Source organism: Schistocerca cancellata, chromosome 1 (genome assembly GCF_023864275.1).
Source record: "Schistocerca cancellata isolate TAMUIC-IGC-003103 chromosome 1, iqSchCanc2.1, whole genome shotgun sequence".
Classification (NCBI taxonomy): domain Eukaryota; kingdom Metazoa; phylum Arthropoda; class Insecta; order Orthoptera; family Acrididae; genus Schistocerca; species Schistocerca cancellata.
Window position 1 is genome coordinate 492,166,600 of NC_064626.1, and position 139,639 is coordinate 492,306,238.

A 139,639-nucleotide genomic window follows, 5' to 3' on the forward strand; every position below is an offset into this window, starting at 1 on the left:
AGCATCCATGAGTGGCTTGTGATTGGTATAGATCATGGAGGGTCACCCCTCGAGGTCACTATGAAATGTTTAATCACCCTGTATACAGCGAGCAGCTCATGGTTAAATGCCAACCACTTGCACTGGCTCTCAGTCAGTTTCGTGGAAAAGAAGCGGAGGGGCTGAGTGGAGTCAGCGGTATGCTGCTGTAAAATGGCACCCACAGCTGAATCACTGGCATCAGTTGTGATCGAGACATGGGCCTCAGGGTCAGGGTGAGTGAGTGTGATGTCTTTGGCTAGGGCAGTTTTAAAGTTACCAAAAGTGTTGAGCATTGGTTGTGTCCACTCCAACTTTCGTTTTCCAGTGGTGTTCTTGCCAGAGAGAGCATTGGTGAGTGCCATTTGGACAGAGGCAGCTTGAAGAATATTTCGGTGGTAAAAGTCTGCCATACCCAGAAAATGATGGAGCTGAGCATAATCCTCGGGAAGAGGAAGTTTAAGTATGATTTTGACATGATAACTCATCGGCCGGAGGCCGTCAGCAGAGATGGAATGGTAGACGAAGGTAACTGATGTGGAACATAGTTGAGATTTATCATAGTTGATCACCACTCTGTTGGCAGTAAGGGCCAAGTGGACTGAAGCAAGGTGCACTTGATGCTCCTCAGTGGAGGAAGAAAAGATAAGGATATTGTCTAAGTAAGTGTAAGCAAAATGCAGAGGAAACAAAATGGAATCAATGAACTGGTGTCATGTCTGTGCAGCATTTTTCAGTCTGTAAGGCATGTAACAGTATTCAAATAGGCTGAAGGGTGTGATGATTGCCATCTTCAGAATATCTGGCGGATGCGTAGGAATCTGGTGATATGCTCTGGAACATTCTAATACAGAGAAAAAGATAGAACCATGAAGCAACTGTGTGAAATCTTGGATATGTGGTATGGGGTATTTATTGATAATGGTTGTGTGTTAAGGGACCTGTGGTCCCTACACATGCATGATGTGCCATCCCTTTTGGGAACAATGTGAACAGGGGAAAACCAGTTGCTGTTGGAGGGGCGGAGAACGCCCGAAGCCAACAGATCCTGAACGATCTCCTTGGCACGCAAAAGTTTGGAAGCGTTAGGGCACCTGGCCTTATAATGAACAGGTGGGCCATAGATGGCGTAAATCTTATGGCAAGTGCCATTACTGATGGCCAATAGTTGCATAGGGGCGTCAGCATAAGGGGTCAAGAAGGTATCCTCAGGCAATGTTGATTCACTGACATTGATGAACTGGGGTGACGTAGGCGAGGCATCGGCAGTAGTCAGCAATGGAAGGCACGATGCAGGAGTGAAGCTGCTGAAGAATCTGGAGAGGTGCATGCAGGTGCATCTTGGAGGTTCATCTGCATTGATGCGGAAAAAAAACAGCAGGCGGTGGGATGCACGACAGTGGAGCAAGTTGGCAAGAAGACTCTGTAGGGGTGTGTGCTGGGCCGCCTCCTTGTGGGGCTGCAGATAGGCGATGTATGGTACGCTGTGCATGTGACAATTCAGTGGAGGCAGAGGTGTTGTGACCATATAAGTCATCGTTCTGGGTGCAGAGTTCATCGATCTTGGAGAGGACATATGACAGATCAGAGAGCCATGAGGTTATGTGCATGACCAGAGAAGCACACGTGGAAAGTGCAGCCAATGAGGTGGAGAGTGAAGTGGTGCTGAACTCAGGTGTGCACGGAACTGTAGAGCTGGACAATCGGTGGAGTACGGTGGCCTGCAGATCGGGTGAAAGTGCATAATAGTGTAGAAAATCCAACCCGATCAAAGGTTCATCCATGTCAGCAGCATGGAAGGTCCAAGGGAAGATGTGAACCAGTGACAGGTGAAGTAACATTTTGATGGAGCCATGGACCACAATTGGAGAACAGCTGGAGACAATAAAGGCGAGGGTTGTGGGGGATAGCACTCAACAGCGTGCTTGGCCAGGATGACACTAACATCGGTGCCAGTGTCAATGAGAAAGCGAATGTCGGTCGAGATATCTGTGGCATAGAGGCATTTCGTTGCCAAAGCAGGTGGTGCAGTGTCAGAAGATAGGGCCGAGAAGGTAAGTGGCGGGAAGTGGTGCCTAAACAAGCCTGCCAGTCTCGTTGGGGTAGGCGCAGGCCACATGGCAGTTGCAGGCAGTAAGTAGCATAGAACCAGCACAGTGAGTAGGCCGGATGGTGGGCCGGTGCAGTACAGGCAAGGGTAGTGGCTGACTGTGGCACAGCCGGTAGCTGATCGGGCCACTGCTCGAGTGAGGCTGGTGGCTGTCGGGAGCCCGCTGGCAATACATCATGTAGGCTGCTAGGTGGCAGCTCCTGACAGGCAGCTGAGGTGTTGAGGTGAGTGCACCAGCCTCTCCTGGCTGGGCGCAGAGCCGGAGGTGCAGGTGATGGAGATGTCATTGTGTGTCAGGATGGTGGAGATGTCATTCGTGACGGCTGGTGTCAGTGGCAAATGATGGTGTAAGCCTGATCCACCATACATAATTGAACCTCGAGTGGCTCAGCGACATAAGACAAGAGATGAAGCTACAGTTCCGAAGGCATTTTGACCATCCACAACATCCAAAGAGCAGCATCAGGCAATGCGTGGTCGTCGATTAAAGCACATAGATGCCACCAAAGTTGCAAAGGGGTGCGGTCATCGGGATGTTACTCGTATATAATGTGATGGATAGCCTCCACCAAAAGGCACTCAATGTGCAGTGATTTGGCCATCAAATATTTGTGTGAAGCAGGTGGCGAGAGGAGCAAGCCACTGATGAGGTCTGTATGTGTGTGGAGATGGCTCACCAGGCAGACAAAATGGGCACTGTCATCAGAAACGCCATGGATGTCCAGGAGGTGGTCCACTAAGGTGAGCCAAGTTTTTGGGTTGTCCTTTTGCAATGCAGGCAGCTTAGGGAACCTGCCTAGTAACACATGTTGAGTCTGAACTGGCAGCTGGAGATCAGTGCAGGTGGAGCAGGATGCCTCTGATGCTGAAAATGTGTTAGCGGTGAACGGTGCATTGCCCGAGATCTGGGTGGAGTGGTGGCCACATGCAGCACACAATACAGAGTGGAGGTAGCAGCAGGCATATAAGCCGGCAAGGTGTATCCAGCCAGCAAACCTGACGAAGAACACAGAACAGGTGTAATGGCTGGTCCTGTTGCAACAGTGGGTGGGGAGTGGTTGTGGTGGAGCCATGGGGTGGCAGACCCAGGAACCGGTGTGGATGGAATGGCTGGTGATGTTACGAAAGCAAGTGGAAGGTGGTCATGGTGTAACCACGGTGCAACAGTCACAGAAACTGGCGCAGCCAAGGCGACCGGTGTCGCCAAAACAGCATGAGGGGGTGGGGGTTACTGTGACACTATGTAAATGAGAATGTGCTACCCCATGCATTGTAATGTTTGATTAACAGTCCTGGAAATTTGCTGGCGCACCATGCCATCCTGAAAGTAATGAAGTTCTTGAAGGACTGACCACAATATCTTTAACTGCAACATCCTCCATGTTGTGGTTGGGTATGGGCACTGTCCATATTGTGGGTGTTGTTGTACTGCCACACTGGATGGTGGCCATTTTGAACCTGGTAAGGTTAGGGGCTGCTGGCATGGCCAGGAGTAAAAAACTGTTCACTTTTAACCAAGTTCAAAGGAAGTACACTTGTCCAAGCATGGTCGCAATCAGAAGAGTTAATGGGGCCTGTTACATTTGCACCAAAAGTCTCAGGTAGCTGCATTTTGGCATAAACAATGCAGTCTGGCATGAGATGTTGACAGTGTTGGGGTCACCACTGTGGTTATCACGGGAGATTTTTCGAGATATAACTCACCCTGATATGGAGTATACATTTATTGAACACTTGTACATACAACAATTATAGCTGTTACACATATCATGAGCAGAAAGTTCATGCCAGACTCTCTAATCCAAAGAAGAAGGTTCCCAAAGATAGGGCGCTCTGCACAAGGGACGCCACAAGTCTATTCCTAAACCTGACGTCATGCATGGTGCTCCATGCCAGGATAATGAAAGGTAAGGTTACACATAGTTTTCTGTGTCAAGATATGGTACAATTGAAATATTCTGATTTAAACTGCCTTGCAAACTCATGAGCAGTGCTGCAAGTAATTGTATAAGTAATACAATTTAATACTGACTACCAATATTAACAGCATTTTTGAAGTGCTTCAGCCCGCAAAACAAGAAATAATTAAGGGGGATATGAGCATACAGGAACACCCCACATTGTTGTCAGATTTCTTTTCCCTACCCCCTCCCCATCTCCCATCCCCTCCCATCCAACATGTCTCTAGCCAACTTCCACTGTTGGTGGAATTAGAAACAGGCAATTGTCCTGTTGGCTGGAAATACTGGGGAAAACTGCTTGGCTGTCAGATTTCCCCCTGGAACATATATATTTATTTTTATTTATTTATTTTTTTGTCATCAGTCTACTGACTGGTTTGATGCGGCCCGCCACGAATTCCTTTCCTGTGCTAACCTCTTCATCTCAGAGTAGCACTTGCAACCTACGTCCTCAATTATTTGCTTGACGTATTCCAATATCTGTCTTCCTCTACAGTTTTTGCCCTCTACAGCTCCCTCTAGCACCATGGAAGTCATTCCCTCATGTCTTAGCCGATGTCCTATCATCCTGTCCCTTCTCCTTATCAGTGTTTTCCACATATTCCTTTCCTCTCCGATTCTGCGTAGAACCTCCTCATTCCTTACCTTATCAGTCCACCTAATTTTCAACATTCGTCTATAGCACCACATCTCAAATTCTTCGATTCTCTTCTGTTCCGGTTTTCCCACAGTCCATGTTTCACTACCATACAATGCTATACTCCAGACGTACATCCTCAGAAATTTCTTCCTCAAATTAAGACCGGTATTTGATATTAGTAGACTTCTCTTGGCCAGAAATGCCTTTTTTGCCATAGCGAGTCTGCTTTTGATGTCCTCCTTGCTCCGTCCGTCATTGGTTATTTTACTGCCTAGGTAGCAGAATTCATTAACTTCATTGACTTCATGACCATCAATCCTGATGTTAAGTTTCTCGCTGTTCTCATTTCTACTACTTCTCATTACTTTCTTCTTTCTCTTATTTACTCTCAAACCATACTGTGTACTCATTAGACTGTTCATTACGTTCCACAGATCATTTAATTCTTCTTCACTTTCACTCAGGATAGCAATGTCATCAGCGAATCGTATCATTGATATCCCTTCACCTTGTATTTTAATTCCACTCCTGAACCTTTCTTTTATTTCCATCATTGCTTCCTCGATGTACAGATTGAAGAGTAGGGGCGAAAGGCTACAGCCTTGTCTTACACCCTTCTTAATACGAGCACTTCGTTCTTGATCATCGACTCTTATTATTCCCTCTTGGTTGTTGTACATATTGTATATGACCCGTCTCTCCCTATAGCTTACCCCTACTTTTTTCAGAATCTCGAACCTCTTGCACCATTTTATATTGTCGAACGCTTTTTCCAGGTCGACATGTCCTATGAAAGTGTCTTGATTTTTCTTTAGCCTTGCTTCCATTATTAGCCGTAACGTCAGGATTGCCTCTCTCGTCCCTTTACTTTTCCTAAAGCCAAACTGATTGTCACCTAGCGCATTCTCAATTTTCTTTTCCATTCTTCTGTATATTATTCTTGTAAGCAGCTTTGATGCATGAGCTGTTAAGCTGATTGTGCGATTATTCTCGCACTTGTCAGCTCTTGCCGTCTTCGGAATTGTATGGATGATGCTTTTTCGAAAGTCAGATGGTATATCGCCAGACTCATATATTCTACACACCAACGTGAATAGTCGTTTTGTTGCCACTTTTAGAAATTCTGATGGAATGTTATCTATCCCTTCTGCCTTATTTGACCGTAAGTCCTCCAAAGCTCTTTTAAATACTGGATCCTTTATCTCTTCTAAATCGACTCCTGTTTCTTCTTCTATCACATCAGGCAAATCTTCACCCTCATAGAGGCTTTCAATGTATTCTTTCCACCTATCTGCTCTCTCCTCTGCATTTAACAGTGGAATCCCCGTTGCATTCTTAATGTTACCACCGTTGCTTTTAATGTCACCAAAGGTTGTTTTGACTTTCCTGTATGCTGAGTCTGTCCTTCCGACAATCATATCTTTTTCGATGTCTTCACATTTTTCCTGAAGCCATTTCGTCTTAGCTTCCCTGCACTTCCTATTTATTTCATTCCTCAGCGACTTGTATTTCTGTATTCCTGATTTTCCCAGAACATGTTTGTACTTCCTCCTTTCATCAATCAACTGAAGTATTTCTTCTGTTACCCATGGTTTCTTCGCAGCTACCTTCTTTGTACCTATGTTTTCCTTCCCAACTTCTGTGATGGCCCTTTTTAGAGATGTCCATTCCTCTTCAACTGTACTGCCTACTGCGCTATTCCTTATTGCTGTATCTATAGCGTTAGAGAACTTCAAATGTATCTCGTCATTCCTTAGTACTTCCGTATCCCACTTATAAAGAAAAATAATTGAGCCTTAGGTTATTCATCTAGGGGTGACATCATCTGAACAAAAAAATGATTTATGGCATGATGCGATTACCAGCATCCAATTAAAAATAATTGTGCCCTGGGGTGTGCTACCCTATCCAACAATGCAGCCCAATATGGCTGCCTATATGACATTACACAGTGTCATATAGGTCTGCCCAGCCAAGATGGCACTCTCTATGTTGGCACAATCCAGATGCAAGGAAGAGGTTGTGTGCAAATAAGCCACAGCAAATGGTTCATCTAGCTACACTGCACAACACAATTAAATGGTCCCCTCATAATTGTCTCCCATTGCAACACATAAGTTTGAAATTTGGCTCAAAGGTGCTTACAACCCTCCTCTAAAACTACAGCATTACCTTGGGGTCGACAAAGATTCAGACAGTAAGATGTCGGTACATGCCAACTAAAGGTCAAAGCTCAGAAGTTCATGTGAGGTGTAAGGTAGGTTAATGATACCACAATGCCTAAATATTTCACGAAAATTCTGCCCAGTGCCACCACAGATGTGTCACATGATGGAAAGGTTGTCACACCCTCTCTTACCTTCATTTCGTTGCTTCTCTTGACACATCTGTAGTAGAGGTTAGAACCATGTGGCCCAGCCTTAAAATCACAGTTTTCGTACAGGTGGTGAAGGAAAACTTTTTAGACACACTGCTGCCCAGAAGCGATGTGGAAAGGCCTTAGGAGATGGCATAAAGGGCATTAATGATATCGCTCCTTTCCTTGAGGCACTGATCCCCACACAATTTGGTGTAGAAAACGACAGTTTGCAATATGATGAGCAATGGAATGATGCTCTCAACAACCTTTGACACTGCTGCACCCCCCTCCCCCCCAAGTGATTCAACCCTTCTCTACATACATTGTGGGGCTGTGTCCATTTAACTTTTGCGTGTAATGCAGCTGTACTGGTGGTTTGCTTCTAGCTATTGTACATACTTGATCTAAGTTAATCACTAACAACCTCTTAACCAAACTTACTTCATCAGCACCCAAATTATCCACACTGATGGGAAACAATTTTAAAAAATGTATAACACTTTACTGTCTGTAATAATGTTATTCTTTTTTTAAGGAAACCAGTCCCTCACTGCCTGTATCTTATATGCATAAGATACTTCTACATACAGAACACAGTGGTGAATCCAATACAAATCACAGCTCCAGTGGTTCTTCTACAAACAACACATCAACAGTTAGTTCCATCCCCACACTCACCAAAAGTAATTTCCCAGTGTCTTGCAGCACTTTATCTTGTGAATGAAGCCTTAGTGATATTGCCTGCAGTTTAATTGGTTGATCTTCATGACATACAAAACTTGCAACAGTACGTCTCTGGCGACTGTTTCTACAGCTGGAGCAATGTTCCCCTGAGTTTTACTGTATAGGTCAATTTTAGCTCAATGATTAAACAGAAAATCAAACCTTGTGATTGTGCAGTATCCTTTCACATTCTCCCAGAACCATTCTGCCCAACCTGAAAGCATACAATGCTCCCCTACTCTACATAGTGTGCTACAGGTTCTGGAAATCAGTGAATATTAGAGAATTTCAAAAACATCAGTGAAATCAGGGAAGTATCACAAACATTTGCAAAAACTTTGGAGAAATCTCATTTTTGTCTCAGTAGATAAAATGGTTTGTTTACCGAGGTGTCGTGCATCGTCATTGGCTGGGTGCAGCTGAGTACATGTGCCCTACTTCCTCATTCCTTCTGCTTCTCCCCTTCCTATCACTCCCCTCAGCTTGCAGGCTGTGCTGCCACCACTTCTTGCCACTAGCCTAGCAGCTGCCAGTGAGAGGAAGGGAGGCATGAGGAGTGGTTTGTTTGGACCTGATTCTCAGAGACTGTAGATGCAATTGACCGAGATGGTGGTCATGTGTGTATGAGTTGAGTCTGAGTGATTGTGTGAATGTGTATGTGCTCACACTTTCTGACAAAAGCTATGGCCGAAAATTTAATTGAGAGAGTTGATTGTCTTTTCTATGTACCTGTCTGCAGCTCAGCAATCATCTTTATGATAAGTTGATACCTATCCTCATTATTATTGGTTCTCATGGTATTTGAACAAGTTATCTTCTGTTGCATGGATTGATCACTGTGGTCTCATTTCATCAACATGCTGTCTGTGGCTCATGAATAGCTGGCCACACAAGTGGATTTCCATGATGGGCCAAAGCTGGAGACTATTTCTGTGGGTATCTGTAATGGGTCAGGGCTGCTGATCTCTAGCCATTTGGTTCCCACTAATATGCAGGCCCTGCCCATTGGAACTAGTCTCACCAATCTGCCTGCAGGTCGGGTCTGCTTGTGTGTGGCGTAAGGCAGTAAATTTTCACGGCTTATCCATGGACCCAGGACTGTGTTGCTCCTCACCAGGCCAGAGATGGCGGGTGATGGATTTGAAAAACTGAGACTGTCTCACTGCAATTACGTTGAACGGTGTGGCATTTTATAGACATTTTATTTGTTCTAGTACATTTTGGCACTTCAACAGTAGTTTATATGTTAGAAAGTGTAAATGATGAGAAGATGAACATTGTGTCAATTGGTGGCAGTTTGTACACTATGTACTCATATGTTTCTCAAAAGAAAAATCACACAACACCTATAAAAATAATATGTATAACACAGTGGGTAATAACCGACAACAACAAATATAGCAGAACCAACATTTTATTGGCAGTCACCTACAGCGTTGGTTTACACAATTCTTCCCTGACTTATACATTTCTTTTGAGAGGCCTTCTTTCTTCTGAGGTTATTTCTGAAATTAGTGAAGGTATTTTAAAGCTGTCTTGCGACTCCAAGGAAGTGCAATTTTTGTCACCAAATATGTGTTGTTTAATAGAACTAAAATAACATCAGTGGTCTTAATGAAACACACACACCAATTTACTTACTTTCTCCACCTGAAAAACAATTCATTACAAAAGACGTTGATGTTAGTACTTGAGATTTTTGATCACATTGGGAAACGCCATCTGCTTGTAAGTTTTGTTTTTATATATTACCTTGTTTGCACTATTATTTCTTCCCAGCTTGGTCAGGGATTTTCTCTGCCTCATGATGACTGGGTGTTGTGTGATGTCCTTAGATTAGTTAGGTTTAAGTAGTTCTAAGTTCTAGGGGACTGATGACCATAGATGTTAAGTCCCATAGTGCTCAGAGCCATTTGAACCATTTGAACTATTATTTCTTGTACCAGAGCTGCAAAGACAGATTGACAACTTATGTGTTACTTTACCCTTGAGATCTCAAAATTTGGTGGGGAAAAATGCTAAAACTTGTCTGGAAGTCAGGGAAATAACAGGGAATTTCACTTGGGGACACTTGTGGCAACCCAGACCACATAACCTATCATTTGGAGGGTTGAACTGCATTTTTCCCAAGAGGTCTAGACTAGCCACTTGCACATGTTCCCATATTTCCAACTAAAATATATGCTTCTTACCATTTACAATGTCTACTAAGGAACACTTTGCACCTACATACATTTTCGTAGCATTGAAAGTTACTGAGAGCCGCCATCAGTGGATTTGGAGATACTGTTGGTACTTAACACTTGATTTTTTGGCCTGTGTCCATTTTGTTTTACATTCTTGCAGTCCTGTTGCTGGTGTTCAAGAATTTCACATTGCAGCGGAGTGGGGTAGGTCTGTCATTCTTTCGTCTCCTTACTCTCTCTCTCTCTCTCTCTCTCTCTCTCTCTCTCTCTCTGTCACTTTCAACGAACAGTTCACCTACCTCTATATTTCTTCCTTCTGACGTCACTCTGCAGTAGTAGATACACACTAGGCAGTGTAAAGCAGCTTTGATGAGACCACTACTAATAGGGGAAGATTGGGAACAGTGAGACAGTGGGACATTAGCTTTATCTCTGGAATTTTGATTTCAGTTGTTGGTACCTACTGTGAATATGGTAACCATTATTATTTAGTCTATGGATTTCCATGTTTTGTACTTGACATTCTTGTTGTGATTTTGTTGTTGGTATATTTGTGCTCAAAGGTAAGAAAAGTATCTTTTTACTAAATTTACGTACCTGGTTTCTGAATAGACCATCGGTATTTTCAAATCATTTCATTAGTCACTCAAAACTATGGCTTTTCCAAGACATATAAATCTCCTTCATTGAAATGTTGCTTTAAGCTGAATGTGTTTGGAACCATTTTGAAAAAAGTTTGCAACTGGGAACAGTGAGACATGAATAATGAGGATACAGTGAGACATGTCTCACTCTTCCCAGTGCTTGTTCATAGTGTCTGACAATGCATGCTTGCTGTATAAAACAGTCATTTCTGTAGATTTTGGTGTGCAAACTTTTCTTTTAGGTTATAAAATGCCCAGGAGAAAGAAGACCGATAAGGAAATAAGAAGGTTTTCACAATCTTCAGTGACGGAAGCTGTCATGCTGGTGATCAAAAATAAAATGAGCATCAGGAGTGCATCTAAGTTGAAAGGCTTATCCTTTCGAACAGTTAGTCAATATGTTAAACTGGAACAAGAACAGTGCAGAAGTCACAGATGATATTGGCCTTAAAGGGTATGAAACAAGTTAACAAGTCAATCTGTGCAGAATGTGGAACACTAGTTATGACATGTTGTATTATAAATGCTCTCGGTAACAGCGTACCCCATCATGATACTTCCACGTGTGAATTTTAAAGATCATATGATATTAGGAGCACCTGCTAGCACATTAGGTCTTGCCGTTAAAGGAGGCTGGATGAACTCAGAATGTTTTGTGAAGGTCATCCATCGCTCCATCAAGTTCTCTGACAGCTCAAAAGCAAATCCATCTTTGTTACTGATGGATAATCAGGAGAGCCAACTCTCAATAAAGGCAATGGATCTGTGCAAAGAGAATGGGATAATGATTCTGACAATTCCACCTCATTGCACCAATTAACTGCAGTCTCTTGATGTCAGTGTCATGAAACCTTTCCATACATTTTATGATGCTGCTGTGGATACATGGATAATCTCTCATCCAGGTGAAACATTTTCAATTTATAATGTTGCTCACTGTGTAGGAATAGCATATCCCCGAGAATGACTCCTGTCAATATCATTGCTAGATTTAAGAAGACAGGAATATTTCCTTCAGATCGTCATGTGTTCTATGATGATGACTTTCTTCCATCTTTTGTTACTGACAGACCTCTAAATGAAAACCTGGAAACACACAAATCACCTTAAACCTGAAACTGATGTGGGACACCCATCATATGATGAAAGTGAAGCACAGTCTATAGCATCCAGTTCTTCACAATCACATGGAAAATCTGCATTAATGTCTTATCTCTCTACAGAAGACATACAAAATTTCCCAAAGGCAAAACCAAGAAAAAGTTGCAGTCGTCGATGGCCTAAAGGAAGAACAATGATTTTGACTGACACACTAGAAAGGAATGAACTACAAATGAAAAGGAAACAAAAAGACATTAAGGGACCTAAAGCAAAGTGAGCTTTACTCCTAGTTGATGAAACTGATGCTGATGAAAGTGAGTTAATTTTGCAAGATTCTTCAGATGATGAGACCTTTAATCAGACACAACTGATTCCAGAACTGGAAATGGTTAACTTGGAAAACTTACAGCTCTCACCCAAAGTGGGAGACTTGTTTTTAGTAGCGTTTGAGGCAAAAAAGGAAATATATTATGTAGGAAAAATTCTTTCAATTGTAGGAGAGTCATCCGAATGCGAAGTTACATTTCTTAGGAAAAGTTTGAAACTAGAGAACAAATTTGTGATGAATGTAGTTCCAGATATTTCATTCATTGACACAAAATGCATAAAAATGTTATTGCTTAACCCTACTACAACACATAGCAAGACAACAAGACAACAATCTGCTGTTTCATTTCAGATCAACTTTGCTTCTTATGATGTTCGTTAGAATTTGAGGCACTGTTTCACTATACCCACCATTAAAAATTCATGGGAGAGTGAGACACTTTAATGATTAATTTTCTTAAAAGGAAAGACAATACATTAAAATATTATTGTACAACTTTGAACATACTTAAGCACAGTATATGTGGTTACCACAAGATATTAAACTAATAAAGATTTTTTTTAAAGTGTAATTTGGATTTCAATTTTTGCGTCTCAATGTTCCCGCTCTTCCACTACCTACCACACAGAGACCGCATACCTCAAGTTGCAAATCAGTTCCTGTAAGTTCATTTTCACATATTTCGGGTGGTAAGAGGCTGCAGTTTAATTGCAATAAGCAATTGAAAATTCTATTAACGTCTTTTTTATTCATAAGGAAGCATATGAAATGGCTGTCAAGTCCGTATTTAATAATGCAAATACTCTATCATTCCAAGTTCACTGTTTAACCAACATATTTCACACGTAAAAGTAGCCACAATTCCTGCAAGTCCGACCCAATTAGTTTTACGATCTAACAGTCACTGACCCACCACTATTAGCGAGTTGAACATTTGGTTGATTCAGTGGTCTTCTATGTTAGAAGTGCTCGCCAAAGTATCCCATAAAGAACATGGAATACGCCACGCGGAACTGTCTCTACGACCAAATGATCACACGCCTATAAAATTTCAACTAAATAGTTCCGAAATATCACACTTTCCTCAAAATGTTCATAACTTAAACCGCTTTAGTCATGACACATTCTGTCTGAAATGATCTCACTAGCTCTTCATTTTACATACTATTTTCACGGAGACATCTAGCATGGTGTTACCCCGAAGCAGGTTAGCAAGCGACTCTCTCAATGCTCCTCTCCTCTCTGCCTATCTAACTATATGCACATGGGAACTGCTTAATTCTGATTGGCTATTGATCTGAATGACCAATCAGAATGATCCTTCCAGATCATTCTTGCGGCAAAACTTGCCTTAGCCAACCACTAATCAGATAGTCATTTACATCATTATAATTCCAATTTCTAATATATTGTTTAATAAAATAGAACAAAATGCAAAATATTCTTTAAATTAATATAGAAACTTTTTCCATTTCAGACTTTTATCCTGGCTGCTCTCTTATAAAAGCAAGCACACATTGACATACGTCATCAGCATCATGGTTGCAACACAATTTTCCCACGGTTCAATGTTATAAGGTTTTAAATAAAATGACATTAAGTTTTAACATATGTCCCGCATACACTCTCTCATTCATTCCCATGAATTCACACAAAAAATAATAAGAAAATAATAATTCTGAATGATTTTTATAGTACATAATGAAGAGTAATTAAAGTTTTGAAAAGAAAATTCCAGTTAAGTGATTTTATATACTGTGAGCTTTGTTATGATTTCAGATGATACTTAAAGACATTTGGTTATTGTTCCTAACTGAGTTTTGAAACATAAGTGTCGGCTTTAGGACATTTAAGTAATTTTCTCAATCTCTGTAACTATAATAGATAAAAATCTGACATTTTAACAGAATCTCTTCCTTGATAACAAAAGTTTGCTTACCAAGTTTGAACAAAATCAGATGATAATTACTATAGTTTATTTCGATTCGTAGGGGTTATGAATTTGCATACTGAATGAATGTTACTTTAGACTGTTCTCATGGATGGTAAGCTGCACTTTGAGTTAGAGCGAAGAAAAAACATAGCCATCCTGAAGCCACTGTGCTACATGGCTGCGTGCCATTCTGCATCTTCCCAGGAGAGAGAGAGAGAGAGAGAGAGAGAGAGAGAGAGAGAGAGAACCGAGCTAAATAGGATAAGAACAAGCCACAGAGGATTTACTAACTCCATGTGTAAATGGCACATGGTTCTTATTCTGTTGTGCCAAAAGACAGATTCAACACATTGTTCAAGAATTCCCTATCAGAAAGTACCATGGACAGAATGCTGATTTCCTGAATGCAAACAAAGAGGTCATCATCACTTATATTGATAATCTGGACATATATTTGTATTGTGAATATTATTTGGTTATAAAGACCTTTGTGTCCTGTCTTTATTTATACCTGTGTTTACTTTTTCTTTGCGTATTTGTGATTTGTCCATAACTTTCCTTTGTATTCTTCTTGCACATTTATGAATTTATGTACTTTATTGGTGTCCTTTATAAATTGTGATTTATGTCATATGCAGAATAAATAAAATCTGTACCTACGTATATACTCCCAAGCCACCATATTGTGCATGGTACGGGGTTCCTTGTACCACTTTCCTGTTCTACACACAAATAGAGCAAGGGAAAAACAGTTGCCTATATGCCATTGCATGAACCCTGATTTCTTGTATCTTAACTTTGTGGTATTTAAATGAAATGTATGATGGCAGCAGTAGAATTGTTTTGCTGTCAACTTCAAATGTCAGTTCTAAAAATTTCCTCAGTAGTGCCTCGCAAAAAGAATGTTGTCTTCCCTCACGGCCTCCCATTTGAGTTCAAAAAGTATCTCATAATATTTGCACGCTGATCGAACATACTGATAACAAATCTAGCAGCACCCCTCTAAATTGCTTCGATGTCTTCCTTTAATCTGACCTGGTGAGGATCCCAAACACTCAAGCTGTGCTCAAGAGTGGGTCACACTAGGATTATATATAGTCTCCTTTACAGATCAGCTACACTTTCCCAGAGTTCTCCCAATAAAACCAAGTCAACCATTCGGCTTCACTACTACAACCTGACATGATCTTCCATTTCATATCGCTCTGCAATGTTACTTCTATATATTTAATTACTTCTATATATTTAATCGACATGACTGCGTCCACCAGCATACAGTGAATGCTGTATTCAAATTTCATACGATTGTTATTCCTGTTCATCCAAATTAACTTGCATTTTTCTGCATTTAGAGCAAGCTGCCATTTATCACATAAACCAGAAATTTTGTCCAAGTCATCTTGTATTCTCTTACAGTCACTCAATGACAACACTTTACCATAAACAGCATTGTTATCAGCAAACAGTAGTAAATTTCTGCTCACTCTATCCATTGGATCATTTATGTATACAGAGAATTTATAGATAAAAAGAATAACAGTGGTCCTATCAAACTTCCCTGGAGCACTCCTGGCGATACCCTTACCTCTGCGGAACACTTGCCATCAAAGACAATCATTGTACTGGATTCTATTACTTCAGAAGTCTTTGAGCCACTCACATATCTGGGATAATCCATATGCTCCGACTTTTCTCAACAGTCTGCAGTGGGGCACCAAACACTTTCCGTTAATCTAGGAATATGGAATCTGCCTGTTATCTTACACCTGTGATTTGTAGGATACCATGCGAAAGAAGGGCACGCTGAATTTTGCATGAGCGATACTTTCTATATCCATTCCGATTTATGGAATGAAGCATTTCGGTCTCAAAATACGTTCAAGAATTTGCAGCAAACAGATGTAAGGATGTTGGCCTGTAATTACACAGGTCCATTCTTTTACCCATCTTTTGTATGATGAAATAATCAGGTTATTGCTGTAAAACATATTATGTCAAGAACAGATATTTGGTTATTGTTACTCTCAATATACTCCCTCTTCTCTATCACTACAATGCTCCATGCAAATTTCATGGTTGATGAAAACAGTGCTGGAAGTCTTCCGCTCTGATCTTCTTGAACAACCGTGGCACTTTTTCTTTCACTGCTTCAACAAACTGAAATCTTGTGCCTTTTAATGCAGATCTGATCTTGGGGAACAGATAAAAGTTACATGGCACAAGGTCAGGTGAACAAAGTGGATAGTCTAACAATAGGATGCCATACCTGTTTACAGACAATGTGGTACAAGTTGGTGCATTGTCTTGATGCAGAACTCACAACTTGTTCTTCCACAATTCGAGTCTTTTCTTCTTATTTTCTCACTGGGTTGAGCAAGAACCTCAATGCAGAATGTTGATTAATATTTTGACCTTCAGAAACCTGAAGAAGATACACAATTCTATGAGTAATGGAAGCACAGGGGGTGGGTCGAGGGGTGGAAATTAACCAATCATCATCGCTTTGAATCTCGATTTGCTCATTCAAGCTTGATCCGCTCTCTGAGAAGTTGGGTCCTTCCAATGCATGGATTGGCACTTCGTAATCTGGATCATAAGTGAAAAACCAAGATTTGCCATGCTATCACTCTTTCCTAGATATCAGGATCATTTTTAGTGGTATTCAAAGTGTCAGTACAAAAATTTCCGTGACTTCTTTTTGTTCAATCATGGCTATTTTCGGCATCAGTATCACACACACTTCTCTCATGTAAAATTGGTTGTGTAAAATTTGCCTTAAGCATTCTTTGTCAATTCCTACAGTTTCAGCAATCGATTGAATACTCAACCAATGGTCAGACTGAATCAATTACCCACTTGAATATTTTCATTTATTTTTGATGTCGAAGGGCATCTCTGCCATGAGCCACCTTCAACGTCTTTTCAGCCATCTTATAAACAATTGAAACACTCAAAAACTTGCATACATGATAAACAGTCTTTCCCGAACACTTCTTTTAGTAAAAGATAGGCTTCATTAAAAGTTTTTACAATTTCATGTGAATTTTGACAATTTGTTGCTCTGTTATGACACTTATCATTTTTCTGGCAAAACAAAATAACAGCTCTTAATCAGACGAAGACCATGGCCAAACAGATTTGTCTACAGACACCTTGGCTGAGAAGGCTTCACACTTCACAGCAATTGGTTATTCACCTTTCACACACATGTCCTTACTCTGCATCTGCAACAGCCCCTTTATTTTACAGCCACACGTGTAAGAGTTTCCACAACTTCTTCCGTGTTGCTTGGAATTTTGTGTTGAGCGAGAGATTCACAATAAATGGAAGCTAAGTAAGGTGTCAGTACCACAAAGTTTTCTCTGCAAAACCAAATTGAGATTCCATCTGGACCTAGTGACTTATTAGTTTTCAACTCCTTCAGCTGCATCTCTATGCCAGGGATATCTGTTGCTATTACCTCCGTGCAGGAGTCCATGTGACAGTCTCATAACAGTATTTTTGTATGATCATCCTGTGTGAAAGATTTCTTAAATATGAAATTTAAAAATTCAGCTTTCCTTTTGCCAGTCCAGACTCATCTAAGAGTGACTGAACAGAAGACTTCAATCCGCTTACTGATTTTAAGTATGCCCAGAATTTTCTTACGTTCGGAGCAAGATCTTTACGTAAAGTATCACTGAGGAAGTTGAATGTTTTATGCATCAATTTTCTTATGGGTGCATGAAATTCTATCTAACTCAGCCTGTCAACATTTAAGCACTCTTTTTTTGAAACGAGAGTGTAACAATCGCTGCTTCCTCAGCATTTTCCAAATTTTAATTTTTAAACCATGGAGGGTCTTGTAAATCCTTAACCCACTGACTTTGCACTTAAGTCTTCAGTGCAATTTGTCAGTTTGTCATGTTGGGACTAAATGATGTCCACTCATTAAGTGGGAATCTAACAAATGTTTATCTGCATGACCACCCTCCTAGCCTCCTTGATGGGCTTATTAATTTTAGTGACCATCGTCAATATGATGACATCATGATCACTATCCCTGTCTCTATACTGACAGTCAAAGTCAGACCTGTTGTAATTACAAGGTCAAAGTCATTTCTTCATGTGAAATCTCTGAAGTTTAACTTGAAGCAAAATTTTTTAATCCGGTTACTAAATAATGCTGGTTCACAATATTCACTTCTTATACCTATGTCAAAATCACCAGCGATCGAAGATTTCTTCTACTTCTAAAAAAAAAAAAAAAAAGAGACTCAAGGTGTACACATTTCCAGCACATTACCACTGCAAATGCAGTAACATCATCTGGGCATTACAGCAATTGCTCTACCATGTTGTGTATGAGAGGAGAGTAACTGTTCAAGCCTAGACTCGACCCATCAGTTCATTTGAATCCAATTCTGGTTCCTCTCTGATGAACTTACAATACCATTTTTCTGCGTATTTCTATCCATTTCAGTGAATTCATGACTTATCATTATTTGTAATTGCGACTGCCTGGTACTGTTGATTTATGCCTATTTCTTTACAAGTTATTTCACAACCCATATTTCGGCTGGTACAAGCAATTCCAACTTTTACTTATTTTCATTGTGCCCTATCTTGTAAAATGAATTCTGTCTTTTGATAGTATGATGACATCTGACCAAAGATGACCCCAAGAATCAAATTGAAGCTTTTGAAATTCAGCAAAGTGTTCCTCGAGCAAAGGTCTAGTTGGTTAAAAGCATGAAATGAAAGATTAAAATACATAGGGTGTACAAAGGTTTTTTTTCTTTTAGTGTAGATATTCTAAACCTGTCATATTGTTTCCAACCTCCTAATCTGAAGCTGATGAGCAGTGATAGTGGCACAGGAAGATGAACAGAACACAGAAAAAGCAACCACAAATTGTGGATATGCAGTAAGCTCTTCTTATCTCCAATCAACAGGAAAATGATTTCCTTTAAGAAATTTTCAGCAATTATAGGTCTATGCATACAAAAAACTGTTTATAGCTAGCCTGTAAAAAAGGGTGCAACTCGTACCATTACCTTTAAAAACAATTTACTGATTAGGACTCGGTCAAAGTAAATATGTCACACAGTAACCATCCAGAGAAGGACCACAGCAATATGGGCCTGAGGGGATTGGGGGAAGTGGACACTCATAAAACCTCCATTCATGAAGTTGACATAATGTTAAGTCTCCAGTAAGTTTTGTATTCTTTCACAGATTGCACACAATTCCAATAAAGTGCTGTTTGCATACGAAAAACTCTTGTATCATTCCTAGTTGTCTGTAACTGTTAAATGTGGATTGAGGGTTAAAAAAAAATACTGGCTAAAGGCAGCTAGTTAATTGTTCAGTTCCAGAAGCCCATATTCCAGTTAATCATCCATTCACATCTTTCCTTACATTTAGTGGGAGCAGTACATCTGTAGCTATCTGGAGACAACCAGTCTTTCACTAGTTTTACAAGCAGTATCATAACTGATTTCTGCCACATATCTGGGTAGCAAACTATAGCTGAGATTTTGTTGAAGAGGCACAGGGAGACTTCTTTTGCCTCCACACTTAGTTGCAAAGCTTTACATATGTATGCTAACAGATTAGATTAGTACTTGTTCCATAGATCATGAATACAACACTTCGTAACGATGTGGAACATATCAGGTTAATAAAAGGTGTCTATACAAGACATTACATTACACAAAATATTACATGACACTTAATTTTTTTGTGGGGGGGGGTGGGGAAATTACCCACTTACTATATCCAAAAATTCATCTAATGAGTAGGAGGAGTTGCCATTCAGAAATTCTTTTAATTTTCTTTTAAATGCTATATGGCTATCTGTCAGACTTTTGATGCTATTAGGTAAGTGACCAAGGACTTTTGTGGCAGCATAATTTACCCCCTTCAGAGCCAAAGTTAGATTTAACCTTGAGTAGTGTAGATCATCCTTTCTCCTAGTGTTGTAGCCATGTACACTGCTATTACTTTTGAATTCGTTCGGATTGTTAATAACAAATTTCATAAGTGAATATTTATATTTTGTGAGGCTACAGTGAAGATCCCTAGCTCTTTAAATAAGTGTCTGCAGGATGATCTTGGATTAGCTACAGCAATTATACTGATTAACACGCTTTTGTGCAATGAATACTCTTTTACTCAATGATGAGTTACCCCAGAATATGATGCCATAAGAAAGCAGAGAATGAAAGTAGGTGTGGTAAGCTAATTTACTGAGATGTATATAGCCAAATTTTGAAATGACCCTAATAGCATAAGTAGCTGAACTCAAACATTTCAGCAGAACTTCAGTGTCTTTTTTCCAGTTCAACCCCTCATCAATGCACACATCTAAAAATTTTGAATATTCTACCTTAGCTATCGATTTCTGATCGAAGTCTATATTTATTAATAGCGTCATCTCATTTACTGTGTGGAACTGTTTATACTGTGTTTTGTCAAAGTTTAATGAGAGCCCATTTGCAGAGAACCACTTAATGATTTTCTGAAAAACATCGTTTACAATTTCATCAGTTAATTCTTGTCTGTTGGGTGTGATAGCTATACATGTATCATCGGCAAAAAGTACCAGCTTTGCATCTTCCTGAATATAGAATGGCAAGTCATTAATATATATAGTAAGAACAGCAGAGGACCCAAGACCGAACCTTGTGGCACCCCATTCTTGATTGTTCCCCAGTTTGAGAAATAACCAGTTTTTTTTTTTTTTTGCATATTATGTGAACTGCTTATTTCAACTTTCAGCACTCTTCCAGTTAGGTATGATTTAAACCATTTGAGTGCTGCCCCATTCATACCACAGTACTTGAGCTTATCTAGAAGTATTCCATGATTTACACAGTCAAAAGCCTTTGAGATATCACAAAAAATCCGAATGGGTGACTTCTGGTTACTCAGAGCATTTAATATTTCATTAGTGAAAGTATATATAGCATTTTCTGTTGAAAAACCTTTCTGGAAACCAAACTGACATTTTCTTAAAACTTTATTTTTACAAAGGTGTGAAGCTACTGTACAATACATTGCTTTGTCAAGAATTTTGGATAAGGCAGTCAGAAGAGAGATTGGGCGGTAGTTGTTGACATCAGACGTATCCCCTTTTTTATGCAGTGGTTTAACAATGGCAAACTTCAGTCCATCTGAGAAAATACCCTGCTTCAGATAGCTATTACATACATGGCTAAGAATCCCATTTATCTCTTGGGAACAAGCTTTTATTATTCTGCTGGAAATGCCATCAATTCCTTATGAGCTTTTATTGGCTCTGAGCACTATGGGACTTAACATCTGTGGTCATCAGTCCCCTACAACTTAGAACTACTTAAACCTAACTTACCTAAGGACATCACACACATCCATGCCTGAGGCAGGATTCGAACCTGTGACCGTAGAGGTCACGCGGTTCCAGACTGAAGCGCCTAGAACCGCACGGCCACACCGGCCAGCAAGATTTTATTCTTGAGAGAGTTTATCATCTTCCTAATTTCAGGAGAGGTGGGTGGAAATTCAATGATTATTCAAAATGTTTTCGGCTTCCGGCTTGTTGTTTGTCAAGTTTCCATTCGCTTTGAATTTTTACTTTACTTTTGTGAGAATCTACTTTTGTCTTTAATCCACCAATATTTTGGTTAAATATGGTAACATTATTATTTACTAACTGTTGTGAGAAACTTGTGAGTTTTGGACCTCTTTAGCACCAGCCTGCCTGAACTTCTCATTGGACACTGATATTAGTCTAAAAAAGAAGTACATCCATGAGTACTAGTGTCCCCCCCTATGGATTTCGCTAACAACCCTGCCAGTTTACCTCCCCTTTCCTACTGAGGTGTAGGCCATGCCTTGTGAAATCCCCCCTATCAATAGCCTCGACAGGAACCAATCCAATGTCTGACAGAGTGACCGCCTTACGCAACTGATCTAACTCCATATTTACCCTTCTGACAGAGCGGTTCAACTGGGGCTGATCATGCCGTACAAAAGCAGGCACCAGCCCAACATTGGTATGGGTCGTTGCAGAGGCTATTTTCACCAGGTCACAGACAATACTGTAGCCCTGATCCCTATCAATACTGTTTCCCACTCCACCCACTATCATCACATGATCCTGCTTTGAGAAACCCTTGCACAAGGAACCTACATCCTCTACCACCTGGCTAAGACATACACTTGGCTTGAAAAAGTTTGTGACCTGGTACCTGTCACCTAATTTTTCCTGCAAAATCTGGCCCACACCTCTTCCATGGCTGCTACCTAGCAACAGAACTTTCCTCTTACTTTCTACTTTTTTTGAAACAGATGGTTTCCTAGTGAGATTCTGTTGCATCTTAACTACATCTATTTCTACTGGAGCCTCTTCCTTACTTAACTGTGGTAGCAGGCAAATCTATTGGTTGTGCCAATTGGGAAACTGTAAGACACTGTTCTCTTTCTGTGGCCCCTGTTCCCAGCTACCACTTCCCACCGCTGTTTACCCTCCTCCCCCCTTAACCTCCTCAGTTCTTCCCTCGCTTTGTTCAAATCAGCCTGAAGGGCTCTAATTTTCTCCTCCTGTTCAGCTATAATGCTATCTCTGGAGCAAACCCTACAAAAGAATGGAAGAGTCTCGTTTACTTCCCCAATTCCCATGCCGCTACAATTTCCCCAATGAAACCACCTGTCACAACAGCTGCACAAAACCCCTGAACCAACTTTCCTACTGCAGCTCACGCACTTAGTATCCATGGTAGTTTAGAAATTAGTTAAGACATTTACTAAGTGATAATGATAATATATTAAATACATTTGTAAAAGGACACTAAATATGTTTTGGAAAGTAGTATGTAGGTAAACTATTAGCAAATGCACTTAAATTTGTGGTATAATGCTAAATATGCACGTTCAAAAATTAGGCCTAAACAGCCGAATGTAACCGAAACGAACTTTTTGCGATTACTGGAACAATACGCAAATAAAAGAATAACCTTTAATGGTGATCTTGAAAAGCACCCTAATGAACGTATTTAATCAGTTAAACTATAGCAAATGCACTTACAATTGTGGTATAATGCTAAATATGCACACTCAAAAAAATTAGGCCTAAGCAGCAGTAAGTAAACAAACAAACTTTTCACGATTACTGGAACACTACACGCAAATAAAAGAAAAACTTTTAATGGTGAGCTTGAAGAGTACACTAAAGAATGTATTTACTTAGTTAAAAATGTTCAGCTACAATTAACTACAACCTAAATTACTTATCTTTCATGAGAGCTCTGTCTCCATAGGTGCGGCCTTGAGCTGGGCTACCAACCTCTGGTCATGCCTATGTCTGTTTCACAAGTCAGACAGATGTAAAGGTCTACAGTACCATTCTGACTTGAATGAGAAGTTCAGTACACCCCTCTCCATGTATTCCCAGTGGCACGTTAGGGGACATGTGGGTTCATTGAATGGCACAGACAAAATGAGCATTACCTTTTCATTAGTTTCCAGACACATAGTTTATCCTGATCTGTCAGCATATGACTAATTTAACTTTGACATATTAGAACATGTTTAGAGAAACACCATACGAACAACAAAATATTCCCAGTAGAGAGTCAGCTGTAACTGAAGAGACAATAACAGATGTCAGACTGCTGTCTCCTAAAGTTAACAGTTCAGATTTGATTTTCAGTTTAGCATACAAAAATTTCATATATATTACCACAAAACTTGCCTTGTGGGCAGCATCTCATGGCAGCACAATTAAATTTACACTAAAGATTTCTCTGTAATTCAAATTTTAGGCAGCTTTTAGTATCTAACACTGTGTGTACATGATCATCAGAAAAGAACAAACTTATGCACTTTTCTCTTAATACTTCATGAAGTGACTTTTAATTTTGTTGGTATTTTGTTGCAAACAGTCATTTTCAGGAGTTTAACTGTGGACAAGTTAAATTTGTTGACTCCCCCATTCCTTCCATCAAAACTTCGCATCTTTGTGCACACAACTGTGGAGCCTGTTGAGTATTTTTCACCTTGAATGTAGATACGTTGGAGTGATTTCTTTTAAATGTATTTCTATTTGTATGTCATTTAACAAGTCTAGTGAAAACCAGTTAACACTATACTGCTGTTAGCACCCACTCAGACATTTCCATTAAGTGCCCAATACTTGTGCTAGCAGAATTTTGTTCCCTAAGTTAGTTACCATACTGTTTTTGTCATTTTCATTTATTTATTGATTTGCTCTTTTTCTCAGCAGAAAAATTCACACCTATTATTTTAGATGTTCAGATAAAGGTTTTTAATATTCCACTGCTTCACATGGCAATCAAATCCTATGACTTACAATCAAATATAAAAGAAGCCTTTACTATGTTATGTTACATTCTCATCAATGCTCTCCTCCACACAGTTTTATCATTCAGTTCAATGATATCAATCAGCTCAAAATGTCCATTTTCACGCGATTAAAAGATATTTGCAATAACTAAGCGAAATTAAACAAACAACTAGTTCAGTGAACAAAGTAAGGATATCCTTTGTTACAAAATAAATCAAAACAAATAATGTAATGGGCTGTTCTACCAGGATTTCAAATAGCTACTTCACATATAGCAGAAGATTTTTAATGTGTTATTGCATAGCTACACTTCACACTTCACCTTCTTAACAGTCTACCTTCCAAAATGTACTTCAGACTCAAATTTTAAACCAAAAGATTCTACATTTTTCCTTATTCTTCTTTTAAAGTCAGTAACTGAAAGAACTGAATAGTATGAGGTTAAATTAGTATTCAATGTATGCCAAAACGTCTACAAATCACAGTCCTTGTAAAATGTCGACATTTTAGAAAATGTAATTAGAAATATTCTCAAAATATTTGTGGTGAGTGCTACATGACACGGAAATGCACTACTTATTGATGTAATTTAAATAAAACGAGACATGCAGCACAGCAAGACCACTTTCTAGTACCATTTCTCTAAAGTTACAGGAAACAATAGGCACAACCTAAACCTCACAAAGAGATAAACATTAAATTGTACTTACCAGATGAGCATCAGTCTCAAATTTCATGCACAAATAAAAAGGAAGAAATAAAGTGAATGTATCAGAGGTGGTCTTCATACGCTCAACATACATACTGATATAATGCAAAAAAGGATCCATTTTATGTAACTTTAATAGTGTCACAAAAATACAAAGGAATGTTTGCCTAACAACTTTACACCAGGAAAACACAGGACAATTTTCGTTTTAACAAAGTGAACATTCATTGAAGTTTCTGAAGTTGAACATGAAGTCAGTACACAACATCTGATTTAACAACTGCTGTACTGAATTGAATAATGTTCCCAAACACAAGATAACACTCAAACTATTAACAAAATGCCTGTAGTAGACAAGCTGAACTGAAAACTTAGGCAGAATTTATATAATGATAACTACTCCTATGCTATCTGATAGCAATACAACCAATTTTTATTCACTGAAGCAATGCATCATACTGTGTGATAGTAATTTTTTAGGCAGCTAAACAGTATGAATCTTTTTCATTGCATGTTTTATAAGGTGAAATCATCAAATTATAATCAGCTGCATTTTCTCAAAGTGATTGTGATTGTGATTATTACAAACTGTAAAACTATTTTTGTACTCTTAACAGTGAGATCTCTGGTGGTAGATTACATATAGCCACCCTGAAGAAAAATACATGTAAAACTTCCATGGTCTATAACAATGTAGCACCTAATAGTCAGAACAATCATACTAGTTTAAGTAAATCACCTTACATGATTTGTGGGATGTATTGGAAAAGAAAAGGAAACAATCACAGTGCAGACAGTCAACTTCCTATAAGCCTATTTCCTTTTTCCTACATCCTCATACACAAAAGCACCAGGTAAAAGTAATACAAACTACAATAGTTGTTTAACATAAATAAATCTATTAATACAAATACTGAAAAACAGATACAAAACAAATGTTTATACCCAATTAATTTTATTCATACAACACACACTATCTCACATTACGATACTCTCCTCATTTGTTTGAAGCAGCTACATTCTCAATGGGCGAACTACATCAGCTACATACTCAACTGGTGAACTAGATCATTTGCCAACTGAATATGAGAAACTGCAGATGTGGCATGCACAGTGCTTTGCTCGAAAGAGGTACTAGCTTTGTTTTGACACTGCACTGCTGCTGATGATGATAATGATGGCTTTGCATCATCTTCTCCCTCATTATGCTGCCTGTCTGTAGTTCCCATATTTGATTTTGCTTCACACTGTTTGTGAAATTCATCATTTTCTATGTCATTATTTGACTCCAACTCCTTGTCCCTCTCTTTCTCTGTTTCACCTTCAGAATTCTCACTTTCACTTGCTCGGCGTTCTTGAGCACGTTTTTTATTGCGTATTTTTCGCTGGTTCTTCTTTCGTTGTCCAAGAATACTGGAATTATTCCTGTAATATAAAAATTAACATAGTTATCTTCATTAACCAAACAACAAATGTAAGCCATCCTTGTAGATTATTGGATTTCATGGAGCAGCTTTTAATTACATATATTCTTAATGCAACCCTTAGCAACGTGTGTCAATATGCTCGCCTCCCAATAGTAAGACAAAAACCAAGGAATTGGTTAAAATCAAATGATAACCAGCATAACAGCAATACACAGATATACACAAAGACAAAATTCTACTTCAATTCATTATCATTCAGTGATATTTTTTTTATTTTAGACTCCACTGTTTTTTACTAATAATAGGATAACTTATATGGAATTCTAATTATTACAGCATAAACCTATGTTATCAACAGTAACTGTAATTTTTTATTAATGAACATAAAGGCAATGGCACTTCTCTTATACTTTAAAATGAGATCACAACTGTCGATAATGCAACATGCTACATTTTATACCCTCTCGGCGTTTGTCAATTACTTCTTAGCGTTTATTGACGGTAGTTGTGTGCAGGAAAACATTTATACAATAAGACTGTGAGTAAACATTTTGCCATTATTGGCCTACATTGTTGTTTAGTACATGTAAAGACAAATGATCAAGTTTTAGATCACTGGAAGGAAACGGAATCGTCTGCTGACACAGTTGTAATGAAACCAATTCAATAATAGCATCCAGTAGTGGAGTTTGTGAGTGAATTTATTTACATGTCAAGTTCCAAAGGACCAAACTGAGGAATAAATCTGCAAGGTCATGGAACATGTCATTACATGACATTACAACATAAAAGAAAAAACAGATACAAATAAAATATTTATGAACCCAAAAAAAGTCAAGCCATAAGTTTAAGTAAACACAATCAACAATATAACGTAAGAATCAGCTTAATTTTCCAAAGAACTCCTCAACAGAATAGAAGGAGTGACCCATGAGGAAACTCTTCAGTTTTGATTTGAAAGCACATGGATTACTGCTACAATTTTTGAATTCTTGTAGTAGCTTATTGAAAATGGATGCAGCAGTATACTGCACACCTTTCTGCACAAGAGTTAAGGAAGTCCGATCCAAATGCAGGTTGGATTTCTGCTGAGTATTAACTGAGTGAAAGCTGCTTATTTTTGGGAATAAGCTAATACTATTAACAAGAAATGGTAGTAAAGAATATACAGAGGCCATGTCAAAATACCCAGACTAGTGAACAGGGGTTGATACGAGGTTCGCGAACTTACACCACTTATTGCCCAAACCGCCCGATTCTGAGCCCAAAGTATCCTTTTAGAATGGGAGGAGTTACCCCAAAATACAATACGACATAAGTGAATGAAAATAAGCAAAGTAGACTAATTTTTGTGCTGAACGAGCACTTACTTCAGATACTGTTCCAGTAGTAAAAATGGCTGCATGAAATCTTCGAACAAGATCCTGAACGTGGGTTTTCCATGACAGTTCACTGTCTCCTAGATAGAAATTTGAACTATTCAATTTCAATAATGCCCGTAAAATTAAAACATCGGCTTTTGTTGAATTGTATGTTAGAAACTGTAAAAATGAAGTCTTACTGTGATTTTGTGTTAGTTTATTTTCTACAAGCCATGAACTGCACTATTTGAAACCAAGCCAATGTTGCACACAACATCCTTTACTAGCAAGCTAGTGTCATCAGTAAACAGAAATATTTTTGAGTTACCCATAATACTAGATGGCATATGTTTTATATAAAAAAGCGAGTGGCCACAACACTGATTCGTGGGGCACCCTCCCATTTGACCATACCCCACTCAGACCCCACATCAGAGCCAATCTCAACACTGTGAATAATGACCTTTTGCTGTCTGTTGTTAAAGTAAGAGGTAACCAATTGTGAGCTACTCCCCATATTCCATAATAGTCCAACTTCTGGAGCAATACTTTGTGATCAACACAATCAAATGCCTTAGTTAAATCAAAAAATATGCCTAGCATTTGAAACCTTTTGTTTAACCCAGGGCTTCACAACATACGTGCTCGCGGAGCAAGCTGTGAGCAGAAAGGCGCGAGCACGGAGCAGTGCGAGCACACTACCCCCACTACCAGACCAGAGCTGAGAGTGGGGAGAGTCACGTGGGGCACACAACAGCTGCCGCCAGTTAATGTAAATCCGCAGCCACCTGCAGGGATATCACTCACAAATTATTACTGCGACAATTGAAACAAATAAAGGAGAATGTACACATGCCACATAATTTTATTAGCTTAGTGTATGCCTCTACATTTGTACTAATTTGTGAACTATTACACAATAAAAGGTGTCACTGAAGTGTGAGATTCTTGGTTATCTTGTACTTTTTGCCCTCTACAATTGCGTCTATGTTCGGAGTAATTGTTCTTGAGCATCGTAGGCGCAGCGTGCAGTTTAAATTTTGATCAGACAATGCGTTTCTCAGGCGCGTCTTGTTACATTTCATTGCAAAGAGCAGTTGTTCACAAACTTTCGTGGAACCGAACATTGATATTATTGTAGCCGCCAGTTTGTGCAAACGAGGAAATCTATCCTGAGGAAAGTGTCTGTAGAATTCCAAAATGTTTTTCTTGTTCTAAAATTTGTCTCTGTATGCTCCGTCACACTGCAGGTCAATAACTTCTAGTTGCAGCTCAGGACGAATCTCTTCAATATTCGCTGAATATGGAGAGGAGAACAGATCAAAATCACTGTCTAGTGCTGTCAGATCTTGAAAGCGTTGATCAAATTCTTCCTTAAGGGCAACTAAACTATGGGAATAACGTTCACAGTCTTTGTGAACATCTTGCATGGATGATAATTTAGGAAAATGAGCTAGATTTTCTGTTTCCAGCTGACTCACCCAAAGTGTCAATTTCATTTTAAAAGCTCGTATTCGATCTATGAAATGAGTAATTAGCAGATCTTTAGCTTGCAGTGGAATGTTCAAAGCATTCAGATGGCTAGTTAAATCTGCTAAGAACGCGAGATCACATTTCCATGAAGGCTCTTTCAATTCAGGAACACACATGTTATTTATTTCCATGAACATATTTATCTCATCTAATAGGAAAAAAAATCGATTTAATAATTCGTCACGACTAAGCCAGCGGACCTCGCTGTAATAAGGCAGGCTGCCACACTGGCTTTCTACATCCTCAAGAAAGCTTTTAAATTGCCTGTGTTGTAGCCCATGCTTCCTTATATAATTGGTTGTACGAACAACAACACTCATTACATTTTTTAGAGTGATACTCTTTGCACATAAGTTTTCCTGGTGGATCACACAGTGAACGCCCCATATTTCATTCGGCATGGTCAGTTTTTGCATTTTCTCCTTCAACAGCGCAACGAAACCTGATTATTTCCCTGTCATCGCTGGTGCACCGTCTGTAGACACTGAAACTAAAGAATTCCACGACAATCCTATTTTTTCAACACTTTCTTCAATACTACTTAAAATATCACCTCCGGTTGTAGTGTTTTCACGGCTACTACATCGAGGAGCTCCTCCCTCACCTGAAGATATCTTTTAACACCTCTAATAGATATGGCAAGCTGTGCTGCTCCAGTGATATCAACACTTTCGTCCAGAGCTATAGAATAAGCCATAAAATCTCTACAGATATTTGCAAGCCTGCTCTGGACGTCGTCTGCCATGTTCTGTATGCGACGCATAATGGTCACGTTAGATAATGGCACATTCCGAAACTGTTCAACTTGAAATGGACACAAATGCTCCGCTGCAACTACCAAACATTCTTTTATTAAATCGCCATCAGTGAAGGGGCGCAGGGATTTTGCTAAAAGCAAAGCAATTTTGTAACTCACTCCGAGAGCTGCCTCAGTTTATTTTTCTTCGTCGTCCGGATCTTCTTCGGATAGCTTTCTTTTAAGTTTAATAACTTCCTGTGCATGATCTGGTCCATCACATTTTCCACTTCCATAGTCTTTCGCGTGGTACGACATAATGTCGCTGCAAATTAAATTTCCTAACAGAATTCAGCGTTTTGTGACATACTAAACATTTTGCAACACCATCTTTTTCTGTAAACAGATACAATTCCTCCCAACTGCGAAAGCATGGTTGGGGTTACACAATGGCGACTTGACATGATTCTTAACCAGTGAAGTGACTGTTAGAGCTGATCGTAGTACTTTAAACGTTACACAGTCGTTGCGATTTCAATAGGCAAGCTGCGGCCCTATTCAAACGTGCGCGTGCATTTCCCCTCCCTCCCTACTCCGTGACCTTGCACCTGCTCGCGAGCACATGCCTGAGCAGACGCGAGTACTCGTGCTCAAAACCGGCCGGTTGTTAAGCCCTGGTTTAACCCATCCAGTACCTCACAGAGAAAAGAGAATATAGCATTTTTCAGTTGTTAAACAACTTCTAAAGACAAACTGTATATTTGATATCAAATTATGTGATATAAAATGATCACTTATTCTTACATACACAACCTTTTCAATAACTAAAGCGGCTTTAATCGTTCAAGAAACTGACCATTCCTAAAGGAAAAATTACAAATATGGCTAAGTACAGGGCTAACATGTGCAGCATAGTACTTTAATATTCTGCTAGGCACTCCAACATATCCATGAGAGCCCTTAATGTTCAGTGATTTAATTATTAACTCAATCTCCCCCTTGTCTGTATCACAGAGGAGTATTTCAGACATCAATGAAGGAAAGGCATTTGCCAAGAGAGTTATACGATTCCCTGTAGAAACTGAATTTTTATGTAATTCACCAGCAATCCTCAGAAAATGTTTGTTAAATACTGTACATATATCAGATTTATCAGTAACAGAAATATTTTTACTATGAACTGACCTTATATGGTGACCTTGTGCTGCTGACCAGACACTTCCTCCACAACTGACCATATGGTTTTAATTTTATCCTGTGAATTAGCTATTCTATTTGCGTATCACATACTCTTTGCCTTCCTAATAACATTTTTAAGCACCTTCCAATACTGTTTGTAATGGACTACTGTACCTTGACTGTGACTACTTCTAACATTTTGATGCAATTCCCGCTTTGTTCTACATGACATCCTTATCCCACTAGTCAGCCACCCAAGCTGCCTTTTATTGCTAATACCCCATTTAGAATGTTCTAATGGAAAGCAGCTCTCAAAGAGCATGAGAAATGTGTTAAGGAAAGCATTATATTTATCATCTATGTTATTGGCATTATAAACATCCCGCCACTCTTGTTCCTTGACGAAGCTTAAAAAACTCTTTATTGCCATTGGATTAACTTTCCCACATATTTTGTAATTACTTGCAACATTTGTTTGAGTACAAAAGCCTTTTCATGTTAAAATTTAAGCATCATGGTTTGAAAGGCTATTCACCCTTCTACTAACAGAATGTCCATCTAGTAATGCAGAATGAATAAAAATATTGTCTATAGCTGTGCCACTGCACCCTAGTTGGAAAAAACACAGTCCGCATCAGATCATCTGAATTTAGGAGAGCTACCAACATCCTTTTTCTTGCACAATCATATACAGAATTAATATTGAAGTCATTACACATAACTAATTTGTGGTACTTCCTATAAAGTGAATCAAGAACACACTATAGCTTGAACAGAAATGCTCTGAAGTCAGAGTTAGGGGGCCTTTAATTAACAAAAATTAGAATTTTAGTTTCACTAAATTCAACTGCTCCCACACAACATTCAAATATGTGTTCAGAGCAGTGCCATGATATGTCTATGGGCTCATGTTTTACGTACTTGGCCACTCCTCCACTCTGCAAGGAACTCCTGGAAAAACAGCCAGCTAATTTGAATTCTGGTAAAGGAAGCCTCTGAATTGTCAAATTATATAAGTGGTGCTCCAATATACCAACAATTTCAGAGTCAACATCTATAAGCAGTTCACTAACTTTATCTCTAATATTTTGATGAAATATGCTAATTCCTTCTGTACTTTGAAACATGACGTCCTCTGAAAGTGATTCCTTTGTTAGGGGGACTTCCTTTAAGCAGGTAAACCTATCAGCTGATTTCAGTCTAAAAAAGGTGCAGATCTAACACCAACTACTATGGGAACGTTTCCATGAGTGATCCCACCACGACCCATTACACTGTCACCTATAAGCTCTACCAGCTTCCCCTTCCCATATCTATTGAGGTGCAGGCCACGCCTAGTGAAACCTGATCTACTGATAGACTCAACTGGCTCCACTGGAATGTGACCCATGCCTTCTGCCATCAGTGCCTTCTCCAGCCCCATGTTAATGCATCTAACAGTTGCATTAAGATGAGGCTAATCATGACACTGAAACAGTTGCACAAAATGCACATTAGTGCTACCATTTTGAGTAGCTTTCTTTACCAGGTCACCACTTACACCATATTCCCCGTCCCTATCAAGATTACTCCCTGCTCCTCCCAGTATCATTACCTGATCCTCCTCCGTAATTCGTACATAACTCCCCTATGCTGTCAGTCACCTGAACCAACCCTACACTAGGCGTCACAATGGTGGTAAACATGGTACTCACTCCTCAACACTTCCCGCAACTGCTGGCCCACATCTCTACTGTGTGAACTACCTAGCAGGAGAACCTTCTTCTTTCTGTTAGGCTTTTCAACTGACTTAGGCCTCCTAACTGCTGAGGACTGCTGCATGTTTCCTACACCTACAGCTATAAGAGGCTTCCCTCCACTTAACTCTGACAGTTGATCAAATCTATTGCCTATATGCAAAGTACAACTGTCTGAATTCCTCCTCCTCCTAGCTGCCTTCTTGCCAACTGCCAGTTCCCATTCCCCAGCACCCTTCACCCTCCTCAACGTATCTAGTTCCTCCTTTGTGTATTGTAACTGCACCTGCAGTGCACATATCTTAGGCTCCTGCTCCTCTATCAACTTAGAAACCACAGATTCTGCATTCCCAGGAGATGATCTCACTAGAATGCCCACTGGCTTCCCCAGAGCATCCCCCCCCCCCCCCCCAATGAAAATACTTTGAACAAATACCACACCGAACCCACTGTTCATTCCTATGGGACCAAACTGCTGAGGTCACTGGTCTCTAGACTTACACACTACTTAAACTAACTTACGCTAAAGACGACACACACACCAATGTCTGAGGGAGGACTCGAACCTCCAGCGGGAGTGCCACACTTCTCACTCATGGGAAAATTTTACAGTTACTGAAAATAACTAAACATCTAAGTCACCTGAGTTCAGTTACACCAGTACAACTATTCATAGAACTAACAATAGCGTTCTCAAAATTCTCTCTCTACTAAGAAAACAACAACTTTTATCAATACTACTAAACTACAACTAATACCAATACCCACAAAACTTATTAGCTAAAACCAAAAATTCTAGCAGCCACTGGAACACTCAATGAAGTTAAAAACAGTGAATGAAAATTTTACTGAAATATTTCACTAGAAACAATAAGAAATGTCAGCTGAAAACTAAATCACAAAATTTACTAAACAACTTCAATTCATATAAAACCCTAAAAAACACAGCGAGCAAACGTTTCCAAAAGTTTGTTAAATGGTTATTTCACCACAAACAGCATGAAACACCATTGAAAACTATTAAATTTAATAACTGCACAACAGTGCACAAAAAACTTTGTCAGTACTTAGCTTTATAACCGCGAAATGTAAACACACTGCTGAGGCATGAGACTTGGATGAATGGTGTAAGCACACTCATGAATAACAGACCACTCGAATCAATAACACAGAGAAAAAGACTGAGATTAATGAAAATCCACTAATAAGTTACTTTTAAAGCAAATAGAAGACTTTATTCAGTGTAGCACAATAAAACAGAGAAAATGCAAGTAAACTATGACAGCGTTCAAAGGCACTACAATGGATGAAGTTTTAGACATTATAAATAACGATTATTTTGAAGGACTGATTGGTGAAGACAATGAAAATGTTGATGTGGTTTTTTTCCCTCTGGCTCTGATGTGTTGACAGATGAAGATGAGGCAGATGATGGTGCAACACATACTGCGAATGTTCTGGATGTTCGTGGATCAGTGGAAGTTCATTTTCAAAGTACTATAAATATGTGTTTGGGGACTGCAAATAATGAAGTAATGGGTGTTGAAGATAGAGTACACACAAGAAAATAGGGGAAACCTTGCAGCCAACAGCCGCCTTACAATAAAATTGAGCCAATATGCTGCAACTCCTAAAAATTACATTTCAGTTTATGCAGGTCCAGAAGAAATGCAAAACAAAATAAAGAATCATGCAAATTGTTCTAAAATTGTATATGACTTCTTTTCTGGCAGAAAGAGCAGAGAGCATTCCAACACTTACCATTTTCGCCAGGGTAGCACATACTTCCACCAGAAATGCATTACTGGTCTGAAGACAATGAGTTAGGACTGGAAATAGTCAAGAAAGCTATATTGCAAAACACAAATCAGAAGATAAAATCTCTACTTCACTTCAATGATAATGATCAAGTTCATGACAGCAAACATGATATTGGATTCAAGGTTAGACCGCTAATTACAAAAGATGAATGAGTCCTTCCAGCAGGTTGGTACATTTTCAGAAAATTTGAGTGTCAATGAAAAGATTGTGAGGTATTATGGCCATTATACACCAAAACAGTTCATTCGAAGTAAGCCAATTCGATTTGGATACAAATGATGAGCTCTGTGTGCTTCTAATAGTTACAATTTCAATTTCGATTTATACTGCGAGAAGGAAGTGACAAAAATATTGGCCTTGGTGTTGGATCTAGGGCATGGTAAATACGCTTGAGTGTATTGAAAATCCTCAAGGTCATCTACATCTATTCCACTAGTCAAGATCTCTTGCTGTGTCTGTGAAACATTGGATTTTGGGCAACAGGTGCAGTGTGAGGAAACAGAACTGAAAAGTGTCTTCTTCAAGAAACAAAGCAATTGGAAAAATTGCCTTGTGGCATTTATGACTTTGCCTTTGATACAAGTAGTATAATCCTGCTTGTCAAATGGAATGATGATAAATGTATATGTGGAGACACACACTTCAGAAAGTAGATGGATCATCCCATTTATAAATCAGATGATTCCACTCATCTGAGTACTTTAAAAAAAATAAATCCTTTCTTTACTTATGTTATTTCACATTACTATATCATATAAACACCAAAAAACTTTGTCATTTCAAAAAAATGGGGGGGGGGGGGAGATGATGGGGAGGGAGGGACTGAGAAAGAATGGATTAATCTTCCTACGATTTTCGCTAATGCCAAAGCATTGAATGAGGCAGAAAGTCACACAAAAAATGCTGGTGTTACAAAGTAATAAGGAGCACTAGCAGAAATCTGCCTCAATCTGCCAATGTGAAGACACAGGCAATATACTGTACATCACTCAAAATTCAACAAAATATTTCATATATTACTCCTTCATAAAAACTCTCCTATGGCTTATAATTACAGTTTGACAAAACTTAGCAACAAAAACTGTATAGTGATCACTCCAAAGCCTAAATACAGGTTCCTGCTTGGAACAAACCATTACTGCTATCATGTTCACTCATGATCAAGGATAGAGATATCAAAACATGCTTCATAAATGCCAGGAAGAATATGGTAGTCATAATAGTATGGACACCTAATGTGACAGTTTTACATGGGGGATTTTGTGAACTGTGGTTCCGTAAGATACCAGTATGGGTCCGACCTGTAACATTTCATTTACAACTAGCGAACCTCAACATGCAATTATGTAGTAACCATTACCAAATGCTTTGTGTACTCCACTTTAGATTGTGTTGTATGTGGCTTATTATTTTCTTTTCTTATTCTGAAATGAGCAAAGAGACCATTCCTGGTCCATCATAGCTCTCCCAGTGGCAGTCTAAGTTCTTATTTGTTGACACTTGTGGTCAACTGCCATGTTAAAATGCATTATACGTTGACTGTTTTTGACAGAATGGGTTGGAATGGCTCTCTCTCTACTTTTTTAAAAAGAAAAAAAAAAGAACAGGATAATACAGTGAGGAAGAAATTTTTATTCTTGTTCTTATTCTCTCACCATATCAGCAATGCCCCTCATTCACTAAGTTTCCTTCCACTAATTTGGAGAACACACCAGGTGGTTATAATTAAACTGCAGCTACTCGCAGAGGTCCAGCACGGGCTGTAATCATCATATGGTAGATATTGTAATGCATTAATGCAGAACTGATTTATACTGGAAAAAATATTATCTCCAATTTTGGTCACCAGGTGAAGACCTGACACCGTGAATGCAAGAAATATGTACAGAAATGTTTCCATATGTAATGGATTAGGAATGGGATGTGGGCAGAAAAGGTCAAACAACAGAGAAAGGCATTACGTTGATTTTATTACTAACCACCTCTTACTCAATTTGAGCACTGGAGACATCAATGAGATGCTGCACCCATAAAGCGATGTGATAATCAGTTGCTTGCAGCAGTTCTGGTGGAATCTGAGCAACCCGTTCCTTTGTACTGCCCTCAGATGAGGTAGAGGGGAAATGTGTCCCTGGCAAACACTTTCCTTTCTTTTCTGATGGCCCCACAGCCAAAAGTCACACAGATTCAGATCAGGTGATCTTGCAGGCCACTCATCTGGAAAACCTATGGAGATAAAAAGTTTGTCGAAAGTTGCATTACACAGACCTTTCATTGGGCAAGTGACGTGTGGTGGTCTCCCATCTTGCATGAAAATTGTGGCTTCAACACAACTGGGCTCTTCCAAAGCAGGAATCACCTGCTGTACAAGGCGATGTCAATAACATGTAGACATTACAGTACACCGGATAGGTTCTTGGCTGTATTACCTTCAAAGAAGAACGGACCGAGAATAAAGGTGCTTGTGAATCCACACCACACAGCCACATACGATCAGTCCAATGGCTCTTTGGGCACAATATGTTGTTTAACAGTGCCCCAAATTCAGCAGTTCTGTGTATTCATTGCACTCTGTAGTGTAAAATATGCTTCATCACTCCATAAAATATTGCCTGGCCATGTGTCATCAACTTTGGTCTGTGACAGACACTGAAGAGCAAATTCACAATGTTGCTGGAGATAATGAGATTTCAGCTGCTACACCATCTGGACCTTGTGTAGGTACCAGTGTAAAATAGACTGCAATACTTTCCATACTGTTGACCACAGCATGGACAATTCTCTGACACTACATGAGCATAGCAGTACTAAAGGGGCTGTGCTGCATGGTCAGTTACAGTAATAGCAACCTTGTCAATAACTTCCACTGGGATAGGATGCCTTCCTCTTCCAGGTGTCACTCGAGATCCCCCATGTTTTCAAATTTCATTACAATCTTCCTTAAAGCATTTAATGAAATCGGAGCTCTTCTCAGATCTTTCACTCTGTGGTACTCTTTTAATACAGCACTGTAACGGCTGTCATTACATGAAACAGTTTCACAAATAACATCTCTTCTCCATAGCCACAGTGTTCACTCATGTTATGGCCTGTCAAATGACAGCATGGGTGTCATACTAACAGTGTGCAGCACCAGATTTGCACCTAGAGGCCACAACTGGAAATAATTTGTTTTCCAGCATAAATCAGTTGCACATTAGGATACCTACCAAGTATTGCTGCTGTACAATAATTACATCCCACACTGGACCTCCATAAGTACTGCACTTCCAGACATAGCCACATTGATTGTTAGTGACTTCTATGTATATGCCTACTTATTTCTTGATATGCCAAAACCACATGCTTCAAGGACATACAGTAAAACTGAACACTTACATCACAAATAATACAGATGACATAAAAGTGATACAGAGAAACTTGTTTGTCAAAGACAAGACATTGCATATGCTGAGTATAAACAACTGGCAGACAACCCAATTAAGAGAGATGATTTGACATTTAGACAAGTTTAGTCTGTTACTGCCACTACTGTTTAACTATGTCATCTCTGAAGCAATCATCTTAAACTTCACAGTCAAGGCTGCTCATACAATAATGTGTAGAGGAAAGGGCGGCACCAGACCTATGGACGTGGCATGGAGTTTTTTTAATATTTTGTAAAACAAGTGGTGACTTGTACATAGCCATAAAAAGTTTCAGTTCCAACCCTGCTAAAACCCCGTGTAATATCAACTTTTAAATCACTTTTTGAAAGAAAAATACATTTTTTTCCTTTCCCTGAGAGCTTGATTTCCATAATGAAGCCAAAAGGTCACACTCCAAAAGTAAAAATTTTTTGGGCCTCTATATGGTGCAGGCCACCATAAAGTAACACAATGTTCAGCTGTAAACAGAAATAAGGTATTAAGTACTAATATAAATTACTCATTATTAAACTGTTTTTCGCCATGACATGCACACATGTTCACAAGAATTTAGTTTAAATTAATTCCAGTCATGGAAGCTTGTATTTACAGGAACTGCACTGACTTAATGACAGTGCTAGAGAATTCCCTATGACACAAGTGCCATGTTCATCAGCAGTTTTATTCACAATTTACAGACTGGCTTTGCAGAAATAGTAAGTGTATAGCTATGCCAAAGGTACGAATTCCACCATAAAGAAAAAGCACCAGTTTAAAAAGGCAAGTGAAAAGCAATGAGTACATTAATATCATCAACTCAAGGTGCAAAACCTGCCCAATTCACCCACTCAACACTTCCTATTCCAGTCATGTCACAGGTTTATCCTCTGGGCAGAGGATGACTGCACTTTCTTGGACAACCATAAACATTTCAACAACACAACAATGTTTCTCTGTCGCATTTGACAGAGAAATATAACAATCACAAAGTAAAACAATTAGTTTGATGAGTAGGAAGTACTTCTTGACACAAAGTTGTTTATGAGAGTTATAAGTTGCCAAAAACAACGATCTGAACAGTGACTGAGGAACACCAATGTCTTCTACCACACGGAAGCAAACATGAACATGAGCATACAATTTATTTCAGACTCTATGAAGAGAAAAATCCAGTGCCTCTGTGGGCAAAACTATTATTATATAATATGATTTACTGTCTCAAAAGATGAAAATCGTGCACTCAAGAAAAGCAAATCATGGTGATGATTTTATGGGACTGTAGCAACATTTACTGATGGTCTGTAGCAAAAAAACACTTTACTGAATGCAGAGAATTTCAAAAATTTGATATACAGTAGTACTGAAAATTCTTGAAGGATGTAAATAACTTAGGAGTAAAGGAGGCCACTAACTGAATAGCAGAAGGTCTCAAGTCACTGACATACACATCCATACAAAATTGCTAGCATGCACGCACCCCCCCCCCCCCCCCCCCCACACACACACACACACACACACACACACACACATTATCGGTGGCCTCCTTTATTCCTAAATTACAAATCTATTGTATCACACAAGGTAAACTCATGGTGGGAATATTAACAAAGTAGGAAAAGACAGATTGCTATACACTATAAAAAAGACACGTCAAGTTATGTATAGGCACAATTAAAAGACTCTCACATACAGCTTTCGGCCACAGCCTTCATTAGTTAAACACACACACACGTAAGCACACCTCACGCATGCACAACCACCATCAAAGACACCAACCACTTCCTTCACCAAATCTCCACTGTCCCCATCACTAAGGTATATAAACTAATGTGTAGCACAGCCATGGGCACCTACCTTCCTTGCCTCCCAAAACACCAGACCTGTAGTCTAATGGTTCAAATGGTTCTGAGCACTATGGGACTTAACATCTATGGTCATCAGTCCCCTAGAACTTAGAACTACTTAAACCTAACTAACCTAAGGACATCACACAACACCCAGTCATCACGAGGCAGAGAAAATCCCTGACCCCGCCGGTAATCGAACCCGGGAACCCTGGCGTGGGAAGCAAGAACGCTACCGCATGACCACGAGCTGCGGACCACCTGTAGTCTGGGTCAGGTGCATTGATAATATCTTCATTATCTGGACTGAGGGCTACGACACCTTATCTTCATTCCTTCACAACTACAACACCTCCCCCCAACCAGTTCACGTTGTCCTCCTCAATGCAGATGTTGACCACCTCCTCTCTGATGGCTCCATTTGCACCTCTGTCCAGATTAAGCCCACCAACCACCAACAGTAGCTGCATTTTGACTGCTGTCATCCTTTTCACATCAAAAAATTCCTCCCATATAGCCTGGCTACCCAAGGATGGCATATCTGCAGTTACAAAAACTTCCTTGTTCAATATGCTGAAGGCCTCACCAATACATTTACAGACAGGCACTATCCCCCATACCTAGTCTGCAAACAGACCGCCCCTGTCATTTCCCTTCACACCCGCAATCCTCCCACTACCGCCAAGGACCAGCCACAAAGGAGTATCCCCTTCATCACCCTGTGCCACCCCAGACTGGAACAACTGAACCACATCCTTTACCAGTGCTTGGACTACATGTCATCACACCCTGAAATGAGGTACACCCTACCTTAGTTACCTCCCACTGCCCCTAAAGTGGTGTTCCATAACCCACCCAATTTCCACAATATCCTGGTCCATCCGCATGCCATGCTCAATCCCAACCCCTTGCCACACGGATCACATCCCCGTGGAAGACCCAGGTCCAAAACCTGCCCAATTCACCCACTCAACACTTCCTATTCCAGGCATGTCACAGGTTTATCCTACCCCATCAGGGGCTGGGACACCTGTGAAAGCAGCCATGTCATTTACCAGCAATCACTGCACAGCTGTTTATATTGGTATGACAACCAACCAGCTGCCACCAGGATGAATGGCCACTGCCAAACTGTCGCCAAGAGCAAATAAGGATACCCTGTGGCACAGCATGCAGCTGAACATAACACAATTTATTTCAATGGCTGCTTCACTACCTGAGCCGTCTGGATCCTTCCCTCCACCACCAGCTTTTCTGAACTGCGCAATTGTGAGTTATCCTTACAACACATTCTCCACTCTCATAATTTTCCCAGCCTCAACCTATGGTAACATACTGTCCCCACACAGTCCACCCAACAGTTTCCAACCCTTCTGTCCTATTATCTCCAGTGCATTCTCGTCTCCCACCCTGCTCATTTGCACTCTTCTGCCAAGGCATCTGCCCATCTTAGCCCATTCCTCTCCTTTTTTGCTCCTTTTTCCCCCATCTCCATGCCACATAACCTCCTGTTGCTGCACAAGTTGGCAGTCTAGTGCCTGCCCATTCCACGAGACATTATTCATCTCCCTCCCCACCCATTCACTACTATCCCTTCCCCTTCATCAACTGCTCAAATTGCTGCTTGCATTCCATGTGATTTTGTGTTCCGGCTCAAGATACTGAAGTTTGGCTCTTGTCTGCGCGCGTGAGGTGCACTTGCTTTTGTCTGTGTGTGTGTGTGTGTGTGTGTGTGTGTGTGTGTGTGTGTGTTTTTTACTGACTAAGGCTGTGGTTGAAAGCTATATGCAAGTGTCTTTTAATTGTGCCTGTCTGAAACTGGTGTGTCTTCTTTACAGTGCGTAGCAATCTGTCTTTTCCTATGCTGTTGATATCTGATGATGTAACTATAGGATGTAGAACATGAGAAGTGGTGTGCAATCCTTGCATGATGATTTCCAACCTGTGTTCAGTCCAAATGCTAGTCTTGAATCTTGCAGCTTCACAGAACTCCATCAGTAGTAATGTATACACAAACGTACTCTTTCCCAAATCGAAAACAAATCTTTTATGAACACATACTAAAGCCATTCAAAATTTGTCTTGTGTAGTATCGATACCCTGTTCTTAGTAGAATTGTGCTTGGTGAAGCCTGCACCATGCAGTGGTAATAGCTGAAGTAGGCACGATGATGTCACACCACCAGGGCAAGACCCATGTTGTGAGCAACATAACCAGAGGCTGGGTAACAGCGCAACAAATGTATCTCAGAGTCGTATAAATATGTCTGAATTATAAGGCAGATTTATTCAGAGTCCAGCAGCACCACCACAATACCTGGTCTACATCTACATCACAATTCTGTGACAAAACGCACCGCTCTTCGTTGGATCTTCTCTATCTCCTCTATCAGTCCTACCTGGAAGGGATCCCAGATAGAGGAACAATATTCAAGGATTGGATGAACAAGCGCCTTATAAGCCACTTCTTTCATGGACGAGTTACATTTTCTTAAGATTCTTCTGATGAATGAGAGTCTGGTGTCTGCTTTTCCCACTATCTGTTTTATTTGGTCATTCCATTTAAGGTCACTCTGGATAGTTACGCCTAGATATTTTATGGCAGATGCTGTCTCCAGCTGTTTGTCATCAATAGTGTAGCTGTAAAGCAGTGGATTTCTTTTCCTATGTATGCACAAATGTTACATTATTTATGTTCAGGATCAACTGTCAGAGTATGCACCATTCATCAATTCTCTGCAGGTCATTCTGCAAATTCTTACTATCTTCTGGCATTGCTACTTTGGTATAGACAATTGCATCATATGCGAATAGCCTTAAAGAGCATCCGACACTTTCCACCAGAACATTTATATATATTGTAAACAGCAACGGTCCTATCACACTTCCCTGTGGTACTCCAAATATTACTTTTACACCTGTAAATTTAGTTCCATTAAGAGCAACGTGTTGAATTCTATCTGCAAGAAAGTCTTGAATCTAATCAAGGAACATGGCATCAACCTGACCACCATTGTCCACTGCACTGTGGATCTCATGGAGGAACAGAGCGAGCTGAGTTTCACAGGATCTCTGTTTGCAGAATCCATGTTGATTTTTAGAGAGATGTTCATTTTCCAAGAACATCATAATTCTTAAGCATAAATCACATTCCATAATTCTACAACAGATTTACATCAACAATGTATGTCTATAATTGTGTGGATCTGTCTTATGGCCTTTCTTAAAAACAGGAATGATCTGCACTTTTTTCAAGTCATTAAGTATCTTTCACTGCTCAAGCAATCTACGATAAATTACTACTAGAAGGGCAGCAAGTTCTTTTGCACAATCTTTATAGAATCTTACAGGTATCTAATCTGGTCCTGAAGCCTTTCCACTACTAAGCAACTGTAGCTGATTTTCAATTCTGCGATTGGTTATCTCAATATCTGGCATATTGAAGTTTGTACAACAGTTGAAAGGAGAGACAGTGTTACGATCTTCCATGGTGAACAACTTCAGAAGTCTGAATTCAGTATTTTGGCCATGCTAGACAGCTGGATACCAACAGCTGCAGACAAGGGTTTGAGACTGGGTTGGGCCAGCTGCCTCCTACACTGCATCTGGTTGTGGGGTTTGATGCCTCAGCACCGCTGACCAGCCGTTCACACCTGTTGTCACAAGACTCCTGCCACGGGGCAGCAGCTCATGTACCATGCATGGCACTCTTCACCCGCTTCCGCAATGGACGCAAGCAGGGCTGGAGTTGATAGGTGCGCCTGTTCTGTAGCAGAGCGCTGTCACAGAAAAGTAGGAGAGTGTCTGCGATGTCAATGCTGTGGCCTACTGACAGGCTGCTGACTGTTGCTTGGCATGACATCAACAGTGCGGGGTGCCTATGCTTCCATCTTTCCACCGGGGCTGAAGCCAGCCACCTGTGAGTCACTGTCGACCAGGGCTGCCAGAATGGGGTGGGTCTGTCTCACATTGCTAATGATGTGATGTGTATCAGAAGTTGAATAAAACATTTATTGCAACAACCACTGTTTCACTGGGCCATTGGCCTGTCACTTCACCATTCAGCTTACTTAGTGCCATCTGCACTCAACAGAGTGGTGTCAGCAGGGGATCTTCGAGCCCAATACCAGGCCTTATGGTGACAGCAAACAGTGCCTACAAGTGCCATGTGTGAATGAGAAGATGATGCGACACCTGCAGGAGTGCAGTTTCATTGACATATGGTGGGCCAAGTGTACACTTTTTGTTTTGTTTTTGTTCGACAGCAAGGTCATGGCAGGACAGTGGATTTTTGCAAGTGTTTGAGTTGTGCTTGTAGGTAAATGATATGGGCAATAAGGGTACCAAGAGTAAGAGGTGTGACTCATTACCAAGTAGTGTAAAGCTAGGTTTAATCACTGTTTCAATATATAGCAGTAAATATGAGCAGCCACTCAGGTGACAATAGTTAAGCTACAGTACAATGCAATATGATATGGTTATGTTGAAGTGTTCTAGTAATTTGATTTTGTTTTGTGCAGAGCAAGAAATATAGCTCAGTATTTAAGCAAGTAAGGCAGTGAGAAGGGTTGGGATTGTGGGATGTTTAGGTAATTCTTTTCGCTTATGTTTGTATAATTCATAAGAGGTAAACACGTTGTGGTTAGTATCACAGGGAACAGGGTTTTCAATATCGCAAGGGGCTACCACAGAGGAGGCACTGAGAATTTTAAGAAAACGTACATAAGGTGCAAAGCAGTCTAAAAGATTAGAAGCACTTGATGCTGAGGTGAAGGAAAGAACTAACCACAAAACTCTGGAGTGTAAGGAGAAGTTGCAGAGTGAGCACAAGGATTGGTTGATCAAAAAAGAGACTTGGGATGCAAGGAATATGCTGATTATGTGGAGTATGGAAAAGAAGGAAAGAGATGAAGCAGAAAGAACAGAGAAGGAGGAAGCTGAAAGGGAAAGGAGCAGGTTTGTGGAGAGCTCATGTGTTCCTGCAGGACATCCTTCTACCATTCATGTAGTTGAACCTGTTGGTCTGATGAAGAGTTGGGAAGAACATCACAGAGGGTTGGACAATCTTTTGAATGGGAAGATTGAAGTATTTGTAGAGGCTGTCATAATACAAGTTCCTGAGAATTTATGCAATGCACAGAATGATGTCATTGAAGCTAAGGAACTGTGGAGTTGGAGGTAGCAGGAATGAGTGTGGGCTGTGTCTGAGACATTAAGTGTGGATACAGCAACAAGGGTGATTTAAATGCAGTAGTATCTGCCCCTCTGTGTAACAATGGGTGTTGTCGTGACACCGGAGAGCCTGGGCCAGATGCACAAAGAAGTTGCATATGCTGGTGATTTTTGCATCATGAAGAATGGTACTGCAGACAAAGTTGCTGTTTTAAGTGCTACAGGGAATGTACAAGAAGGTGTAAATTGTTATGTTGCAAATGTTGGGACAGAAACAGTACAGGCACATATATTTCCTCAGAACAGGGTGAACAGAGGCAAAAGAAGAGAAGACAAATTCACAGAGTGGACGATCAATTTGACAGGGCTGAATCTGTTGAGTGTACGCCAGACATTCAGTGTAGTGTTGCTACCCAGTTTTTGGTGGAACTAGTAGGAATTTGTAACTAAGCCACTGTGAAGTGTTTCAATAGCAACTGCGAGCTAGTAATCGCAGTGCGGCGACATGTGGGTCACAATAACACATACGCAGAAGGATGAGACGAGCCAGCCATGCTTAGAAAAACCTGCACCGTGCAGAGGTAAGGATGAAGCAGACATGACAATGACACCACACCAAAGCAAGACACATGCAGCAAGCTATGTAACTGGAGGCTGGGTAATAGTGCAACAAATTTGACTCAGAATCATATAATAGTTGTGAATTTTGAGGCAGATTCATTCAGAGTCCTGGTGCACCACAATGACACCACACCCATGCTAGATGAGCTGACAGGGCACCGCTCCCATGGGTTGGAATCAGGGTTGGGACTGCTGCCTCCTGCACTCAGTATCCTTATGGTAATTGGTGCCACAGTGCCGTTGACCTGCCATACATACCTGCCATCACCAGACTCCTCCCAAAGGACAACGGATTTTGTCCTGTGCATGGCAGTCTTCATTCGCCTCCATTGTGGACACGAGCAGTACCTCAGTTACTGGATGTGGCGATTCTGTAGCTGAATGCCACTGCAGTGGAAGTAGGAAAGCAGCACTGGCATCTCGGCTGTGTCTTACTGTCAAGCCGCTGTCTGTTTGCTGGCCCCATCAATGCAAGATGCCTATGCATGCATCTCTTTGCCAGGGCGGAAGCCAGCCAATAGCTAGCTGTCGCCAGCCAGTGTCACCAGAGTGGCGCATGTCTGTCTCACATGCTAATGATGTTCTGTGTATTTCAAGTTGAATAAAACATTTCTCTCGAGCACCAGCGTGTCACTGGGACCACTGGCCTGCCACTCTGCCACTCACCCTACCAAGCACAAATGGACTCTCACTTGAAAGAAATTTCTTTATTTAATGTTGTGAAAAATGTATTGCCGTAACACGGGGCTACACTGAAAGGTAATGTATTTATTATGTTAATTTTTTTTAATTATTAGTGTACTGATGAAAAGTGATATGTTGAGACTGTGTTGTGAAATGGGACACTAAGCCATATACCAGTCTTTTGTAATCAGTGTTCTCATTAACTGCGCATCTGAGGAATGACAAAGACCTTAAACTTGCCACAGCTCCTCCCATTCATTGGAAATTCTACCAACCAAGACTCTCTCTCAATGCTGTGGAACTTGTGATCATAAGAGTACACTTATGGAAGAGAGAGGTGTAGAAGAGAGAGTGTCTTAACTGCACCCTTTGTATTATTCTTGACTGAGCATACAATTTGCTGCTGGAAACAAGAGGCTGTTAGACTATACACTCCACTATATCAATTCTAGTTGTATGAAATTCAAAACTAACATGTGAAAGTGTGTAAGTTTATATGCCTATGAGCAGCTGACATTTGCGAACTATTAATATAACCTTAAATTTCACTCCAGGATGTGAAAAAATGAAGAAGTAATGTTGTGTATGAGGTCATCCACAAAGCAAGTTCCGTTCCCATTTCTATCCGCGGCAGCTCTACAATCACAGTTCCAAGCATGCATGGCAGTTACTCTGACTCAAGGAGAAGGCATTTACGCCATTTTCAGATCACTGCTGATGATGTGTTTTGTAGTGCTTCTTTATAATGTCAGCCATAATTGAAAATGCCATTGTGTGTGGAATCAGATCTGTGATTCATTTTCTAAATGCAAAGAAAGTTAAACGAAAGGAAATTCATCAGCAAATTTGTGAGATTTATGGACAAAATGCTACAAGTGATTCAATGGTTAGAAGATGGATCAGACTGTTCAATGACGGATGTGATCAAGTGCACGATGAAGAATGAAGTGGACGCCCGTCTGTAGTTACTGATGAACTGGTTCACACAATTGAAGAAAAGATTAAGCACAACCTTAAGTTTACACTTAGTGCCCTTGCTATGGAAGTTTTGGAAATGTCACGATCACTAATTCATGAAACTGATACTGAAAAACTGAAATTTTGAAAACTTTGCTCATGTTGGGTACCCAAAATTCTTACTGAACAACACAAAAAAAACAATAGATGGGCAGTGCACTTCAGTTTTTGACCCACTACAATTAAGAAAGCAATGGTTTTCTTTCTCTGGGTATCGTACGACACCTCTGGAACAAAACAGCAATCAATGGAATGGAGGCACACTTCATCCCCAACGAAGGTCACGCCTAAGCAAATCTTGACACCTCGAAAAGACATGTGCACTGTTTTGCTGATTGATTTCTTAGCATGAGGCCAAACAATCAATGCACATGGTTACTGTGAGACCATTAAGAAATTACGCCACGCAATACAGAAGAAGCGCCTAGGATTACTGTCAAAAGGTGTTTTTTTCCACATTAATGCCCGACCCCACACGCCGAATGTGACCAAACAACTCTTATGGGAATTTCACTGGGACGCGTTTGATTATCCTCTGTACAGCCCGGGCACCTCGCTCCTAGCGATTTTCATCTCTTCTTACACCTAAAATCTGTCCTTGGTGGTCAACACTTCAACGATGGCAACGAGCTGAAAGAATATGTTACCACATGGTTGAATACACAGGTGGCAACCTTCTATGGAGAAGGCATACAAAAACTTGTGCCAAGCTATGACAAGTGCCTACAAAATTTCGGAAGCTATGTAGGAAAGTAGTTTAACAGTTGTAGATTTTTTTTTTCAGTAAATATTTTTTCTGTATCTGTACACGTTTGTTTTATATAACCAAACACAACTTACTTTTTGGACATACCTCGTGTTACTAAATACAGAAAGCTGATGCACTGAACTTAGAAAACATTTCGTGAAAATTAGACTGCTCATTTGAGAATGACATAAAACGCCTAAAATTCCAGTTTTGTGCTGCAACCCTTTTAATAAAAAGGGTCGCAGTAACCATAAGGAAGATTGAAAGAAAATATTTCCTAACATTATGTCAGAAAGTATGTGACAAGTGGCAGAAAAAAATTTCAGAACAGGAAGTTTCTAATATGTCTAGTAAAGAAAACAATAACACTAGTGCAGGGGTGGCCAAGAATTCGAACTGGGGACCATTCCCAGGCTAGAGTGCACTAGCATTCAACCTTGCTGTACATTTCCCCTATCACCATGCCACACTGTCTGTGAGCATGGAGGGGAAGAGGAAGAAACTGCGAACATGCCACACTGAAATGGCAGTGCAGTCACACTGCATTCGACTTGGTTTATATTTCACATTTCTCAACACTACAGATCACAAATTAAACAAATTTTCAGTATCATTTAGTAATTATTGGCATGCTGAAGACATAATATAATATCAAATCCAATACAAACTATGGCACACGGACAGACTTACACATTTTCACAGAGTTTTGGGACTCAAGTTGCCACATAACTATGACTTATTTAATTTCATAACTGAAAAAGGTCTTTCACACATGTTGGTCATAAAATTGTAGTACTTTTGCAACCATGTTACGGAGGCATGGACAAACTACATCAGGGAAACAATGTAGACCTCTGGACAGTTAACATAAAAGCATTTTTCATTAAATGGGAATAACCTTGCAGATCCATCAGTTACATCTGCACATGCACTGGGGCACTTTCAACTGAAACAGCAAAAGGGCTCAAAAACAGATGTGATACTGGCACTCTCCCCAAAAAGTTAGAAAACTATTCATTTCAATCCTTTCAGTGCCACAAGGAATTCTCTAAACCTCGCATTTTCTTTAACGCCAATGAGATTGGGCGACTAGACTGTGTTTGTCTGAATGTGTCCCTTCTACAACGTGATTTTCTTTTTAAATGTATCACCATAAAATCAGAAAGAAGTTGTTTCTCCCCTTGCATTGTCTTACTTAGAACAGTGCACAGTCAAGTCCACTTAAAATTTGAGGTCTGCACTCCATTTCAGGTGTTTTGCTCCTGCATTCCCTTTCCCTTCATAAATTCAACAACAGTGAGTTTTAAATTGAAAAATCATTCCAGGCATGTCCCTTGGCTTAACCAACGAACTTTGCCATAACATACAAAATTTCCATTCTCTTCTCTCAGTTCTATTGGAAACTGTTGTAACTGACAGTGGAGTAATGCGTGTAACTTCAGAAATTATCCCCCCATGGGCTGCATAAGTGAAAATTGTCAACTAAGTCTTTAAATTCTTTCTGCATGGGATTGTACTGTAATTTTACAGCAAATTTGCAGCATCCATTGCTTATGCAACTGCATAACATAAATTGAGGATTCTCATCCCTCTCTTCTGTCATTCCCACTCATTTTTAGAGATTTGTGACAATAGACTGCTAGACTGCATCTTTTTGTGTAAACAGCCATGGACCTGTGAATATCCTGCATACCATGAACAAATAATGAAAGGTAAAAAGCGCTTGCACCACAAATGTGCTGAACTGAAGAAAGTTGTACCGATCAAAAAATGCCACATCATAATACTAAATGAAACGTCACGCTGTAGCGGGTACTTCTGAGAAGGACCAAGCAAAGCCGAAACAGGGCGAGCCTTGGCACGCACATGGCCTGCACACTCAGTGTGCATGAAGTTTGGCATGCTGTGGCAGGCCCTGATCTAGTGTGTTCTGAGGTCAAACAAAAAAGTGAAAAGATTTTAAGTTGTAGTGATGAACAAGATATTGCTGCAAGGGCAGCCCTAGAAACTTTGAATGCTTCTTTGCAGTCTGTTTGTGAGTCATCAGTTAAGTAAAAGTGACTATGTGAGGCAAAGTATCCTTTAAAAAATCTAAAGTGAAGTATTGTTGCTGTCTTCTGATGAAGAAGAGTTAGATGATCATTCAGAATCAGAGATGATAGTTCAGCTGAAAGAGAAATTTTGTTCTTGCACATCTCAAAGAAAACAGATGGAAAATCTCACCATTTTACCTAAGAGATAGACTGTTAAGAAACTGATAACTTCAAAAGGATTTTAACAAAAGCAAAAGATTTTGACAACCAAGGGTATTTCGTCTTTTCCCAGTCAGATGACTGCTGATTTTGTTCTGATGAGATAAGCATGTCAATACCTGGCAAACATAATTTTGTGCTCATAAGAGCTGATGGAGATAAAATTCAAGTGCAAAACAGATTAGTTCTAAGTAATTTGAAAGAAATATACGTACACTTCAAAGACAACTATCCAGAGCTCCTAACTGGGTTTTCAAAAACTGCCGAGCTATGTCCCAAAAATTGTGTTTTAGCTGTAAGTTGTGGTACACATAGTGTTTGTATTAATGTTGACTGGGTGTAACATTTCTCGGCTAGCAATGAATGATGACAGACCAGTAAGAATCTACAAAGATTGCATTGCAAGAGTTTTGTGCAACCAATTATTATCTGCTTACCACTTTAGTGAATGTCAATTCTGTCAAGGACCAGAAACACTTAAAAATTATTTACAATAATTGTTTTGATACTAATGATATTGACCAGGTAACTTACAAACAATGGGTCTCTGTTGATCATACATTTTTAGAAACCATCACAAAATCCTTCGACAACATTACTGATTCTTTTTTTACAAACAGAAACCATTTACACAACAGTCCTTTGTGGCCAGTCAACAATCAGTCTTAAAAAGAAAAAAGATTGAAAATTGGGCTTAAAGAAGGTGAGATCCTGGTGACCTGTGATTTTGCTGAGAATTACACCTTTGTTGTACAGGATGAAGTTCAAGGTTTCCACTGGACCAACACAGAAGAAACAATTCATCCCTTTGTAGCTTATTACAAGTATGGCAGCAAGCTTGAGCACCCAAGTTTTGTCATCATACAAGAATTCCTCTCATATGACATGTTGATCTGCGTCTGTTCAAGTCCTATTTGATAACTTTCTTACCAAAGGTTATAGACACACACACACACACACACACACACACACACAGATATATATATATATATATATATATATATAAAAAGATGATGAGACTTACCAAACAAAAGCGCTGGCAGGTCGATAGACACACAAACAAACACAAACATACACACAAAAATCTAGCTTTCGCAACCAACGGTTGCCTCGTCAGGAAAGAGGGAAGGAGAAGGGAAGACAAAAGGATATGGGTTTTAAGGGAGAGGGTAAGGAGTCATTCCAATCCCGGGAGCGGAAAGACCTACCTTAGGGGGAAAAAAGGACAGGTATACACTCGCACACACACACATATCCATCCGCGTATACACAGACACAAGCAGACATTTGTAAAGGCAAAGAGTTTGGGCAGAGATGTCAGTCGGGACGGAAGTACAGAGGCAAAGATGATGTTGAAAGACAGGTGAGGTATGAGCGGCGGCAGATTGAAATTAGAAATTAGCGGAGATTGAGGCCTGGCGGATAGCGAGAAGAGAGGATATGCTGAAGGGCAAGTTCCCATCTCCGGAGTTCAGACAGGTTGGTGTTAGTGGGAAGTATCCAGATAACCCGGACGGTGTAGCACTGTGCCAAGATGTGCTGGCCGTGCACCAAGGCATGTTTAGCCACAGGGTGATCCTCATTGCCAACAAACACTGTCTGCCTGTGTCCATTCATGCGAATGGACAGTTTGTTGCTGGTCATTCCCACATAGAACGCTTCACAGTGTAGGCAGGTCAGTTGGTAAATCACGTGGGTGCTTTCACACGTGGCTCTGCCTTTGATCGTGTACACCTTCCGGGTTACAGGACTGGAATAGGTGGTGGTGGGAGGGTGCATGGGACAGGTTTTACACCGGGGGGCGGTTACAGGGGTAGGAGCCAGAGGGTAGGGAAGGTGGTTTGGGGATTTCATAGGGATGAACTAAGAGGTTACGAAGGTTAGGTGGACGGCGGAAAGACACTCTTGGTGGAGTGGGGAGGATTTCATGAAGGATGGATCTCATTTCAGGGCAGCATTTGAGGAAGTCGTATCCCTGCTGGAGAGTCACATTCAGAATCTGATCCAGTCCCGGAAAGTATCCTGTCACAAGTGGGGCACTTTTGGGGTTCTTCTGTGGAAGGTTCCGGGTTTGAGGAGATGAGGAAGTGGCTCTGGTTATTTGCTTCTGTACCAGGTCGGGAGGGTAGTTACTGGATGCAAAAGCTGTTTTCAGGTTGTCGGTGTAATGATTCAAGGATTCCGGACTGGAGCAGATTCGTTTGCCACGAAGACCTAGGCTGTAGGGAAGGGACCGTTTGATGTGGAATGGGTGGCAGCTGTCATAATGGAGGTACTGTTGCTTGTTGGTGGGTTTGATGTGGACGGACGTGTGAAGCTGGCCATTGGACAGGTGGAGGTCAACGTCAAGGAAAGTGGCATGGGATTTAGAGTAGGACCAGGTGAATCTGATGGAACCAAAGGAGTTGAGGTTGGAGAGGAAATTCTGGAGTTCTTCTTCACTGTGAGTCCAGATCATGAAAATGTCATCAATAAATCTGTACCAAACTTTGGGTTGACAGGCCTGGGTGACCAAGAAGGCTTCCTCTAAGCGACCCATGAATAGGTTGGCGTACGAGGGGGCCATCCTGGTACCCATGGCTGTTCCCTTTAATTGTTGGTATGTCTGGCCTTCAATTCATTCATGGGTCGCTTAGAGGAAGCCTTCTTGGTTACCCAGGCCTGCCAACCCAAAGTTTGGTACAGATTTATTGATGACATTTTCATGATCTGGACTCACAGTGAAGAAGAACTCCAGAATTTCCTCTCCAACCTCAACTCCTTTGGTTCCATCAGATTCACCTGGTCCTACTCTAAACCCCATGCCACTTTCCTTGACGTTGACCTCCACCTGTCCAATGGCCAGCTTCACACGTCTGTCCACATCAAACCCACCAACAAGCAACAGTACCTCCATTATGACAGCTGCCACCCATTCCACATCAAACGGTCCCTTCCCTACAGCCTAGGTCTTCGTGGCAAACGAATCTGCTCCAGTCCGGAATCCTTGAATCATTACACCAACAACCTTACAACAGCTTTCGCATCCCGCAACTACGCTCCTGACCTGGTACAGAAGCAAATAACCAGAGCCACTTCCTCATCTCCTCAAACCCGGAACCTTCCACAGAAGAACCCCAAAAGTGCCCCACTTGTGACAGGATACTTTCCGGGACTGGATCAGATTCTGAATGTGACTCTCCAGCAGGGATACGACTTCCTCAAATGCTGCCCTGAAATGAGATCCATCCTTCATGAAATCCTCCCCACTCCACCAAGAGTGTCTTTCCGCCGTCCACCTAACCTTCGTAACCTCTTAGTTCATCCCTATGAAATCCCCAAACCACCTTCCCTACCCTCTGGCTCCTACCCCTGTAACCGCCCCCCGGTGTAAAACCTGTCCCATGCACCCTCCCACCACCACCTATTCCAGTCCTGTAACCCGGAAGGTGTACACGATCAAAGGCAGAGCCACGTGTGAAAGCACCCACGTGATTTACCAACTGACCTGCCTACACTGTGAAGCGTTCTATGTGGGAATGACCAGCAACAAACTGTCCATTCGCATGAATGGACACAGGCAGACAGTGTTTGTTGGCAATGAGGATCACCCTGTGGCTAAACATGCCTTGGTGCACGGCCAGCACATCTTGGCACAGTGCTACACCGTCCGGGTTATCTGGATACTTCCCACTAACACCAACCTGTCTGAACTCCGGAGATGGGAACTTGCCCTTCAGCATATCCTCTCTTCTCGCTATCCGCCAGGCCTCAATCTCTGCTAATTTCTAATTTCAATCTGCCGCCGCTCATACCTCACCTGTCTTTCAACATCATCTTTGCCTCTGTACTTCCGTCCCAACTGACATCTCTGCCCAAACTCTTTGCCTTTACAAATGTCTGCTTGTGTCTGTGTATACGCGGATGGATATGTGTGTGTGTGCGAGTGTATACCTGTCCTTTTTTCCCCCTAAGGTAGGTCTTTCCGCTCCCGGGATTGGAATGACTTCTTACCCTCTCCCTTAAAACCCATATCCTTTTGTCTTCCCTTCTCCTTCCCTCTTTCCTGACGAGGCAACCGTTGGTTGCGAAAGCTAGATTTTTGTGTGTATGTTTGTGTTTGTTTGTGTGTCTATCGACCTGCCAGCGCTTTTGTTTGGTAAGTCTCATCATCTTTCTTTTTAAATATATTTTTCCCACGTGGAATGTTTCCCTCTATTATATATATATATATATATATATATATATATTTAAAAAGAAAGATGATGACTCTTACCAAACAAAAGCGCTGGCAGGTCGATAGACACACAAACAAACACAAACATACACACAAAAATCTAGCTTTCGCAACCAACGGTTGCCTCGTCAGGAAAGAGGGAAGGAGAAGGAAAGACAAAAGGATATGGGTTTTAAGGGAGAGGGTAAGGAGTCATTCCAATCCCGGGAGCGGAAAGACTTACCTTAGGGGGAAAAAGGACAGGTATACACTCGCACACACACACATCCATCCGCATATACACAGCTCTTTGCCTTTACAAATGTCTGCTTGTGTCTGTGTATATGCGGATGGATGTGTGTGTGTGTGCGCGAGTGTATACCTGTCCTTTTTCCCCCTAAGGTAAGTCTTCCCGCTCCCGGGATTGGAATGACTCCTTACCCTCTCCCTTAAAACCCATATCCTTTTGTCTTTCCTTCTCCTTCCCTCTTTCCTGACGAGGCAACCGTTGGTTGCGAAAGCTAGATTTTTGTGTGTATGTTTGTGTTTGTTTGTGTGTCTATCGACCTGCCAGCGCTTTTGTTTGGTAAGTCTCATCATCTTTCTTTTTAAATATATTTTTCCCACGTGGAATGTTTCCCTCTATTATATATATATATATATATATATATATATATATATATATATATATATATACACACACACACACACACACTCTAATGGAGAAGCAGCTCAGTATAAAATGAGAAAGAATTTCATCGGCCTGTGGTATTATGTAGGAAATTTCCACATTGAAGACCTGTGACATTTTTCAGCCGCTTTCGTGGTGAAAGAGTCATCCACGGTGTTGGTGGAACATCCAAGCAACTGGCTGCCAGACCAAGTCTGCAACAATTGTACACAGATTAAATCACGACACCCAAACAACTTTATATTTCTGCCACAGATAATGTAGAAGGGATCAGTTTCGAGTACGTTACTATGGAAGATAATGAAAATGATGAATTGAAGCTTACAGATAGATTTCAGAAATGCTGTACAACTGAAGGGACACAAAAACTTCATATCTTTAATCTGCTAAGCAAGAACAAAAGTAGATTAGTTGGACTCTAATGAAAGCGAAATTGAACTGTGGCAGCTGATGACAGTGTTAAGATATCATTTGATGACACCATCAAAGATATATTGCTTGTGAATATAATGGACAATGGTGGTTAGCCTGCATAGTTGGAAAAGAATGAAATCATAGTTAGCTTCTTACATTCACATGGACTGTCTGCATTTTCCACATTCCGTAGGTATCCAGACATTCTTTCCATAAGCAGCAGGGAAGTAAAGGCAATGTTAAACTCTCAAACTACTTCAGGGCAAACATATACATTATCCCATACAGAAATGGTGTGCATAAAAACTGACTGACTAGAGGCATGATGCATTGGGCTGATATGCTGAACCTCAGTAAGTAACAAGAACTAATAACTAACTGATTTTAGGCTTATCTCTGGTATTCAACTGCACTGATTTTTTTACGTGTTTTTAACTTCTTGTCTTTTTTTAATTTCACACTGATAAGGCAAATATTGTATTTTTTGTCCAATTATCTGTTATAAACTTATTTTTGCATCCACATGTAGCCATACAATAATGTATAGCTCATGAGGAAGAGGAACAACATTTAAAATATGAGGGAACATCCAAAGATAATGCCTCCAAATTTCTTCTGTGAAAACTCTTACAGCTTTTTAAATAAAACAAGTGCTATTAACATTCTACATCTTTATTCTTCATGTCTACATATTTGCTAGAGGGTTCCAAATCTTAGTGTGTAACATGGCAGCATGTACCATAACTGTATCAGCACATGAGAAGCAGGGTGCTGTAATTGAGTTTCAAATTTGACTAGTTTGTCCAGACATGGAGCATCCTCTCCTTCAGCATGACAATGCCACACTACACACAAGCTCTACATCTGCAACAATCCGACACCTTGGTTTACTGGCATTAACCATTCTCCATACAGTCCTGACTTGGCCTCATCCACTTTTCACCTTTTCCAAAAACTTTTAACAAACACTTCACTTTGATAGTGATGAAGCAGTTCAAGCAGAGGTGAGGCTGTGGCTCCATTAACGAAGTCAAACATTCAAGAGTAATGCTATCAACAAACTGATATCTCATTAGGATAAATGTGTTCTTCACCAGGATGACTACGGTGAGAAATAAATATGCAGACACGAAGAATAAAAATGTAGAATGTTAATCAAATTTGTTTTATTTAAAAAGCTTTAAGAGTTTACACACAAAAAAAAACAAATTAATTTTTGAAGGTGTTTACAGCACTATCTTAAGCATAAAGAAACTTCTGATAGTGATCCTGTGGTGTGCGTACTGTAAGACCTTCGGTACACACATCAGATTATTTGACTTGTCGCTCTAACGAAGTAGGCGAGTGTCAGCAATATGTCTCGTGGTCTTATCGTGGCGTGATTATCTTCTGCTGTTAGGTCAGATGATAGAAATGCCACTTGCACTCTTAGAGTAGCAGACTGATGGTAACCAACTTTAAACAGAACTTGATTAATTTTCACACACATTTATTAAAATAATAAAAATCATAGATATTATGTAACTTGATTCTGGATGCTGTTTACAATTGACAATCTGAAGTTCCTTTGGTCTTGGTATCTCACATATCTCTGATACCTGACAAAGTGTCTGTACATTTCTCTTCATGGCTATGTACAGGAATATGATAATCTTATTATGCAGAGACTGAAACTTGACTATAGACTAATGCAGACTGACTAATTGGAGGTCTGTACACTCGTTATAATACCTCGCACCTTCAGGTATCACTGCACAAGTGTGATCCGCGAGGAGAAAAGGTTCTACGTTAGCAGCAATCTCATTGGCTGCATTACATATTAATACGCGGATCGGTGGAAGCAGAATTTGGTTCGTCTCTAAGACAGCGCCATCTCGTAGTGCAGAGACGGACGAGCGCTGCACCTGCGCTGTTGTGCTTAGCGGGGCACGCTCTAGTGGGAAAGTTGTGTACACGCTGACTACGCAGAACTATGTACACAACAGATCCCATCCTAAAAGAGCTTTCAAATGAACTCAATTTCATGTTTTTGGCTTATTTTGAACACAAATAGCGTTCTTTCCAATTCGTGTAATATTCTTCAAAGCAATAAGTATCTTGAAATACACACTCTATAATGTAGTCTATGCTCTTCCTCAGGGTTTAAGCTATCTCCATATCTCATTTCATTTAAATTGGTTCAGCAGGTTACTCATGAAAATGTAACAGACACAGTCACTTTCAAATTTATAATATTAGTATGGATAAAACTTTCAATTACAATAGCTTTTTGTGATTCAATTTTGATGAACTAAAGCCTATAAGGTGCCCCTAGCTATTCTCAAGTTACCAGCAAAAAAACCATTAGAATTTGTCTAATAGTTTTGGAGAAGCACTTTCAAACAGACAGATATGACAGTTTGACATATTTATAAATTAGTTCCTGCTTGGGTAACAAACTTATCATATGTTACAGAAGAAGTGTTTCCGTACCTGTTGCTACTGATATATTTATAGTGCCATTTCTTTAAGAGTGCCATTGCAGTATCAAGAACCTGTATTTTTGAAGCTAGTTAATTTCTTTCCATCATGAATTAAGATGATTATCAGCATTTTACAGTTTGCGACTATTTCTGCAAGTACATAATGTATTGTATCTCTAACGAACTATCATTCAAAATGAAATTATAGCTTTATTCCAAGGAGTGATCACATTTTAGTGATTTATGAAAAACTTTCCCCCTTTCCAAACATCTACATAAATATCACACAGTAATTCTTAATGTAATAATAATCTACTTTGATCATCACTGATCTCATTTATGAGCACACATCTGTTCTTAGATTCATGGGGGGGGGAGGAGAGGGGGAGGGGAGGGGGAGGGGAGGGGGAGGGGAGGGGGAGGGGAGGGGGAGGGGAGGGGAGGGGGAGAGGGAGGGAGGGAGACCATAGTGGAATTTCTTAGTATTTGTCAACTAAATTATCTAATCTAAGTTCTGTATTTCATACCTGTAAATTTTTTCTGATACATCATCATTAAAACGAACAGTCTTTTTGTGTTCCGTCCCAGACTCTTCTTCCTCAGGAATGCAAATATCAGACCCAGCAGACTGGCCCACAATGTCTAATGATGATGACCATGAATAGTCATCAACACTGGATTCGGACAAACTGCGAGACACCCGTCCTGGATGTTTAAGGATACCTTTCCTTGGACTCAAGTTCTGTGAATAAAATAAATTAATGTTCTCAGAAAGCTGACAAACTTTGTAAAGGTTTTTAAAAAATTCTTTCAACTGTGTTCCACAGTAATAAGTATTACAGCAACAGAAAGGAAAAATGACTTCACTTAATACCTATAAGAGTACCTGAAGTAACAGTTTTGCCTTCAGTGCTATTTCTCTAGCTTGTTATCTGCAAAGTCGTCATCATTAACTATTTGACATCTATACATAGATATTTTCATCAAACCCTCTTTCATCAATCTTCCATCTGTTTACATTTCAAGCTATATTTCTTTCAATACACAGATATGTATTTGCTGCTGTCTAGCTGCCCCCATCCTTCTGAAACTATGGATGTCCTCCACTGCATGCTCGTGCATAGTACAAACATTGTGTGTGTCTCCCATCAGTGCTCAAGGAAAAAGGATATTCTTCACATCTGATTAGCAGAGCTTTAGCAAGGAGTAAACATGGCCAGTCACAAGACAAAGAGTATGAGAAGCTGTTAACTCCAGGGCATTTCTCATGTACATGGCCAGATTTAATCTAAATTTGGCATAATCCTATGAAAGTAATCATCCAGACACCTACAAAGACATGTGCTCTTCTCAGCTTGGTAAAAGAAGGCCTGTGTTTATGGAAAGATGGGGTATACAGAATACTGTATCAATGACACAAAGCAAACATTGGCCATACAACATGCATAACACACAAAAGGTGTGTGTGGAACGTGATCACCATACTCAACTTTCCCAGCCCAGTAAGTCAGCCATATGTGAGTGTTTCTCCAGAATTATTTCTTGGATTATTCCATCACAAAAATCTTGGACACAACAATTTACTACTGGGATTTAATTATTTAGGTATCTGTTGAGATACATTTGACTGAAGATATTAATTGTGATGGCAGCTTTCAATTGGATAAAGTGTGAGACCGGGCATTTCTTTAATTTCTTGACAAAAACAAAATTTCACACCTATTAAACAATAGTAAATTTTAAATATGCTGGCCCATGATTTGATAGAGGCATGCATCCAATAAAACTGTCATATATACAGCTGTGTGCTTCAGATGGAGCAATATTCAGCAAAAGGCTCTATGTTCAACAGAGGGCATTCATTCATGCAGCTAAGACCTATGCATATGTGCCACTGTTCCAATTTCTGGTGCAAACTTAGCCACAAGCACAAGCACTCTCCAGTGCAAAACTCAAGATGGCTGCCTGCTTGTCAGCTGAAATATTTTTGCAAGAAGTCAACATCACACAGCTGCAATCCTGAAACCTCATAAAACACTATGTAATTGTTTTATTATTTTATTCATGGCTGTATTTTTCAGCAACTGCAGCATATATTTTTCAGAAGAATATACAGTCATCAGTTGCAAATATATATTGTATTACGGTTTACAGGTTTCGACAAATTAATTTGTCATCTCCAGAAGCCTACAAAATTAGAGATATTATAACTCTTTAGATCTTAGCTATGCATTTATACGAAGTATAAGAAATATATTACAGAAACTTACTTGGTATTGTTCTATCGGTTGTCAATGTCTTCTTCATAGAAGCATAATGCTGTGATATGAGCAGAAATGTATGTACTGTACGTGATTATTGTTGATGAGAAAACTGTTGTGGGTACTGCTGAGTTAAACAGATGCCAACAAGCTATGACAGGTTGCAAGGTTAATGAGTTTATCACAAACAGCAGTCATAAAAAGAAAAATAGCTCTCTTTTTGCAGTGTAGTGCATTAATAATAAGCTCAATGAACAAAATGCTGTCATAATAAAGTCAGATAAAGGCAATTCTTCAGTTATCTTGTATTATTGACTATCTAAATAAAACATTAGAATTCTTTTCTGATAACAGAACTGATACCATTAGCAAAGACTCCAGTACTAACTTCACTAAACAGTTTAAAGAGACTTTTGATTCCAGTAACTCCCTCTTCCCTCCCAAAGACCATGCTAGATTACTAAGCATGAATCCTAAGACATCAGCTTTATGTTGCAAATTAAGATTAATAAAAGTAATTGCCCTATTTGTCCAATTGTTAATGGAATTGGTAGTCCTGGATATTTCCTTTCCAGGAACTTACTAGTTCTTCAAGAAATAATAGACATATACAACATCTTTCTCTGTGAAAAATAAAACGGATATGATTAACTCTCTAAAATGTGTCATGTTTTCCCCTGCCCATATACTTGCACCTTTTGATATTATAAATCTCTACACTAACATTCCCACACATAAAACCATCCATATTATTGAAGACAATTTCACTAAATACAAGAAAGTGGATTCAAATGAAAGTAAAGAACCTATAAGAGTTTTGAGAATCATTCTTAAATATAACTACTTCAGTTTCAATGGTCAGCTATATCAAAAAGATGAAGGCTTTGCTATGAGAAACTGCCTTACTGGATTTCCAGATGAAATGTTCATTAATAATTTTGAAATAACTTTTGTAATTCCCACCAATATCATTTCTATCTACAGACAATATGTTGATGATACCATCATTGTATTAAAAGAATATGTGAAGGACATCATATCACTTAGTTAGTCACTGAACTGCTTCCACCCAAAATTTAAATTTATGTATGAAATATGAAATCAGCATAATGAACTGAGTTTTCTGAACCTGAAACTATGTTAAGTGGATGCTGAAATTAGGTAACCCACCACAACAGATAACCTCATTCATGCCTCTTCTTGTCACCCTTTTAAGCACAAATTGGCATTCTTTCATACTATGCTGCATTATCGAGGTGTCCCTAACGCCTTCTGCTATTGCTACAAAATTTAATAAAGTATATAGCGGTCAAAACTGGATATCAATCAAACCTTTTCCAATAATGTTATAGCAATAAAACCAACAAGAAAATAAACTCATCTACACTCAATAGAAGTGGTCTTACTGCTAAGAAATACACTACAATCCCATTTCTAGGTAACAACTCATATCATAGACCTAATTTATTTACAAAATAGGACATTAATGTGTCCTTTACCACCAAAATGCCACCAAGCTGCTGTTTCTACATAATGAGAAACCTCCAACTGTCAAATTTCTCAAATCTGGAGTATATAAAATACAATGTAATATACACACGAGTCTGAACTGAATCACAGACAGGTACAATGAGAGAGAACACCACAAACATTTTCAGCTTTCGAACTAAGTCTTCTTTCAGAAGTAGAAAACACATTCACACAACAATTCACATTCACATGGCCACTGCCTTCTGTGCTAAGGCTTAACTGCAACTGCATCTGGCACAAGCAGCAGTCCAGCTGGGTTGGGTAGTGAAGGTATGAATGAGGTGTGGGGCACGGAAGGGGACGGTTGGCAGGATTGGGGTGGGGAAAGATGGTGGTGCTGCCTGTTGGAGCATGCAGGGATGTGGTGGGGACAGATGCAGCATTGAGAGGCAGTGTAGTGTTTCTTAACAACATAATATTTGTAGTTACACAGTCAAGTACTTTTGATTTCTTTGGTAGATCACGGCTGTTAAGCAGTTTGAAGGTATTTCAATCATCATATCACCAGTAATTAGATAATTACAAACTCTAAACCACAGACCAGTTACAATGTTTACTTCAAAAAAATATTTAAAACCTATTTATACTCAATTCCTTTTTTTAGTTAAAAATACTTGTACATTAGTCAAATGAAGATACCCAGATCATAAGGGCCACTGCACATTATGTAAAAAGTTTTTAAACCACTTACATATCACACACGCATGCATCCCAACTTCACATGGGTAGCACTAAATATCTATGGCCAGATGATTTGTCTAGTGTAGCAGTTATGAATTATACAGAATAACTGAAACCTGGTTTTATTTTAAAAATCTTGCATTCAGTAATAACACTTTTACTGTATTTTTTAAATCTGCATACCTTAATTAGGTTCACAAAGTAATGTCATTGAGATGACGTCCTTCTTACCGGACACAAATCTGGATCCTCTCCTGAAAGTTATGCACAGTTTTGGCTGGCTCTGAGCACTATGGGACTCAACTTCTGAGGTCATTAGTCCCCTAGAACATAGAACTAGTTAAACCTAACTAACCTAAGGACATCACACACATCCATGCCCGAGGCAGGATTCGAACCTGCGACCGTAGCTGTCTTGCGGTTCCAGACTGCATTGCCTAGAACCGCACGGCCACTTTGACCGGCTATGCACAGTTCTCTCCAACATTTCATTCAGCATAGCTTCAGTTTCCTGATGATAGAAATTTTGAGGTAATTAATTGTGCAGAGTTTGTTCATGTACTCTCTTCATTTCAAGTAGGACCACAAAAAGTAGTCACAGATTGATTGATTGCTTGGGTGAGTGTGGGGGAGGGGGGGGGGGGGGCGGGGAGGGACCATGTCGTGAAATGACATGTCCTGGGAATATGTGTCAAACTACTTCCACAGATGCTCTCACTGTCTGATGTGTGGCACCATTCTGTTTGAACCACATTTCTGTCATATTCACTCAACATCTTTCTAGTTCTAGATGATGGAAGTTATTTAACATTTTGCTGGTGTCACAGTAGCTGTGGTTCCTCCTCCTACAAAAAAAAAATAGGGTCCAACATTCCCTGCCTTAAGATATGGCACCACACTGTTACTTTTGAGCTGTGGAGAGGTTTTCGGTGTTCTTCATGGGGCTCTGCAACGTCTAGTAATAACAGTTCTGTACATTAACATACACCCATCCAGATGAAAATAGACTTCATCACTCATGAGCATTGGGACACATGCACCTTCCATAAGAACAGTGTCCATTATGCCACAAACCTATCTGTGTAGCACAAAATCCATTTCACTTAGCTGCTACACGATCATTAATTTGCATAGGTGAAATTTGAGATCATTGCATAAGAAGCGATGAAGCAAATGACGTGACTCATCCAGTGATACAGCCTGTTGCCTATTGGAGCGTTTCAGACTAGCAAGAACTGCCATTCTCACTCTGTCTGTTTTCCAGAGTTAATCCAAACTGAACAGGGAAGACCAGGTGGTTTCTCTTTCACCACAGATCCAGTTGTTCTAAATGTTGCAACCTATCAGAGTATAGTGTTTTAAAATGATAATTAAATCAAGACCCTAAGCTGCCAACAGGCATTGATATACATCAACGGGGACAGTTGAAAATATGTGCCCCGACCGGGACTCGAACCCGGGATCTCCTGCTTACATGGCAGACGCTCTATCCACCTGAGCCACCGATAGCACAGAGGATAGTGCGCCTGCAGGGATTTATCCCTTGCACGCTCCCCGTGAGACCCATATTCCCAACTTAATGTCCACACACTACATCTGTAGTGCCCCTGCCCATTACACTTATTACTCGCGGCAGACAATCTTATGAGTCCCGTAAGAGTTCGGGCAATGCATGTGCATTCGCACAGAAGAAGGAAGTCAATGGCCGGTTAGCCTTAACTATATGAAGATGGTATCTGTTCTTTCAGACATGCTGCGGTGACCATGCATCTCTCTAGAATCAAATGATAATTAAATCAAGACCCTAAGCTGCCGACAGCCGTTGATATACATCCGTCTGAAAGAACAGTCTTCATATAGTGGCCGGCCAAGACTAAGTTTAAGAGATTAAAATGTTTTAAAAATGTGTATGCTGACCAGTGATCAGAAATTCTCTAGGAATTTAATCAAATGAAAAGATATGATGAGCAGATTAGATTTACTACTTATATGGACTAATGTCTATAAACCCAATAAAACAGCATACACCTAGACAAGGTTTGGACCACGCAAGATTCAATTGCAATGCATATTCTTACCAAGTGCATATCTCAGATAGTCAAAAAATGACCGAATCGTGCTGTCTTTCAGATGTAGTGCAATCATTACAGAAGGAGTGTAAGTAAGAAACTATGCCTCCCTGCAAAGTTGAATGTTAGAAAAATGCATCAGACAAAAAAGATTACCTAACATATCTCATCAGTTTAACAGAAATTTATTCAATTCACAGTTCAATACAAAATTTGGTTTTCCTAGATGCGATACCTGCATTTCAAGTAGAAATGCAAGTCATCACCCAGAGATGGAAGAGCACTACAAATGAAGAACCACAATTGAAACTTCAAAGATGACAAATACTGTTGAAGTCAGAAAATGATATACACAAGACCAAAGCAGACACATTCTACAGATGAAAGAAAGCCACAAAAATTAGGAGTATGAAACAGAAAGATCCATGGATTTTCAGAAAATATCAATATGCCAATTATCTCTGTATTCGTTTAACATTCTAGTTCTGTCTAATAGTGACTCTGTTTTGTTATAATGAGACCACTGGAGGGATAGGATATGATAAAGTTGCATTGATGTTGCACCACTTTATATTCACAAAGTTGGCACCAGATATTAAGTGTTGTAGTGCTTCGAGAGTTTCCACGTAAATTCTAGAACCACATGGCCTTCTTCTAGAGTTTCAGTGTATGTGTAGAGAAGAGCCTGTGCTATTCTTTGCTGGTTTAGTGATTGTGATGATTGTTAAGGACAAATGAAGAAATGAGATTAGACTTTTAATGAAGAAATGAGATTAGACTTTTAAGTAAGTCATGCGTTGGACTTGCTAGAAGCAAGACATGTTCATAAATTATGTGGTTGTTAAACCAACGAGTCTAATGCGAGACGAATTGGTTGACTTGCAAATTTTTTAAATATTTATGTGAGAAATGGTGAATTTGTGCTTTGTGGAAGTTGACACATACTAAGAATAAACTAAAGGTATTCTGCGGGTATCCACTTATTTCATGAGGAGAGAGAGAGAGAGAGAGTCTGATAAATTCCGTTATTCTTTGGAGAAGAAGTTTTTGGAAATCGACAGCCATCCAGAGAAGAAGATCGCAGTGCTTACCAAGTAAGTCAACTGAGGTGAGAGAGGTGTGAATTTTGCAATCCAACTTCACATCGATTCTTGTCATCTAAAGCGTTAGAATGTCTGGACACATTCTGTAATGCACGTGGCATGGAGAATAAAAATTATACTATTATAAGAGTCTTACATTATGTTGTAAACAACACAAGAAGATTGAACTCAGTTACAGTAATGTTTCCCCTTAGAGGTCACTCTTATATGGAATGTAACCACAACATGGCCTTCACTAACAATAAGACACCTGCTGAAATTCCTGACCATCGGCTGAGCCATTTTTCTGCAGCTAGAGTGAAACCTTCTTGTTTTGACATTATTGGATTAGATCAAGTGCTTCTCAGATCTTGGGCTCATTTTCTATCACCTCTGTACAAGAAGTGGTGTCCTTTTGCCATTCAACCAGTAAACAAGCTTTTGTTATAATAAGAGATGGGACCTCTTGTTCAATTCCAAAGGTCTTATAATGACAGATTTCACTAACAAAGCAAACTCTGTGGCCCATGTCCCCATGAAGCTGATGGTACAGCCAGTGAGCCAAATTCTGGAGAATTCTGCCTTCCAGATTATTTATACAAAAATGAGATGGTTACTTTAATTTCACACTCTTAAAATAAAAAAAAATATATGGCATCATGGTTTTAATACTAATCTTTCATTACAAAAAATCAGTTTGGGCTGCTATGAAGGAAATAATATCCTTTACACTCTGCTGCAAATCTCACTGCACTCTCACTTGAAAAGTTTAAGGACCTCCAACACTTGATGTAGTTTTGTGGCCCAGCAGTGAGGGATTTCTACATGAAACGGTCATTTTTTGAGACTACAAGTTAGAAAAAAGCAGAGTATTCGGTCCAGGAGTGAGAACTAAAGACATTGCCATAAATGTATTATATCAGTGTAACATGCCTGACATTCATAACTGTTTCCAATAATAGAGTGTACTAACAACTGAAAATTATATATAATGATCATAACTTCAAAATAAAAATTATGAAATGTATTAACTTTTTTTTTTTTTAGTTATCAATAATCATCCGACTAATTTGATGCAGCCCACCACGAATATCTCTCCTGTGCCAACCTCTTCATATCAGTGTAGCACTTGCAACCAATGTCCTCAATTACTTGCTGGATGTATTCCAATCTCTGTCTTCCTCTACAGTTTTTGCCCTCTACAGCTCCTCCTAGTACCATGGAAATTATTTCCTGATGTCTTAACAGGTGTCCTAGCATCCTGTCCCTTCTCCTTGTCACTGTTTTCCACATATTTCTTTCTTCTTCGATTCTGCACAGAACCTCCTCATTCCTTACCTTATCAGTCCACCTAATTTTCAACATTCGTCTGTAGCACCACATCTCAAATGCTTTGATTCTCTTCTGTTCTGGTTTTCCCACAGTCCCTGTTTCACTACCATAAAATGCTGTAGCTCCTAATATACGTTCTCATAAATTTCTTCCTCAAATTAAGGACCATGTTTGACATTAGTAGACTTCTCTTGGACAGGAATGCCCTTTTTGCCAGTACTAGACTGCTTTTGAGGTCCTCAATGCTCCGTCATTGTTATTTTGCTGCCTAGGTGGCAGAATTCCTTAACTTCATCTACTCCCTGTTCTCATTACATTTGTCTTCCTTCTGTTTACCCTCAATATATTGTCACGTAGAACAAGGTGTAATTAGATGAATGACGAACACTAACTTCACTTAACAAAGGTTTATTCAGCAACTGCACATACAAGAGTGTGGAGCAAACTGCCTCCAGCCAGAACACAGTATATATACAGCTACAGAACATTCCAGTACAATGATTCTTGACATTTGTGGATACTTCTATAATGTACTCAAACCAAATATAGAAATTAAAATTGTACAGTACAGGTGAGTCTTGAACTGACGATCCTCCATGTGACAGTTTGGTATCATAACCACTACACCATGTAGCTACTCAGCTTCTTCTGCGACACTGATCCTTCCTTAAGTGAACAGCGTCTTGGTGTTACGTCCTCCTAGTCCGGGAATGAGTCATTATTCCTGCATACTCCGACTCCTGATGACTGATTCTCATCCTGGTGGTGATCTTTTTAGAACTTCTTTTGTCGCTACACTTTTTGTCACCTTTCCGCTTGTTGCCTGTCATTGGAGCTTCGAATTTACCATGGGTTGCAGGATCCTTATAGGGCTTCATTCAAAGGACGTGGACCGTATGTCTGATCTTTCATCGTTTGTGTCAGGGTCGAAATCTTCAACTTCATAAGTAATATCAGACAACTGTCTTACAAACTTATAAGGTCCAAAGTAGTGCCTGAGGAGGTTCTCAGAGAGACCAACCTTCCGAACAGGAGTGAAGATCCAGATGAGGTCACCAGGCTGGTAGACAACAGGGCAGTGGCTCGAGTCATACCTTCAACGATCGTTCTCTTGAGTCTGCAGCGTGCAGATTGAGCTAACTGCCGAGCTTCCTCAGCTCTGGTTAACACTGGCTGATGTTGTTGTCGTCCACATCATCGGGATGTAACGGAAACACAGTGTCCATCGTTGTTGTCGCCTCACGCCCATGCACCAGGAAAAATGGTGTAAATCCTGGGGTGTCTTGTCTGGTGGTGTTGTACGCAAACATCATGAAAGGCAGCACCTCATCCCCGTTGCTCTGCTCAACATTGACGAACAATGATAGCATGTTGGCCAAGATCTTATTAAGGCGTTCAGTAAGCCCGTTAGTTTGCGGATGGTAGGCAGTCGTCATGTGATGAGTAATGTTGCTTCGATGGTTTATCTGTGTCACAAGATTCGATTGAAAAACTTTCCCTTGATACGTAATTAACGACCTGGGGGCAGCGTGTTTTAATACAATGTCTTCCACGATGAATTTGGCTACCTCGGATGCTTCGGCTGTTTTTACGGCTTTTGTAATGGCATAGTGTGTCAGATAATCAGTGCAAACAATAATCTATCTATTGCCACTAGCAGACGTTGGAAATCGCCCAAGGAGGTCAATCCTAACACGCTGGAAAGGCGCTTCAGCTGGTGGAATTGGTATGAGTCGGCCAGGTGGTTTCTGAGAAACTGCCTTTCTCCTCTGGCACTCTCGACAGTGTGACACACAGTGACAGACACTCCTAAATAAACCTGGCCAGAAAAATCTCTTGCAGATTTTATCGTAGGTCTTAATAAATCCTAAATGTCTGGCCTCAGGTGTGTCATGGAATTTCCTAAGCGCATGCATTTAGGAATCACTGGTAGCCATCTCTTTCCAAACGGATCAAAGTTTTTCTTGCAAAGTAATCCATTAACTAACTTAAATTGTCCTTTCACATCCTCTGACCGATTTAAGGCAAGCATAATTTGAGATGTATGGTGTCCTCCCTCTGCTCAGCAGAGACATCCTGGAGCGCAGCGAGACAGTCACTATCTTCATCAAAGTCTTGATGGTCTTGCACAGGGTTTCTTGAATGAAAGTCGGCATCTTTGTGTTTTCTTCCATTTTTGTACAGTATGGTAATGTCATACTCTTGAAGATGTAGTGCCCACCTGGCGAATCATCCTGTTAGATCCTTAAGACCTGTCGACCAACAAAGCGAATGATGGTCTGTAACAACTGTAAATGGCCTTTCATAGAGATACTGTCGAAATCTGCACATGGCCCAGATCACAGCAAGACATTCTCTTTCTGTATCCGAGCAGTTTCCCTCGGCTTTTGTAAGTGTCCTAGAAGCATAGGTTATTTCAAGAACCTACGCCACATTTATCTTATGAAAAGAATATTTAATGAAAATTATTTAGCATGTTTCCAGCTGCTGCGGAGCGAGTAACAGTAATCTCTGACTGTTAACAATTAGCCGCCATTACGCGGTACATTTAAAAATATTTTTCACAGCACAATATCTAATAGCCGGAGGGGAAGAAATTATGTAAAAATATTCACTGAGATTAATTGAAGTAATCCAGTGAAATAATTTTATTAAAGCTTGTCTATTTTCTGTGATAGTAATAATTTCAGAGCTGAGTACTACTACGCTATTGCATTTACAGTAATTTGTAGGGAGCCTGGCACTCGATAAAACCAGATATAATATGTAATTGGCAACCTACGAAATTCATTATTTTGCTTATTATATCTCTTTTGTATTTTCAAACAAATTTACTAGGAGAGTGTTTCCGCTAACTAAATAAACAACATAACATTATTTTTTCTTTTAAGAGATATAATAAATGGCTGCTGCGCCTTCTCTTTTCCATCGGAAATTTGCACCAAAACAGCACTGATCCCATACCCCCTGTCATCTGTATGTAGTTCTGTATGTGCTCTCTCATCATACAGACCAAGTACAGGGTCAGTCGTCAGAGCTTTTTGCAACACATCGAACAAATCTTGTTGAGCACCACCCCAGATAAATTTCGCATCAGCTTTTAACAACTTTCGGAGTGGCCTGGCTTGGATACAAAAGTCTTTGATAAAACGACGGTAATAAGGACATAATCCGAGGATGCTTCTCACATCTCTAATACTTTCAGGAATAGGAAATTCCGTTATAGATCTCACCTTTTCTGGGTCTGGCCTCACACCATCGTCACCCAGGTGTCAAAGTATTTTGATTTCTTTTGCTCCAAAGAGACACTTTCTTGGATTAAGTTTCAGTCTGCCTTGTTGGAGACACTTAAGAACGGCCCTCAGTGTTCTTACATATGTTCATCAAATGTCTTTGAGAACACTATAATGTAATCTAAATAACAAAGACACATTGTCCACTTCAGGTGCCTTAGAAGATTCTCCATCATCTGTTCAAGAGTTGCTGGTGCATTACACAAACCAAACAGCATTACTTTAAACTCGTACATGCCCTCAGGGGTGATGAATACAGTTTTCTCACGAACAGCCTCATCTACTTCGATTTGCCAGTATCTTGAGTACATGTCCAGGGTTGAGAAAAACTTAGCCCCCTTCAGACAATCTAGTGTAGTGTCAATTCGTCAAAGGGGGTAAACGTCCTTTTTAGTTATCTTATTAAGCTTCCTGTAATCAACACAAAAGCACCAACTGCCATCCTTCTTCCTGATGAGGAGCACTGGTGACTAGCATGGGCTCTGCGAAGGCCGAATGATGTCATTCTTCATCATTTTCTCTACCTCATCACGAATTATTCAATGTTCCTTTGCTGACACACGGTATGCTCTCTGGCTTATTGGTTGATGGTCTCCAGTGCTAATCTGGTGCTTCACCATCGATTTGTCTAATTTGCTCTTCACCTGTGGATTCAAGCATTCAGAGAAATCTTGAAGAATGGCAAGTAGCTTCTTCTGTTGTTCCTTAGTGATATCTGATGATAGTCAAGCTAGAAGATCTTGTCTCATAGTGATAGCACTAATTTCACCCACAGACTTGGCACAAGAGGTTTCTATGATGCTCAGCTGTTGTTCAATTAACGGCTCAGCGTTTGCTATGCACATGAATCTTTGAAGGATCTACGGTTCTCAGCAAAAGTTAACTATCCACAATTGACCAAATCTGTTCTTAAACGAGACGGCAGAGGCTGGGATGACAAAGTTATTCTTCAGTGGTATGCTCCTCTTGCATTCCACTACAGGATCCATGGGTTGATGCATGGCATGACACGTGACAGTTACCTTTTTAGTGCCGACTGTAGGAATGATCACTTCATCCAGCATACATAGTCTCCACACACTTGGATGCGCATCTTCCTGTCCACAGTATCTCAACTCGTCTAGCATAATCTTCGAGCGACCACAATCTATAATTGCCTGAGAAGCTTTCAAAAAGTCCCATCCAAGAATGATGTCATGACTACACTCTTGTAAGACAATGAATTCTAAGGGCTGTGTATGGCCACTTATACCCACACGAAGGGTACATCTTCCTGTAGGTTTTACATATTTGCCATCAGCCACCTTCAGCAGAGATGTTTTGCTGTCGACAGATATGGTTTTCTGCAACTGGCGACGGTACTTCTCCGAAATGACAATATGATGCTCCAGAGTCCACAAGAGCTTGGGCTGGTCAGCCATCCATGAGGATATCAACATAGTTTCCTATCATTTTTGTAGTGATCGACGGCCTCACTTCCAAGGAAGGTCGCACCCTTTAGTTTTCCAGGTTGCAACAGCTAGGTGATCGGCTGGAGCTTCTAAACAGTGATGGAGACCTCGACTGGCATGTTGGGCAGCGTCGTCTCCACCGGCTAGCTTGCGGCGATGGTGACCTACATCACCCTTCATCCACATTATCTTGTTCATCTTCACCGTCCCAGAGTTGGCATCAGCTAAGATCGGTCTGCTGTCTTCTGGTGTGGGCATCATAAAATATCTACCACCTTTCTTGACAATAGTGCACCACATGTCCCTGTCGTCCACAGTGGAAACATACTGGTTGGTTATCCTGGGTCCTTCAGACATCAGTCTTCCTTGGTGTCCAAACATGTTCCTCACGTGCCATTGTGGGAATGTAACTTTGCAGGGGTTTCGACTTTTTCACCATTTTAAAGGGAAGTGAAGGACGAGAGATTGGGTTCAATGTCTGTTCCACTTCCTCCCTTATGACCTCTTGAAGCATCTCAGTTTTTTGCTTGCTGTGCAATCCAAGTGCCTCCTGAACTTCCTCTCTCACTATCTGACATAGAACACTTGTGAAATCAGTTGCTTTCTCCATCACAGACATTGACATAACATTTGGAAGCCATTCAAACTTCTTGTGTGTAATTCCTTTTTGATGCATTGTCTCGATATACTGGCACCATTTTATGAAGTCATCTGCTGTCGAAACCTCCTATAGGAGTAGAGCTTGATACATGTCCTCAGCAACACCCTTCATGAGATGTGCAACCGTATCTCCCATCTTCATTCTAGGATCCACTATTTTACACAGTTCCAAGACGTCTTGAATGTAGAATGCTGTAGTCTCTCCTGGACACTGTGTCCTGCACTCTAATTTATCTTCAGCCATGCACATCTGTCTTTGTGTGTCACCGAAATATTTGCGCAGTTCCACCTGGAATACTTCCCAGCTTGTGACCTCCTTCTTGTGGTTCTCATACCATTGCTTGCCAGTGCCCTCCAAGTAGAGAAATACGTTAGCCAAACACATGGTGTCATCCCATTTGTTAAATTTGGCTATACGCTTATATACCTTCAGCCACTTGTTTGGATCTTGGCCATCATCACCAGAGAACCCGGAAGGATGTCTCATGTGGTAGCACAGAGTTGCTGTCATCATAACGTCTTCCTCTTCTTCTGTCTCCGGTAGATTGCAATCTGCTGAATATGGCCCGAACTTGGGTTTCTCGCCACATAAACGGCGGCTCTGTCGTGACCTGATATGAGCCACTGTGTCGTCGATAATGTGCACTGTCACAAGTTCCAATACCCAGCGTCTCCACCAGAATAATGTCACGTAGAAGAAGGTGTAATTAGATGAATGACGAACACTAACTTCACTTAACAAAGATTTATTCAGCACTTGCACATACAAGAGTGCGGAACAAACTGCCTCTGGTCAGAACACAGTATATATACAGCTACAGAACATTCCAGTACAATGACTCTTGACATTTGTGGATACTTCTAGAATGTACTCAAACTGAATATAGAAATTAAAATTGCACAGTCCAGGTGAGTTTTGAACTCACCACACTCCATGCAACAGTTAGTATCATAACCACTACACCAAGGTACTACTCAGCTTCTTCTGTAACAATATATTCTGTACTCATTAGACTGTTCATTCCATCCAGCAGATTGTGTAATTCTTCTTTATTTTCACTCAGGATAGCAAATCCTTTCACCTAGAATTTTACTTCCATTCCTGAACATTTCTTTAATTTCCATCATCGCTTCTTTGATGTACGGACTGAACAGTAGGGGTGAAAGACTACATCACTGTCTTATACCCTTTTTAACCCGAGCATTTGATTCTTTGTCATCCACTCTTATTAGATCCTCTTGGCTCTTGTGCATATTCTATATTATGCATCTCTCCCTACAGCTTACTACTATTTTTCTCAGAATTTCGAGCATCTTGCATTATTTTACATTGTCGAACGCTTTTCCAGGTTCTATTAATCCCTATGAATGTGTCGATTTTTCTTTAGTCTTGCCTCCATTATCAACCACAATCCACTATCCTAAATTTGGAAAATATTTCGAGTAGATTTCCCAACCATGTTATAGTTCTGGATGGAGATTTTAATTTTCCGGATATAGACTGGGAGACTCAAACGTTTATAATGGGTGGCAGGGACAAAGAATCCAGTGAAAGTTTTTTAAGTGCATTATCTGAAAACTACCTTGAGCAGTTAAACAGAGAACCGACTCGTGGCGATAACATATTAGACCTTCTGGTGACAAACAGATTCGAACTATTTGAAACAGTTAATGCAGAACAGGGAATCAGTGATCATAAAGCGGTTACAGCATCGATGATTTCAGCCGTAACTAGAAATATTAAAAAAGGTAGGAAGATTTTTCTGTTTAGCAAAAGTGACTTAAAAGCAGATTTCAGAGTACTTGACGGCTCAACACAAAGGTTTGTCTCAAGTACAGATAGCGTTGAGGATCAGTGGACAAAGTTCAAAACCATCATACAATATGCATTAGATGAGTATGTGCCAAGCAAGATCATGAGAGATGGAAAAGAGCCACCGTGGTACAACAACCGAGTTAGGAAACTGCTGCGGACGCAAAGGGAACTTCAGAGCAAACATAAACATAGCCAAAGCCTTGCAGACAAACAAAAATTACGCGAAGCAAAATGTAGTGTGAGGAGGGCTATGCGAGAGGTATTCGATGAATTCAAAAGTAAAGTTCTATGTACTGACTTGGCAGAAAATCCTAAGAAATTTTGGTCTTATGTCAAAGCGGTAGGTGGATCAAAACAATATGTCCAGACACTCTGTGACCAAAATGGTACTGAAACAGAGGATGACAGAGTAAAGTCCGAAATACTAAATGTCTTTTTCCAAAGCTGTTTCACAGAGGAAGACTGCACTGTAGTTCCTTCTCTAGATTGTCGCACAGATGACAAAATGGTAGATATCAAAATAGATGACAGACGGATAGAAAAACAATTAAAATTGCTCAAAAGAGGAAAGGCCGCTGGACCTGATGGGTTACCAGTTCGATTTTACACAGAGTACACGAAGGAACTTGCCCCCCTTCTTGCAGCAGTGTACCGTAGGTCTCTAGAAGAGCGTAGCATTCCAATGGATTGGAAAAGGACACAGGTCATCCCCGTTTTCAAGAAGGGACGTTGAAAAGATGTGCAGAACTATAGACCTATATCTCTAATGTCGATCAGTTGTAGAATTTTGAAACACTTATTATGTTCGAGTATAATGACTTTTCTGGAGACTAGAAATCTACTCTGTAGGACTCAGCACGGGTTTTGAAAAAGATGATCGTGTGAAACCCAACTCGCGCTATTCGTCCACAAGACTTAGAGGGCAATAGATACTGGTTCCCAGGTAGATGCCGTGTTTATTGACTTACGCAAGGCGTTCGATACGGTTCCCCACAGTCGTTTAATGAACAAAGTAAGAGCATATGGACTATCAGACCAATTGTGTGATTGGATTGAAGAGTTCCTAGATAACAGAATGCAGCGTGTCATTCTCAATGGAGAGAAGTCTTCCGAAATAAGAGTGATTTCAGGTGTGCCGCAGGGGAGTGTCATAGGACCATTGCTATTCACAATATACATAAATGACCTTGTGGATAACATTGGAAGTTCACTGAGGCTTTTTGCGGATAATGCTGTGGTATATCGAGAGGTTGTAACAATGGAAAATTGTCTGAAATGCAGGAGGAGGAGGAGATTAGTGTTTAACGTCCTGTCGACAACGAGGTCATTAGAGACGGAGCGTAAGCTCGGGTGAGGAAAGGATGGGAAAGGAAATCGGCCGTGCCCTTTCACAGGAACCATCCCGGCATTTGCCTGAAGCGATTTAGGGAAATCACGGAAAACCTAAATCAGGATGGCCGGAGACGGGATTGAACCGTCGTCCTCCCGAATGCGACTGAAATGCAGGAGGATCTGCAACGATTTGACACATGGTGCAGGGAATGGCAATTGAATCTCAATGTAGACAAGTGTAATGTGCTGCGAATACATAGAAAGAAAGATCCTTTATCATTTAGCTACAATATAGCAGGTCAGCAACTGGAAGCAGTTAATTCCATAAATTATCTGGGAGTAGACATTAGGAGTGATCTAAAATGGAATGACCATATAAAATTGTCGGTAAAGCAGATGGCAGACTGAGATTTATTGGAAGAATCCTAAGGAAATGCAGTCCGAAAACAAAGGAAGTAGGTTACAGTACAGTTGTTCGCCCACTGCTTGAATACTGCTCACCGCTGTGGGATCCGTACCAGATAGGGTTGATAGAAGAGATAGAGAAGATCCAATGGAGAGCAACGCACTTTGTTACACGATCATTTTAGTAATCGTGAAAACGTTACAGATATGATAGATAAACTCCAGAGGAAGGCTCTCCAGGAGAGACACTCACTAGCTCGGTATGGGCTTTTGTTGAAGTTTCGAGAACATACCTTCACCGAGGAGTCAAGCAGTATACTGCTCCCTCCTACGTATATCTCACAAAGAGACCACGAGGATAAAATCAGAGAGATTAGAGCCCACACAGAAGCATACCGACAATCTTTCTTTCCACAAACAATATGAAACTGGAATAGAAGGGAGAACCGATAGAGGTACTCAAAGTACCCTCCGCCACACACCGTCAGGTGGCTTGTGGAGTATGGATATAGATGTAGAAGCCAAACTGATCGTCATCTATCACACACTCCATTTTCTTTTCCATTCTTCTGTATATCATTCTCGGCAGCAACTTGAATCTATGAGCTGTTAAGCTAATTGTTCGACAATTCTCGGATTTGTCTACTCTTGGAGTCTTTGGCAATTGTGTGTATGATATTTTGAAGTCAGGTGGTATGTGACCAGACTCATACGTTCTACTCACCAACATGAATAGTCATTTTGTTGCCATTTCCCCCAATGATTTTAGGAATTCTGACGGAATGTTATCTATCCTTTTTGCCTTATCTGCTCAATAAAGTCCTTGAAAGCTCTCTTAAATTCCGATTCTAATACTGGATCCCCTATCTCTTCAAAGTCGACTCCTGTTTCTTCTTCTATCACATCAGACAAATCACCCCCTCATGGAAGCCTTCAATGTACTCTTTCCATCTATCCGCTCTCTTCTCTGCATTTAACAGTGGAATTCCCGTTGCACTCTTCATGTTATTTCATTTGTCAGTGACTTGTATTTCTGTATTCCTGAATTTCTTTCAACATTTTTGTACTTTCTTCTTTCATCAATCAGCTGAAGTATTTCTTCTGTTAATCATGGTTTCTTCGCAGTTACCTTCTTTGTACCTATGTTTTTCTTCCGAACTTCTGTGACTGCCCTTTTTAGAGATGCCCATTCCTCTTCAACTGTACTGCCTATTGAGCTTTTCCTTATTGCAGTATCTATAGCCTTATAGAACTTCAAGGGTATCTCATCATTCCTTAGTACTTCCGCATCCCACTTCTTTGCATATTGATTCTTCTTGACTAATCTATTAAACTTCATCCTACTCTTCATCACTACTACATTGTGATCTGAGTCTATATCTGCTCTACGGTACATCTTGCAATCCAGTATCTGATTTCGGAATCTCTACCTGACCACGATGTAATCTAATTGGAATCTTAACGTATCACCCAGTCTTTTCCAAGTATACCTCCTCCTCTTGTGATTCTTGAGCATAGTATTTGCTATTACTAGCTGAAATTTATTAAAGAGCTCAATTAGTCTTTCTCCTCTCTCACTCCTTGTCTCTAGCCCATATTCTCCTGTAACCTTTTCTTTTGCTCCTTCCCCTAAAGCTGTGCTCTAGTCCCCCAAGACTATTACATTTTCATCTCCCTTTACGTACTGTATTATCCTTTCAATATCTTCATATACCTTCTCTATCTCTTCATCTTCAACTTGCAACGTTGGCATGTATACCTGAACTATCACTGTAGGTGTTAGCTTGCTGTCGATTCTGATAAGAACAACCCTACCACTGAACTGTTCACAGTAACATACTCTCTGCCCTACCTTCCTATTCCTAATGAATCCCACACCTGTTACACCATTTTCTGCTGCTGTTGATATTACCCTATACTCATCTGACCAGAAACCCTTGTCTTCTTTCCATTTCATTTTGCTGACCCTTACTATATCTAGACTGAGGTTTTGCATTTCCCTTTTCAGACTTTCTAGCTTCCCTACCACGTTCACGTTCAAACTTCTGACAATCCATGCCCTGGCTCACAGAACGTCATCCTTTCATTGGTTATTCAATCTTTTTCTCATGGTCATCTCTCCCTTGGCAGTCCCCTCCCAGAAATCTCAATCTGGGACTATTCTGGAATCTTTTGCCAATGGTGAGATCATCATGACTCTTTTTCATTTACAGGCCACAGGCCCTGTGGATACATGTTTTGTGTCTTTAATGAAGTGGTTTCCACTGCCTTCTGCATCCTCATGCTGTTGATCATTGCCGATTCTTCCACCTTTAGGGGCAGTTTCCCACCCTAAGGACAAGAGAGTGCCCTGTACCTCTGGTCACTCTTCCTCCCTTACTGAATAGGAAAAATGGACAAGAGAATGACACCAAAGTCATTGAAGTAGAGGAGCAACAGCATCCAATTTCTTGGGCAGAAAGTGAAAATGCCCCAAAACATATGAAACGTGGGAAGGCAGCAGAAGTAGATGAATTGATGGCGGATATGATTACGGTAGCTGGAATCCAAGGAAGACAATGGTTACATCGGATGCGAGAAATACAATGGAAACAGAACAAAGTGCCATATAATTGGAAAAAAGGAATAATAATTTGACTATTTAAAAAAGGAAGTAAAAAGCGTGTCAACTACAGAGAAATCATGCTGCTATCACACTGAAGTAAAATAACTGCAAAGATCACAGACAAAAGACTGAGGAAGATCCTAAATCATCAATCTGAGTAACAGCAGCATGGAATCAGAAGTGGTAGGGGAACAACAGACCTCATTTTTTTCCCTCTGCCAGTCAATGGAGAAGTATTGGGAAAAAGGAAAGGATCTGATAGCAGTGTTCTTGGAAGGAAAGGATCTGACAGCAGTGTTCTTGGATTTGGGAAAAAGCATATGTCAGTGAACCAAGACGTAAAAATATGGGAATTCTTGAGGAAACAATGTTCCTGATTCATTAATTTAAAAAGTTCAGATACTGTATGAAGGTTGTGAAAGCAGTGTACAAGTAGGAGGTGGATGATCAAATCATGCTGAAAGTTCGTAAAAAATGGTTTAAGACAAGGAGAGATGTTCAGCAAGGCAGTTCACTTTCCCTGTTACTCATTGTTACACTTATGGACACAATCAGGAAGAAAGCTAAGGAAGTAAAAAATGAAGATCTCAATACTACTGCTTTTGCTGATAACATCACCATCTGAGGTAAGGTGGGAAAAAGAGGTTCAAAGCAGATTTGATTACTAGAATAAATAATTTAAAGAATTCAAGCTGACTGAGTAAAAATAAGAAAGTGGCAATAAAGATGAGTAGGATATCCACATCTTGTAACATCATACTGGAAGGAAAGAAGGTTGCATGAGTGAAAGTTGCAATTATCTGGATAGTGTCATATCAAATGATGCAAGTGACATACTAGAAGTTTCAAACAGAGTAGCAAAAGCATCTTGCTTCTTCCAGTAAGTACAAAACCTAGTCCTGAACAATGGAGACCCCCTAAAAGCTGAACAGACAATGTATAAAACCTATCTCCTGCCAGCCAATCATGGTATATAGTCTGGAGAGTCAAGAAATGAAGTTCCTTAGGTCAGCTCTACAAAAAACCATGAGACACGTAGCCAGGAACATATGTGTAAGGAGACACCTACAAATGACCCTGACCATGGAGGAAAGGATGAGTGCTGCAAGATTGAATGGCTAGGTCATGTAAAGTGAATGCACCCTACTTGAACTCCATATAATCAGTATTTGGAGATGGAGGTACCAGGAAAAAGACCGATTGGACAGCCTAGAATGAGATGGGGGAGATCAGGTTAATGATCATCTCAAGACAAGAGGAGTAACATGGGATACAGTGGAGAGAGAAAACATATACCAGGGTAGAAGTCAACAGATGCATATAATTCACAAAGTTCTTGCCCAGCTTGCTGAAAATAAATCTTTATGATGAAGGTGACATACTGGAATATACTGAAGCAGGTCTTGGTATGTCTTATCTATATGACTCCAGACATGGAAGAACAATGTTTCTGTACTTATGGAATAACCAGATAACATGAAAAATAACAATAATTACTGCTTCTTCATTTATCCTGTGTCAGGAATGATATTATAAAAAGAAATGTATTAAAGATACATTCACAGTGAGTTAACATTAATAAAACATAACCTTCCAGCACAAATATATCACAACCAGCACTTTTTCCAGTCTTCATACACCCCTTTAAGTCAGCAACTACAAAGCTGTTTAGGCATTGAACCATAGGCAATTCAACTACCTATGTTGTCCCAAAATGATGTCCTTTCAGACTCATTTCTGTCTGAGGAACAAAAAGTCAGGAGAAGCCGAATTAGAACTTGAAAGAAGTTAAGGCCAGTATCTTATAATTATAACACATTACTGTGTCAGAGCGCATTTTGTTCTGACAAAACTAGACCCAATAAATGAGATGACACAATTTCAGAGACTTAACTGGACTGAAGTGCTGAGAGAAAATTTGTACCAAGGAAGGGAGTCAAACCTGGGTTTCCTAATCCCTACTTACTGGACAGATGTGTAAGCCACTAATCCTTAGTCTATGTACAAACAATCATATCTTTATGAGACCAGTAGTCTCTGAAACTGTGTCATTTCATTTGTGTGTAAGTACCTACACATGTTTTTCAGGCTGGATCCCCCCATTTGCATTCGATGCTAAGGTACTACTCCAGAACTTGGAGAACCTCAGCAATTATGTTCGCGTATACAGGAAATCTGAAGTAGACTGGGACAGCAGTGAGAATTCACATTGGATTGAGGAGAAAGGTGGACCAGGGTAATCCATGCAGTTCTGTGAACTGCAGTGCCAAGTTATTTAGTGGCTAATGCACCTGCCTAGTAAACATGAGACCCAGGTTTGATTCCCAGTGTTGGTAGAAATTTTCACTCATAACTTTAGTCTACATACATAACAACTAGACCCAACATACTTTTTCCTTTCTTTTTTCTTTCCTCCAATGTGTAGGGGGAATAAGTTATGAATGTATTATAAGAATCTATTTTTTTCTTTTTTCTTTGATATCTAACAGTTAGGAACACATATTATTGAAAGATGATGCTATTAGATAACTGGGTCACACTCTGTGAACAATGTGGTGAAACAGCACATACGTGCAATTAGTAATAACTATTTGCAGAGAGCAGCAGCAGAACACGAGAGAATAATCTGGAAAGCAGAGTATCCAATTTTACACATTCCTCAAGGAATTTTTTATGAAGGAGACATTATTGTTTCATTGCAAGAGAGCTGGAGTTTTTGAAATACAAATTTTGCAAAACGTCTGAAAATGTGGTATAGAGATGTAAAGATAGATAGTATTTGTTGTATAATGTGAAAATTGTATCCTAGGTCTGTTTTATTTACTTACACATCAAAATTTTACTAAGTCATATTTCCAATTTGTAATAAATATTAAATAATATGCAAACAATGCAAAGTCCAGGCTGGAACAACAATAATATTATGAAAAAGATAGATTTCTATTCACCATATAGAGGAGATGCTGAGTTGCAGACATGCACAACAGAATGATTGCTATACCTTTAAGCTTTCAGCCAAAAGGTCTTCTTATGAAATAGAAAACACATACACACGACAACTGTGACTGGAGACACATGAGTGGAGCAGAGTTGCATGTGCACACTCTACTTTGCAAGAGGGCCTTTTGGCTGGAATCTTAAATGTATAGCAGTCTTTTCACTGTGCCTGTCTGTGGCTCAGCTTCGCCTCTATACGGGGAGAAGCTATCTGTATTTTTCATAATATTGTTGTCAAACGATATACATTCATTTTTGTTTTAAGGTAGGTGCATTTAGTAATTAATGTTTCAAGTAAATTAAAAATTTATACTTTTTTAAACTATGTCTTGAAACTGAAAGTTTTCAATCAATGCACCTTAGGTCCAATGAAAAAACTGAAGTATAGCTAAATAACAGTTCCTTGAAATACGACATCTTGCTGATGTAGAACAGATGGGCTATAAATAAAATAAGGTCACATTGCACCCTTGTGACAGGAAATTTGACGAAATTTCCAGTGCAGTTGTAATTTCAAATATCATATGTTCAACTGTAGCTGCAAGAGTCCTGAGTTCAGAGAAACTCAATAAGTAAATGTAAACTCTGTCCACAGGTCCTGGTGTGCCCATCAGTACCGACTGACCATCCATGTCATCCTCCACCAATGGCATCACTGGATGCATTATTGAAGGGTGTGGGGTCAGCACACCAATCTTCCAGCTGTTGTCAGTTTTCATTATCTGGAGCCACCATTACTCAGTCAAGTAGCTCCTCAATTGGCATCACAGGGCTAAGTGCACCCCATTCCAGTCCTCCCACCAGAAAAAGTCTGCAGCAGTACCAGGAATCAATCCCAAGTCCTCCACATGGCAGTCACTCACTATGACCACTCAGTAATGGAGGCAGATGAAACTTGGTGAAAATAGCTCCCAATTATTTTAACACTGTTTACAGTACCTCTAATGGCCTGACAGACTACATAACAGATAGAATTGTTACAAATTAATCATGATTTCTGCAGAAACATAATAACTGGGCTCTACAGTTGAAATTATTCTTCTGCTGGACAGTGGTGCAACTCATCATGTGTGTTAAACTTACAGCATGGATTATTGAAGCTGAAGCAACATCAAAATAACACTGAAGACAAAAATTTTCTTTCAGCCCTGAAGCTAATTGGACACAATCTGTAAGGTTATACTTATTGCAAATGGCACCAGCTGAGCTTCCTACTTGTGTATACACATTCAGTGAGATTATTAATCTAAGTGATGTTTCCCCATTCCTCTATAAAGACAAACCTCCAGTGCTGCAATGGAACATATTCGGAAAGCTGCAATATGCATTCCAAGCCAATTCAAGTAAGCCATCCAGCAACCAAACTGTATCATAATATGCACTGTAATTCTGAAAGAAGAAGTAGAAGAAAGTCTCAGGTGGTACAGTACTGTGCACTGTCCTACTTGGCTATTTTAAGTGACAAGATCTTTCTCCTCATCCTGCAGTAATATTGAAATACCTGCACTTAGCTGTTTCAAATAAATCATTCTCCCCAGGGTTTATCTGGATAGCTTTACCTATAGTTTCAATATTTGGATCAGTGTATACTAAACAATAACCATAGATTTTCAGAATGTCTGGTTTTAATAAAAGTTACTTTGCAATCAGAATGAACTTACAAGGTCCTCTCCACTCGATTCAGAAAATGTGCGACTCTTTACAAGAGGTGGCTGCCATTTCTTATTCACAGCTGGGACTGAAGATACATTGTCTGAATTATAATCATCTGAGTCACCCACTTTCAGTTCTTCTTGGTCCACATCTGAGCTTCCATGACTGTGATTCCTCTCATCTGACTTTATTTCCAGAAGAAGTGAAGTGTCACTAGCTTCTGTCACTTCAGCCTGCAGATAGCTCTCAGGTTCTTGATGGCAAGCATTTTTCTGCAACACAGGAAACAATAAAATTTTTGAAAGATTTGGTAAACACATATATCGGTTCTCAGAAACAGAAGACGAAATAAATTGTGCAAATACTACTACTACTACTACTACTACTTCAACACAAATCTGTAATCTACACACAGCAAAAGATTTACCAAACCTTTACCTACAACCATTGTTCTTAAAATTTAACTAGGCTTAAGATTCTCTGGTAAACAATATCCGTCACAAAATGATTCTCCAATTTTCACAGTGTCACGTTATATACAATATATTGTGGCAAAAGTCCTAAATAGAAATAATAATGTGGTTTAGTAAAATGAAATTTCATCAATTAACTAGCTTCTACTACAAATTCATTACAGTGTTGATGACATTCTCAGTTGTTCTACACTAACATAAACTTTGAATGTTAGAGTACATGCCGATTTCACGATAATGGAGTGCCACATATGTTATCAATATTGCAGTGACAATCTCCAACGTCACTAACACATCAACCTAATGTATCATTTACCAATTTATGGGAATATCACTAAACCTATAACAGAAAGCCTTGGTAAACATTAAGCTTCCCCAAGGTTCTTATTTACTTCAACCATGAAAGGTATTCAGACTTATTAGGAATATTTCTTTTCAGGAACTGAATGGTGAACTCAGAAACACAAGAATTTTTTTAAAGCCTTTGATAGACCTGGAAATCAAAGCAAATTTGAATATCAGAAAGGGTTTATGCGTACGTAGTACATACATGAACTGGTTGTTTGCCAAGCTATATTCTCAAAGTACACAACGGTTCTTCATTTGAGAGAGCCCAGTGTTGCAGCCACTGGGGACAAAAATCAATTCAGCTGCATATAAAGAGACATCACAGAGGATACTCAGGAGCATTAAAAACCAAATACAGATATTTTCGTTAAGTGTCGGTCTGTTTTACAACACTTCTGGATTGCATGCCAACGTTACAACAAAACAACTTCAACTATTCAAATGGAATGTGGTAAATGGAATGTGGTCGAACACCTTCCCTACATTACAGATGTGGCAACATCTTTTGGATGTAAAAAAGGGGCTGAACAGGTAGGATTACACTTGTTGTGTCTCCTTCAGCCTGATGCCTGAACTGATGCAGCTCCATGCACTAGTATGTACTTCATGGAGTGACTTGCATGCCTCAGTGACACAGATAACCACAGCATAGGTGGAATCACAACAGAGGAGTATCTGTTGGGGAGGGGGGGGGGGGGGCAGGCAAATGTGTGATTCCTGGAAGAGGGGCAGCAGCCTTTCCTGAGGGCGTGCAGCTCTACTGTATGATTAAATGATGATGGCATCCTCTTGGGTAAAATATTCCACAGGTAAAATAGTCCCCCATATGAATCTCTGGGTGGGAAGTACTCACAAGGGAAACTCCCCATCACTTCCCCTCAAATTTAGTGGTAAGAGAGCCCAGTGGACTGCCCATCAAAAACTGAATACAGATCAAGCATGAAAACAGGAGGAAGGTGTACTGAACTGTGAAAAAAAAGAGCAAAACAGAAATGTGAAAAAAAATCAAAATAGAAACAGTGAACAGTCCTATCTCAACAAGTACAAAACTGAATGAAGAAGAAAAGTGATGAAATCGTGGATAAGGGAGCACAGTGCTGGACTGTAAAGCAAATAAGCCATGTTCAAAGCTCCCCTGTGCCTATTTTTATTTTTATTTTTATTTTATTTTTATTTATTTATTTTTATTTGTTTTTCACTGTACGGTGTATTCAAATCTGTGTCTGTGTTGCCATGTAACGTCCATTTGCAACAGCGCGGCGAAAGGAAGCGACCTACAATGAAAGCTAATTCTGCGCAGCTACTCTATTATAAGCCAAAAGGAAGTGGCTTTCGAATTGGAAATGGGAACATTTGATGACAACGCAACAAGTCCACCGAATCGTCCACCGGAAAAGATGTCTGCTGTGTCATTGATGACATTAGTGACAATATGTGTCACATGATAGGAATCTCTTATAGATGCACCTAACTAGTGCGCCTGGTGAGTGAGATATGCCTCCTTGCCCAATACAGGTGTTTGTTTGAATGTGAATGTGATCACTCCCAACGAAATGATGAAAACATAGCTTGTCACATAAGCTACAACAAATGAACACAACAGTTTCACAACCACACAGTTTCTCTGTGGAATGTTAGCTCCCTTAATTAGGCAGGTAGGTTAGAAAATTTAAAAAGGGAAATGGATAGGTTGAAGTTAGATGTAGTGGTAATTAGTGAAGTTTGGTGGCAGGAGGAACAGGACTTCTGGTCAGGTAAATACAGGGTTAGATACAAAATCAAACGGAGGTAATGCAGGAGTGGATTTAATAGTTAATAAGAAAATAGGAATGTGGGTAAGCCACTGTTAACACCATATGGGTGCATTACCATAGCGAAGATAGGCACAAAGTCCCTACCTACGACAGTAGTACAAGTTTATATGTCACCTAGCTCTACAGATGATAAAGAGATTGAAGGAACATACGATGAGATAAAAGAAATTATTCAGATAGTTAAGGGAGACAAAAATTTAATTGTGATGGGTGACTGGAAGGAAAAATAGTTGGTGAATATGGACTGAGGGAAAATAATGAAAGAGGAAGCCACCTGGCAAAATTTTTCACAGAGCCTAATTTAATAATCAAACATTTGGTTTAAGAACCATGAAACTAGGCTTTGCACATGGAAGACACCTGGATTGCTTATATGATGGTAAGACAGAGATTACTGAACCAGTTTTTAAACTGCAAGACATTTCCAGGGGCAGATGTGGATCCTGATCACAATTTATTGGTTATGAACTGTGGATTAAAACATGAAATTGCAAAAAGACAGGAAGTTAGGGACATGGGACTGGATAAGTTGTAAGAACCAGAGACTGTTGAGAGTTTCAGAGGGAACATTAGGCAACAGTTGACTAAAACATGGGAAAGGAATACAGCAGAATATGAATGGGTAGCTTTAATAGATAAAATAGTGAAAGCAGCAGAGGATCAAATAGGTAAAAAGGCAAGGCCTAGTAGGACGCCTTGGATAACACAAGAGGTATTGAATGTAATTGATGAAAGGAGAAGATATAAAAAAGTGCAGCAAATAAAGCAGGTGAAACGAAATATAAATGTCTAAAAAAAGAGACAGAGAAAGTGCAAAAAGGCTAAGCAGGAATGGCTAGAGGACAAATGTAAGGACTGAAAAGCATATTTTACTAGGGGAAGGTAGATACTGCCTACAGGAAAATTAAAGAAGCTTTGGAGAAAAGAGAACCAGATTTATGAATATCAAGTGCTCAGATGGAAAACCAGTACTAAGCAAAGACTGGAAAGCTGGAAGGTGGAAGGAGTACATAGAGGGTACATACAAGGAAATGAACTTCCAGGCAATATTATAAAAACACAACAGGATGTAGATGAAGATGGGATGGGAGATATGATACTGTGTGAAGAATTTACCCGGGCAGTGAAAGACTTCAGTCAAAATGAGGCCCTGGAAATGGACGACATTCCGTCAGAACTATTGATGACCTTGGGTGAGCCAACCATGACGAAACACTTCGGTCTGGTGTGCAAGATTTACGAGGCAAGAGAAATAACCTCAGACTTCAAAAATAATGCAATTATTCCAATTCCAAAGAAAGCAATTGCCGATAAGGGTAAAAATTACCGAACTATCACTTTAGTAAGTCATGGCTGCAAAATACAAACTTGAATTCTTTACAGAAGAATGTAAAAACTGGCAGTAAGAAACCAACCTCAGGGAAGATCATTTGGATTTTGGAGGAATGTAGGAACATGCAAGACAATACTGCCCCTATGGCTTATCTCAGAAGATGGGTTAAGGAAAGACATACATTTATAGCACTTGTAGACTTAGTGAAAGCTTTCAAGAATGTTGACCGGAATACCTCTTTGAAATTCTAAAGATAGCAGGGGTAAAATACACAGAGCGAAAGGCTATTTACAACTTATATAGAAACCAGATGACAGTTATAAGAGTCAACGGGCATGAAAGGGAAGCAGGGGTTGAGAAGGGAGTGAGGCAAGGTTGTAGCCTATTCCCAATGTTATTCAATCTGTACACTGAGCAAGCAGTAATAAAGGAAACAAAAGAAAAATTTGCAGTAAGAATAAAGTTCAGGGACAAGAAATAAAAACCCTGATGTTTGTCGATAACATTTTAGTTTTCTCGCAGACAGCAAAGGGCTTAGAAGAACAGCTGAACACACTCAACAGTGTTTTGAAAGGAGGGTATAAGATAAACATCAACAAAACTAAAACGAGGATTATGAAGTGTAGTCAAATTAAAGCAGGTTATGCTGATGGAATTAAATTAGGTAACGATAAACTTAAAAGTAATAGATAAGGTTTCTAATTTGGGCAGCAGAATAACTGATGATAGCTGAAGTAGAGGGGATATAAAATGTAGACTGGCAGTGGCAAGAAAAGTGTTTCTGAAGAAAAGAAATCTGTTAACATCGAATATAAATTTAAGTGTTAAGAACTCTTTGCTTAAAGCATTTGTAAGGAGTGTAGCCATAACTGGAAGTGAAGAAGCCATGTATCAAAGCGAAACATGAACAAAAGCTAGACATGAAGATAATAGAAGCTTTATAAATGTGTTACAGAAGAATGCTGGAGATTAGATAGGTAGATCACGTAATTAACGAAGAGATACCGAATAAAACTGGGAGAAAAGAAATATGTGGCACAACCTGACTACAATAATGGATTGGTTGACATTCTGGGACATCAAGGGATCATCAATTTAGTACTGAAGGAAGTGTGGGATTGGGGGAGAGGAGGGTGGAATAATAGAGGGAGACCAAGAAATTAATACAGTAATCAGATTCAGAAGAATGTAGGTTGCAATAGTTACTGGAGACGAAGAGGCTTGCTCATGACAGAATAGCATGGAAAGCTGCATTCAACCAGTCTTTGCACTCTAGACAACAACAATGACGACGACGACGACAAACTCTTCAATAGTTACACAATCGATGCATCTAATACTCTGGGTTAGTTTTTTGCACGTCCTGTGGATCATATTCACAACAACTATGTAATGTAATGCAATGTATTGCAAATACATAGAAAGAAGGATCCTTTATTGTATGATTATATGATAGCGGAACAAACACTGGTAGCAGTTACTTCTGTAAAATATCTGGGAGTATGCGTGCGGAACGATTTTAAGTGGAATGATCATATAAAATTAACTGTTGGTAAGGCAGGTACCAGGTTGAGATTCATTGGGAGAGTCCTTAGAAAATGTAGTCCATCAACAAAGGAAGTGGCTTACAAAACACTTGTTCGACTTATACTTGAGTATTGCTCATCAGTGTGGGATCTGTACCAGATCGTGTTGACGGAGGAGTTGGAGAAGATCCAAAGAAGAGTGGCACGTTTCGTCACAGGGTTATTTGGTAACCATGATAGCATTATGGAGATGTTTAGCAAACTCAAGTGGCAGACTCTGCAAGACAGGCGCTCTGCATCGCGGTGTAGCTTGCTGTCCAGGTTTCGAGAGGGTGCGTTTCTGGATGAGGTATCGAATATATTGCTTCCCCCTACTTATACCTCCCGAGGAGATCACGAATGTAAAATTAGAGAGATTCAAGCGTGTATGGAGGCTTTCCGACAGTCGTTCTTCCCACGAACCATACACGACTGGAACAGAAAAGGGAGGTAATGACAGTGGCACGTAAAGTGCCCTCTGCCACACACCGTTGGGTGGCTTGTGGAGTATAAATGTAGATGTAGATGAATTATGACAGGGAATGTGTCTATAGATGTAGAAATAAGATACATTTTATCTGTAAAAACATGGTTACTTGACAGTCATTTATATCAAAATAGACTTCTTTTTTTCAGTTTCAATCTGCAACAAAACATCATAAATGTAACCCAACTAAATTTTGTCAGTTCAAAAATACATCTATGGTGCAAGAGGAGTCGTCAAACAGAAATGATTTTAATTTGTTCTTAAAGCTTCCATTATCTACCTGCATCCTTAATTAACAAGGGGTGGGGGAGAGGTCAAATATTTTAATAGCTGCATATTTCACTCCTTTCTGTACAAGAGTAAGTTTACATTGTGGATAGTGAAGGCTATTTTTGCCCATAATGTTGAATTTATTTATGCTACTATTATTTTCAAAGAGTGCCTAGTTCTGCACCTGAAAGAATCAATGTCATGAATTACGCACTGAAGAGGGAATTAGTTTCAAAAAAGAAATTAAGCTACTACATTTCTAAAGTATCCTCAGTACAGTTTCTCCAGTGAGGTTTGGCAGAAATTTGAAAAGTTCTATGTAACCACCACCAAAACTTACTAGGCATCAGTAAAGGAGCCCTTCATAATAACAAGGATCTCAAAAATGGAGAAACATCCACACCAAAGATTCCACATGTGAAAAGAAACAATTATTTGAAGCTTGGCAAGAACTCCGATACAGATAGGAAATCTTACAAAGAGGCTAAGAAAATATTCTGCAGAACTGAGAAGGAAAAAATGAGTTCAACCTGTGTAAATAAATACAAAAAGGAAAAACAGACAGAACAGCAACAAAGACTTCAAAACCATAAAGTACATCAAAGACAGCAATAGCACACTACTGACAACTGATGTGGATATATGCAAAAGATGGCATGAATATTATAATCTTCTAATGAAAAGTTTCCATGACAGCCAGAGCAAACGAGCTGATAATATCTGGTCCTGTAAATGAAATCACTGCAGCAAAAGGAAAAATACTATTATTCAAAATGAAAAACAACAAATGGAGTGCACCACATCAAATACCTGGTCAAGTGTTGAAAGAACTGGAAGATGTTGAGGAGAGATGGCTCGTAAGACTGCTGAACATTCTGAAAAGCAAGAACATGCTGAACATGTGGAAAAGTGGTGCACTAATTTCCTTCTACAAAAACAAAGGAGATGTATGTGACTGAAAACTTGAGGGGCACAAAACTCATGTTTCATACCCTTAAAATCTGGGGAAGAATCCTTGAAGACTGCCTAGCTTAACTTATATCATTAACAGAAAATCAGTTAGGATTCCCAGCAGGAAAGGGAACCACAGATGCTAATCATGCAATAAGATTTGTAATGCAAAAATCTTTCAGCGGAAACTCCAGGCTGGAATATCAACACGTATGGAAAAGACAGAGTGCTACTTACCATAAAGATGACACGTGAAGTTGCAGAAAGGCACAATTAAAAGACACTTGCACATCAGCTTTCGGCCACAGCCTTTGTCATAAAAAGATAAGGAAACCCCACCTCTCTCTCTCTCTCTCTCTCTCTCTCTCTCTCACACACACACACACACACACACACACACACACACACACACACACACACAAAAGTACACCTCATGCACAGATGACTGCCACCTTGACAGGTCGCAACATAATGCTACAGATGGTGGTCACGTGTGCATGAGGTGGCTTAGTTTTGTGTGTGTGTGTGTGTGTGTGTGTGTGTGTGTGTGTGTGTGTGTCTCAATCTTTTTCTACTGAAGGCTATGGCCAAAAGCTAATTTCTAAGTGGTTTTTAATTATGCCTGTTTGGAGCATCACGTGTCACATACATGGTAAATAGCAATCTATCTTTTCCTTAAATTGTTAATATTCAACTTATTACGTACATGTGCAATGATGTCTAAACTTGCTTCCAAAGTTCTGCAGCAATATCAAAGAGCTTTGACGTTCATGTGGGTGCACATCAGGAAAGATCTGTAATTTCTTATTGTCTAATGTTGTAATTAATTATCTAACTGCAAAGATACGGAAACCAACACTGTCAAATCTAATGTATGTTGATGATGTAACCATTCTATCTGATAATAACTAGGAAGCTCAAGAGAACTTACAGGAGTGCAGAAGGAAACTGGAAACGAATGTTCATGACGTGCAACTTCACCCACAATGCCAAAAAAAACAACAGACATCGAGCTCGATAATGTCAAACTTCCAATGGTTAAAAATTTCTGAGTTTTTGGACTCATTAATAGCAGAGAACACATGAAGTTAAACAGGCATCACTCAAAGAATAACTTTTGGTTGGAACAAGCGACAATTGCTTTTAGCAGTTCTGTTTAATGCAAAAATGACTATAAAAACTAAATGCAAAATTTATAAAACAGCTGCAAGACTAGTGCTACAGTATGACAGAGAAGTTTGGCTCACTAACAAACACGGCATACAGTAGAAATGCACATGTTAGAATGAACAGGAGAAGAAACAGTGAAAGCAAGAATGTGCAATGAATTATAAGTGCTATATCTAAAGCCATCCCTTCAGTATCCCCACCAGTGGACACTGTGATGGGGGCAGATGAGATGACATGGTTATTGAGGCAGAATAGTGCATACAACTGCCATAGCATGTAACTTGTGGTACGGGCAGACTCACGGCTAAATATGTGTATCTAATGGCAGGAGCAAGTTGGGTGTGGCAGTTCTAACGCTGAGTTCAGCCACCAGGTACCTCGCCTTGTGCCTCATGCCATTACAGTCTGCTTAGTCATAAGCCACCCATGCCTGCTGTGTGTTGTTTTTATCCCAATGCATGTCTCTATGCAGTTTCCAACTTTCTGCTTCTTCATAGCTTGACTCACATGGCGATTTTTCCATTTCTGTTTGCTGGGTTCTGTTCCCAGGCTTGTTACTGAGCCACCAACAGGCCGTAATGTACCTTGTGCCAAAAATGTTGTTTAGCAGCACTGGCACACCTGTTCAGATACTAAAGTGGGGTTGAAGGCTGTTCTTATGTGTATCATGTTTATGGTTCCCACTCCCACAGTGTTAATTTTGTGCCAATACAGATATGGCATTTCTGCAATGCTGGGTGGGACAGTTGCGACTACAGGAGGAGGAGCAACAGCAGCAGCAGCAGCAGATTCTGCTACACCAGAATGCAGAATTGCTTCACACCGATGCCACACTGGTGGCGGGACAGATGCACGCTGTCCTGGTTACACTGCCAGGTAAGGGATATCGTAGATCCAGTTGATAGAGCCACCTTGTTATCGTCCATTAGTGCAGTTTATACAAAGTTGTGCAATATCTGAAGTGCTCCAGAGAGCCTTGGAAACTCCTCTTTGACAAACTTTGTTGGCTACTTAAACAATATTTTGGACGTCAAATCCATGTGCTGGTTGTGGTGACATGGTTGCAATTTAACCAGCACCAAAAGCAGCCCCATCAGTCATATGCGGCCTGGATTGCCAATTTGCAGGTTTTCTTGTGCATGTATTGTTCTGAGTGTCACATGTGCACTACCACACATGAGGACTCACTAATCAGGGTGTGACTGTCCAGTTAATATCTGATCCCAACATCTAATCTAGAGCCTTCACCGTGTTTGAACCTTGTTTAGCCAACATTGCCCAGATTATGGAATCACATGAGCTAATAGAGCAGCAAGGGATATCCTTTCCCAACAACTGGCAGGTAATGCAATTAGGTGTGCACACTAAGCAGCCAGCACTGCCTCATGGAGTTCCCCAGGCTGCAGGCTTACCAGGTGCATTCTATTACATACAAGTAACTGGAATGCATGTGATGGCAACATTCTGTCGAAATGGTTCAAATGGCTCTGAGCACTATGGGACTTAACTGCTGAGGTCATCAGTCCCCTTGAACTTAGAACTACTTAAACCTAACTAACCTAAGGACACCACACACATCCATGCCCGAGGCAGGATTCGAACCTGCGACTGTAGCGGCCGCACGGTTCCAGACTGTAGCGCCTAGAACCGCTTGGCCACACCGGCCGGCTTCTGTCGAAATGCATTATGCTAATTACATATTATTACAAAATTGACTGAAGCAGTAGAAATTATTTCACGAAAGTTTATTTCATTGTGAGGACTCTACAGAAGAGCAGCATTTACAAAACTTGCAGACTGTTTACCAACACCTTCTGGAGAATGGCCTCCATCATATGTCGGAAAAATGCAGATTTTTCTCCCAAAAAGTGCAACTTTTTGGCACTTGCACATAGCAAATATGGCTTCATCCCTAAGGCTGAGCACATCAAAGTTATCATCAAACTGCCAGCATACAAGAACTTGATCAAGCTCCAGTCTTCTTCCCACTGAATGAATGGGCGAGCCCTCTTTCTCAGTAATTATTGCAATGACATTTGTTACCGCTCCACCATAGAGCATGCAAATACTGATGCATTAATACAGCCACCAGTGGGGCCCAATCCAGAGCTCAGTTGACAATAGGCTCTCACATTTGCATTGGACAATACTTTGGAGCACACCTTGTCTGATTTTCTGCTGACAGCACAAGATGTTGCCACCGCCACAGTGCTACCCTATTTTCCGAAAAATCATTTCAACTGTCCAGGTGGGTTGGCCAGAGCATGTCTCTCCAGATACGAATCTGAAGTAGCGCAACATCATGTCTACTGAGCCGTATTTGATTGACACATTGAACAACTGGTGCAGGCTTGTGGAGCCTATAGAACCAGGCTGCATTGCCACACCAGTTTTCCCATTGGCTGGTCCTAGAGCAAAGGACACACTTCGATTACGCAGTTCCATTTTTGGGCAGCATGTGGATGCTCATCGTCAATGCCCTGTCAGATTCCCTGTACATAGCCGAGCTTTCCTCCACATTGTTGACTGCTGCTTGTTGGTTGTTTTTGCCATCGAGGAATTCCCCAGGATCCTTGTGTCCGATTAAGGTCAGTAATTTGTGCTGCACAAGTGAAGGCTTTTGTGTTTGCAATGGTGTCCAGCATCTGACTACTGCCCCACTTCAACTGATGTCTTAACTCAAAGATGGAGTGCTTCATGTGTATGTCTAAGACCCAAATGAAGAAGTATGTGTGTGCCTCTTCCCACAATGGTGCATAGCTGAGGTCTCTGGCTCCATACCAAGCAATGCCAATCAGCAGATGCAATCTGACAGAATGTTTGCATAGGCACCAATTACAGGGTCTCTTGGACTTTGTGCAGCCTGACTCAGCATGTCCTGGACACCATGGCCTGCTCTGCTGATTTTGTTAAATACTACAAAAGTTGATAATATTACAGCTGAGGGAGGCATCAAGCTCGTGGAGGATAGCAATAATTTATTTACAAAGTGAAACAAACAAGTACATCACCATGTCGTATCTGAGTATCATCAAAGGCTTTTTTTTTTGGGGGTGGGGTGGGAGGGGGGGAGGGACACATCATTTAAGAATAAAGATTTTTAACAGGCAAGGCGCTATTCTGATCATATTTACTTAACTAATACTGTATATAGTGGTGTTACCTACTATGTTATAAAAGTTTATGGAAATATGTTAATAATTAAGTTCAATAATAACTTCCGTGGACTTTAAAAAAGCATATGACTGTATCCATAGACCTTCAATGTTAAAGATCTTAAGAAAATCGGGCTCCATACAAAATTAATCAAATTGATAGAACTCAACTTAACCAAAAGTCAAGTTCAGGGGGGGGGGAGGGGGGGGGGGGGGGAACTCTCTGAGCCATTCATCATACAAACAGGTTTAAGACAAGAAGATTGCTTGGCACATCCAAATTGGAAGACCCAAAGATAGCATAAGTTTAAACTGTCTAGGATTTGCTGTTGACCTTGCTCTCTAGTACAACAACATTCAGGAAACCAAACAACAAGTTATCTCACTACAGGAAATAGCACAGAAAACTGGTCTTGGAATACCTTTTGAAAAAAACAGTCATCATGTTAACTGATGCACCACTCATAAACAAAATTGCCATAGGAACCCAAGAAATCAAAATTGTAGATAAATTTATATATCTGGGAGAAATAATAACATATAACCTCAATGAAAAGCCAACATGGCATAACAGAATAAACAAACTGACTAGAGCACAATATATTACCAAGAACACCTACAACAAAAAGAGCCTGTCAATAGCAACAAAATTAAAACACTACAAAACAGCCACTCAATCAGAAATAACATACCCAAGTGAAACCATCTTCAAAACAACTAACACTGCACAAATAGACAAAATACTCAAACTAGAGAGAAGAATCATCAGAACATGCATCAACAAATCATACCAGAAAGATGGACACTGGACAGTAGCTATAAAGGAAACAGTCTACAAGGAAATAAAACCAGTGATGAGTACAATCAGGAAGAAACGCATTTCATTTTTCAGACATCTAACCAGAACACCAGAGAACAGGATCATCAGAAGAATAATAGAAAAATTGTGGAATAGTAAGTGCAACATTAAGTGGATTAGAGAAATTAAGGAAGATACGGATGAGCTACAGATTACACTGGAAGACCTAAGAAACAACTTGACAAAATCAGGAAATTCACAGACAAACAAACCAGACTGCAAATGAGAATCAACAAACAGACAATAGGACGGGTGATTTCGGATGAAAAAAGAAGGATGAGCTCTGAGAGAATGAAGAAGTACTGGGCTGACAGGAAACTGAAAAATTCTTTGTATAAAGTTGGCTAGAGCAATCCAATAAAGGCCATAAAATGTAAATAATAATAATAATAATAATAACAATAACAATAAAGTTCAAACTAGCAAAGTCATTAATTAGCAATTTCTATATAATGTTTTTAAGATAAAAAAATAAATTAGATTTTTATGGGGCTTTTTTTCCAAAATGTAGAGAGCGAGGAGCATTCCTCCTTTTCTTACCCATATTTCAGCTTATTGTTTGTGCAACAAACTAGGGTGTAGTGCAAGTAAAAAATCAAACTCAAAAAATAACAGCCATCTTAAAGCACAGCACTCAATCTGTATGAGCATACAGACGTAACATGGTTATTATTCTGAAATATTCTTGAAATGTGAATGTAACAACTAAGAGAAAACTACAATAATAACTCAGGATTTAAAAAATTATAAACTTCTTCCAAACATTTTGGTAACAGGTAGGATATTTCACAGAATCTTAGTAGACTTAAAATATTTGTCTCATTGCCTGTTGAAATAGGGACCACATCCACAGGTAAACTAGAACCTATCCTAAGGTCAGCAAAAAAAGTTAAAATGTGGTGCATTGTAACACATATGCTATAATCACTACACATGTCACTGGGGCCTGAAGCCATGGGTCATGGGTCTGTATCCTCTCCAGAGAAGAATGGGAAATAAAATCTAAATGGTTGAAAGTAAGAAATGATATTCACATAGCTGACTTTATGAGTTACAGCTTGTTGTCTGTCACTTCCCTTTATTCTGCTAGTAATAACTTTCTCTGCTGGGTACATTAATTGTAGTGTTCCCAACACACACAATTGGACCAAGTGAGAAATTTCTTCTCTTGATTACATCATCTGTTCCAGTGCCATCAGGATCACATACAACTCAGTACTAATGACATTAAGTGGGTTTGTAAGTATAAAACCACAGGCACAGTCAGGGAGGAGGACTGAACAGCCAAGAATGTTCCACGGTTTGAGCTGTCAGTACACACTACGATCAAATAGTGGTCCTTACCGAAAGTATTTTAAGAAAAAAAAGGGCTTAAAAATTACACAGGACTGCATTCTTTTTTAAAATATATCCAGGTGTAGAATAATTCTGGATCTTTTAAAAAATTTAGGGCTTGTACTTCAACCTCAGCATAAAACATATATTTTTCATGTCTGTTTCTAATAAAAACTTCTTTGCATGAAAGGCAAAGAGCATTCTTGCTAACTGGCAGCTGTTAAAGGGCTGTTTGAAAGGTGGGTGAGCAACAGTACTGTATGTAGATGGATTTAGATATGATTGCATGTTTGTATTCACTTGTCAATTCCAAATGGGTGTGTGTTGCTTCGTGACTGAGGCAACATGTCCCAGGAGTCATGTATGTTAAAACTGAAACTGGATGTATCCATTGAAAATACCAAAACTGCTTACAGACAGCTATGAGGAATTTAAAGGTGGCGACTGATTCACAACAGTGAAACAAGCTCACTAACATTATTGCCACATGTATAAAATTATTATAAACAAAGTCATGAATATATTTAATTGACACACTGTTCAGTACTTCTTGGTATCAACTAAGGGTTGAAGAAGTCTTAATTTTGTTAATGTCATGGATAGTCCGAGAAGGAATGCCAAAACTGTGATTTTTCCATACGCAAACTATTACTGCCAGCCTGATATTCCCATCCTATTATACTATCTATTGATACCCTTTCTTGACTAATGTAAGACTGCAGCGCCAAGGTGTACAAAGTATGTTGTTCCTTTTTAATAACTGCACGAAGCCAGTTATTATGGCTATGATCAGACCTGCATAACGTCATATGAAGTGGTTAATAAACCAAGGGCATTTGGTGTATATATTTAAAATGTATAAACATTATGTCAAATTTCACTAATGATGTTCAAATTGTAAATTGTTGCATAGGGTGACGTAGTGGTCAGGTAACGAAGGTTTTAAACAAGCAACCACTGTGGTGCTGCTGGTATCCTTGTCTTCACCTTTTGGTTGTGCAGCCAGAATGTTGCTTGGGTATAAGTGTTATATCAGACTTAGAAATATTTTGGTGTCAATATACTTTAGGACTTATAATATTTCAGAACTCTGACTGCTAGTTATCTTAGAATCATAGCTGGGGGGTTATCAGTGACTGAATATTTATGACTGTTTTACACTTGGTACTGTTTAAAGATTTATATGCAGCTGTTTTAAGTTTTCTTTGTAGTTTTTAGTGATTCTGTTGCTCCGTTTCAAGCCTTGAGTTCACGCTTCTTACTGTCTGCAGATGTTCTTGTGGCAACTCCTTCCGTCGCCTCCACCTGTAGCAGCAGACGAAAGGCTGCACAGACTGGAAACCAGCCCCCCAACACCCTCGCTGGTCATTTCCACCAGGGGGAGAACTTAGACAGCCAGGCTTTCTGGATGCAAGGCATGCAGAACCGTCACTCGATAAGTCTCTTGTTCGCTCCAACGAGGCAACATCTCAGGACATGCTCTTGGCAGCTCGCCCATGTCACGCAACTTGGTCCACGTCATCGTTCGCTGCATTTCACTGGGGTATGTGCTAACCGTAGAATTCTTATCCCGCACTCTTCACTGACCTGTTACAGTCTGTTTAATAAGAGGAGTGCTACTGCATTTTTTCCACACCACCTTCTCATACTCTCTCTCAAGGTGCTTCTACTGACTATAGGTTTAAAAAGCCTGATGCCGGACGCCCAGTTCGTCCTTCTGGTATCAGCAATTGGAATACTACATGCAGTGTAGTGAAAATACTGCAGTGAAGTGCAGTGCATGCCATGACTACCAGGCTGATTTATCACTATTCTATCCCTGGCTGTTGTGGCACCCCTTTGCCACCAAGCAGGCCACTGAAGCGGTTTTCCCACGCCACTGGACGACACCGAACAAAGGTTGTAAGCCACCCATGGCCTACCTGGCCCAGACCCTCCTCGATTAGGAGGTATTCAGCTCATTTCAAATGATACTATAGTCTTTAGCTTTTGGGTTAAAATGTTAGAACCAGCCTATGTGGCTCTTCCCGGCGCACCCCATCATGTATTGCTGTTTTCCTTATCTAGCACACTGCTTAGGCATGTGCGCCCCTTAGGTGTATAAAAGGACATGTACATCTTTTCTTCACTGGTGACCCCCCTCTAAACCACAGTGATGAGTCTCACTACTGAAACACACTAGTTTTCCTTTTTTTATTATCCTGATTAGCACAAACCATGTGGTCAAAAAATCAGTTCCCGTAGGGTCAGCTGGAAGCATCTCACTTGCACCCCTATCCACTCCTTGCCCTCTCCACCATCCTGCAACCCTCCACACATGCCACCCCTCCACTCGCATCACTACTCCTCACCCAGCACACTGGCCCCTGACCTCTACCAGATTCTGGTGCACCTGAGCTCTGATATGACAGCACATACTGCCAGCGTCGCCCACCTACACTTCAAACACGTTCATCTTGACACTGTCGGCCCACTATGCTCCTATAATGGGTATTGATGTCTGCTGACAATTATTGACAGATTTACTCACTGGCCGGAGGCCACCCCTATCCCTAGACATTTCAGCGAAATTGTGGCTGCAGCGTTTGTTCAGACCTGGGTTCCAGCTTCAGTAGCCCATGCAACATCACTAAGGATAGTGGGTGCCAGTTCACCTCAGCCCTCTTCTGATCTCTGGCAGCCACCTGTAGCTCCAGTTTCCACCATACCACCAGCTACCACCCTGCAGCTAACAGTATCGTGGAGCAGTTCCAGTGCACACTTAAAGCCGCCCTCACATTATTCTTCTGAATGGTCTGCTGCCCTACCCCTGGTACTTCCCAGCCTGTGGATCACACACAAAACCAACCTGAGAGCTTTGGGTGCCGAGTTGGTATACGGACAGCAACTCACCATTTATGGTGATATTTTGGAAGCAACCCTGCTCCCTCCTGACAGCACCATCCCAGGTTTCATTCAGCAGCTCCAGGGCTACTTGGCCCACTGCAACAAACACCTCTACAGTGGCACGGTGTGCTCCCCACCTCCATCCACCGTGACCTCACAGTATGCACACATGTCATGCTTCAAGTGGATGCATACCAGCCACTACTCAGCCCTTAGTATTCGAGCCCGCACTTGGTGTTGCAACACGTGGAAAGGACATTCTCCATTCGTTTGAATGGGCTCACAACAATTGTCGTCGACAATTGTCATCATAGACAGACTCGAGCCAGCCTACATCCTAGAGCCCCCTCCAGCTAACAAGCACAGCACCATTGAGGTAGAGTTGCCCCCACCTACCACTGGATCCAGTTACAGCACCATCAGCATTGTGCCTGATACAATGCAGGCCAATACCGTTCTCTCTGCTGTCCCTGATTTGCCACCGGCCAATGCAACCCCCAATGCCAAGTCTAACGCACCACCAGTCAATGCTCCTCTGGTCCACCACCAACCGACTACATGAATGACACACCTATCAGAGCCTGGGAATATGATGTTGCTGCCACACTACCCTTTTCACAGCCTCCAGCTGATATAGATAGTGCCCTACACCACAAGTGCCCACCACGCTCAACAAAGTGTCATCACTGTCGCCTCCAGCACCTGCACTGGAGCAGTGATGCAAATTCACATACTCCCAATGCAGCACACAAGAGCTGCCATGCCCCTCCTCTCACCAGAAACCACAGCACGAACACAGCAGCAATGATCTGTGCATGCCCCACAGCACGCATTGTCAGTCGACTTCAAACACCCCTCTGCACAGTTGACATCAGTGTTTTCCTCTTGAAAGGGGGGAACTGTGTGTCAGCTCCTTCCATCACCTCCATCTGTAGCAGCAGATGACGGGCTGCGTAGGGTGGAAACCAGCCCCCCAATACCCTCACTCGTCACTTCCACCAGAGGGAGAACTCAAAGACAATCACGCTTTCTGCATGCAAGGTATGCCAACTGTCGCTCAAGCGGTCTCTTCTTCTGATCCAATAAGGCAACATCCGCAGCCATGCTCTTGACAGCTTGCCTGCACAATGCCATGTGGTTCATATCGTCATCCACCATATTTCGCCGGGGTATGTGCGAAATGGTAGAATTTTTATCCCGCGCTCATCGTTGTTGTTCTGCTGCAGTCCATTTAATAAGAGGAGTGCTAGCACATTATCTCCATGCTGCCTTCCCACGCTGTGTCTCCTCAAGGTGCTTCTACTGACTACAGGTGTACAAAGCCGGATGCCCAGTTCATCCTCCCGGTATCAGCAACTGGAATACTGCTTGCAGTATAGTGCAAACAGTGTGGTGAAGTGCAGTGCACGCCAGTATTACTAGGCTGATTTATTACTATTCTACACCAACCATTTTGGCTCCCCTTTGCCACCAACTGTGTCATTGAAACAGTTTTCCCACGCTGCCAGACGACACTGAATAAAGGTTGTAAGCTACCCATGGTCGCCCGGTCCAGATCCTCCTTGATTAAGAGGTATTTAGTTCGTTTCTAATGTTACTGTAGTCATTAGCTTTTGGGCTAATACGTTAGAAACAGCCCACACAGCTCTTCCGGCACAGCCCTTGCTTTACTGCCGTTTTTCTTACCTAGCCCACCGTTCAGGCATGTGCACCCCCTAGGTGTATAGAAGGGCACATAAATCATTCCAGTCTGACTGAACGGCCAATTAATCATCTGTGCTCTCCTGAAACTATCTTGTGTTCAGTTAGCAATCTATGTGAGGCCACTTTTCAAATAAATATATCTGTGTGTGTGTGTGTGTGTGTGTGTGTGTGTGTGTGTGTGTGTGTTTCTTTGAACAACATATACTCAAAGATTAACCCATCTGCTTGCAGACCACATTATTATCCTACAGGGTTGTTTCTTAAGGTTTATCCTTTAATGATATATATTCATTTATTTCAGATTTGATTAGTTTCACAAAGTGCTTCATAAGTGAACCGTACTTACATAAGGGCTTAAAGCAACTGAGCACGATCGAACCCTTTTTCACTAAGTGAGCTACTCTGAAATTTAAGGTCATGTACTTGCCCTCAGTTGGTTCTAAAAATTTGCAGTAGCCCCACTTTATAGCAATTGGTAGGAGCTAGCAGTGTTATTCTTGTTGTTTATTTGTATCATCAGGGATAAATAATATATTTATCAATAGCCCCATGAAGTTTCAGATAGTAAAATACAGCATTTTACCCAAAATACAAAGACTACTAAAGTCCAGGTGTGACCACAAGCCTACTCCAACATTCTTTGTTTTGATAGATAAACATGAAATAGAAAAAAAAAGGTAAACTCTCATATATGACAGGGAAATGTGATAAATGATGCTGTACTAATTGTACCTCACAAAACTTAACTTGAAGAAATATGAAATAATGATTATACATGTATTATGGGAACTATTGAAATTCAGAGCATCGAGAAACTTTACACCACTTCAGACTTCGCACTATTCTAGACTGGACCTGCAGAGGCAAATGAAATAACATTTATGCTGCAAACAAATGTCAGAAACCATCATTAAAACAAACACTATTAACTATAATAGAATCATGTGCTTCTTTCAGTTACTTCTCTCATGAGTCTCACTGATACTGTCACAGACTTGCATCAAGGGTGATACTAATAGATAATGTTGAGCAAATAACACATGACAGGCGTAGTGAAATTCCGTCCTCAGACAAGGCAACTACTGACTCAGTTACTGATGCTAACCATAGGAACTGTTCTTAAATAAAGTTGTCATCATGAAATTAATGGTTTTTTTTTTAAAAAAGCATACAACTTGTTTGTGGACATCATCATCATAGGTATATCCCTCACATTATTAACAAATGACATTTTTACAGGTAGTTACTGTTTCTTACATAGCGATTTTGTTACAGAATCTTTTGTATTCAGATAAAGTTGTTTGGTGGTTTACTGTCTGTATAACTTGATAAATATCTTAAAAACTATGGACTGGTTCAACCTCACAAGTGACACACTTTATACATTCTTAAGACGGCATGCGAGTGTGTGGTGCAGATGGATATGCAACACCATCACCTGCCAGTAACATAGCAAGTAATTTCGACAGTACACGTTACATTACCGATAGGTTAAGGCTAGTGGCTGCATCATTGCCTCCATGACGATGTTTTTCAACAAGATAATTCAAGACCACATGCTGCCTGTGCTATCCTGACCTAATTGATACAGAAGGTATTCAATTGCTACCCTGGCCAGCACATTCTCCAGATCTCTCATCGATTGAAAACATTTGCTCATGGGGAGTGATTACATCACGCAGAATAATTTGACATTATATCAGCAAGTTTCCACTAAATCCTTTTTTGGAGGCAACTGGAAGGTCTGTCTTAGACCAAAACATACACAACCACCTCGACATGATCAATTTGGCCTCAATATATGATCAACAATAAAAGGTTCTCTTCACTGGCTAGTACACAATTTGTATGATACCGGGGTATTATTGCAGAAAAGTGTGGAGTTATGTATTACTAGTGCATCTCTCAGGCATGTAGTCTCACATGTTCAATGAGGATGTGGGTCATTCACATGGATGCTGGATTCCTCACATTATCAAGCATAATTTGAGGGCTGTGAAGATCTACCGCCAACATTTTAACTCTTGACTTGTCTTTTAGGGTGGCTATAGGTATGCACATTATGTCCACCTCATGAACACAATCCTTCAGGAGGCAGGAATCAACTGAATGAAGTTTCTATATTATCTGCTGACTTGATCTCAACCAAGCATGCTTAGGCCCAGTTGAAACTATCAGAACATCATTGCAAAAACCCTCCTAATACAGTGACATCAGGAGGGCTGCTGTTGGAGAGTGGGAAAAGCTTGAGTAAATGACTATCACCTTACGGACAGTATGCCAAGGAGGATCTAAACATTTTACCTCGCACAACAGTACTTATTTCACCCAGTACTTATTTCACAGCAAAGGCTTTTTTAGGCTTATTCTTTCATTACCAGCACTTCTTAAATCGAAGCCAATCGTATTCGGATATATGCAGATAGCGAAGAACTTTTTTGAGCAGTTTGAATTCAGATGATGCCAATTGTTTAGATGTAACCTCATAGGTAGCAGATCTTCAAGTTCACCAAAAACTTATTTCCTTCTTCCATCTTTAGGGAAGGTGTCTCCACTGTCCCTCCATATGTAACACACTATTCTCCATCCTTGAGTGCTTTGTCATGAAGGCAGGTTTAGCTGGGATATTCAAAGCCCCATACATCTGATTAGAAGTTATAGCCTGAATATGAGGTCCGTATCCTGGGCACACTAGTGCAGCTCCACTGTGGCACACATTCCTTAGTGCCTCACAATGGGAAGCCATGTGAAACATTACTTCAGTGTAAAGTAAGCTAAACAAACCAAATACAGGTATGAGGGATAAACTTCTAAGATACTATGATGTATGTGGTTAAATTTACCAAATGCTCTACTGACAAAGCAGCATGCAGATATGAGGCAAATTAAGATCACAATAGTATTAGTCAGATTGTATGGATCAATACAGAACTATATTTTACAAATTTGTACAAAAATTCACTGGAAAGGCATGGCAGAGTCAACATCTTTTACTAGGATGAAGCAATTAAATAAATACTAGCAGTGATATGACGTTAAAGGTAATAGAAAATAATGCATAAAAAGACTTGTGGCAATAATATAACAAAAACAAGCAAATACACTATGTGGTACACTGTTTTCTCAGGAGGCTAAGTTAGTTAAAAGTTGTGGCAGTATTGCCAATGATTCCAGAAATGCACAATATTCTGGTGATACCACCATCATGTAACTACTTCTCTAGGCCACCTCCCACAAAAATAAGCTGCCTGTTAGTATCACTATGTAAAGCGTGTGAAGTAAAAAGTCACGATACCATTAAGATTGGTTTACTTGTCACAAATCACTAGGCCTTAAGAAAACCAAACATGAGATTCCATGCTTGAACACACTATTTTGATTTACGAAACTCTTCAAACACAAATTCCACCTTTTTTCATAAAACAAATGCTTTAGATGAAATGATTCTTCCTCAAACAAAAATATTATCTGTCTGATAAAAGAAAGTCCTGGGCAGCTAGGGGAGAGAGGCAGTAAATGCATGGGACATGAATGTGGCATCAGTGAGCACAAAACGGTGAAAGCAGTGGGAGTTGCATGTGGCGCAAAGTAACATGGAGATATATGATATTGCAGTGTCCATGTTCTTCCAAATTATGCTGCAATGTTCCTGTGGACATATATGCATGTCTGAAGGAACATCGAGTCATAATTTGGAATAACACAGGCACAGCAATATCATATTTATCTGCGGACAATGGGCAATGGACTTTGATGTAAAATGTCTCACCTGTACGGGAATATACATTATGGACGTACGAGTACAGGTTGTAGACAAATGGTTGACAACATATGGAAGTTTGGGTCTGGCCATGAGTCATGCTCACATAGCCTAAGCGGGAAAGCTGGGTTCAAGTCCTGGTCCGGCACCAATTTTCATTGTTGTCATTCCATTACGCAACTGATCCTCATTCATAAACTGTGAATACATTTCATGTATGATGTGGAGAACTGGACTGGGAGAAGGGAGATCAAACAGATGAAGAGAGATACTGTGGAGAGGAGAACATGAGTGCAGAGTGACTGAAGGGTGAAGTTGGGAGCATAAGGAAAGGGGTGTGTATGGATCTGAGACAGGAGCATGTTTAGGGTGTGGGTGGAGAGGAGAGGGGTTCTAGACGGCTACATCACAACACTTGCTATCTGAATCCCCTGTCAATAGTCTCTGAATTACAAAAACTGTAATGGTCCTTACAGCACGTTCTTCAATCTCTCAATGTTCCTGCCCTCAAACTTCACTAGCCCATTCCACAGCGATGTCCCATCTGTTCCCATGCTCCCATCTTCACACACACACACACACACACACACACACACACTACACTCCCTTCTCTCCCCTGTAGACCCCAATTAGTTCCATTTATTTACATAACAAGAATTGCACCAAATGAAACATCAACTTACATCAATTATTCCTTTCGTTCCGTTCTATTTCATCCTCACAATCCACTCTTCCACATTATTGTGTGCCAGTTGCAACTCGCTGGATTGTACCTGTGCAATCGCATTGGTGGCAAATTCCTATCAGCAGTCAAGAGCCTCTCTCTTCAGCTCTCCCTTCCCCTCCTTTATCCATGCTCTCACACCACCTGACACAACCTGCACCCCAGTCGAGCTGCACTGTCAGTACAATGTAGTTGGCCATGACAGTGAGTGAGTGAATCAGTGAGTGATTCTTGTATTAATTACCTCAGAAAGAGGACATCTGAACATTAACACCAGTTTCAGTTTTGTTTATATGCATATTGAGGTAACTTATATGACACAGAAGTTTTAAACATGACTGTTACTAATTTCAACATGCAATTATACAGCCGACTGGTTGCAAATAACTGTTTGGTACACTGACCTAGGTTTTGACACCTACTAAAAGCATCTTCATCTGAATGAAATTTTGATAAAACATAAAACTAAATTGCAAAAAAGCTAGCTAGGCACATGTGGCGAAGACTGGAACATTTTATTTTATTTTTGATTGAGCATAGCTGTTCTAAATTCTGACCATTGCTGTTTCACAATGTAATTTTATGGTTTATAAAAATTTCATTCTGATGAAGGCACCCTAGTAGGTGTAGAAACCTAGGTCAATGTACCAAACAGTTATTTGCAACTGGTTGACTGTATAATCCTATTTTGATACAGAAGTATTTTAAAAAATGGATTTTGCTGGTCCAACTGCATTGAGCTCAGTGGATTGTATTGAGAAATAAATTTGTTTACATATTTAAAAAAGAAAAAAGGAAGAAGAAAAAATTTGTCATTTACCAAACTTGCTAGTGAAACTGAAAAATATCAGTGAATATGTATCATTAAATTATATTGAAATATGCTATTATATGTCAGTGTAAGACATTTTCTGGAGGTTCTACATAAAAGTCATATATCAGTTACAAATAACCATAGAAGAAGAAAACTTGCTGCAACTCTGCCACTCAATATAACTCAATTACATACCACTACACAACTATCTCTATGGCCTCAACAGACAAAACACTGATGGTTATACAGGGAAAACCAAAATGATCTGACAATGTTAACATTAGTTTGAGAAAATTGGATATGCTCACAAAATTAATTACATATAATCAATAACACAGAATGAACACACTGACAGTTTCCAAAAGAAGCCAAGTTAAAATTAATGAAATTCTGTAAGAAATAATATATATTAAGATGCATGTGGTTAGGAAAGTTCTGGCAGAATGTAAATAACTTACGAGTGCAGAAGACCACACACCAAATAGTACAAGCACTCAGTCATTGACAAATGCACAAAAAGAAATGAAAACTTGTGATTACAGTTCAGCACATGGGCAGGTGGAGAGAGAAGAGTGGTTGTGTCAGGTGATGTGGGTAGAGGGACAAAGAGGTAGGAAGTGGGAGGAGGGGTTGGGCAGTGGTACCTGGTGGCTCAAAGGGAGGTAAAAGGTGTGTATGATAGGAATGGGAGAGGGAGAGTCAGCAGGTGTACAGGACTGGGATGCAACCCAATGCAGTGGGACCAATGAGACTGTGTAGAACACAATGACAATGATGTAAGGGCATGGACTGGAAGGGTGTGACAGTACAGAGGAAGGGGTGACTGCTGGGTAGACATAATGGGTGCAATGGGTTAGCAGAGATTGGGACCAGGAGGATTAAGGGAGAAAAGCATGTGTTGCAAGGATAACACCATTGCCATCTGCATTGTTCACAAAAGTTGGTGCTGCAGGGTAGGATCCAAATGGTACAAGTTGTGAAGCAGCCATTGAAATCCAACATACTGCGCTCAGCAGCATGTTCCACCACTAGGGACAGCTGGTTGGTGATCACGACAATGTAAAATGTCATTCAGAAATTGCAGCAGAGCTCATATATGACACTACTGCTTTCACAAGTGTTCCTGCCTCTGACAGGATAGGACAAGCCTGTGACACGACTGAAGAAGTGTGTGTTGAGTGGCTGAAGTGGGCATGTCTTGCAGTGGGGTGTCACACGCACATGAAAAGGGATTGGGAGTGGGAAAGGCATAAGGACGGACCAGGATGTTGTTTAGGTTGGACGGATGATGGAATACCACATCAGGAAAGAGTGAGAAGGATCGTGGGTAAGATGCTCCTTAGTCCCAGACATGATGATAAGATATCTGAAGCCTGGAGAAGGACTGGGATGATATTGGGTGATACGGGGAGCACTTGTTTGCAGCTGGTTCGTGGGGATGGTGGGAGGATTTGAGGTGTGTAAAGATATAGCATGGGAAATATGTTTGTGGACTAGGTTTGAAGGGTAGTGTACATCCATGATATCCTTTGTGAAACCTTCAGCATGCTGAGCAATAGAATTCTTTCACCACTGAGATGTCAGCCACAGATGGCCAGGCTAAATGGAAGCAATTATTTGGTGTGGAAGGGATAACAGCTATCAAAAAGCAGATACTGGATTTGATTCAGAAGAGGTATGGATAGAGCCATCAGAGACGTAGAGGTCAAAATCTGGGAAGGTGGCACATTGGGCTGAGACTGACCAGGTGAAGTGGATGGGAGAGAAGGCACTGAGGTTGTGGAAGAATGAGGATAGTGTGTCTTGGACCTGGATCCTCCAGAACATGAAGGTATCACCAGTTAACCTGATAAGGGGTTTGGGGTTTTGGGAGGCTAGAAAGGTTTGCTCTAGATGACCCATAAACAGGTAGGCATGATTTGTTTGTGCGAGAGTGTTGACGTGTGTCAGAAATTCGCAAGTTTTCATTCCTTTTGTGTGCTTGTTGATGACTCAATATTTCTGATATTTGGTGAGTGGTCTCCTTCACTCCCAAATTATTTACGATATTAAGATCCATGTAATCTAACAGACAATGTGTAAAGTTTTCTGTATCTGTAAGAAAAAAATAAAAGTATTATGTTCCAAAAAGATTCTGGCAAGAGCTCACCGCCCATAGCCAAACATAGGTTCAGAGAAAAGCCAACATGCACCTGCGCAGCACTGGAAGATAGGAGCTGAAGTAATAATGCAGCTGAGCCAACATTTTCATTTTAAAATAGCAACACACTTCTCACAGCATTAGAGATAAAATGAAAGATAAAAATCACAGTACTTTTACAAGAAGTAAAAGAAGATTTCGATGTGAAAAAATAGTGATTGCATTCAAGATATTTATGAAGCACAGAATGCACTGTGGCTTGGAAAAGTGTAAAGAAATGGCTCAATAAACCAATTACATAAAAAAGTTATACATTTAAATTAGGTGAAAACCAGTGTTAACAAGTTAAAAAAAAACAGCAAGCACAATCTGGACATTACTTCCTTTATATTCCCTTAATTTCCCATGTAACACATAATTTATATAAAGAAAGATAACATAATCTATAAACTCAAAACAGTTTTCCATCTGAAATAGAAATTATACCTTTAACAAGTAAAATACATTAGACACTTTTTGAAGAATTAGGGGAAAGAAACATGAAATGGGTCTTTTACTTAAAAATTACAACACACTTAAAAAGATGAATAACAAAATAGTAAATTCTCTCTTCAGAAATTAATTCACAAATGAAGAACTCCACACAATTCCTAATTTCCAACACTGAACAGTTCTGTAAATGAAAAACGCAGAAACAAATGAGCATAGAATTAAAAACTAGATGAAGTCATTCGACAGAAAACTTGGTTGTATACTCCATATTAAATATATGGAAGAACTATCCTATCATAGCTGTCTGGAACAATAAAGCATGCTACATGGCTGGAAAAAGGTGCAGATTAGTGAAAACTATAAGCAAGGTTGCAAGACAGGTGTCAAAATGTTATAGATTCACAGAACTTATTTTGTATTCAAGGATGATCATTTTCCTGGAGACTCAACACCTCTTTCGCAATCAACATGGTTTCCATAGCTATTAAACATTGAAAGCCAGATTTGTTTGTGAGATCCAGAAATCAGAAGAGCTTACATTGATGCCATATTTCTCGATTTGCAGAAAACCTTCAAGAAAGTTCCACTAAATCATATATTAGACAGTTGCGTAATTCTATTAAAAACTTTCTAGCTAGCAGAGCTCAATACGATGTTCTTAACTGTGAGGCATAATCAGTAACGGGAGAAACATTTGGCAAATCTCACAGTTTGTGTGTCTAGCATTCCTTTTTCCCCTTGATGATATGTTTGCTTCACACATACATGAAGCATAATGATCACAATAGTAAAACTACATAAGTTCAAGCTTGTGCAGTGGTGTGTTGACAATCTTACTCAGTGCATACCATCTGAGAGCAGTATAGGAAGAAGGGACAATGACTCTAGTATGCTAGCGTCTATATATTTAGATGCTGATCTCATTATCTACTAACCTTATAATAAAGGTGATGATGTACTGCATACAGGCACAACAAAAAGACTGCTAAACATGTGAGCTCTCTGGCAAAAGGCGGTACTGCGAGCAACAGCACATGATGGGAGAAGCAGTCTGGGTGGTGGGGGTAAAGAGGAGGCTAGAATAGGGAGAGGAACACCAGCAGAGGGGTGGCAGACATTAAAGTCCTGCTTGTGGGAACATGCAGGGATGTGGTGGGGACAAAGTTGTGCAGCTAGGTGCAGGAGGTTAGATGGAAGATGGAGGGAGGGATGGGCAGAAAAGGAGAGAAGTAGAGGAGGGGAAGAGGACGCTGCAGCTGTGTTGGTGAAACAGAAGACTGTATAGTGCTGGAGGGGGTGCAGGGAAGGAAACAGCTGAGTGAAGGACAGGGACTAACAAATGCTGAGGCCAGGGGGATTACAGGACTGCACAACTCAGTAAAGCCGATGCTGGTAGGAAGGATCCAGATGGTGCAGGCTGTGAAGCAGTCTCTGAAGTGAAGATATTTGTGTTGGGCAACATTCTCAGCAACTGAGCGATCCAGCTGTCTCTAGGCCACAGTTTGTCAGTGGCCATCCATGTGGAAAAGCAGCTTGTTGATTGTCATGCCCATGTAGAACACAGTGCAGTGGTTACAGCTTTGTTTGTAGATCACATGACTGCTTTCACATGTAGCCCTGCCATTAACTGGATAGGTGATGCTTGTGACCGGACTGGAGTATAGGTCGGACTCTTCTTCCATCTAGGTTTATTACAGGGATATGAGACATCAGGCAAGGGGTTGAGAGCAGGAGTGGAGTAGTGATGGATGAGGATACTGTGTAGGTCTGGTGGGCAACAGAATACCCCTGTGGGAGTGGTGGGAAGGATAGTGGGCAGGATATTCCTCATTTCAGGGCATGACAAGAGGTAGTCGAAACCCTGGTGGAGAATATTATTCAATTGCTCCAATCCTGGGCTGTACTGAGTCATGAGGAGAATGTTCCCTCCACCAAACGCACTGACAGTCTCCTTTTCCCCCCTCCTCTACTTCTCTCCTTTTCTGCTGCCCTCCCCACTCCCCACCATCCAATCTTCCGAATGCACCTGCTGCCCAACCCTGTTCCCACCACATTCCTGCATGCTCCCACAGGCAGCACTTTACTGCCTCCACCCCTACATTGTGTCACGAAATTTTAATCCTGGATAGCTGATGTCAATAGGAACCAAAATTAATAATGTTGTGTAGGTTGACAACGCATACTTTTTAAACTACAAAATCTTGGCGCAACACACTACTGTTAGCCGAGGGATTGCCCTGTTGTCAGATGCTCTGGACAATGCATGACTGTGAATTCTTTGCCTGCCGGAGATTGTGATTTATCCAAGGCCCACACGTTCTATGGTAGCGTGCCTGCCTTCCACTATGGGGGGCGAATCCGCCAGGGTCCCGACACATCCATTGTAGTTTCATGATAAGACTTACCGGGAAAAAACCCATCAACAGCTGTTAGTTCGCGTACAGAAAGTCTTTCACAAACTGTGTCAGCCCTGAAATGGGCCCTTTTTGTAGCTAAGACATTGTTTACTTAAAGCAGGTGCTCGAACTGGTGACCCTCTGACACAAACCAAGCTTGGTAACGCCAAACGGTGTTGTGCTGAACTCTTTCAAAATCTGCTGGCATTGCCCTGATTGGATTGGCTGCACATTGAATGCAATCCATTAATTCCTCTTTGTTTCTAGGTAGTTCGCATACAGGTAGGTGAACTAGAACCCTGAAGAATCCCCACACGAAAAAGTCCAGTGGCGTGAGGTCTGGTGGTCGCAGGGACCATGTCCTATGACCATCTCTGCCAATTACCTGGCCGTCAAAGAGTTCATTTAAATATCCGCACACAGCACGACTGTTATGTGCGGGTGCCCCATCATGCTGCAACCACATGTGTAGCCGTATGTCCAGGGGAACATCTTCCAGCAGGCCAGGTAGAGTTTCTTACAGAAAGTGAAGGTAATTTGCCTCAGTAAGTTGAGGAGGTAGATGGACCAGCACAATCAGATGGTTACCCACAATGCCTGCCTAAATGCTGAGCGAAAATCATTCCTGGGGTCTGTGGACGTACATGACACGAGGATTTCCCCTTTCCCAGTAATAAACATTTCGAGTGTTGTAAAGGCAATCCCGACGGAAGGTGAGCTCATCGATAAACAACACAATGTCGGGGATGTTGGGATCTCATGCAACACGTTGCAGAAACCACAGGCAAAATTCTAGCCTGTGTTCACAGTCCACCACAGGAATTAGGTCCTGAACAGGGTGGAAACTAAATGCATGCAGGCTGTCAGGCTGTCATCCCTCAAAACCTTCCAGACTAACCAATGAGTGATCCCCATGTCATGTCCAACTGTTCAAGTACTTGTCGCAGGTGCTTCCTCGAAGTGCTCAAGACCAGTCTCTTCAAATGCAGCATCCCATCATGTTCGAGGTCTTCCTGCATCACCATGATATCCTGCTAACAAGCCTGTTTTGCCAAGTCGCTGGTGAATTGGTGTAAATGCTTGCTGGCGTGGGTAGCGTCCTGCTGGGTACCATCCCTCATACAACCCTCGAGCTTCATACGCATTACCGTCAGCTAGTCCACAAACAAAAACCGTATCTTGTTGTTCTTCAAACAAATAATGTGCCACCATGCTTACTTTATGACGAAATCACAGGTGACGTGTGTGTGCTCCGAAGCAAAGCTTACATGTGAATGCCTCCAATGTGAGGTGGAGACAAACTGCAAGACCTATTTGACACACGTGTGTATCACGTTGGGGCAGTGACAGGGTGAGGGAAGATTGCACGTGTGAACCGACAACCAAAGTGCTGCCCGTCAACCGACAAACAGCAACAGGGCAATCCCACAGCCAATCAGAGTGTAGCTGCCAAGTTTCCATAGTTTAAAAATGGTGCATTGTCAACTTACACAACATTAGTAAGAATTTGCAGGGCAAACAAACAAGATGAACTCCTAATACATTTTTAAATTTCAGTTTCCACTTCTTTCCTTGTGATTAAGTCAGCTACTTAAAGCTCTTTGCTGCAGTCCTCTTACTTTTTAACTATATAATACAAAGTGTGCACAATTCTAAACTCTAAATCTGAAATATCACTCAGCAAAACTCTGTATACAATGCTGGGGAGCCAAATACACTTATTCCCATCCTACATTTGTCATAAAATGATTATCTCAAGGCTTTTCTGTGTTAAAAACATCCATACAGCATACAGCTCACACAAAAATTATTTATTTACCGCCATTTACGTATGGGTTAGATTATCAAGAATGAAGATGCATCTTGCAACTATAGTGAAGATCGCTGAGAAACTGCCTGACATTAATAATCTTTGATCATCAATTCTAGGGTTTTGTCAAATCAAGTTGTTTTCAGAAATGTCTGCTTGTGTCTGTGTATGTGCGGATGGATATGTGTGTGTGTGTGTGTGTGTGTGTGTGTGTGTGTGTGTGTGTGTGTGTGTGTGTGTGGGTGCGTGCGAGTGTATACCTGTCCTTTTTTCCCCCTAAGGTAAGTCTTTCCGCTCCCGGGATTGGAATGACTCCTTACCCTCTCCCTTAAAACCCACATCCTTTCATCTTTCCCTCTCCTTCCCTCTTTCCTGATGAAGCAACCTTGGGTCGCAAAAGCTCGAAATTTGTGTGAGTGTTTGTGTTTGTTATTGTTTCTATGAACGTACCAACGCTTTCGTTTGGTAAGTTACAGAATCTTTGTTTTCAGATATATTTTTTCCCACGTGGAATGTTTCCCTCTATTATATATATTATATCACTAAGGAATATTGAGTGGGATAGTTTATTGGTATCTGAATTTCTTCTCATCTGGTCTGGAGGTCACATTACCACTTCATTTCCGAAACATGCACATTTTTATATTCTGAACTTGTTCTTCACACTGTTCAACATGGTGAACAAACTATCCCACTGAAGATGCCTTAGAGTAAACAAAGGTGAAATTCGACTGGGAGAAATAAATTACAGTGCAGCAATAAAAGGCAGTTTTAGTTGACAAAACAAATATACATACAGTGTGTTGCCCAATGTCTATGTCAGATTGGAGAATGAAAATTTTGCATTGAATTGGTAAGTCAAGGAATGTGAACACAAAATAACATTGTGGGGACAGATTGGTCAGTAATAAATGGCCCAACGTCTCCATTTGTGACATATTTAACAAATTTTTCATTATGAAAGCTAAAATTTGAAGGAAAATTTGTATTAGATAATAGATCAATCTTTAAGTAATTTGTTGCATATTAGGTCTATGTCTATAAACTATGAAAAGTTGATAGGAGAGGTGTGTGCCATACATAACTCGAGCCACAGCCATTGAAATTTGAAAATGAAAGTCTGTCTCTTCTCCACAAGAGCCTAAGTGCTTGGCCTACTACAATTCACTGAATGAAACGTCAATGGTTCAGGGACACTGCTGAAGTCTGAATCAATGGTAAATGAAGAGGAAGACTTCAAATCTGAACAACACTGGAAGAAAACATGGTGGAATGCATTTGAAGTGAATATGTGTAATTCTGACAATATTACACTTCCAATGCTGGTACATAAATGAGACTTATTTTAAAATACAGTATGGTAAACACATACTTACTTCCACACTAAAACAAGCTAGCACAAAAAAAGTAAAAGAAAAAGTCAGTGTTGCTGTCACATGGGTATTACGTCTGTCACAACTCAATGACATGACAAAACTTTAATGTTCTTGAACAGTATATCAAAAAATATAACTCACCCTTAATTTTCCCAAACTACTTGCTACTGCCACAACGTCTGGGATATCATGCTTCAAAAGACTGTCTTCATCAGGTCCAGCAAAATATTCTGCTGGCATATGATCACATGCCACCAATTGCATTTGCATCACAACATTGTTGTCCCAAGTTTCAATGTTTACATTATTCTCCCCGACACCAGCTCCATTTGGAAACTTGACACAGAATGCATAGTACACAGGAAAATGGCCTGAGCCAATTGACATAAATTTTACTGCAACACCACGATCATTTTCCAGGGAACAGTGAACAACAGACGAAGGATCCACATTTTTTACATGCAAGGTAAATGCTATTACATCTTCAAACACATTGCATGTGAAAGTGGGTAGTAAGTAATGTTTATCAGGGTCAAGGAAGGATTTCACACACAACATGTTAGTCCTGTTATTTTCAACACATTTATCTGGGACCAATTCTGATTCTTCCAGTGGAAAGTTTTCTTCACTCTTCTGACTCTCACTTTCAGCACCATCATCATCACCACTACTGAATTCTGGAGTCTGGTAACTTGTGTCGCTTTCCACCCCACTGTCCTCACGGCAAATATCTACCACACGCTTTTCTGTCAAGCGTCTGACAGGCAAGGTGATGATAAGTTTTCTTTGGTCCTTATCAAATTTTGCATTCCCTGAGTCTTCATATACTTTGTAAGGCAACTTCAGCTCTAATTTATATTTTGCATGCTTTTCGCTCAGAAGCGAAAGTGATTCTTCCGTGACATCTAATACTACATCTGATGTTGAACTCAGCAATGGTAAGTCTATCTCAATGACCAATTCCTTTGGAATAGCTGCATTAATCTTCGCCGATTTGTCATTTATGAATTCCTGCATGTCAACGGGGTTCCGATGTTTAATTAGATATGTTGGTGTCGTATATGGAGTTCTGTCATCATCCTGTTTTGCTCCTGTAGAGCAATTTGTATCTCTCTTAGCACTCTCTCTTGGTTTCGCATTCACATCAGGTACTGCATAAGGATAATTTATATTTCGTAAATGATCATCAATAACGTTTTCTGGAGGGTTTTCTGATTTTTTGCGCAAAATAGAATTCGAGACCGCCCCTTTGTACTTCAATTTTGGAAACCTCAGATTTTTCCTGTCTAGTTTAACACCGAAGTTACTTTCAACTGCGTCCAACGCTGTTTCGTTCAACATGTTCCTGAACTGTTTGCTTTTATTTGCCAAGTCATGAGTATCCGGATGAAAAACAACGTCGTACACCAAACATCTTTTGCCCGACTTATCTAAATCATCTCTTGGGTGAACTTGTGAGTACGGAAGTGACCAATTCACGCCTTTCGTTCCGGATTTTGATGCACGAGATGATGTTGGCTTTTGGATCTTCTCACTTTTACACACGTTTATAAATGCCTTCTTCGTACCATCCACACTAGTCTTAATAACATAGCCAGGCTCCGGATTTATAAAATCTACGTCGTAACCTCTTTCCTTCTCTAGGATCGTAATTTCCTCTTGGTACTTCTTACGATTTTCTGGATCATTTACTTCTTCAATATAATCAACCAATAATTTTCGAAATTCTTCTTTCTTTAGCGCTTCCGTGATGTTCCTCACCTCATCTTTCGTAATTTCAAAATCGTCCCACTGAGACCCGCTACCGCTGACTGCCATAGTTCAATAACTGGCTCGACTGCACTTCTAGAAATGTTTACGTGGGAACTTGCAAAGCTTGACCTGGAACCTCACCACTGTAACACTTGCCAACAGCGCCTTTAACTTAAAATAAAGTTGCAGCAAATGTCAAGTGTAACTTTAACACTGAGTTTTTTAAAAGGGTCCTGTCACTAACAACAAAAAATATTTATGTTGTTAAGAGCCGGCAACAAAAGACGGTCGACATCGCGTCTTCGCGAGAACATCTGCAATTCTGCTTTTATGTGCGAATGGTGCGTACGCAATAGATCATAATGGTAGCTGAAAATGACTTTCAGATCCCACCAGTAAATGTAAAGAGCCGATGTTTGATTATCGTTATACCATACAATTTCAGTGGATATGTCTAAACGTACGTTTAATTAGAGAAAATTAAAGCAGTTTCGTCATAAAATATTTTGATGAATTAAAAGCAATTTCACAAGGCATTTTTAGAAATGTCAATAGCTGAAGGATACATGTAAGGATTTCGAGCGCGTTTTAGAGAAACGTGATACCATTATTTAAAAAAAAATAATGCCCTGTCGATAAATACTTAATTATGACTTACAGTACTCCTTAATCACGAGACTAAAAGCTTGTAATGGAATGGGATACAATTACAATAAATATTGCCTTACTTCTTCACCTTTAGTAAGTACATGCTTGTGAATCAGCTTACCCCGGCGGGAAAATGCACTATCCAGCAGTAAACAACATTACATGCAAATGCACCAACGAACACCGAAAGAGGGAGAGGACGGGGTTAGGATGGATGTGACCTTCTAGTACCAGAAATAGGCATTAATGACCATGCCCTGAATGAATCACATTGAGTACATTTGTGTAGGACCCAGCTGGATATCAAAACGGAGGCAACATTGGGTTAAACAAATCAAGAAGCTTAGTTCAGTATGTTACATCTTTAGAATCAGTGCTTGATTTGTAAGAAAACAGGTTCTGTTACTCTGACAACCTAGGTGTTTTTTCCCTTCTTAAAATTGTACTTTAACGCTTTTCTGAGCATTTTAAAAGTTTGAATACAATATTTGTTTTACATCATTTCAGCTGCAGCAGAAGTTCTGTTGTACCACATCTCAAAATCTGCAGTTCTGAGTTTTTCTCATCAGAGTTACCAGTACAGCATACCAGTGTGTACTATCACAAATCTAGCACTGCATATAACCCTTCCTCATTGTGTTGGCCATAAGACAAGAATATTGTCTTATTTCAAATATTTTCACTCTGCCTTGTCTTACAGAATTATTTTCTAGGGCAGTTTACCTACACGAAATAAAGTGTTTATTTAGCAAAAGCAAGCAGTCAGAATTTGATGTAAAGTAGATCTACACCTTGCAGTTCAGCCTTTTAAAGGACCTTGGAATTCTTACACTATTTTCTCAGTACATCTACTCCTTGATAGTTAGTGTAGCTGATAACAAAAATTAGTTTCAACTAAACTCTGTGCAAGCCTCTCCATCTCCGAGTAACTACTAAATTCTTCTGAAAATGCCAACTGTACTTATTTCTTGGTCTCCCTCTATGATTTTTTACCCTCCACACTTTCATCCAGTACTAAATACATGATCTCTTGATGTCTCAGAATGAGAAATAGGGATAAAATGCAGGAGTAGGTCTAATAGTGAATAAGAAAATATGAATGCGGGTAAGCTACTATGAGCAGCATAGTGAATGCATTATAGCCAAGATAGACATGAAGCCCACACCCACCACAGCAGTACAATTTTATATGCCAGCTAGCTCATAGATGGTGAAGAGATTGAAGAAATGTGTGACAAGATAAAATAAATTATACGATAGTTAAGAGAGATGAAACTTTAGTTGTGATGGGAATTGGAATTTGATAGTAGGAAAAGGAAGAGAAGGAAATACAGTATGCGAATATGAACTATGGGAAAGGAATGAAAGAGAAAACTGCCTGGTAGAGATTGCACACAGCATAATTTAATCATTGCTAAAACTTGGTTTAAGACTCATAAAAGAAGGTTATATAAATGGAAGAGATCTGGAGGTACCGAGAGATTTCAGATTAATTATATAATGGTAAGAAGAGATTTAGAATCATATTTTAGATTGTAAGCCATTCCCAGGGATAGATGTCTGCTCTGACCACAATGTATTAATTCTGAACAGTAGATTAAATCTGATAAAATTGAAAAAAGGTAGACAATTAAACAGAAGGGTCCCGGATAAGTTGAAAGAACCAAAGATTGTTCAGAGTTTCAGAAGGAGCATTAGGCAGTGGTTGACTAGAACAGAGGAAATGAATACAGTAGAAGATCAATGTGTAGCTTTAAGAGACAAAATAATGAAGGCAGCAGAGGATCAAACGGGAAAGGATAAGGCCTAGTAGAAATCCTTGGATGACACAGGAGGTATTGAATTTAATTGATGAAAGGAGAAGAAGTGAAAAATTGCTAAGCATGAATGGCTAGAGGACAAATGTAAGGATTTAGAAGCTTGCATCACCAGGGAAAAGATAGATACCATCTTCAGGAAAATAAAAGAGGTCCTTAGAGAAAAGAGCAGCAGCTGTATGAATATCAAGAGATCAGGTTGAAAACCAGTCCTAAGAAAAGAAGGGAAAGTTGAAAGATAGGAGTATATAGAGGGCCTATACAAGGCGCATAAACTTGAAGGCAATATTATGAAACAGGAAGAGGATGTAGATGATGATGAGATGGGACAGATGATACTGCAAGAAGAATTTGACAGAGCACCAAAAGACCTTAGTTGAAACAAGGCCTCTGGAGTAGACGACATTCTGTCAGGACTGCTGATAGCCTTGAGAGACCCAGCCAAGACAAAACCCTTCCATCTGGTGTGCAGACTGTATGAGACGATCGAAATACCTTCAGACTTCAAGAAGAATGTAATAATTCCAATTCCAAAGAAAGCAGCTGCTGACAGGTGTGAAAATTACCAAACTATCAGTTTAATAAGTCATGGTTGCAAAATACTATCACGAATTCTTTACAGAAGAATGGAAAAATTGGTAGAAGCAGATTAAAACTGTGTGCCGGACCAAGACTCGAACTCGGGACTTTGCCTTTCACGGGCAAGTGCTCTACCAACTGAGCTACCCAAGCACGACTCATGCCCCATCCTCACAGCTTTACTTCCACCAGTACCTCATCTCCTACCTTCCAAACTTTACAGAAGCTCTCCTGCAAACCTTGCAGTGAGTCGTGCTTGGGTATCTCAGTTGGTAGAACACTTGCCCATGAAAGGCAAAGGTCCCGAGTTTGAGTCTCGGTCCGGCACAGTTTTAATCTGCCAGGAAGTTTCATATCAGAGCGCACACTCCACTGCAGAGTGAAAATGTCATTCTGGAAACATCCCCCAGGCTGTGGCTAAGCCATGTCTCCGCAATATCCTTTCTTTCAGGAGTGCTAGTTCTGCAAGGTTCGCAGGAGAGCTTCTGTAAAGTTTGGAAGGTAGGAGACGAGGTACTGGTGGAAGTAAAGCTGTGAGGACGGGGTGTGAGTCGTGCTTGGGTAGCTCAGTTGGTAGAGCACTTGCCTGCGAAAGGCAAAGGTCCCGAGTTCGAGTCTCGGTCCGGCACACAGTTTTAATCTGCCAGGAAGTTTCATATCAGCGCACACTCTGCTACAGAGTGTAAATCTCATTCTAGAAACAACCCCCAGGCTGTGGCTAAGCCAGGTCACTGCAATATACTTTCTTTCAGGAGTGCTAGTTCTGCAATGTTCACAGGAGAGCTTCTGTAAAGTTTGGAAGGTAGGAGAAGAGGTACTAGCGGAAGTAAAGCTGTGAGGACGGGGCGTGAGTCGTGCTTAGGTAGCTCAGTTGGTAGAGCACTTGCCCGCAAAAGGCAAAGGTCCCGAGTTCGAGTCTCGGTCCGGCACACAGTTTTAATCTGCCAGGAAGTTTTGTGTAGAATGTAGTTTATTTGTCTCAAACATAGAATTACAAATCTAAGATTTTTGTACTGGAGACATGTCAAATTATTATAAAAAAATAATTTTATCATAATTAACATATTTAACCAGGCATTTTTGAATTTTTAGACGTGAACAATTTAACAAGAACGTATATAACACTTATGGTCATTTTGCAGCTTGAAATACAATCTATACAGTATATTAACAATTCATTATACTATACATAATCTTTATTGTTCCTTTTCTTTTCAACTTGCCAAACTGTCCTTAATGAATTCTTCAATTGAATAACAACATTTTGCCACTAGTGTATTAAATAACAATCTTTTTAGTGGGTCAAACTCCATATGTAGCAAATTTTTGTTACGTAATTTATTGTAAATGTTTAATCCTGTGTACAATGGTGTTTAAGTGTAAAGTTTTAAATTGTGAGAGGGAATTTTGAAACTGTATTTGTGATAAGTACTGTAATTGTGGTTGAAATGTTAATTGTCAAGTGATTTTTGATTTTTATACACGAAAATAAAAATTTCGTAGATGTACAGAGAAGGAATGGTTAGTATTTTTAATTTTTTAAGTAATGGGTGACATGATGTTCTTTTTTGGACTAAACACATGTTTCTTATGATTCTCCTTTGAAGTTTAACTACTCTCGGGCTGTTCATTGAGTTCCCCCGGAAAATTATTCTGTATCGAATTATAGTTTCAAAGTAGCTGTAGTAAACTATCTTCCTGGTGTCCATAAAGGTGGAACCAAATAAGACATTCATTGCATAAGCTAGGCTGTTTAGTCTGTTTACTAAGACGTCTACATGTGTATTTCCAATTTAAATTTTTGTCTAGATTTAGACATAGACATTTCATATAACTTGATTAAGTCATTTCCTTTTTGCCGTGCACTATTTTCATGGGAGATGCTGATTATGTTTTAGCACTGAACTGTACTAATTGTGTTTTTGTGACATTGAGTTTTAATCCATTTTGCTGAAACCATAATTTTGTCAGAGATAGCAAAGGACTTGGAGGAGCAGTTGAATGGAATGGACATTATCTTGAAAGGAGGATATATGGAAATGAGAGACTTAAAGTAGAAGATGAGCTTTGCTATTTGGGCAACTGATGATGGCTGAAGTAGAATGGATATAAAATTTAGACTGGCAGTAGCAAGAATAGCATTTCTGAAGAAAATAATTTGTTAACATTGAATACAGATTTAAGTGTTAGGAAGTGTTTCCTGAAAGTGTTTATCTGGTGTGTAGCCATGTATGGAAGTGAAATACAGACAATAAAAGGTTTAGACAAAAAGAGAATAGAGGCTTTCAAAATATGGTGCTTCAGAACAATGTTGAAGGTTTGTAACTAATGAGAAGGCACTGAATAGAATTGGGGAGACAAGAAATTTGTGGCACAACTTGACCAAAAGAAGGACTCATTCTGAGACATCAAGAGATCACGAATTTAGTACTGGATGGAAGTGTGGAGGGTAAAAAATCATAGAGGGAGACCAAGAAATAAGTACAGTTGGCAGTTTCAGAAGAATTTAGGTTGCAGTAGTTACTCGGAGATGGAGAGGCTTGCACAGAATAGAGTAGCATGGAGAGCTGCATCAAACCAGTGTTTGGACCGAAGACCACAACGTATATAGTCACTAAGTTTTATTTATGTAGAATTACTACCTTTTGCTTACTACTTCGTCTGCGTGTATCTCAAACCTGAATGAATTTCGAAAATCATGAAGTGCGTTATTGGCAGAAAAACAGATATAAAAAATATTAAGGTGAAGCTGTCAATAGGGGGCAATAGTTAGGAATTGATATGTTTGTAACTATAGATACAGATATTTGAAGTATGAAATATCAACAGACTAGTGCTGTATTTAAAGAAATTATGAAAAAGCATTTGATGTTTTTTTCCATAGGATCCATTATAAACAAATTATCTGAGCTAGTGACCTGTGAGTGAGCTGTGTAGAGCTGTCCAGTGAGAATAAGTTCATCCCATGGTTGATGCTAGCGGCTTAAAGCATCTGTACTTGTTGATGGTATGGCAAAGCATTTGCTCACAGGAAACTGCACGCATATGAATTGGAAAGGGAAATTGTTGGGAATGAGGAGTATCCATGGTATAAAAACTGTTTCACCAGCTTCACAGCCCAAGACAATTTCAGCTTCTCTAATAGTATTATGAAGTGACACCACTTTAAGGTGAGTTTCATTACACAGCTTCAGAGGGGTTAAGTTCTGAAGCAGCATAATTGGAATACCCACTTTCAGACTGTCATTATGTGTGAGGAGTCCGGATGCATAATGGTAGATAGGAAACTACCGGATAAGTGGTAGCATCAATTCGGTCCAGAGGTGTATTAATGGACCAATATATCACCGTGTTCCTAATGATTTTTTCCAAAATTCTTTGGCTTATAGCAGCTGCTTGATCATTTTTTGGTGTCAGTTTTGCTTTTTCACAAAGCCAAGAATTCTTGTGGCATGTTATTTGGGATGCATCTCAATGAACAAAATGAATAAGTTCCTTCACCAAAGGAACAATTGGACAAAGGCTCTCTGGCAGAGTCACTGACCCATTTGATTCAGGCATTATATCCTCATCAATATTCAATAAAACTTTCAAGAATTCTTGGGCCTGAGGATTGCCACCCAACTAAGCCCTAAGTTCTGCATCATACTCAGTTACTACACCCAGGAGAAGAGCATGGAGCATTTGAGACATGCTCTCATTCCTCAGGTAGAGTCTGGCAGAAATCACAAAAAAATAAAAAAAAAATAAAAATAAAACAGTGATGCCTCTCATAATGCGATCATTTTGCTGGATATCTTGCAAAGTGTGATTGACTGCTTTCACGGCTGTTTTGCATGCCGTGGTACAGTCATCTCAGATAATTAGGCTACACTCTACGAGGATCTTCACCTTGTCACTATTTTGCGATACTGCACATATGTACTGGGGTTTCTGTTATGTCTAGGTCCAAAGGTAGGTTGAACATAATGTCCACAGTTTTCTCTTCAGGGAGTGAGGCAGCAGCTATCCCAGAAGACGCAACAGCTAATGTTGCCTTCTGATTTCAGCCAATAGCAATTAAGTCTAAAAGGTTTTGCCTGTATCACTTGTGGAGCATCAAGGAAAAATGTTTCACCCTGCTGTTGGTTAACACTCCATAATACTTGGTGTATACTGACTTTTGCTCATTACGAAGCGCCCCAATATTGTTATTCATCGCTTCAGCCATTGCACTAGAGCTGTAATTCACAACTAATTCACGGGCTGTCAGTGGTTTCATGCAGTTCTGGAAGACCATAATGACTCATAGGATTGCCACCAATAGAAATAAGAATATCTCGATGGCAGCAAAGGCTGACAACACTCTCATCAGCTTCTGCTGCACTATCTCCATAAGCACATTTAGCTGCCTAAAAAGAATCTAATAAATGACACTGATATTTCTCCCACAACTGTACAGAATGGGAAATTAAGCAGAACACCATCATAACTGCAGACTAATGCTACAATCACCTGTGACTTTCGGTGACTTTCACCGATTACGGTGTCTTCGAGCTTTCTCCTAGGGATGGTGGGTATTGTTGAAACAACTGATTCTTGGTTAAATCTTTTCCTGCCACTTTAACCGGACTGTTAAAACTACTCAGAATAACTGATTTCTGAAATAACCAATTTTCGGTTTTTTATTTCTATTGCTTCCTTAATAAATGTACAAATTGAAGGAAGTTCAAGATGCTTAGAATGAAAATATTACATTAAAAAGGCAAGTAAAAGAAAACATAGTCCAGCCACCATTTGCTGCTTTCCTCAAAAAATAATAAGTGGTTTAATACTACAAAAAAATCACCTGTATTGTCCTATTGATTCTAATTTTTTGAAACTCTGGTCAAAAATCATGTAATCATGATCAGACCACCATTTGAGCATTATGAATAGCCAATGCTAAAGGGTAAAAACTGAAGTTAAAGGCAGCAAATAAGCTACTTTCTGTTTTTATTTATACTGTGAATGAATTGTTTTTAATTTATTACTGTTACCATATTTTCCTTCCTCACTTATTGTTTTATAGAATTGGCTGATAGATCTTTAATCTTTTAAAGCTAAAAAAGCATTGTATTTCATTGCTATGTCACTTCATAAAAATATTCCAGCCTAGGGTTAGTGCCATTCTACAGTACAACAGATGGTGACAGTAGCGAGAAACTACCATTTGGACCAGGTGGAGGGTGGGGTGCAGTCTTGCACTTTGCACTTACACACTTATCTTAAGCCACAACATGTGGCATTATTGCCTCAGCACTCCTGTAACTATTGTTATGCCATGCATTTGTTTATCATTTCTGCCGGCATTGTTATTAAAATTACACTGATCACTTTTCCTTTATTCTATAACAACACAATATTTCAAACTAATGCAAATTCTATAAATAAAAATTATTCCTTTTTTGAAGGGGTTTATTTAAAAGCAAAAAAAAAAAAATACACAAAAATGTTAGCACTGCCGCTATTCATAATTGATGTTTCAAATTTCTTAATCCATCATTAGTAAAAAAAAAAATAAAAAAGAAAAAAAACACCTGTTTAAGTGAAACCAAAAAAAATATTGGCTATTCGGAACTAACATAGCAGTATCTGCTTTGCACAGCCCTTGTTTTGTCCCAGTTTTAGTCATTATCTAGCAGATGCAGCACACTATGAGGTCCAGATAAATACCTGGAAACCATTCCACTGGTTGACATCTCTTTGTTTGTCATAAGTGTAGTAGGATGACACACCATTGTACATAAGAGTTTGAGCAAAACTATCTTCCTCACAGAAACTGAAATGAGCTAAGAGTGTGATTTGGCAAGGATTCTCTAAACATTCCTGCACATTTTCAGGGCTGAAATAGACTCACTGACCATTTTCTAAATGAACACCTAAGTATATAACAGTAGGGAGTCATTTGTGAATAGGGAAACCCAGTATTCACCACACTGTGCCCAAGGTACTAAATTGCAACCAGAGTGATATTTGGTCACCTCATCATGATTTGCTCTCTGAAAACCAAATGTCACTTGGTCACTTCCCTTATTCACATATTTGATCGATGCTATCCTAGCGCAGTATTCGATTTTCTGGGGAGCTTCAAATGCACGTGAAAGGACTGACGCATGTGACACTACCCATCAATTAACTACTGCAACATAATCACCATGCATATTATCTTCAGCTGTGAAATAACTATCCTGAGGTGCCCAGCAGCGATACAGTGGATACCCGTTTTTGCCAGTAACATTTTCATGAGTAACAGTTGTATTAAAAAAGTTTTTTGGAAACTCCTCCATGTACTGACTTTCTTTCTTGCAAGGTGAACTGTTATTTAACGAGCAACATGGACCTTGTATCATGTTGGTTTTGACAATCCTGTGCAGAATAGTGCCTGTGTCAGGATTTGGTATTTTGGCACTAATAACTCGATCAATATATTTGGGCCTAAACTTCTCTCCGAACCACAAAATGTTGTGCAGATGAAAAAAACCACACTTTTGCCACTCTAATGAATAGATATTGCTCCAAATATCTTTTCTTTTGTAAGAAGGTCTATCAGGCATTTTGTTTTAAAAGAAATACTTGAGAAATCTAGTTGTGCTTGATGTAGGACACCTGGCCATTTTGGATTGGTAGTCATAGTTACAAACAAATCTGTGCCACCAAATTTTTAAATAGCAAAATGCGTCCTGAGTACATTATACCTGGGAACACCAGTAAATGTGGAATGGATAATCACCATCCTACCCAAGTTTTCAGCATCAGAATCTTGCTGTAAAGTATCAATATAATTTTCCATACATAATTGTCTCTGATGAGTGCAGATGAATACTAAGCATTCATTTTCAATTTTTGCATATATGTCTATCTACTAAAAATTGGTTAAAAAACCCCAAAATCAGGGTAAGTAGATATGTTCATTCTCACATAGCTTGATTAAAAAACTGTAGAAGTACACTGCAGAAGCTTTTTTGTTAAAATTTCGAGCACCCATGTGAGGATTAACTTTATACACAGCAGAACTGTAGCCATCTTCATCTTGATGAAACATTAAAGGATACTGTAATGAATCATGAGCATGACATGTTTCATTGATTCTCCCAAGATGATCATCAAGAGTACATAACACAATATTTCTCTCATCACATTCCTGGTCAACTAACAGGACAGCAATTTCATTTGTAGTTGGTGCATTATTGCCACTTGGGTGAGATCCTCTTAGTCTTTTATCAGCTTGTAATTATTGCACTCATCATTTTGAACTGATTCAAGTGCAGCTTTAAAGCTGCTGACATATGGATTCACACTGTGTAGCATATTTTGCAGGCTTCTTACTAAACCTGAGCTTAATTTAGGAATATGTTCCCAGAATAAAATTTTCACTCTGCAGCAGTGTATGCACTAATATGAAACTTCCTGTCAAATTAAAACTGTGTTCTGGACCTAGACTCAAACTTGGGATCTTTGCCTTTTGCAGGCAAGTGCTCTACCAGAAAGTTAGGAATATGTTACTGTCTAACATTTGCCTTGTCTTGGAAATTAGAAACAAAATAGATTTGTAAAAATCTTGGAGCAACTTTCAGCAACAGAGAGCCAATCAAATGGTACACTAGGTTCTGTACCTTAAAAGTAGACATAAATGCCACTTCAGGGATCCGATTCACTCTAAAAGAAGTTATTTGGAAAGTGCTGTTGTAGGTCCTTAAGTTCTCCTAAAAACTGTTTCAATAGTGGATTTCTCCTCTTAGTAACCCTTTTAAAGGCTCTGGCTTGTCTCTTATTCTTTCTTGGCGAACTGTCCCAGACTGGGTTCTCCATGCCACTTCAAAGCACAGTAATGCTTAATGAAATCATTAAGTGAGCTAAGTTGAGAATAATTTACATATTTTATTACTGAATCATAGTCAAATCCACTTTTTCTAGTCTTGGCAGCTTTTTAACATCATGTACCATTGACTTGCTGTCATCACTGACTGACAGTATCAGAATGGCAAGGCGCAACCAGTCTTCCTTTAACTGCATCGTTCAGGTCTTGCTGGATTGTTTTTGCTGTGCTTCCTATAAACAACTTCTTTCTTGTTCCAAGTGATGGATGATTGCCTCCTGTCTATCATGGTAGTAACTCTGAGCAGCATGCAAACGAAGCTCATGCTGCTCATCTGTCTACAATAGCTACAAAATTTCATCATGGTTACAGTCAACAGATAAAAGTGCTTCTCTTTCCTGGAGCATTTCAAGAGAATGTGGGATTTCCTGACAGGTGCGCTCATTGGCCAAAAACAATTTCTGTTCAGAATCGTGTCTACAAATTGGGAAATCTCATGGCACCTATGATCAGAGAATAATCAAAACTCATATTTTTCCTAAGTTTCTGCACATCGGGCTGCAGTGTAGCGATATTGGTCTGCGCTCAAGTGAGTTTCACTTTCTACATTACTCTCTACAGCCTGCAACACAGCATTACGGCATCTGTTAGCATTCAAATGTGATCTGCATTCAGAAGAAGTCTCTTGAGCTTGAGATGATGCTATTCTGGAATACTGTAATGCTAAATGCCTTTCACACTCTGGTTCACTTTCTAATAGTAGCATCAACTCGACAAAGTTATCTACTGTAACAGTTACATAAATTCAAGCATGAATTCAAAAATGTCTATGGATAACAGGATGATATGTTAACAGTATTATAATAATAATTATTATTATTATGATAAAATGTTTCAAAATACTACTCTTTACAGATTTTATCATTTATATCATGTTTTAGCTAATTTAGTTTTATAAAACTTCTGCTGTCCTCATTTTTCTCATTTAATATAATGAAATGATTCTTACACAAAACTAAGTAGATCCACATTTTAAAAAAATTGCCAATTTTACTCATTTTTATGGACAATTCATGCTTGACCAAATATTTGATTATGTGAAAGTTGTTTTTACAAAAAAGCACGTAAAGGTTTCTGGGATATTGTTCCAGTATCTCTTATGGATTCTGATTTCCTCATACTGACCCAGTTAAAGAATACACTCTGTATTTATTTATTTATTATTTATTTATTTTAGATAACTTGGCTTCTAGACAGCTTATCAAGATGAAACAAGTACCAGATTTTAAGTTATACCTCCAACGATACAACTGTGGAAACCACATCCAACTTTGTGCAGTAGTTTTTGCATGATGCACTACAAAAATACAGACAGTCATACAAACAAACAAAAAATAATTGTTTTGGTTTATATTGCTGTTATAAAGACCCCTCATATTACGTTTTCTTAAATATCTCCTATGTACAGACATTCACCACTTATAATTTTATTAGATGTATAGATGGCCTGAGATTTTATTCTATTTTTTATGCATATAATCACTACCTCTTTCCTCATATTACACCTACAGTAATGTGATTCTAATTTGTTTTTATCTAGGTGCATTTGTTCAGTATCTGTGACTTCCGTATGATCTTCAGTTTTGCATAGCACATATGTAGAAATATTTTTAGATTGTTCATTTTCCTATACTGATAAGAGAAGCTCATCTCTCTTATGTAACACAACATGTATAACCTGAGTGATGTGGACCTCAAGCAAATTTAAATTGAGTGGTCAAAAGTCACAGGAAAATTGTCTCATTTGAAGATATGCTGTGTATGATGCCCAAATGTTGTGGCTGGTTTTTGTTGCATATCGTATGGGTGTAGACATGATATCTGAGCAGTATGTTATAAACATGTGTGTAGTAAACGTTGTAGCAAGTCATGAGCTAATCAACATCAAATGTGGTATGATAATCACTGCAAGACACACAGGTCATAGCAAATCAGAAATGAAACGAGAATTTATGTTTCTGAGGTCAACACTGTCTAGATGCTTCTACAGTACTGCAGATGCAATGTTTCCACATGTATATATTACTGCATAGGACACAAGTAAGAGCACATCATCTCTGTAGAGCCGTAAGGAGTGACTGACAGTCTGTGCATCAGATCATCACAGAATTACGTGTGGGGTATCAGAAACTCATTTCTTCCATGGCCGGGAAACAAATGCACCACATAGCTTTCAGCAGCCCTTGACTGACTCACATCACAGTGCCTTCTCACGATTTTTGGGCACAAAGGGTAGAACTGCAAAATTTTTTTTCAGTTGGATAGCAGCTATGAAAGCCTACACTTATATAACACTTCAAATGATTTCATTCAGTTATTAAAAGTGTACTAACTTTTATTGTCAGAATATTGTGTAGGAAAAGTGAAGCTTTTGGTTCTGTAGATCATACAATACTTTTAGAAAAATTCAAACATTATCCTTTTCAAGAGCTAAAATCTTATTTAAAACAGGCACTTGTAAAGAGAATGGAACACAAAAAATATGTATTAAGTTTTGATTAGAAAAACATCAAATACAGAAACATTCTTGCTGTCTTAGAATTCATAATTTACAGGGTGTCCATAATTAAATTCCAACTTCAGAATGCTGTAGAAAGAGGAATACTGCTCAGAACGATGGCAAAATTGAACAACGTATTATTGACACTGGGAAACGTTGTGGAACAAAAAAAAAAATTTAATGGGAATTTTACCTGTAAGCATCGAACTGTAAATGGAGTTGCGTACAAATGACAGATGAATCACAATAGTGTGGCACATTACACCATCCATACTGTTCTATGTCCATGACTGCGCAAGTTCAGCAGTCAACAGCTGTGGCAATGTTAATTAGGTAAGCCCAGCCACCATGGCAGTCATACCATGTCAAATGGGAAAAATTGATTTTTAATTGTCGTGAGGCCAAAAACCACATAAAAAGCAAAATGACATCAGTTTCAAATCATTATAAGACTGGGACAAGACATGTTCAATATGCTGTCCACCGTTAACTGCCAAAAGTAGAAATCAAGAAACTATATGTTCCATAGGCGATTGGAGTGTCTCATGGGTCATGTTCAGAATGCATTGTGCAATGCAAAAATCCCATGGATTAATATCAGGTACTCTGTATGGCCAGGCTATAGGGAAATGATGGCTGATAATTCTAGCATTTCTGAAATGCCTCTACAGCAGCCACTTCACTGGCTGTGCAATGTTTGGAGGAATGTCATCTTGCATGAAAATGATTCTATCTGCACATCCAAGCTGTTGAAGGGTCAGAAAGACTCTCATAGCAATTACCAGTGATGGTACAGGTAACAGGATGCTTAGGACTCATCTCCTGAAAAAAATTGATCCTATGATAAATGATGCTGACCATCCGCACCACATAGGCACCTTTTGCAGAATGAAGTGGAACTGGTTGAGTTTTGTGACAAATATTTACAACTGAAACAAATAAATTTACACACGACTGCTTGACCCCTCCTGCAATACTGTGGCCATATCTTTGAAAGACATCGAATCAACTGCTTTCTTCCCTCTGCCACATTTCACTTCAAAAGAACCTATCTTTTCTCCAGATCTTTGGCACGCATTGGATCAGTGTCTTTTCTCATACCCTTGAGTGTTTGGAACTCCTGCAGGGCTACTGGTACACAATCTCACCATTCTTGTAAAAAGGCATTACCAACAGCATGCAATCCTTCATGGAGACAAGTACATTAGACACCTTGGACGCAAATTGTTCCCCCCCAAAAAATCACATTTCCCTCTGTGTCTGTAATATGCTGTTCAAATTTGATGCCATTCTGAACAGTGGTTCTCTTCCTAGAGCATTTTCAAACCGATACTTTAATTATGGATACCACATACAATATATAAATGATATGGCAAAGGCTTTAAATGTTTGGTTAAAAGTGTAATGTTTCTGGTGACACAAGTGATAGCCATGCATCTGCTCTAGAAACTACTTTTAGAATTGAGTCAGTAACTGAACTCGGCTTGTAGCTGACTGGAGAACAAAATTTGTGACTGAGGGCCGCTAATTTAATTTTAAATCTCCTAAAAGCTCACTTTATGCATTTCAAGTTAGGTACTCACTTTGTGCATTTCAAGTTAGATAATAAAGATTCACAGGTACACAAATTTGATAATGATAGAAGATAATGAAGAAATCTGCATGTGTAATATATTTGGTTTGCCAGTCGTCAATGAACTGTAAATGAACCTTAACATATCATTCCACCAAAGGAACTTAGTTCAGTTTACTTTGCAGGTAACGACCCTTGACACCACTCTCATCCTTTTCATATGCAAGAAAGTTGCTAACAAATTTTGCATTACCTTCATTTGTTTGTGGATTTTGGGATACATTCTAGGTCAGTATAGTCAAATTTGAACAAAAAGATAAACCAAACTATGGTGTTAGTTATAACTTATCAAGCATGAACTCTGACTTATGAGACAGAAACCCTGACTGTAAGAAAAGCTGCACTGAAAAAACTACAAGCATGCCAAAAACTGAATAATGAGGTCTTCAGTTAACTTTTGGAGAGTAACAAATGGAGAACAAGAATGGAAGATACCATACAGTGATTTACTAAATACCAATGGCAAAGAAGCAGACATAGGAGACTGATAAACCAGTGTGGAACCATCTGGAGAATGTAGAATTGCAACATATCCGGATGGTGAGTGTCTCGTAGGGAGAATAATTGGAAAATTTTGCAGTATAATCCCATTTATACTGTACATAATGTTGGCAAATTAATCGTGTCTGCACTCAGTACACCTATTCATTCACAAATATCACTCACTGAAGGTTTTTTTTCTGAGTTCTTTTAGCAGCTTGGTATATTAATCGCATCAGGCTCACAAAAGCTTCCATAGAAAAGAACCATTTTTTCAGCTGTAACTTTAGTTGTGGAAGTGAGTCAGAGCCACACAGATCAAGATTGTGGCTATGGGCAAAATACTTGGTACACTTTAAGCACACTACAGATAAAAAGCCAGTACAATTTTTATTAATAAGCTGGAATGGTGTGGATGATGTCATAATGCAAGGACCTACTTACAATGTCTAATACATTGTAGGAAAACCATTGGCATTTAAAACAGGTTCTAAATACAGCGAATTGTTAGCTCCTGTATGGTTTTCAAGGAAATCTTATACCATTCTTCATGCAAAGTAGTGGCAAGTTCAGCTAATGACGATGGAGTTAGATAGTGATAACACACCCTTCGCTCCAAAGTAACCATGAAGTCTCAGTAATACTGACTTCTGTGACTGTGGTGGTCAGGGAAGACATAACAATTCATCCTCATGCTCACAAAACCAGTCCTGGACGATGTGAGTTGTGTGAACAGGAGCCCTGTCTTCTTGGAACACCATGTCACCATTGGGGAACAAATATTATACCATGGGATGAACATGATAAGTCAAAATGGAACATAATCGTAGGCAGTAATGCAACCTTGGAGAGTAACCATGGGGCCCATGGAATACCACAATACGGCTGCCCATATCACCACCAAATTCCTCTCATGTTTCGGTCTTGGAATATGAATTGAGCTGGAAGTTGGAAACAGTGTGAAACAATATTCCTCTGATCAAATTACTTTCTTCCATTGCTCCTAGTTCAGGTTTTATAGTGTTGGCACAATGGTTTCCTCTTATGAGCTGTTGAATTGTTTTGGAATTACAACTGTCTCATGGAACAAAGAAGAAACAGATGACCTGTGATCAGAGTATGTCTAAAATGCCTACCCCACAGGCCAATCATGAACGACATGATGGGTCAAATACAAGAAGTAGCAGAGACTACTGGTCCAGAATGGAATGGCATACTTCTGAGTTGTCAAACTTAGAACAGCATGGTGCTAAACAATATCAGGATAGTGCAAGAGTTAATTGCTGAACTAGTGCAGAATACGCAAGATACTGTGCAGGCCTTAAATAGTGACTTACAGACAGTGCAAAATTGAATGAATGCAATGGTTGGGAGAGTGACCATAACTAGGTTGCTACGAGCACTAACAGACAGTCTGACTGATTCAAGGATGGGAGTTACCATGCTGCAAGAAGCAGTACATGACGCCATCCGTGGACAGCTAAGTCAACATTATTGCCACCACAACAATTCGTAACCAGTGTATGCAAAGTGCAAAAAGAAATTACAGCATAATTATGGAGCACAATAGAAACAAGAGAAGGGAATTCAGCACTATTCTGCCATGCGCCCATCACTGAAATGAGTTCTGATGGTGCAAGGTACCCGTGTGTTAATTCGATACCCAGTGGCAGGCTTCAATGCATGGTATCAATGTTTTACCATACACCTCTATCCAGTCAAGTGGGAAACTGTGGGAAAATGGACACAGGTACAGACCAAAGATGTATTGAGAATTTCAGACCAAAGAGATGGCTACATCCTAATGTCAGTGGAAGACCTACAGAGATGCCAGAGGGAAAGCATCACAATCTCACCAAGTAGGATGATACAGCTTGGATACAGGCATATGAGGTTCAGTTATCCTTGGGAAAAGCTGAAGCAAGTGAATATCAAAGGGAAGTGTTAACACCATGTCGACATTTCCAGAGAATAGGCACCCACTGGGTCTACTCAGCTTTTTCTCCAGCAGTCGTAGTAACCAGTTATGAGTACGGGAAACCAACAGGCATGAATAGAGTGGTTGTGGACCTACCCAGTATCATTGCCCATCCTTGTTCCCAACCTCTTGCCTTGTGTCTCATGTCCCTGAAGTAAAACTAGAAGCAAGACCTGTCCCATACATTCTCTCAGAACCACGTACTCCAGTTCTGTCATAGGCATCTCTTATGCCATCAAAGGCAGGGTGACCTGTGAAAGCAGCCATATGATCTACAAACTAAGGTGCAACATGACAACTAACAAGCCATCTGTCTTCATGAATCGCTACCACCAAACTGTGGCTAAGAGACATCTGGACTACCCAGTCACTGAACGTTTTGCCTGACATAATGTGCTTTACTTCAGTGACTGCCTCACAATCTGTGCCATCTGGATTATTCCTACAAAGACCTGCCTTTCTAAATTGCACAGATGGGAACCTCCCTACCCTCCCCTGCTCTCACTACCGCACTACATGTGCCTTCTCTCCCTCCAAAGCACCTACTGTCTTTTCCCCTTCCCTGCTTCTGCCCCACCTTCCCCCCCCCCCCTTCCCCACTCTACACCTAGCATTGTCCCCATCACATCCTTTCACACTCTCACAGGCAGCACAGTGTCTTCCCCCGCCCATATAGTGCTATTCCTCCACCTTCTCCTTAACACCACTTCTCACGCCGAAGCATTGCTGCACACATCAGACACAGTTGCAGTCGGATGTCATCGCATGGAGATAGTAGCCATTTACATGTGAGTTGTGCTTATGTTTACATATGTGAGTATTATATTTCAGCAGAACGACATTCTTTGTCTAAAGATTAAATGTCTAGCTGCCTTTTTCATTGTGCTGTCTGCAACTCAAGACATTATCTATGTGGTGGGTAGAAATCCAGCCTTTTCATTTTGTTATAACAATAAAAATAATCAATTTTTGAAAATATTGAAAATATAATATAATCGGATAGATAAAATATCTACTCCCCAAGTGGCGGCAGGGGGCAAAAAAAAAAAAAAAAAACCACACACACACAGTGTTTTACTTTGCATGCTTTCAGAACCAATGACTCTTTCTTCTGGCAGAAGGGTTGAAAGGGAAGGAAGAGGGGTGAAACAAAAGGACTGTAGAGGTCTAGAAAAAGGGGCAGAGTTTGGAAAAGGCACTCAGAACCACAGATCAGGGGAGACTTACTGGACGGGATGAGAAGGTAAGGCTCCCCTGCCCCTGAATTCTAGGTAACTTTTCTGAACTCTTCTCTCTCTCTTCTCTCTCTCTCTCTCTCTCTCTCTCTCTCTCTCTCTCTCTGTGTGTGTGTGTGTGTATGTGGGGGGGGGGGGGGGGAGGGTTTCCTCCTGTTGCTGCTTGGTGAGTGGGTTTTTTATCTACCAAATTACATTATCTTTTCATTTTGTAGCAATGCTATCCTGAGCTTTCCACTGTGTGATTTTTCATTTAAGTTTTGGATAGAAAAACACTTTTATTGATGATAATTAAATCCATGTCCTGCAGTGTGCTCTTCAGAGAAATCAATATTTTGACAGCTACTTCACCCCCCCCCCCCCCCACACACACACACAAACACACCCTCACACACCCTTTGTCATTAGTCATTAACAGTATTTTTCTCTTCTCATAAAACAGTGAAAAGCATGAATGTAACATTAGAACCGAAAACAACCTCTACAGAGAGGTTACTACAAAAAGATGCCAAGTACATGTGTGTTGAACAGATTTAATGTAGATAATGTGATGGAGTTTTAGATGTATGTCAGAGTAACTCCTTGGACTCTCCTGAAGAACATCTTCACAAAAATGCTTAAATGAAGTGTTTTATTGTTATAATTAGCACTGCAATACAACAGTCTTCCATAATGCTAAGTCATTTCATTGTATTTCACTTAAATTAACTGTACATCTTTGATTTATTTCCACATTCCAGACACCACTTGCCAAAGGATCCATCAATTATGACTAACGTAATATAATGCTATGTAATGTGGGATGATTGTTTGAAGTAAATTATTAAATCAAATGACATTTTATTTAAATACCATACTGGTTGCTGTGAAAAAAGATTTACTAAATATCAGCTAGTATGATTGCTGGGTATGGTAGTCCTGTAAACAGTCTTCTAAATGTGGAGCAACACCAGACCTTGTACTTGTGTACCTACCCTTCTTTTCCCTCAGTGACAACAGTACTTTCATATGTCTGAGATCCATAGACTGAAGAAGTTAAAAAAATCTGTAACAAGTTTCATGATAGGCTTAATAAACTCTAATGGAGCACTCTAAATAATAATAATAATAATAATAATAATAATAATAACCACACTAGAAGGAAAACAAAGACAGAGGATGAGATGGTCAGACGAAGTTAACCGACACCACAGGTTCTGTTATTACCAAGCAACAAACTTAGGAACCAACACAACTGAATACAAATCACAAGTATACACAACATTTATTATCAGACATCCAGAATTAAAATTTTCAACAGAACAACGACTAGCTGATAAGATCCATGTAGTAACCAAAAATAACAGGATACCCCAGTCAGAATTAGAAAACATCAAACAACAAGTACAACAAATACTGGAACAAACTAATGTGCAATCAGAAAAAGAAGAAAATGTAGTACTGGGCTCAAAAATCCCAGAACAAACAAACAAAGAACAACACGCATCAATTAAACAATCAAAGGAAAATGAAATCTTAAGACAGCCACCAGAACAAGCACAAATAGAACACAAAGTGACACACATGTTAGATATAGAAGAAAAATTTCAGCTGACATATATAGAACACAAAGACACAAATACAGACATTAGACCATTCTTGCATAGACCACCAAATAACCCACAAGTCAAAACAACAATAACAACTATCAACACAATCATACACAACAAAATAAATGAAAATACAACTATGGAAGAGTTACAACTACTGGTTTATATAGGAGCACTCACTACACTAAATATACACAGTAGGCAGACAACCAACACACAGAAGAAACCCACAAAACCAGCATGGCAACACAGGCTACCGATCAGAATAGAAAAATTGAGAAAAGACATCGGACAGCTAACACAATTTATGAGAAATGAAATATCAGGCAAAAAACGAAAAAGGTTAGGTAAAATCTCACAACAAGAAGTGATAGAGTAATTAGATGAAAAGAAGCAGAAATTACAAGCATTGGCCAAATGACTTAGAAGATACAAAAAAAGTGAAAATAGAAGGAAACAAAACCAAACATTCAACACAAACCAAAAGAAATTTTACCAGACAATAGATAACACACACATTAAAATAGACAATCCGCCAAACATAACAGACATGGAACACTTTTGGAGCAACATATGGTCAAACCCGGTACAACATAATAGACATGCACAGTGGATACAAGCAGAAGCAGAAACATATAAGATGATACCACAAATGCCTGAAGTGATAATTTTGCAACATGAAGTCACCCGAGCAATTAATTCTATGCATAATTGGAAAGCCCCTGGAAAAGATAAAATAGCAAATTTCTGGCTAAAGAAGTTCACCTCAATACATTCACATCTAACTAAATTATTTAACAGTTACATTGCAGACCCATACACAATCCCTGATACACTTACACAAGAAATAACTTATCTGAAACCTAAAGATCAAGCAGACACAGCAAACCCATCAAAATATCGCCCCATAACATGCCTACCAACAATATACAAAATATTAACTTCAGTCATTACACAGAAATTAATGACACATACAACACAGAACAAAGTTATAAATGAAGAACAAAAAGGCTGCTGCAAAGGAGCACGAGGATGTAAAGAGCAACTGATAATAGATGCAAAGGTGACATATCAAGCTAAAACCAAACAAAGGTTGCTACACTACGCATACATTGATTACCAAAAAGCTTTTGATAGTGTACCCCACTCATGGTTACTACAAATATTGGAAATATACAAAGTAGATCCTAAATTGATACAGTTCCTAAACATAGTAATGAAAAATTGGAAAACCACACTTAATATCCAAACAAATTCAAATAATATCACATCACAGGCAATACAGATTAAGCGTGGAATATACCATGGAGACTCATTAAGTACTTTCTGGTTCTGCCTTGCTCTGAACCCACTATCCAACATGCTAAATAATACAAATTATGGATATAATATTACTGGAATATACCAACACAAAATCACACATTTGCTATACATGGATGATCTAAAACTACTGGCAGCAACAAATCAACAACTCAACCAATTACTAAAGATAACAGAAGTATTCAGCAATGATATAAATATGGCTTTTGGAACAGACAAATGTAAGAAAAATAGCATAATCAAGGGAAAACACACTAAACAAGAAGATTACATATTGGATAACCACAGTGACTGCATAGAAGCGTTGGAAAAAACAGATGCCTATAAATATCTAGGATACAGACAAAAAATAGGAATAGATAATACAAATATTAAAGAAGAACAAAAAGAAAAATATAGACAAAGACTAACAAAAATACTGAAAACAGAATTGACAGCAAGAAACAAGACAAAAGCTATAAATACTTATGCTATACCAATATGGAGCTACTCATTTGGAGTATTGAAATGGAGTAACACAGACCTAGAAGCACTCAATACACTTACACAATCACAATGCCACAAATATAGAATACATCACATACATTCAGCAACAGAAAGATTCACACTAAGCAGAAAGGAAGGAGGAAGGGGATTTATCGACATAAAAAACCTACATTATGGACAGGTAGACAATTTAAGAAAATTCTTCATAGAATGAGCAGAAACTAGCAAAATACACAAAGCAGTCACTCATATAAATACATCAGCTACACCACTGCAATTTCATAACCACTTCTACAACCCTTTAGATCAGATAACATCAACAGATACGAAGAAAGTAAATTGGAAAAAGAAAACACTA

The 139,639-nt window shown here is 39.8% G+C and overlaps 1 protein-coding gene and 1 non-coding gene across 2 annotated transcripts; both read right to left on the reverse strand.

The window, feature by feature from the left end:
- Nucleotides 1–25,155: 25,155 nt before the first annotated feature.
- On the reverse strand, nucleotides 25,156–117,373 carry LOC126177879 (protein kintoun). The gene is made up of 4 exons (XM_049924489.1): nucleotides 115,509–117,373; nucleotides 83,514–83,777; nucleotides 58,866–59,080; nucleotides 25,156–26,464 (listed from the first exon to the last, which is right to left on the reverse strand). Exons 1-4 carry the CDS (start codon nucleotides 117,183–117,185, stop codon nucleotides 26,083–26,085), a joined length of 2,538 nt encoding a protein of 845 aa, XP_049780446.1. The 5' UTR covers nucleotides 117,186–117,373; the 3' UTR covers nucleotides 25,156–26,082.
- Trnat-ugu (transfer RNA threonine (anticodon UGU)) lies at nucleotides 64,246–64,320 on the reverse strand. Its single transcript has one exon. It is a non-coding gene; the product is annotated as a tRNA-Thr (tRNA).
- Nucleotides 117,374–139,639: the final 22,266 nt, after the last annotated feature.

Bases quoted from the DNA above. Each gene is read 5' to 3' on its own strand.
- LOC126177879 (XM_049924489.1), bottom strand. From the start codon at position 117,185: ATGGCAGTCAGCGGTAGCGGGTCTCAGTGGGACGATTTTGAAATTACG. The intron at 83,778-115,508 runs GTGAGTTATATT...CCTGTGTTGCAG, and splicing joins GTAGTTTGGGAAAATTAAGG to AAAAATGCTTGCCATCAAGA. The intron at 59,081-83,513 runs GTAAGTTCATTC...TTTTATTCACAG, and splicing joins AATCGAGTGGAGAGGACCTT to AACTTGAGTCCAAGGAAAGG.